At 39.1% G+C, this 144,179-nt stretch overlaps 1 protein-coding gene across 1 annotated transcript; it reads left to right on the top strand.

Moving 5' to 3' along the window:
- The first annotated feature begins 35,395 nt into the window (after positions 1 to 35,395).
- Positions 35,396 to 135,825, top strand: LOC124798669. Its single transcript, XM_047262169.1, has 5 exons — positions 35,396 to 35,538; positions 56,508 to 56,586; positions 101,088 to 101,203; positions 101,276 to 101,473; positions 135,727 to 135,825. The coding sequence occupies exons 1-5, from the start codon at positions 35,478 to 35,480 to the stop codon at positions 135,795 to 135,797; spliced, it is 525 nt and encodes a 174-aa protein (XP_047118125.1). The 5' UTR covers positions 35,396 to 35,477; the 3' UTR covers positions 135,798 to 135,825.
- Positions 135,826 to 144,179: the final 8,354 nt, after the last annotated feature.

Raw genomic sequence — 144,179 nt, 5'->3', positions numbered from 1 at the left:
ATCTCTTGGTCTCCCTCTACGATTTTTACCCTCCACCCTGCCCTACAGTGCTAAATTTGTAATCCCTTGATGCCTCAGAACATGTCCTACCAACCGGTCCCTTCTTCTTGTCAAGCTGCGCCACAAACTCCTCTTCTCCCCAATTCTATTCAATACCTCCTCATTAGTTATGTGATCTACCCATCTAATCTTCAGCACTCTTCTGTAGCACCACATTTCTAAAGCTTCTATTCTCTTCTTGTCCAAACTATTTATCGTTCATGTTTCACTTCCATACATGGCTACACTCCATACAAATACTTTCAGAAACGACTTACTGACACTTAAATCTATACTCGATGTTAACAAATTTTTCTTCTTCAGAAACGCTTTCGTTGCCATTGCCAGTCTACATTTTATTCCTCTCTACTTCGACCATCATCAGTTATTTTGCTCCCCAAATAGCAAAACTCATTAACTACTTTAAGTATCTCATTTCCTAATCTCATCCTCTCAGCATCACCCGATTTAATTCGACTACAGTCCATTAACCTCGTTTTGCTTTTGTTGATGTTCATCTTGTATCCTCCTTTCAAGACGCTGTCCATTCCGTTCAACTGCTCTTCCAAGTCCTTTGCTGTCTCTGACAGAATTCCAATGTCATCGGCGAACCTCAAAGTTTTTATTTCTTCTCCACGGATTTTAATTTCTATTCCGAACTTTTCTTTTGTTTCCTTTACTGCTTGCTCAATATACAGATTGAATAGCATCGGGGAGAGGCTACAACCCTGTCTCACTCCCTTCCCAACCACTGCTTCCCTTTCATGTCCCTCGACTCTTGTAACAGCCATCTTTTTTCTGTACAAATTGTAAATAGCCTTTCGCTCCCTGTATTTTACCCCTGCCACCTTCAGAATTTGAAAGAGAGTATTCCAGTCAACATTGTCAACAGCTTTCTCACTTTACTATAATAATGAAAATCATTTTTTCTGTCGTTGTACTTGATTTATGCACTGTGAGTTATAAGTTCGCTTACATAGATGTTGGAGCATATGGAAAATACAGTGTCTCATCTATTTTTATACAATCAGTTTTGCATGAAAACCCCGTTAGTAAAAATGTACAAATATCGGAAAAAATTTCTGTATCAAACAAAGGAGTACCGATGCCGTGCGTCGTTGTCCGAGATGAGGAATTTGCTATATCTGAAAATTTAATATGTCCTTGTGGAGGAACGACTTTTACAAAAGGTTTTTAAAGGTTCTTTTACCTTTAAAAACCTACTGTTTCGGACTAGGAGGTATATAGAATACATTCTTCAAAATAAGTGGAGAACAGAGAATTTTTCATCGTTCAATGGATGTTCGGGATGAATTCGCAATTGCCGTAACAAATGCATGCTGTAATTTACAAAACGATCATCAGTTATTTTGCTCCCCAAATAGCAAAACTCCTTTACTAGTTTAAGTATCTCATTTCCTAATCTCATTCCCTCAGCATCACCCGATTTAATTCAACTACATTCCATTATCCTCGTTTTGCTTTTGTTGATGTTCATCTTATATCCTTCTTTCAAGACACTGTCCATTCCATTCAACTGCCCTTCCGAGTCCTTTGCTGTCTCTGACAGAATTCCAATGTCATCGGCGAACCTCAAAGTTTTTATTTCTTCTCCAAGGATTTTAATACCTAATCCGAATTTTTCTTTTGTTTCCTTTACTGCTTGCTCAATATACAAATTGAATAACATCGGGGACAGGCTACAACCCTGTCTCACTCCCTTCCCAACCACTGCATCCCTTTCATGCCCCTCGACTCTTATAACTGCCATCTGGTTTCTGTACAAATTGTAAATAGCCTTTCGCTCCCAGTATTTTACCCCTGCCACCTTTAGAATTGTCAAGAGAGTATTCCAGTCAACATTGTCAAAAGCTTTCTCTAAGTCTACAAATGCTAGAAACGTAGGTTTGCTATTTCTTAATCTTTCTTCTAAGACAAGTCGTAAGGTCAGTATTGCCTCACGTGTTCCAATATTTCTAAGGAATCCAAACTGATCTTTCCCGATGTCTGCTTCTACCAGTAGATGGTGACAGCCTCGACGTGGCCTACCCCCCCAGTATCGTGCCGCACAACGATCGCATTGCGAGAAGAAAATCGAAATGCTCAGAACGAGCTGCGACACGAGAAGCAAATGTCACCACCAAACGGCGGCCGGACGTAGTAATACCTCCCGGCCCTCACAGGCGAAGTTACGCAAGAGAGCGAGACAAATGCCTCAGTTTCCCCCCCGGAGCCAAGTGCGTGGACGAATACGTATATGCCAAGTTAACATAGAAGGATACACGAGGACAAAAGGAGACATCCTCACAAAGCTACTAATAGAATAAAAAATTGATGTGCTGACCTTGCAGGAAACACATCTATCAGAAGAAAATATCTCGAGACTTCTAATACCAGGCTATGAAATTGTGGGCTATAAAGCCCATAATAAACACGGTATTGCAACACTGATCAAGAAAGAACTGGTTGATAATATTGAGGAAACTATGCACCACGAATTTGCCGTGGGAATCAAACTAAACGATATGACTGTGTATAACGTGTACAAGCCACCTTCAGAAAAATGGGAACAACCTGTTTTACCTAACCCACAACACCCTGCAGTCATAATTGGCGATTTTAACTCCCACCACCCCAGATGGGGCTATCAGTCTTGCGACAAAGAAGGACTCATGCTGGCAGACTGGGCAGATATAAATAATTATACATTAATATACGATGCAAAAGATACCCCCACCTTCTGTTCAGGAGCGTGGGGCACAACATCAACGCCCGATCTTTGTTTTGTCTCATCTGGAGAATCTGGAATAGCACTTCCGTCCAAGAGAACTGTACTGAGCCGTATTCCTCGGAGCCAACACAGACCAGTTATTATAGACCTTGGGATCCAAATACCAGTAATAAAGAGCCCCCCTATAGCCCGCTGGAACCTCAGAAAGGCTAACTGGGTTAAGTTTAAAGATACCATTGAAAATAATGTAAACAGAATTCCCCCAATTCCAGAAAATTACGACAGATTTACGAAGTTAATTATCAAAGCGGCACATAACTCAATACCAAGAGGAGCGCGGAAAGAATACATCCCATGCTGGACAAAGGAGTGCGAACAACTACTCGATGAATATAACAAAACAGAGAATCCAGAACTAGGAGAACAGCTCATAAGAGCTATGGACGAGGAACGCAAACAGAGATGGCAAAAGCGGATGGAACAAATGGACTTTACGCACTCCTCACAGAAGAGCTGGAGTCTACTGAGGAAACTTGGCGGAGCACAATTCAAGGGACGGAACATCAATAATAAAATGACCCCTAACAAGATATGCTCTTCTATACTACAAACATCCAGAATCCATGCCTCCGCCTCGAAGAAAAAAGAACTGCACCAACTGATGAACGAAGAGCTAGATGCAAGCGAGGAGGAAGCAGGTTTAGCGAACTGGGTAACACAAGAAGAGATAAATATAGCACTAAAGAAAATGGCCGGCCGAAGTGGCCGTGCGGTTAAAGGCGCTGCAGTCTGGAACCGCAAGACCGCTACGGTCGCAGGTTCGAATCCTGCCTCGGGCATGGATGTTTGTGATGTCCTTAGGTTAGTTAGGTTTAACTAGTTCTAAGTTCTAGGGGACTAATGACCTCAGCAGTTGAGTCCCATAGTGCTCAGAGCCATTTGAACCATATGAACTAAAGAAAATGTCACCTGGTAAAGCAGCTGGCTGTGACGGCCTTCTTCCAGAATTCTTGAAGAACCTCGGGCCAAAGGGAAGAGTATGGCTGTCTTCTCTTTTCTCTAATATCATAGATACCAGCCGGTTACCAAAGCAATGGAAAAACGCACAAGTCATAGCCATCCAGAAACCAGGGAAAACAGGAGAGAATGCTAAAGATTATAGACCGATATCTTTATTGTGCACCATTTACAAGCTGTTTGAACGAGTCATCCTAGGCAGAATAGAAAGTAAAATAGAAGCTGCTCTTCCCCCAGAGCAAGGCGGTTTTCGAAAAGGAAGAGACTGTTGCGACCAAGTTCTCGCCCTAACCACTTTCATTGAAAGAGGTTACCAAAACAAAAAGAAAACGGGCATGGTATTATTAGATCTCACCTCAGCATACGACACCGTATGGACAAAAGGGATACTGTATAAACTGTCAAAAGTCGTGAAATGCAAGAAGATCATAGATCTAGTCAGAAATATGTTGATAAACAGGAGATTCAAGGTATCTCTGAATGGGAAAACAAGCAGCTACAGGACACTACAAAATGGTCTCCCCCAAGGGTCTGTGCTGGCTCCATGCCTTTTCAATTTATACATAGCGGACATCCCAAACCTGGAATCTCGTTCTTTTATGTATGCAGATGACATCGCTATCGCGGCTCACGCCAACACTTTCGAAGAACTGGAAGAAATTTTAAACAGGGATCTGGAACGACTACAACAATATTATGACAACTGGCACCTCAAAGTAAATCCGACTAAATCCGTGGCATCAATAATGCACTTGTGTAACAAAGATGCAAATCGTGAGCTAAAAGTGCAAATAAAAGGTAAATTGTTGAAAAACGATAGAACGCCAAAATATCTGGGTGTTAAGCTAGATCGCACTCTCACATATAAGAGCCACCTGTACGAAGTCGCCCAAAAAATGAAAACAAGAAACAACATCATAATGAAACTGGCTGGAACAACCTGGGGATGTTCCACTGAAACTCTACGCACATCAGCACTGGCACTTCTGTATAGTGTAGCGGAATACTGCGCACCCGTCTGGGCCCGCAGTAGGCATGTCAGATATATTGATGTGCAACTTAACGAGACAATGAGGCTCATAACAGGAACAGTAAGACCCACCCCGAAACCTTGGCTGCCCGTCCTTGCCAATATCGAACCACCCTCGATTAGACGTGAAAGAGCAATCCAGAGGTACAAAGAAAAGTTCAGGGACCTACCTCCTCCCCCTGACAGATTGATGTCAAGAAATCCCTTCTGGAAAGAACTCAAACAACAGATTGATATCGATAACCTGTGGAAACAGCAATGGCAGGAAAGCAAAGTGAATAACAGTTTCCTTATTGAGGACCCATCTCAACGAGTTCCAGGCTTCCAACTCCAACGTAGAGTGTGGGTAACTCTAAATCGTCTGCGGACAGGTGTTGGTCGGTGCGGATATTTGTTGAAAAAGTGGGGTTTTTCCCAGGACCCCAATTGTGAGTGCGGAGAGAGTCAAACCATGCAGCATATAGTTGAGTGCGACGTACACGGACTTAAGGGAGGAAATCTGATGGACATACATGTGATAAGTGACCAAGCACTTTTGTGGCTGGAAACCCTGAAAATTTTATTGTAAATCATTGTTAATGTTAATTTAAATTTTTATGTTGATGTTTGTAAGTGTATCACGCTTTGCCTGTAGCTGAACGAGAAATAAAAAAATCCATTCGTCTGTAAAGAATTCGTGTTAGTATTTTGCAGCTGTGACTTATTAAACTGATAGTTCGGTAATTTTCACATCTGTCAACACCTGCTTTCTTTGGGATTGGAATTATTATATTCTTCTTGAAGTCTGAGGGTACTTCGCCTGTCTCATATACCTTCCTCACCAGATGTTAGAGTTTTGTCAGGACTGGCTCTCCCAAGGCCATCAGTAGTTCTAATGGAATGTTGTCTACTCCCGGGGCCTTGTTTCGGCTCAGGTCTTTCAGTGCTCTGTCAAACTCTTCACGCAGTATCGAATCTCCCATTTCATCTTCATCTACATTCTGTTCCATTTCTATAATATTGTCCTCAAGTACATCGCCCTTGTATAGACCCTCTATATACTCCTTCCACCTTTCTGCTTTCCCTTCTTTGGTTAGAACAGGGTTTCCATCTGAGCTCTTGATATTCATACAAGTGGTTCTCTTTTCTCCAAAGGTCTCTTTAATTTTCCTGTAGGCAGTATCTATCTTACCCCTAAGTGAGATAAGCCTCTACATCCTTACATTTGTCCTCTAGCAATCCCTGCTTAGCCATTTTGCACTTCCTGTCGATCTCACTTTTGAGACGTTTGTATTCCTTTTTGCCTGCTTCATTTACTGCATTTTTATATTTTCTCCTTTCATCAATTAAATTCAATATATCTTCTGTTACCCAAGGATTTCTACTAGCCGTCGTCTTTTTACCTACTTGATCTTCTGCTGCCTTCACTACTTCATCCCTCAGAGCTACCCATTCTTCTTCTACTGTATTTCTTTCCCCCATTTGTGACAATTGTTTCCTTATGCTCTCCCTGAAACTCTGTACAACCTCTGGTTTAGTCAGTTTATCCAGGTCCCATCTCCTTAAATTCCTACCTTTTTGCAGTTTCTTCAATTTCAATCTGCAGTTAATAACCAGTAGATTGTGGTCAGAGTCCACATCTGCCCCTGGAAATGTCTTACAATTTAAAACCTGGTTCCTAAATCTCTGTCTTACCATTATATAATCTATCTGATACCTTTTAGTATCTCCGGGATTCTTCCATGTATACAACCTTCTTTTATGATTCTTGAACCAAGTGTTAGCTATGATTAAGTTATGCTCTGTGCAAAATTCTACCAGACGGCTTCCTCTTTCATTTCTTCCCCCCAATCCATATTCACCTACTATGTTTCCTTCTCTCCCTTTTCCTACACTCGAATTCCAGTCACCCATGACTATTAAATTTTCGTCTCCCTTCACTATCTGAATAATTTCTTTTATCTCATCATACATTTCATCAATTTCATCGTTATCTGCAGAGCTAGTTGGCATATAAACTTGTACTACTGTAGTAGGCGTGGGCTTCGTGTCTATCTTGGCCACAATAATGCATTCACTATGCTGTTTGTAGTAGCTTACCCGCACGCCTATTTTTTTATTCATTATTAAACCTACTCCTGCATTATCTCTATTTGATTTTGTATTTATAACCCTGTATTCACCTGACCAAAAGTCTTGTTCCTCCTGCCACCGAACTTCACTAATTCCCACTATGTCTAACTTTAATCTATCCATTTCCCTTTTTAAATTTTCTAACCTACCTGCTCAATTAAGGGAGCTGACATTCCACGCTCCGATCCGTAGAACGGCAGTTTTATTTCTCCTGATAACAACGTCCTCTTGAGTAGTCCCCGCCCGGAGATCCGAATGGGGGACTATTTTACCTCCGGAATATTTTACCCAAGAGGACGCCATCCATTTAACCATACAGTAAAGCTGCATGCCCTCGGGAAAAATTACGGCTGTAGTTTCCCCTTGCTTTCAGCCGTTTAAGCGATCTAAAGCTGGTGAAAAAAATAACCATCTTGTTGGGACATGACGAAGAGGGTTTTTGTACTCGACACTTGTGAATACAAGATAGTCCTCTAGTCTCGGTATTTATAGATGATGTTTTTATAACGATGCTTGCTATATCTACTGATATTACGCAGTTGTTAGTTACATGGCAGTTACCGTTTGCTTTGGTAACTGTCTCTTGTAATTTTTTGAGTACTGAACTGTTTACACTATAATTCATGAAAGCGTTAACTGCGCTGTAAGCAGCTGAGTGAGTCAGATTTAAACCATTTTCTTTGGTCTCTGTCTTGATTTTTCCAAATATATCCTTGGACGATTGAAAACGATCATCACTAAAATCTACCATTTTAGATAAACCTGTCTATATTAGAATTCTGCACAGCGTACCAACAGGTTTCAATGTTTCCAATTTAGAAGTATCGCTTCCTACCAAAAAATACTCAGTGCCCATATTTTTTTCTTAGGTGGCTCAGGTCAATTCTCCTCTCTCTCTCCTAAAAGCCCATATTCCGACATTATCTAAAACAGAAACAACTTTATCGCCACCGGCACAACCACGAAAAATACGCACCATGCTGTAATGAACACAATATAAATCGTACAAAAAGAGGGAGTAGTTAATAAGTAGCAATATTTTAATGAAAAGAAAAAAATCCAAACTTTGATTCTCTGACCTGGTCGTAATAGTGTTTTAACATCATTACTAGAGACCAGACTATATGATTTTGCATATTAAGCCCGTTATCATCAATTATCGCATATTTTACCTAAAATTCATTGGTGATGTGTATTTTCGCTTCATTTATAACACTTTCCGTTAAGGTACATAGTTAATAAACGAAATCTTATGTTTTAGACGGTCCAACATATTACAGGGTTGTCACAAGTTTCCCAAAATGAAATTCCCTTAAAATTCTCTGATTTTCAGGCGCAGTTTTAGCATTTTGCCCTGACAGATTTTGAGATCTGTAGGGTAAGTAAAAAGATGAGCTGAGAAAAAAATGTGAAGACTTCCGTGTTCCTGAACATGCCATTAACTCTCATTTTGAATGAACAGCAAGTTATTCTCTCCTTTACAGGACTTATAATATTAAGGGTAAGTAATCAGGTAAAATGTCTAAATAAAGATCCATTTTTAGTTAAAGGATTTTTGTGTTTGTTAATTAGTTAACTCAAACTTTGAATTAACAGCAAGTTTTTGCTCCTGCTTCCATACAGGATTTATGAACTTTTCAGGCGAGATATTGCGTCAGATCGGACAAGAAAAATAAAAATAACATGTCGTTTAACATAACATCAAAGTTTAAAAAATAAGAACGACGGCACTGGGGTACGTGTAGTGACATTTTCTCCGCCAAAGAATACTAAGTGTTTTGTCAAACAGTGTCCAAAAGAATCATATAAATGATTCGCAATAAATCCACCACCTTCAGTACGGATGCAGTATTACGTTCGACCTCCCAGCGGGAATTTCAAAGTAGTGGGCATGGAGGACATGGACAGAGACTGCGAATAGGTGGCACGCGGTTGGATTGTGGGTCGGCCGGAAGCTATGCCGAGATAGTCCGTCCGCGTAATTGCGATGAACACTCTGTCCTGATGGCGCTGTGGTGAAACGTAACTGCCTAGTAAGCAGGCAGTCCTGGGTTCGAGTTTTAAACCTTGAAACACGTATGTAACGTAGCAGCGATGGCGAGGCATTGCAGCGTCTCTGACCAGAGAGTATGCGCTTGACCGCGCGAGTGTTGCGAGCAGTTCGCTAGTGGTAGTCGTGCAGTGCAGTACGCTAGTAGTCATCATGCAGAGCGGTCGGTCAGTAGTAGCAGCCCAGTGCGGTTGTGTGATGTAGGCGGTCGGCAACACTGGTCAAGATGCTGAATGAGGTATACTGTTAATTAATATAATCATTAGATAATGTAAAATTTATTTATTGTAATTAATCTCCAACAAGTCCCCCAATAATAATTTTGATTTCAAAAGCATTTTTTCAAAAATTTAATTTTTTATTGAACTAAAGATTTCGTTGCACTTCCCATTTCATTCCACTTCTTTTGAAGAAAAATTTCAGTAAAATCACAGAAAAAAGGAATATTATTATTTGCAATGCAGTTCCTCCAAGCCGTGCGCACGAATAAGAGCAGAAATTTGACATTCGCGAAGTGTAACCTCCCCACAAAAATTTAAAGGAAAGAAATAATAAATGAATAGGAGCCAAGAATAACCTCCCTGCAATGAAATGTACTGACAATGACAATTAAACAAAAATTAGCAATCTGACTCAAATATAAGTTCTTCACAAAAAAATTAAGGTCAATTCAGTGATAAGAAAATTCAATTAAACCGAAATATCGGTCTTTGGCCCTGTGTAAAACAATCAGAATTAAAGTCTTACCTCATTGTAACTGGTAGTTACGCAAATGCTGACAGGTGGTATTCCCATTCGATAAGTCTCTCAAAAAGTGATCGATTCTCATCTCACTCCTCCTGTAGCTTGCGCTGAGTTCCAAAAATTCTTGCTTACCAAGAACTTGCTCGAATTTTTTCGCGACTCTATGACAGTCTTTAGCATCCACCCAATTCTGCGAAAAGAACTTGTGTAAGGCACTTGAGATTCTACTCTTGCTAGTTCTTGGAATGCTATTAAACACAGCTGGATCACAAAAGCTTATGCATTTACAAATGCTATACTTCAGAGGTGACTTTAGGAGGAGGGATGAGCGCTTTTTGATCACAAAGGCCCTGCACTCAGTCCTGAAAATTAAAATATCTTTGCCAGGCACTTTTACCTTTCTCAGTTCAGATCGTACTGCATGACGTAAGCCTATTTCTTTGGCAGCAATAAGCTTCATCATGGGTTTCAAGTGACAGTAAGTTTTAGTTGCAACAAGTGTAATGAAGGGGCTGGACCAATGACCACACCCAAAAACTTATACAGTTGTGCTGGGAAATACCTTGCCTGGGAAAACTAAAACATGAACATAACACAAACAAGAGTATAAAATATTGGGCCTGCAAAGAAATGGTTGAAACATTCCTACGCGGTATTCCAGCTGTGGACCACAGTTTTGAAGCCAGTATTACACGACACATCTATCGCATAAAAGTCTGCTCCCCAAGCGTAGTAAAAGTCTGGAACTGCCAGATTTTTCGGTAGCCCTATTACACGATAAAAGTAAAGTGTAAGTCTGCACCAGCGTGCAGGTCGCTGTGGCCGAGCGGTTGTAGGCGCTTCAGTCCGGATCCGCGTTGCTGCTACGGTCGAATGTTCGAATCCTTCCTCGGGCATGGATGTGTGTGATGTCCTTAGGTTTAAGTAGTTCTAAGTCTAGGGGACTGATGACCTCAGATGTTAAGTCCCATAGTGCTCAGAGCCATTTGAACCATTTCTTCAACAGGGTCCCAGTAATACGTATTCGGAACCACAGGCTTGTTTACGTAACTGAGCGTGAAAGTTGATATTTTTGTAAAGCTGCTATTTATTCATACTGAAACTTCTGTGAGGTTTGGCTTCGTATTTATTAAGCAATTATTGTTATCTTGTACACCTATAACTGAATTACGTTATGATTATAGAGAATGTGTTCGTTTTATGTCATTCTGGCGCAATCAAATGATTATCTATGTCTAGCCGTTAGGAGTAGGTCAAAACAACGGCGATATGTCAGGAGTTGGAACTGGGTTCTATACTGGTTGTGAAGAGGTGAAGGCAGGAATTAATTGCCTGTTAATGAAGGAGTCGAGGAATTCAGGAAATTCGTCAGAATGGGTGTGCCTTGTCTATCGTACTTGCCGGTATTCGCGCAAATGACACTATTTCTCAATAGTGCGGCCGCAAAGAAGTGACAAGGCTTTTACAGTCTTCACTGGTAGCGACCGGTACAACTGCTCTGACTCTTGTGGTTATTCTCTCAACACTATCCTTCCTGGCATACTGAAATAATATAAAAGATGCAATCAAATACAAGCGAGACATTCACCAATTAAGGTGATACGTACACATATCGAAAGTAAAATTAATATGCATGTTTACATAAAACACATAAACTCAGAATGAAACATTTGTAGATGTAGAGTGTATATAGAGGATCATATACACACCTATAGTTGCTGTATGTCCCTGTAAGCACGCTTATACTTTCCTTGTTTCATATCGCTTCTACACTAAGGAGCTATATACAGCTGTTTTCAACCGCAGGACAAAAAAAGAGGATTTTTCTCTTCTTTTATTACTGGATTTACAAAAAATTACTCACCGAAACAGTCAAAAGAGATCTCAATAGCTCACTTATTTCTCGTCTGCTGACAACATGTGAAAATAACAAGCAGAAAGCCCACTCGAAATGCTGCGTCCCGCGCACACGCGCATACACCCCTTCTGCAGTGAATGCGCAGATCCACGACAGAACAGAACGGTTTCTATTTCTCCCTGGAGGATAAACCGTCCGCTGAAATCGCAGCTTCACCCGCAGTACAGCTAGGTGGCAGGCGTGTACACCTAACTTGATATGTTAGCTGTGTCGTGTAATACCGGCTTTATGAAAACGAAGTATAAAATTTGAAATGAAGTCCCAGAAAAAAAATTCTTTATTTATGTGACCGTATTGTCCGTAGCTGCTTTGTAATGACTGAAGTTATTTTAAGTACGTCTTTGCAGCTACAGTACAAGAAACGACAGAGGCAAACAAGGGAATAGCTAAAAAGCATGCAAGGAGATGGCGTATCCTGATGTGAGCGAAAATCAGACTTAACATATCGTAAGTAGCATCAACATATTTTAATGAATTGTTTTTATATGTAGAAGGCAAGCCATATCGTAAATATGTTTCATTAAAGACCACTGACGATAAAAATGAAATGAGCGTATGGCATCATTGGCGGGGAGGCCCCACCCAGTGAAGCTCGGCCAACCAGTGCAAGCTTTCTTTCAGTCGACTCCACATTGGGCGATTTGAGTACCGGTGATGAGGACAACACAACAGCCAGACCCCAATCGGAGAAAATCTCCAACCCGGCTGGGAACTGAACCCAGGCCCGTTTACATGGGAGGCTAGCACGCTATCACCCAGCTAAGCAGTGGTACACCAATGACGATATTTTATTTCAATAAAGCAAAACCCACTTAGTAACAAGACATGAATTTCTTGAAGCTGCAAAGACGGATTTAAAATACCTTTCTTAATTACAGAAACAAGCTCAGAAAGATGTAGGCCTCTTTAAAGTAGTGTAAAAGGGGGGAGGGATGAATTGTATTACCCAACACTGTAGCTACTGCCGATAAAATGTTGCTCCACTATGTTCACTAACGTAAGCACTGTGTTATATCCTTATCCTAGAGGTATTATGCGATTTTTCTTGCGAGAAATATATGAGTACATAGCGAACAAACCGCCGGCGGCTCACACAGTTTCCTTCCTAGTATCGTCGATAGTTTCTCTCAAATACACTAATGGCCATTAAAATTGCCACACCACGAAGATGACGTGCTACTGACGCGAAATTTAACCGACAGGAAGAAGATGCTGTGATATGCAAATGAGTAGCTTTTCAGGGCATTTACACAAGTTTGGCACCGCTGGCGACACCTACAACGTGCTGACATGAGGAAAGTTTCCAAACGATTTTTCATACACAAACAGCAGTTGACCGGCGTTGCCTGGTGAAACGTTGTTGTGATGCCTCGTGTCAGGAGGAGAAATGCGTACCATCACGTTTCCGACTTTGATAAAGGTCGGATAGCAGGCTATCGCGATTGCGGTTTATCGTATCGCGACATTGCTGCTCGCGTTGGTCGAGATCCAATGACTGTTAGCAGAATATGGAATCGGTGGGTTCAGGAGAGAAATACGGAACGCCTTGCTGGATCCCAACGGCCTCGTATCACTAGCAGTCGGGATGACAGGCATCTTATCCTCATGGCTGTAGCGCATCGTGCAGCCACGTCTCGATCTCTGAGTCAGCAGATGGGGACGTTTGCAAGACAACATCTGCACGAACAGTTCGACGACGTTTGCAGCACCACAGACTATCAGCTCGGAGCCCGTGGCTGCGGTTACCCTTGACGCTGCATCACAGACAGGAGCGCCTGCGATGGTGTACTCAACGACGAACCTGGGTGCACGAATGGCAAAACGTCATTTTTTCGGATGAATCCAAGTTCTGTTTACAGCATCGTGATGATCGCATCCGTGTTTGGCGACATCGCGTTGAACGCACTTTGGAAGCGTGTATTTGTCATCGCCATACTGGCGTATCACCCGGCGTGATGGTATGGGGTGCCATTGGTTACTCGTCTCGGTCACCTCTTGTTCACATTGACGGCACTTTGAACAGTGGACGTTACATTTCAGATGTGCTACGACCCGTGGCTGTACCCTTCATTCGATCCCTGCGAAACCCTAGATTTCAGTAGGACAATGCACGACGCATGTTGCAGGTCCTGTACGGGCCTTCCTGGATACAGAAAATGCTCGACTGCTGCCCTGGGCAGCACATTCTCCAGATCTCTCACCAACTGAACACGTCTGGTCAATGGTGGCCGAGCAACTGGCTCGACACAATACGCCAGTCACTACTCCTGATGAACTGTGGTATCGTGTTGAAGCTGCATGGGCAGGTGTACCTGTACACGCCATCCAAGCTCTGTTTGACTCAATGCCCAGGCGTATCATGGCCGTTATTACGGCCAGTGGTGGTTGTTCTGGGTACTGATTTCTCAGGATCTATGCACCAAAATTGCGTGAAAATGTAATCACATGTCAGTTCTAGTATAATATATGTGTCCAATGAATACCCGTTTATCATCTGCATTTCTTCTTGGTGTAGCAATTTTAAAGGTCAGTAGTGTATATAAACTAGTTTCAAAGTGCTAAATTATATTGCAATAAATATGCCTATAAAACGGCACACTGTATAACGTACTTGGCGGTGAGACGCGATGGTAAATCCTGAATTCCGACACCCGTGGCCTCTGGCCTGTCGAGCATGCACCACAGTTCTGAGTCCGTAAGTAAATCACAAAAATCAGCTGATTTACGTCACACACGAACGGACACGGCGTGCGGGCAGATCGGAGAGACCAGATCCGACGGGCGAGACCTGCACGTTAGTGGGAAACGACAGGCCTCAGGTCAGCAGGTCCAGTTCGTCAGAGATACCCACGGAAATGTCCCGTGGTTCTGGCCTGTCGCGGAAATCGCTCATGTCTGACCACCTAAAAATTCGCGTCCGTAGTCATGGGTCAGCGATAGTGAGTTGATGTAACGAGACCGCAGTGTTCAGTCCGTGCAGCAGTAACTTGTGCGAATACTCTGAGATCCAAACAAACCCCTCCTCATGCTTCCCTGACGCTCTCGGTGGCAGCTGCTCGGCGGGGGGGGGGGGCTTTGGCGCGCGGTGGCGGTACGGCCGGGGGGGGGGGGGGGGAGAGATAGGAAGGTTGCAACAGGGAGGGAGGGCACGACGCCCAGCAGCTAGTCGGCTGCGCATAACCAACGTCTACGTGTACAAACCATTTCATCTGCAGAGCCAACAGTGAGATTTTCCAGCCTTTTTGTTTAATTTCCCAGATTTCCCTGACACTTTTTAAATTCCCTGACCTCCAGAACTTGTGGTAACCCAATTTAGCCGCACTCTGTTTAAATGGTTCAAATGGCTCTGAGCACTATGGAACTTAACTGCTGAGGTCATCAGCCCTCTAGAACTTAGAACTACTTAAACCTAACTAACCTAAGGACATCACACACATCCACGCCCGAGGCAGGATTCGAACCTGCGACCGTAGCGATCGCGCGCTTCCAGACTGTAGTGCCTAGAACCGCTCGGCCACCCCGACCGGCCCGCACTCTGTAAGCACACTTTTCCGCCTCCGTAACTGACAAGAAAATATTCCCAAATGCGAGTAATCTACCTTGATGAGACTTGGCGGGAGTGTAGAGGTCGCAAAATACTGCAATACGATTTTTTTTGTTTCTGCCCAAAAAAATTGTTCAAATGGCTCTGAGCACTATGGGACTTAACTTCCGAGGTCATCAGTCCCCTAGAACTTAGAACTACTTAAACCTAACTAACCTAAGGACATCACATACATCTATTCCCGTGGCAGGATTCGAACCTGCGACCGTAGCGGTCGCGCGGTTCTAGACTGAAGCGCCTAGAACCGCTCGGTCACTTCTGCCGGGTTTCTGCCCAATTTCACTTTTTAGGGAGTAAAACACACCCCAAAAGGTAATTTGGTGTTTCATGTTTAGAGGGAATATCTTCGAAACGATGATACATAAAAATGTTTTTCTTATAAATGTTGATATGTAATTAATGTTCTTCAAAACTGTATAATCAATTTCTGTAGTAATCTGAAATCTTGAAAAATACCCAACCACTATTAATTAATTTTGAAAAATGGGAACTTTTTTTACAACATAAATTAAAGAAGCTTTCAAGCCACATACATCAGTGTGTAATAAAGCTGGTTTTTGGAAAATAAGCCGTACACAATGAGCTCAAAAATGGTTCAAATGGCTCTGAGCACTATGGGACTTAACTTCTAAGGTCATCAGTCCCCTAGAACTTAGAACTACTTAAACCTAACTAACCTAAGGACATCACACTCATCCATTCCCGAGGCAGGATTCGAACCTGCGACCGTAGCGGTCGCGCGGTTCCGGACTGTAGCGCCTAGAACCGCTCGACCACTCCGCCCAGCGCAGTTTGATGACTGTAGCGTTTCTCAAGTGCGGTTGACATAATCATTCAACAGAACTAGACCTTAGAATCTTCTCAGAAAGTACTTCCGACATCGAAAGCTGTATATATTCCATGGCTGTACATGTGCCTTCGAGCCCTTTGGGATCTACAAATGCTTCTTGTCTTCGAGTATGACGCTCAAAACGTTTCTTTTCCTTTTTTTTTTTTACTGACATCCACCTTTTCATAGTTTTAAAAGAAACAAATGTTGAGCTGGCACAGAGAATTCGAGAGGCTTTTTTTGAAGCCCCAAATTTCCTTGTGCCGGCATCGAAATCTGATAAAAATGACTGACCAGATCAAAAGCTATTTGAAAAATGTTTTCTTTCCCAGTGAAAGAGAAATATCTGTATTATTGTTAGAGCTTGGGTGGTCAGTGCAATAGAACCGTTTAGAGCATCGTGCCTGACGACAAGGAACGTGGTGATGGTAAATTCCTATGGGACCAAACTGCGAAGGTCATCGGTCCCTAGGCTTACGCACTACTTAATCTAACTTAAACTAACCTACACTAAGGACAACACACGCACCCATACCCCAGGGAGGACTCGAACCTCCGACGGGGGGAAACAAAGAAGGTGTTCATCTACAACGACATCTACATAGATACTCCGCAAGGCACCGCACGATGCTTGGCGGAGGGTAACCTGTAACAGTACTTGTCTTTCTCCCTCCTGTTCCACTCGCGAGTGAAGGGAAAACGATCGTCTGTACGCCTCCGTATGAGACCTAACTTCTCGTATCTATTATTAGAGGACCTTTCGCACAATGTCTGATGGCGACAATAGAATCGTTCGGCAGTCAGCTTCAAATGTCGATTCTCTAAATTTTCGCAATAGTGTTTCTCGAAAAGAACGTCGCGTCCCCTCCAGGGATTCCCATCTGAGTTCTCGAAGCATCTCCGTAACACGTGTTGTTCGAACATACCGGTTCAAAGCTAGAAGCCTGCCCCTGAATTGCTTCGAAGTCTTCCTTCAATCCGACCTGGTACGGATCCCAGACACCCGAGCAGTACTCAAGAACAGGTCCACAGAGTCCTATATGCGGTCACCTTTACAGGTGAACCATTCTTTCCTATAATCCTCCCAATAATCTGAAGCCGGTCACTTGCCTTCCCTACCACAGTTCTCACATGTTCGTTCCACCTCATATCGCTCTGCAACATTACACCCAGGTATTTAAACGATTTGACTGTGCCAAGCAGGGCACTACTAATACTGTATCCGAACATTACAGGTTTGATATTCCTACTCATCCGTATTAACTTACATTTTTTCCACATTTAAGACTAGCTGCCATTCATAACACCAACTGGAAATTTTGTCTAAGTCGTCTTGTATCTTCCTACAGACACTCAACTTCAGCACCTTACCGTACACCACGGCATCATCAGCAAACAATCGCAGATTGCTGCCCTCCCTGTCCGCGAATTAAATGTCGTGTACTAGGGCCTCCCGTCTGGTAGACCTTTCGCCGGTTGCAAGTCTTTCGATTTGACGCCACTTTGGCGACTTGCGCGTCGATGGGGATGAAATGATGATGATTAGGACAACGCAACACCGAGTCCCTGAGCGGTCAAAATCTCCGACCCAGCCGGGAATCGAACCCGGGCCTTTAGGATTGACATTCTGTCGCGCTGAGCACTTTTTTTCGGTATTATTCGTTGCGTTTGGTCTGGGCGGACGTCACAAGACATCCGTTCAAGTTGGTCGTTGATTCCTTTACTCAGTTTTTTGTTACAGAGGGCGAGCAACCCTCTGACCCAACACTCTGAGCTACCGTGCCGGCTGACCACTCAGCTACCGGGGGGTCCGCTAAGTCATTTCCAGCGGTCCTATCACACTTCCCTGGGGCACCCCTGACGATACCCTTGTCTCTGAAGGACACTCGCCATCGAGGACAACATACCGGGTTCTATTGTTTAAGAAGTCTTCGAGCCACTCACATATCTGTGAACTTATTGCATATGCTCGTACTTTTGTTAACAGCCTGCAGTGGGGCACGGTGTCAAATGCTTTCCGGAAATCTAGAAATATGGAAAAGCCCAAAGAGCTTGAAGGCGCAGGTACGACCATGGGACGTGTACAGCTTTCGCTGTTGGTGAGAAGACGAGTTCTGCTGAATGATCATGATGTCAGTCTCCACTTGAGAACCAAAACAATCAATCTGCAGTCCTTAATAAATGATCAATTCTCTTCGCTAAGGCTTATCAATGTACTGAATACACGTAGGGATATTTAGAGGATCACCAGCGACAATCTGAAATCCTGCTGAACTTTATTTTCATATAATCTTCTCGGTTGTGCATCTTACGTGAAGAAATTTCGTTTATCTTGTATGCATGGTGGAAAAAAAGTTATGTTTTAAGCATTTCCTTGCAGATTATCAGTATTGTAATTATTTTCTATCATAATAAAGAGTTACCTATAATTTTAAATAAACAAAATACGCGTATTTGAAAAGATAAACTAAAAAACGAAAATACATGCATGTGAAACATAATAATACAATTGATAACATAAAGCAAATACAAATATAATTAGTAATTATAGTAATGAATGTTCAAATACTTTAACTAGGTATACTGAAAATACTCCGACAGTACATTGTGTACACCTTGTTTTACGAAAATTGTATTTCTGAAACCAGCTTTTTACACAGGTATGTATGTGGCTTGAAAGATTCTTTAATTTATTTTGTAAACAAAAGTTATCATTTTTCAAAATTAATTAATGGTGGTGGGGTATTTTCTCAAATTTCAGGTTATTTCAAAAGTTGATTATATATTTTTCAAGAACATTAATTGCATCTCAACTTACTTTTTTATATATCATCGTTTCGAAGACATTCCCTCTAAACCCAAAATGTCAAATTACCTTTTGGGGTGTGTTTTACACCTTAAAAGTGAATGTGGTCGAAAACAAAAAAAAAAAAATGATTATTGCACTATTTTGCCTCCTCTACACACTCGCCGAGTGTAATCCAGATTGTTTACTGACACTTGGGAATGTTCCCTTGTGAGTGGTCGGTGCGGCTGACTTACGTGCGGTGGACCTGTGTTCGGTTCACGGTACTGCCAGCGATTTTTCCTTGCTGGGAGGATTGGAACCCGGGTGCATTCAGCCTCGTGATGGCAATTGAGGAGCTGCTTGCCCGAGCAGTAGCGGCTCCGGGTCATATTAGTAATTTTCTCTTATCCCTTGTTTTAATAAAACTATTTTATTTCAGAGAAAGTGTAACAGTCTGACTATGGATGTATTATTTGTGATGAAGAAAAAATATAAGTATGCAAGATATGCAAGCATAATGCGTAAAGTCTGGAGTAATCAGTTTAGAAAATGTTTTCGTTACAAAACAATACCCGCCCTTTGTCCCACATACTTCACTTCCCTCTTCACCTTTCCCCATTCTAACTGCAATATGCTAAGACGTATGCATCATAAGTGAGAATAATACTCATTTTTGCTTAAACTTCGTGCGATGTTATTTTATTATATACAGCCAGTATCCTTGGAATGATATTGACAGGTTTTACAATGGAAAAGCGGGTGAGTCTGATTCTCCGAAGGCGGGCGGTTTCCACGTCCCAATGCGATTGCTACGAATTGTAGTAATTATTTAGAACCTGCCTGCTTTTTAACTTACGAAAACCGATTTGATAGTGCAAAATACTGGCGCACTTGAGAGATTCGAAGCTGACACTCTCGTGAAAATAAGAAACCATATGCGCGATACACCTAATATTTCGTGCAAATTAAGATTTCTGTTCATTGTCGGTGTAACTCTCCAGTTAGAGTTAAGCTCTACAACCTTGTAATCATACAATAATGCGTCTTTCTGTTGTTTCATGTGCAATTCGTTACATTCATTTATGTTGAGGGCCGAAAATTAATCGCTGCACCATGCGTCGGTCCTCTGCAGATCTTCCTGCAATTCGCTCTGCAGTTTTCTAGTGTTACGACTAGTCTGTGTACAACAGCATCATCCCGAGAAGCCCCTTGGAAACTACCGACGTTATTCAAGAGGCTGCTCTTAGCGATGGATGTTGGAAACATAACGCTGCGCCATTCGACGAATCTGTGTAAGCACGGTATCTGAAGAAGTTGAAACACGAAAGAATCCACGATACATGTACAGTTTGAAACGTCCCCATAAAAAATTAATGAATTACTGTGCTGATAAACCTCTTACATTATTTTCAAACAGCTGAGCAAAACTGAACGTACTCAGGCATTACTCTCTTTACTTGTTCTGAACAACACTAAACTGACACACAATATTCTTTTTTTTTTAGCGCAACACAATCTGACTTTCAATAATCCCTACAAAAGAATGGCCCTGACTAACATTAACCTATACCCTTCATGAATCAATTACCTCACAAAAATCCTCGTTACTCGAACTACTGCAGTACAGCGAGCGCCAATAATGCCAGCTAAATAAAAGATTCTACCTACTGAAGGCACTAACTACTGATAGCCATAGTTAGCAAATGAAAGATTTTGATAGAGAAAAAACAATGTATTTGCCTTAATAGTGTTCAAAAGTCATAATATATATAGCAGTTCATGGCATCCAGTCTTACAAATTTACTCTCTCTGATGGACACACGTCCAGATCATCCGCTCTGAAAACTCCGCCATCTCACTCCCCACATCCACCACTGCTGGCGGCTCACCTCCAACTGCGCAACGCTGCGCGCTGTTAACAGCCAACTGCCCAACACTACAATAACGAATATTACAACAATGCCAACCAGCCACAGACTGCTCACAGCACAGCCAATGATTTTCATACAGAGTGCTACATGGCTTTACCAATATAAAACCTAAACAGCCTACTTACATAGCCCCCATGCTCCCCACAAAAAAATTTACAATTGTTTTGGGCCTTGGCCAATACAGATCTGAAAAAAAAAATTATAATTACAATAACAAAGATATCAAATGCACACACTTATTGATACGAAGTTGGTCAAAAGCTAAAATTTTCTCACAGTCCATAAAGACAGTCCTGATCATTCATCACAGTAAAATTTCAGTGTTTTTTTTATAGAGAACAAACAATGTATTTACCTTAATAGTGTTCAAAAGTCATAATATATATAGCAGTTCATGGCATCCAGTCTTACATATTTACTCTCTCTGATGGACACATGCCCAGATCATCTGCTCTCAAAACTCCGCCATCTCACTCCCCACATCCACCACTGCTGGCGGCTCACCTCCAACTGCGCAACGCTACGCGCTGTTAACAGCCAACTGCCCAACACTACAATAACGAATATTACAACAATGACAACCAGCCACAGACTGCTCACAGCACAGCCAGTGATTTTCATACAGAGCGCTACATGGCGTTACCAATATAAAACCTAAACAGCCTACTTACATAGCCCCCATGCTCCCCACAAAAATTTTTACAATTGTTTTGGGCCTTGGCCAATACAGATTTGAAAAAATAATTTATAATTACAATAACAAAGATATCAAATGCACACACTTATTGATACAAAGTTGGTCAAAAGCTAAAATTTTCTCACAGTCCATAAAGACAGTCCTGATCATTCATCACAGTAAAATTGCAGTGTTTCTTTTATATAGAGAACAAACAATGTATTTACCTTAATAGTGTTCAAAAGTCATAAAATATATAGCAGTTCATGGCATCCAGTCTTACATATTTACTCTCTGTGATGGACACACGTCCAGATCATCTGCTCTCAAAACTCCGCCATGTCACTCCCCACATCCACCACTGCTGGCGGCTCACCTCCAACTGCGCAACGCTACCCGCTGTTAACAGCCAACTGCCCAACACTACAATAGCCAACCAGCCACAGACTGCTCACAGCACAGCCAGTGATTTTCATACAGAGCGCTACATGGCGTTACCAATATAAAAACCTAAATAGCCTACTTACAAGATATACGTTGAAACATGGTGGACAAATATACAGTATCGCAAAATACCATTGAGTAAGCTAGATTAGAAGTAATTCTAATTTAAATGAGTAGACGCTCTCAGACTAAGGAATATCAGTAAACTCCCTATTTTTTAAGGAATCAAACTCTCATGAATAAAATGTCTTCAAACGCCTGATTATTTTTCGAATGAAGTAACGTGTTCATTGCTTGACGTTTAGCATGCAAGGGAGAGGAAGTTAAGAAAAGGTCTGGAATTACTTTAAAGTTTGTTGGAAATCGCCAAGTGCTGTCATTATCAAACACTGGAGAAGTATAATATAAGTAATCCGCCCTCCGTTTTAAGCAAAAGGCAGTTTTTCACGCGTTTCAATGTTTATGACGTCATATCTCTTGAAGTACAAATCGTGCAGCGATATAATTTTGCAGGTACATTCAGTGGTATGTGCGGATACCGTCCGCAAAATGTTTTGCGAACAGGTTTAGTAGTAAAGAAGTATAAATTAAAACCTCACGCTTGAGCGGCAATTTTTCTGCATAAACCGCGAAAATGTATTAAACGATAAACTTTTTTCCTGTGTGTGTGTGTGTATGTGTGTGTGTGTGTGTGTGTGTGTGTGTGTGAGGGGCGGGGGGGGGGGGGTGTCAACGAGAAGAAGTTTCGTAAAGGTTTGAAATTGTATGTAAAGTTTATTGCACGTCACCAAGTGCGCTCATTCTCAGATATTGGGTGAATATATTCTGGATATTTGTGCACTGTGTTAAAGCTGCCTAAAGACATATACACAATTCTAACTGTAATACTTGTTTTCCTGTGTTCAACCTTTATGTGAGAGTGTGCCTTCCATTAAGTACATTGTGACAGCATTTTAAATGTTTAATAATTATATCAAGTAATGAAAATCGAATTTTGTTACCCCCGTAAGCCATTAGATTGCCATCTTGCAACTGGTATTGTGAACCTTGAACCAGGTTAGCCATTTAGTGGGGTACAGAGCGTTCCAAAATTATCTTTAAAACTTTGATCACGCACTTTCAGAAATGGGGATGGTTTGCTTCATAATGTTCACACATACAAAAATGGTTCAAATGGCTCTGAGCGCTATGGGACTTAACATCTTAGGTCATCAGTCCCCTAGAACTTAGAACCAGTTAAACCTAACTAACCGAAGGACACCACACACATCCATGCCCGAGGCAGGATTCCAACCTGTGACCGTAGCGGTCGCGCGGTTCCAGACTGAAGCGCCTAGAACCGCGCGGCCGTCGGCTCACACATACACCTAAAGTTCTTTTTATGTGTTTCTCCGAGTTATTGATAAAAATGGACATCCTGTAGCAGATAGCAGTATATGGAATGGTTGACAGAGACCAAAACGGTCACCCAGGTCCAACGGAACTTCTGGACAAGTTACAGAAGCCCACCACTATCTCGCCCGATCATCAGAGAATGGTACACGACGTTCAAGGAATCCGTAATTGTCACGAACAGGACGAGTTCTAGGAATGAATGCAACAGGAATCGTGAAGGTTCTGTCTACCAGACCCACGTGCGGGACCTGCAGGAACCGGGAACTCACATTACAGCAACAATTATACACATTAATAAGGACATGGGAGGAAGTGGAATGTCGGTTAATCCTACATGCTACAGATGACGCGCTCTGTTTCTGAAAAATATGTGATCAAAGTTGTAAGGATCGTTTTGGAACACCCTGTACTAATGAACAAACGATAAAGTCAGCTTTGTCAACAATGTACAGCGAAGAAACTCTGTCGAGTGTGTTTGTGTCGCAAGTGCATGGAAAACTATAGAAGACTCAAATAAAACTCTTGTGCCAATGCGTAAAAGGAAAAAAGTGGTTTAATGGACTATAATTACGATTAACGTAATCTGCAACGGTCTGAAAATACACTCACCTTGATGTCCATGATCTACACTTTGTGTTATGGTGTGGTTGTGTTTTTCATGGAGGGAGCTTGCACCCCTTGTTGTTTTGTGTGGCACTATCACAGCACAGGTCTAAATTGATGTTTTAAGCACCTTCTTGCTTCCCACTGTCGAAGAGCAATTCGGGAATGGCGACTGCATCTTTCAACCCGATCGAGCACTTGTTCATAATGCACGGCTTGAGGCTATTTTACCCTCTTTAAAAATTGTCCTACCTTATAGGATCATAGTACTCCTAGTCATTAAAGGGACAAAAATAAAAATAGAATCAGAGTAACGTAACTTCTTTTAATTTAAGATGTAAAAAAGCAACAAACATGCACATATTTCAGTGTTGTTTTGTTATAAAAGAAAATGCGAATGTTTCATCACCACAAGAATATTTTGCACAGATTTACACCATCGACAACTCTGGCATTGAGAAAATGCCTCTTTCGCTTAACCGTTTTGAGAGATTTATACTTTCACTATATCATCCCACTTGTGATTAAGTACATCTTTATCTACACGTCATTTCCAGTTATTAGAGGATGATATTCCAGTGTCTGGTTTAGAAACATTTTGTTCCATTTCAAATTCAAATGGCTCTGAGCACTATGAGACTTAACATCTGAGGTCATCGGTCCCCTGGACTTAGAACTACTTAAACCTAACTAACCTAAGGACATCACACACATCCATGCCCGAGGCAGGATTCGAACCTCCGATCGTAGCAGCAGCGCGGTTCCAGACTGAAACGCCTAGAATCGCATGGCCACAGCGGCCGGTGTTCCATTTCAAGCAAGTGTTCCATTTTTTACAGCTTTCAGGCACTCTTTCACATTTTCAGAGCTGTAAACTGCACTTTGGCAAAGTCCTAGCTCCCTTTTACAATCGTATCTAGAGCTCTAAACCTCCCGTGCGCTACCATACACTATCATACACTATATGATCAAAAGTATCCGGACACCCCCCCAAACATATTTTTTCATATTAGGTACATTGTGCTGCCACCTACTGCCAGGTACACCATATCGGCGGCCTCAATAGTCATTACACCTCGAGAGACAGCAGAATCGGGCGCAACGCGGAATTCACGACTTCGAACGTGATCAGGTGATGGATGTCACTTGTGTCATACATCTGTACGCGAGATTTCCACACTGCTAAACATCCCTAGGTCCACTGTTTCCAATGTGATGGCGAAGTGGAAACGTGAAGGGACGTGTGCAGCACAAAACCGTACAGGCCCACCGCGTCTGTTGACTGACAGAGCATGACGACAGTTGAAGAGGGTCGTAATGTGTAATAGGCAGACCACCACACAAGAATTCCAAACTGCATTGGGATCCACTGCAAGTAATATGACAGTTAGGAATGAGGTGAGAAAACTTGAATTTCATGGTCGAGTGGCTGCTCATAAGCCACACATCATGCCGGTAAATGTCAAACGACACCTCGCTCGGTGTAAGGAGCGTAAACATCGGACGACTGAACGGTGGAAAAACGTTGTGTGGAGTGACGAATCACGGTGCACAATGTGGCGATCCGATGGCAGGGTGTGAGTATGGTGAAAGCCCGGTGAACGTCATCTGCCAGCGTTTGTAGTGCCAACAGTAAAATTCGGAGGCGGTGATGTTAAGATGTGGTTGTGTTTTTCAAGGAGGGGGCTTGCACCCCTTGTTGTTTTGCGTGGCAGTATCACAGCACAGGCCCAGGCCTCACCGACCAACATCGATACCTCTCCTCAGTGCAGCACTCCGTGAAGAATGGGCTGCCATTCCCCAAGAAACCTTCCAGCACCTGATTGAACGTATGCCTGCGAGAGTTGAAGCTGTCATCAAGGCTAAGGTTGGGCCAACACGATACTGAATTCCAGTATTGCTGACGGAGGGCGCCACGAACTTTTAACTCATTTTCAATCAGGTGTCCGGATACTTTTGACCACATAGTGTAAGTAAGTGTAGAAAACAGTAGTTTTCCCAGTAGGCTTGGTCAGTTAAGATCCCACATTACATGTACGTTAAGTGTGATGCAAACCTATCAGGTGTTATCTCATTTCCGTCCTTTTGTTTACGCATGCGAATAGTGCCTTACCGTACTAGAGTCCTCTCGAAACCAGAACAGTATAAGAAACTAAGTGAGAATACATCACTGGGCGCGTAACCTATGGAACATTAGTAATGCAACAACAAAGTGTATACTCTTGTCACACACTATCAATCGTGTGGCTATGGTACCTTCACAGAGATCAGGAAATTTTTAAAGACCACTTCTGAAACAACTAATGAAACTTCGATGTCAACTATGAGTATATTTGTGACTTCACCTGGTGAGTATTCTAGTCTCTCGAACGCCACATGATCAGCTTCATCGAACAGTCCTACAATTTCAGACAGACGTAGACGAAGCGTCGCTAGAACTCTTTATGCTTCAGGGACCTCTTTATCGGTATTGGACCCAATACTGAAGAAAAGCGATTCAGTTCATTCGTCCTGGTAACGAGCAATTTATCTACCACACAATGGGCATCACGTTGCACAACGTTGAATATCAACGTGTTCATGCTGTCACTGATGAGATTAAATGTTCAAATGCTCTCGCTGATGGATGGACAGATGTGTCCACACACGTAGTAATTAATTTCGTTGTCACAACATCAGAGTAAATTTTCTTCAAGACTTTCGTCCTAGCGAGTGCAGAGAAACAGTACAGTTAGGATATAAAATACACAATCGACTAACACTGAACGATATGCGGTTCTAATTATTTGCAAAACAAACGAACTGATGAAAAATATTATTTAAAGGCAAGAAAACATTTTATTAACTTTGTAATTACACCCTGGATACGAAAAAAAACACATTTACTGTAAGAAAATACACAGAAGTTACACACAAGCCAAGAATAAAGATATTGACAGCAGAGTCATGGAGCAGCACATAAATAGAGACGTCAAGGAATTTTTTCTTTTCTTTTAACACTTCCTCCAAAAGAAAAAATCATGAAATTATTGCTTTGTCTCTTGCATGCCAATTTCTGAACATAGAAAATTAAATCGAACTCGTTCAAGAGGTTTCGTCAAAATATCTGCCAACTGATTGTGTCCATCAATGTGTTCCAAGAAAATCTCACCGTTCAGATATCTTTCACGAACATAGAAATGTCGGACCTCTATATGTTTAGAACGTCGATGATATTCTGGATTTTTTGCCAACTTCAATGCACTAGCATTGTCAATGTAAAGAACTGGAGGCTGCCCCGACATTTCCACTAATTCTGATAGCAGACGACGTAACCAAACTAACTCTTTTGCTCCTTCACTAGCTGCAATTATTTCCGCCTCGGTTGTGGATGTGGCCACTACTTTCTGCAACTGACTTGTCCATGACACTGCACCACCTGAGTACTTTGCAAGAATTCCAGTTGTTGAGCGCCTTGTCCGGTTATCACCTGCGAAATCTGCATCAGCGTAAATCTTTAACTCTTCTTTTTTATTATATACAATTCCAAAATTTAAGGTCCCTTTCAAATACCGGAAAATGCGCTTTACTCTATTCCAGTCTTCAGTGGTTGGTTTCTCCATAGCTCGAGCAGCTTTATTGACTGCAAAAGTGATGTCTGGACGAGTTACTGTTGAAAGGTACATGAGACAACCAATTGCTTCACGGTAGGGTACAGATGACGAAACTTCTTCGTTTTGATTATTGCCCTCACGTCCAATAGGAGTTGAGATTGTATTGCATTCTGCCATTCGAAATCTTTGCAGAATTTCTTCTGTGTATTTCTCTTGACTTATCATTATTGCTCCATCTTCATATTGCTTTATTTTTATGCCAAGAAAATTGTCAAGACTGCCAGTTGTTATTTCTAATTCATGTTGTAAAACATGCCGACAATCAGGCCATCATCAACGTAGATTGCCACATAAAGGCTATTTCCATTTTGTCTACGATAAAATAGGCATGGGTCTGCATCACTGTTTGAAAAACCAGCTTTCTTCATGAACTCAACAAAACGTTTGTTCCAGCAACGTGGCGCTTGCTTCAACCCATAAAGACCTTTTTTTAAGAAACATACTCGGCCAGTACCATTTTCGAAACCTTCTGGTTGTTCCGTATATACTTCATCTTCAAGTATTCCATTCAAAAAAGCTGTCTTTACATCGAATTGTTCTAGCAGCATTTTCTTTGAAGCAGCTACAGCCAACAGAGTTCGTATGGTGTCATAACGTGCCACAGGGCTAAAGGCGTCGTCATAATCAATTCCTGCTTTCTGAATACAGCCTTTTGCAACCAATCTGGCTTTAAAGCGAGTACCTCCATTGACTGCGACCTTTCGCCGTAGAACCCAGCGGTTTTGCAATACTTTGGCATTCTTCGGACGGTCAACCAGCACCCAGGTATTGTTTTCCTTAAGTGATTGAAGTTCTTCACTAATAGCTTGCATCCATTCTTCCTTCTCGTTTGACTGCAATATTTCTGAAAAACAGTTTGGATCTTTGTATCCAAGTGCATCAACTTTTGTTGCCATACAAAATTCACCACTTTCCATCCAGGTTGGTTTTCTTCGTTGTCTTTTATTCTTCTGTTTCTCTTCATTAGAAGATTCAGCAGCTTCTGCTTTTAGAAATTCTGTTAATTCTTTATTTTCTTCAGATTCACTCTACTCTTGACTTTCTCTAGAATCGAGAGTGCCAATTTTTTCTTGAGTTTGGCTTCCTCCTGAAGTGTACAGCCTAGGAGATTTACATTGGTCATCTTTAGATTCTTCCCGAGGGACTTCAAATTCAACATGATCACTATGTAAATCACAAACAATTTCTGGCTTAAATTTTACATCGTGACTCAACACCACTTTTCTTTTAGATGGAATCCAAACTCTGAACCCATCTTTGTCATTAACATATCCAAAAAGTCGTCCAAAAACTGCCTTATCATCAAACTTGGAACGGAATTGTTTGTTAATGTGAACATAGCAGCCTGTACCAAAAATTCTGAGATGATCAAGTCGTCCTACTGGTCGATTAAACCATAGTTCATAAGGGGTTTTATATTCAACTGAAGATTTTCCAGTACGATTTATTAGGTAGACCGCTGTGTTACATGCCTCTGCCCACAACCCTTTAGGTAATTTACTCGGATTTAGCATTGACCGGGCAGCTTCAACAATGGTCCTATTTTCCCGTTCAGCCACACCATTTTGTTCAGGAGTGTAAGGAGGAGGAATCAGTAGCTCTATTCCCCTGTCTGCAAGCAGTTCACTGACATTCTTATTGTTAAATTCTTTGCCACCATCACATCTAAATTGTTTGACAACGTGTCCATTAGTTCGTGCTTCATTTAAAACCTGCTTAAGCACAGTACACACTTCACTTTTGTGTCTTACAAAGAAAATTCGACGAAATTTACTAAAATCGTCTTTGAAACATACATAATAATGCTTGCCTCCAAAAGATTTCGTGCTCATTGGTCCATTTACATCCGCGTGGATTAATTCACCAGTACTGGTAGCGCGTATTGTTCGTGTTTTGAATGGCAGCCGATGCATCTTTCCAACCGCACAGCCGTCACAAAATTCACTCTTGGCATCTTCCACATTAATGTTCATTCCTTTTAAAATATTCTTCACGTGTTGTTTATTCTGATGACCAAACCTTTCATGGTACACTTGCAATGTTTCGGATGAAGTCATCAAGCTCATACGATTCATTTTTGCATTTCTAACAACGCGCATGTTCAACACATAAAGTCCATTTTTCACATAACCTGTCATAACAATATTGCCACTGACTTGTTTTCGAACACAGACATTATTATAACTAAAATTAGTACTGTAGCCTCTGCAGGCAATGGCTCTCACAGAGAACAGATTAGCACTTGCATCAGGGACGTATAAAACATTGTCCATTCTAGCACTGTACCATTTATTGTTTCGTCGGATTTGGATGTAAACTGTTCCTTGACCGCACGCACACATTTTCACATCTTGTTTTCCCAATGAAATTACTTGAGGAACATCAAATTCACTATACGAAACAAAATACTGTTTGTTGGGAGTGATATGATTTGTAGCGCCACTGTCGCAATACCATTTATTTGGGTCAATGTGATCACTGGTACACACACCCATAGCGTATGAAGTAAATGCAGCGTGTTCACTGTCTCGCTTCTTCTCTTTTCTTTTATTGCTGTCACGAGTGTTCTGCCCAGTGACCTAATTGTTTGCATTTATTACACGGAAACTTCTGTTTTAATTGTGACTTCATCATCTTTACTTGCTGACTACTTGTTTGCCGTTTTCTTGTTTTAGAAACGACAAAAGCTGCACTTCCATTAACGTCTTGTTCACGCAGTTCAATAGTACAGAGTTTTTCAATCAATAAATTCAAGCTTTGCTTTTCTGTCGGTATCGTATCCCAGAGATCCTTAAAATTGTCGTAGTCTTTTCCCAGTGTAGACAAAATTCGGCCATTTAAGATTCTTTCAGATAGCGTATTTTCTTCATGTTTTGATAATTCATCGTTCAGGTCCACAAATAACTTTTGCAGTTTGGCCACATGTGCACTAATATCTTCCGATTCATCACGTTTAACACGGAAAAATGTTTCAATCAACATATTCAAACGCTGAGTACTGCTACGTTCAAATCGGGCGCGTAATTTTTCCCAGATTTCTTTAGCATTCTTGCACGTTAAGACGAGTTCTGTAACAGGTTTACTTAGCGCACTTGCTATAAGACTTGCTGCCTTTGCGTCGTCCTTGAGCCATTCCACATACGCTTCTTTTTGTTCACTTGTCGCATCTTGCGGCAACTCTACACGTTCACGTGTACCGTTAATAATATCTTCTAGTCCATATGCACGTAGCACCATAGAAATATGCCATTTCCATTTAGCCCAGTCGTCAGGTCCTTCAAGCTTATCAATGCTGACCTTATAATCGCTGCTAGCAGTCATGTTTCTTTACAGACATACGCTCATTTCAAATATTGTTTTAATTAAACTGTGTTGTTTGCCTTTACACGTGTACTGGGCCCATAACCTGATGAAAAATATTATTTAAAGGCAAGAAAACATTTTATTAACTTTGTAATTACACCCTGGATACGAAAAAAAAACACATTTACTGTAAGAAAATACACAGAAGTTACACACAAGCCAAGAATAAAGATATTGACAGCAGAGTCATGGAGCAGCACATAAATAGAGATGTCAAGGAATTTTTTCTTTTCTTTTAACACGAACAAAGAAAGAAACAAAGAAAAGTTATCGGCTCCCAGTCTCTCTCTTGCATATTCATATTTCTTTCCCTGCTAATGCTACCAAGACTTTACCGGTAATTCTGCCACTTACTACATCATTTATGTACAGAACCAAAACTAGCGAACTGTTGTTCTGGTGCAGCCCAACTCTACCCATACCATAGTCAGTGGCGTAGCGTGGTTGTAAAGGTTGGAGAGACTCTGCGGTTATTATAGGGAGACAAAATAGTACAATAAATAATAAACAAATGAAACAAAATGCATCAGATACAACAACTACTACTACTAGGCTACTACTACTACTACCACTACCACTACCACCGCCACCAATAATAATAATAATAATAATAATAACTAACTTGTTCAAGAGACGATGACAAATTTGTAGAACTCCAGCAGCAAGAGAAGAAGCACTTATATTTTTTTCCTGTACACAAGTGCAATGCGCCTGTCTTTTCTTCCCACGAATAAGTCTATAGCTCGGTCTACAAAGATCTGAACACTGGATAGCTCTCCAAGTAGTGTCTTTTCTATTGCTAACGTGCTCAAGCACGACAGCCGGATGTTGGACATTGAATTCCTTTAATTCTTCACTCGTTTTAAGAGTACTCGTGCTTCGTTCACAGCTTGCCGTAGTTGCGGGTGGGGTCAAAACCAAACGCGGGAACTTCGTTGTTTCTTCATAAACGAAGTCTAAATCGTTGTTGACAATGTACTTTAAGAGGATTCTTGGAGATAGGTGTTTTTTCTCATCAGCGTATATCTTACGCAGTTCATTTTCAAGTTGTTCTTGTTTGAAAAAAGGATACTGTTCTAATAATTGAAGCAGTTTCAACTTTGGGAATTCTTTTTGATAGTTCGGAAAACATTTTTCGTTCAAAAGTTCAACAAACTGAATTTGGGGAAAGTCTTGAAACCTTCTTTCCATCTGAACAATTTGCAAATCCAGTATCTCGTAAGTTAGTGCCCTGAGAGATGTCTTTTGACTGTCACAGAATGATAAGTTGCCATTCAAACACAAGCTACATTTAATGCATTCATCAACGAATGTTTCCGTTCTTAAGTTTCTCAAAACAGTTCTTATTTCGCTGTGGCAAGCAGTTATACTGACAGATTTTGACTGAAGAACATTAAAGAGATGATCAACATAAACAAAGCACTCTCGGTACAAGCAAAGCAAGCAGACAAACGTAGGATCATCCATCCGTCGTTTCATTTCCACAGCACAGCTCGAAGATTCTGGGTCCCACTGAGAGTCTGCATCATCAAATATATAATTAAAAACACTATATAGCCCTGAGAAATGACTAGATGTTGTTGAAACTGTCCTGGAACGAAAGTTCCAGCGAGTGTTGCTTGCATGTGGCAGTTTAAATCCTTTCTCAGTTAGCAATATAGTTCGTTTTGATGATTTGCTGAAAAACTAATGGAATACAGTAAGCTCACTTTAAAAACACGCGCACTTGTCGTATGATTTTGGAGGCATGTAACAGACCCAAATTCATTTGGTGTGCGTAACAATGAATAAACAGCGCATAGGGCCAGAATTGCTTCACCAATACTTGTAGCCCTCTTTCTCTGCCCGCCATTACTGAAGCGCCATCATATGTTTAACTAATCACTTTTCCTTCCACATTCCATTCTTTCAGTACTGTATGAATAATGTTTGACAAACCTTCAGCAGTTTTATTTCCAGTAACATCGTAAAATCCAACGAATCTTTCCTCAATTTTGTCTGCAATATAATACCTGAATATTACACTCATTTGACTCTCGCATGACACATCTAATGTTTCATCAGCCTGAATCGAAATGAATTTCAGATTTTATTTTCTCATTAACTGCTAGAGTTATCATTTTTATTACATCATTCTGTATATCTGGAGAAGTTCCTTTAAAGGTTGAAGATGATATCAGATGGTCGCGAAAGGCTAGTTCTTGTTTACAATGAAATACAATTGCCTGAATAAGACGGGGCAATACTCTCCTGCTGGATGCAGCTTGTTGCATTTTATTGTTCTCAGACGAGCTGCTTCAGAAAGGGCGTGCTCATTCTACTTTTGCCCAATAACTGAAATGATTCTTTGTTCCGCAGGTGACGTTTTGATATCTGATGCTTTTGTGCTTTCCTGTCAAAGTTCTTTATTGTACAAATGCCCTCATTGCATCATTCCTTTTCACCACCAAACAGAAGACATATATAACAATATAATCTGTTATTAACTGCATTAGAAGTCAGCCAAGCATACTTTTCGTACCAGGCTGTCTGAAAAGTGCGTTTTTGTTTGGCTTCACTTAAAACTACACTGAGTATAGGAGTAGGTCTTTTGTCCTTCAATTCGCACTTTTTTCGTACGTTAATGTATAAAAAAGCGTTTTTAATAAAAATTCTATAAGGTGTTCAGTTGCTGGCTCACTCATGTTGGCGACACAACGAAAATATGCACTAAAATCACACAAGAATGACTATGAACACGAACCGCGCGACTGTTCACTTCCGTGTTAAAAGCCAGCGTATAAGCGGCAGAGACTAGTCTCGATACCTGCTAGCAAGTGCAGCGCACCGGCCTTCGTGGAAGAGGGGAAGTTGTGGGGAGCCGAGAATGCCACCGCTCAGGCGCACAGTCAGGTAAGGGTAGGGAGGCAGAGACTGAGAGCAGAGTCTCAAGCAGGCAGATACACCAAAACTGACGGTGCGGCGGCGCGGGCAACAAAATTGATGTCTTCGCACATTTAGTGCTCTTAGTAGAAAGTTGTTTATATTTTTGTTATGAATTACTATTTCATCTTTTTTAAGCACGAATACAGGGGAGACTAAGTCTCAAAGTCTCCCCTCACGCTACGCCACTGACCATAGTACATCTCTTAATCGTATTAAATTTTCAGTGTAATATGATCCATACCAAGCTGAATCAGGTTGAAAACAAAGTAATGAAAATGCTGTCGAGCTAGTTTGATCCATTTTACTCAGTAACCAGCAAATAACCTTCAAGGCTACTTTCGGTCTTACAGTGGTAAATAACTTATTGCTTATAATTTTGTGGGTATAATTTAGACTACAAGTAATTTCTCCACTTGAAAGAATGCCGTTTGTCTTCTGTTTCAGTAGTTTTCAGGTCGCAAAATACCACATTTTCTTGATAAAAATTATCTCAAAAATACTACAGCATAGAAATGTTCAATGTAGCCAGTAGCACAATAAACATATGAGCTAATACAAACTGGCAGTGTAACTCGTTTCTAAATGGCGAGGCAGCGAGCTTGCGTAAATGCTCAGAAAACACTGTGGCTAATTTTTTCCATTATGAGCGTTTTCCGATTTGTCTTTTTATGCTTACTGGTATTTCATACTCGACGCTTGATATATTTAGAAATATTTGGTCCAAAATGGTTCAAATGGCTCTGAGCACTATGCAACTTAACTTCTGAGGTCATCAGTCGCCTAGAACTTAGAACTAGTTAAACCTAACTAACCTAAGGACATCACACACATCCATGCCCGAGGCAGGATTCGAACCTGCGACCGTAGCGGTCACTCGGTTCCAGACTGTAGCGCCTAGAACCGCACGACCACTCCGGCCGGCAGAAATATTTGGAAATTGAGCAATATCTTCTAGAATTGTAGAGCCTACGGTACGAGATAATACTCGCGCAGACAAAGTTGACACTCGGCGCGGTAGCTGATGCGTGTAAATACCTGGAACAATAATGACAACAATTACTAGTTACAGTAATATTAATACTTTAGATAATATTACTAAAAAAGCCGTTTACCACGAAGTACAAATAAACATTCAACGTATGTTATTTAATTTTGCAAAGCGTACCCGAAACGCGTTTCTGTTACTATGAATGCCTTTATCAGACTATGCGGAAGTGTGTTAATAAAGCACTACGTACTGAAAACAAACCATCGTGTGTGTGTGTCGCTTCGCGTACAGCAAACTAGAGAACACAATCGAACGCGCGAATAGAATGTAAACAGGAGCAAAACGTTTGACTCTACCACATACATGTGTTTGTGGATTCCACCACGAACGCAGAAAACTATGAGCTATTAGCGCACTGCTTTTCAATCAGATTTACTTCTTCAGAAATCATGGTGCACCGAAGGCAAGAGCACTTCGGAATTCTATTTCGTATGTTGGCTGCAATGACAACCGCGGGCTGCAATGCACACTTTTTTTTCGTATGATACGGGGAAGCTCAGCGCGCAGTTGAAATGTGTTGTGCAAACACGGAAAAGTTAGTTCCATCTGCAGCTTCGTGCAGTCATCTCGTGAAAAGATGACTTATCCGTGCATTGTGAATGTGTTGACGGTGTTTTTTATTTTAGCATCAGTCTACGGTAAGTAAGATGTTTCCTCACAAATTTTGATGATCACTGAACGGTTTGTTACATAAGACAATTTTCATTGGGGCACACAGTATATTACGTTCTTCCTATTACATTCTCGTATGGTGCATGTGAAGAACAATAGCTCAGGTGCTTCAGCGTGAACGACCCCGTTGATTAATCAGGATGCAAACTTTTTATGGATAAAAAAAATCCTCACAAATTGTAGTTAGAAGCATGCATTACTAAAGCGGAGCGCGCGCACACGCACACACACGCACTTAAACAAATAAAATTAAGCATCATATTGTACAAACTTAGCCTTATGTAAAGGTAGCAGATTTTGCTCTTCCTTTTAACAAGTATCTTGTATTATACGTGATCTAAAATTTTCGCTACCGGTACTGAATCGAAGCAGTGCCTAGTTAAAATGCCCTTGGGGTTTTATTAAACATGAAGAAATAGCATTTGCTTTACGTGGAAATTTATTGTAAAATTGTGCAGCACAACTTATACCCGTAGTGGAAATTTTAAAATCTACATCTATACTTTGCAAACCACCGTGAGGTGCATGGCAGAGTACGTGCCATTGTACCAGTAATTAGGGCTTCTTGCTATTCCATTCACGTTTGGAGCGCGGAAGAATGATTGTTTCAGTGTCCCTGTGCGTGCAGTAATTATTCTAATCTTATCTTCACGATCCGTAGGTGAGCGATACATAGTGGTTGTAGTATATCCCTGGAGTAATCATTTAAAGCCGGTTCTTCAAACTTTGTTAATAGACCTTCTTGTGATAGTATACGTCTATCAAGAGTCTTCCAATTCAATTCCTTCAGTATCTCTGTGACTCTCTCCCACGGATTAAACTAACCTGTGACCATTCGTGCTGCCCTTCTCTTTATGCGTTCAATATCCGCTGTTAAGCCTATCTGGTACAAGTTCCACACACTTAAGCAGTATTCTACCAATAAACCGAATTGTAAAACCTGCGTTACTGACGACTGAACCTATGTCTGGTGTCATTACTGAATGGACATGAAACTTTAAACTTTTTATTATTTTCAGTGACGTTCTCGTTTTCACTTCTGTCCTTTAAATTTTTTCTCTGGTATTTCCAATTTTCTAGTATATAGAGGTAAATACAGGGGAGTGAAGAAGAGGAGGAAGACTTTTGAAAGGCAGTTCTGCGAGGGTCTCTTTGTTGATCATGTTGCATCATTACGACAGCCATTTTCCGAGCCATGATGATGGGCCTAGGCAATTTATCATTGCCACCTAATATAATTTCGTGCTGTGTAAATGAGAAAAACAAACAATTCAAACAATTTGAGAACTTCTAGTAGGATATAATAATAATAGCAATAATAATAATAAATTCTGTATTGAGGACAATTAAAAATTGTCCTTGTAGTGTGAGAAAATAATAATAATAATAATAAATTCTTTGTTTATTTATATGTGTGTTTTATCAGAAATAATTTTGGAGCCAAATTATATTAAAAAATACTTCCATTGAGGGTGCAGTTCAGATATAATTTGCCACTCTGGTTTTGGATATGCCAACCCTTAAGTAAAACTTATGATTTTTTTGTGCGTGTTTTTTATTGTAAATTGATTCCTCTTAAACCAGATCTTTAGTTTCAGCCTTTTTGACATGTAGTTGGGTAGTAGTAAAAACTGATCACAATTATGAACCATTACACACCCAAATAGGTACTTCAGTATGTGAATAATCAAGGATGGAGCCTTCAGATTTTGTGCATTTGAAAACTATGTCCTGTTACTATAATTTAGCTGATGCTTTATTTGTGTTTCCAATTTGACAAATTAGTTCCTCTAATCCTATATATCTGAAGCTTCTGCAACAGGATTTGATGCTCTGAAATGTCCAATGATCTGCCTCTTTCTAAAAAGGGCTGTAAAGTGGAAGTAACTAATTACCATCCTATTTGCCTTCTTAAAAATTCAAGAAAAACTTCTTTATAGAAGGTTATTAACCACCTCCACAACAGCAACACACTAAACAAAAACTGTTTTTGCTTCCATCATGATATATCAAGTGAATTGGGCTTATACTCATTAACCAGCTAAAACTTAGAATTCATTAATGTAAGAATGTCTCCAACTGCAATCTTTTGTGATCTGTCTAAAGCCTTCAACCACGTCACCCACAAGATTCTTTTAAGGAAGCATATGGATAAGTAGGTCAAGTGGAATGTGGTGTAAATTGTATCTGAATGATAGGAAACAGTAGGTTCCACAGATCTCCGTGCCTGGTCCCCTTTTGTTTCTCATCTTTATTAATGACTTTCAGATGTGCACCACTGTCTGCTGATGAGACAACCATTATTATTAACAAGATGGGCAGCAGTGGTCATGAGGAAACTGCAAATACTGTATTTTGCAAAGTTCTATAGACTCTCTCACAACCCAGACAAAATGCAATTTATTCATCTCACTGTGAGCAAAAAATTGCAGGAACAGGCTAACATTATAAGTAACGATTAAGATGTAATGATTGTGAAATCATTTAAGTTTCTGGGTGTACATATTGGCAATAACCTTAAATGGAACGATAATATTCTTCACCTTTTCACCATAAAAAAAAACAATTAGTTTTGACTCTTGCACTGACTGTATTATTACTTCTATCTGTAATACTGGTGCTATCAAAACTGCATACTGTAGCTACTTCCACTAACTACTGCCTTATAGCATTACGTTGCGGGGGAAACAGTCTCAGGCAACAAATATTTTCACTACTCAACAGACAATAATTAGTCTGCTGCAGGGTTCACCCTACATGTGAATGTAGAAATCTGTAGAAAATTGGGACTTATGATGATAATATATCAATATATGTACTCATTGATGTATTTTATTAGTAAGGCTCAAGTCTCTTTATTACTCAACCATCACAGTCACAATAAAAGGAGATGTCTTGAGCTAGGTCTACATAGTGAATTAAGGAACCTTGGAATGGTGCAGAAAGGAGTGCATTAACTCCTCAAATTATATTTACTGTCTGTGACCTATCTAAATTTTGACATCCTCATAAGTAGTTCATAGTAGAAAAATCCATTTACACTTAGATGAATATCTAAACTAACAGTAATAATTTCTGTTATTGTTCATTTTGCAGCTCTGCACTAGGCTATCTACAGTAATATGATGCTCATGATTTGGGAGTATTGAATGTGAACAACTTTCTGCTAGCACACTTTTGACTGCAAACCCCCCACGCAATTATCCTGAGCAAATAGGGAAATAATGATGGATATAGGTTTTATTAACCACACAATCATTGTGGAGAGACTGAATATCTAACATCCAAATACAACAATAATATATGCAAAATATATCTGTTTGAAAGAGCAGATAACAAATTGCTTGAAACCTTCCTAAAAGAAAATCTCAATTCCTTCTGAATTAACTGTGTAAGCATAAACCAGATGTGGCTTTAATTCAGAGAAATAGCTAGTATCAACAGCAATTGAGATATTTATAGGAAATAAATTAATGAGAGACAGAACTGATCCCCTACGATTCAAAAACAGGTCAGGACACTGTTGCAAAAGCAACGGAAAAGTCATGCCAAATTTAAAAGTACACAAAATGGCCCCTACTGGTGAAGCTTTATGGAAGCTTAAAATTTAGCCCGGACTTCAGTGTGAGTTGCTTTTAATAGCTTCTACAATGAAACTCTGTTTCAAAATCTGGCAGAAAATCCAAATAGATTCTGGTCGCATGTAAAGTGCACCTCAGCAAAACACAGTCAATATTTTTGCTATGTAATAGCGATGGTAATGTTAGCAGTGACAGTGCCACTGAAGCTGTGTTACAAATTATGGTTTCACAAAATTCCTTCCCAAAAAAGAAGAAGAATCCTAGAATTTGAATCAATGACAGCTGCCAAAACGACTAACTTAGAAGTAGGTATCCTTGGTGTAGCAAAGCAACTCAGACCATTTAATAAAGACAAGTCTTCCATTCCAGATTGTACACCAATTAAACTCCTTTCAGAGCATTCTGATATAATAGCTCCATACTTAGCAATCATATACAATAGCTCACTAAACAAAAGATCCATACCTAACGACTGGAAAGTTGCATAGGTCTCACTACCACTCAAGAAAGGAAATTGGAGGACACCCTGAATTTCAGACCCATATCAGTGATTTCCATTTGCAGTAGGATTTTGGAACATATTTCGTGTTTGAACATTATGAATTAGGCCTACCCCAAACACAACAATGAGATCTATTGACACATAGTGTGGCTTCAGAAAGTATTGTGCAACACTACTTGCTCTTTACTCTCATGAAGTAATGAGGGCAATCAACAAGGGATCTCAAATTAATTCCATATTTCTAGATTTCCAGAAGACTTATGATACTGTTCTTTTTAATTGTCATGTAAACTGTTTGTTCCTAGTAATTACTGGAAAGTCATTGAGTAAAACTGAAGTGATATCTGGCCTTCCCCAAGGTAGTAGGTCCTGCTGTTCCTAATCTACATGAATATACTAGACAATGTGTTGCAGTCCTCTCAGATTGTTTGCAAATGACTGTCATTTACTGTCTAATAAGGTGATAAGAAGATCAAAACCCATTGTAAAATGACTTACACATGGTGTATGTATGGTACAAAAAGTGGCAGTTGTGACCATAAATTATGAAAAGTGTGAGGTCATTTACATGAGTACTAAAAGGAATCCATTACATTTTGGTTACATGATAAATTGCACAATTCTAAAATCAGTCAATACATCTTACTGTCTGGGGATTACAATTTCCAGTAACTTAAACTGGAGCCGTACATAGAAAATGCTGTGGGGAAGATGAACTAAAACTGTTTATTATTGGCAGAACACTTAAAAGATGCAACAGATATACTGTAGAGACTGTCTACACTAAGCTGGTCCATGCTGTGCTAGAGTAGTGCCGTGTGGTATGGCACCCTTACCGGATGGGATTGATGGAGGACACAAAAAATGGTCAGAGAAGAGCAGTTCATTTTACATTACCGCAAAATAGGGAAGAGTGTGTCACAGATATGATACACGAGCTGGAATAGCAGTCATTAAAACAAAGGTGTTATTTGTTGAGACTAGATCTTTTCACAAAATTTCAGTGACCAACTTTCTGCTCCTAATGCGAGAACACTTTGTTGGTACTGACCTTCGTGGGGAGAAATGGTCATTGTAATAAAATAAGAGCTCGAATGGAAAAATTTAAGTGTTTGTTTTGTCCTGCATGCTGTTAGAGAGTCAGTTGTTAGAAAAATATTGTGAAAGTAGTTCGTTCAATGCTCTGCAAGGGGTGTAAGTGTGAATTGGAGAGCAGTTGTGTAGCAGTAGATGTATATTATCTAATACAACAGAATCTAATGCTATTCATTCAAATCCATTAATTATCAGTTAAGTTATTATATGCACGAACAGATCTTAATTTTTACAAAGTCTCTATTTCTTTTAAATACCTGTTGATATGTTTCATTTGTTCATGTTACATTCAACATTTTAACAGTTTTTGTTATTTCATTCTGTACTGTTGTTAACTGAACAGATCTTTAATTTGTAAATGTTGTACTCCACGTACTTTGTAGTATTTTAAAAAATCTTTGTAAAATGTATTTTATGACTTGTCCTACATTAAAGCGAATTGCTCCTTATTGAATGTACAGGACTTGAAATACATAAATGTATAAAAATAAATAAATGAATAAAAAGATAACCAGCCACAACTGATGAGAAAGAGTAAAAATAGAAATACAAAAATAAATAATCTCTGGTAGAAGTACCTAATAAGTGTAACGGACAAAGCACTTACATCATCTTGAATGGGCTTTGTTCATAATTCTGATGACACCTGTTTGATTACCGTTAACTGCCCACATGTCTGTATGGACACAGTTGTTGAATCATTCTGTTCTCTCTTCATTGTCTGCTTAACAGTTATTTTGTGCATTGACAATAACGTATTCTTGAATTCCACAGTCAGTGCTTTAACAGTTCATTATTGCCATTCCCAGTGTGTTTGCTACAGCCTATATTGTAAGTAATGCTTGGACACCACAGTGGAGCATATCAGTGTGAAATAAGTATTGTTTTACAAAGAACTTCTTCATTTTTCCAAGCAAAACTGTTTACAGTAACTCTAAATACGTTTATTGAAAGTTTCGTTTTAGAGAAGTTGTTATCCATCGACTCACTTTTATGAAGTTGGTATTTCAGTTGTGTCCATATTGAGATGCTAGGGAGTTAAAGGATCAGAAATTATTTAATTTCTTTTACTCTTTTATTTCATAACAGAGTCCTCACAGAATCTTAGTTTATAACTAGGTTTGACTGTGCAGGATTTCTTAAGACATGCTGTTCGAGGAAGCAAATGCTTCTTAGGCTGACGGAATTTATATAGCACATGCTGATTCAGGTGATGCATACAGCAGGGGAATAAACAAATGTAATCAGCTTTTCGTTCCTCAGCAACATCTGCCTTATTATTAATCAGTGATAAAATGTTTTGGGAGACATTCTTGCTGACAATTTATCAGGGGGGAACCAATATGATTTGGATTTAAAGCATTCTGTTTATCCACCACTTCTGGAAATCTTGTAAATGTTTCCTTTCATCAAGGGAAATCACCAAATGCAGATACAGCGTATGAAGAACAATTTGGTGAGGCTACTGCCCCATTCATTCAGGTAATAGATGATTTAACACAGGAAGTAAAGCAATTACCATTCCATTTCTTCTTTGCCGACCTCTTTATAGGATATGCTGTTTTGCCTCCTAAGAGTAGAAGGTTATAGAGGAACAGGTGCTTTTAGAGAAAACAGGATTCCCAAACCTTGCCCCATTTTTTTCAAAGCAAGACCTAGTCAGAAATGAAAGAGGATTTTTGAATCTTCACTTCATGAGGGTAATTGTGTTATGTCATAAAATAGGTTGACAATTCAGTGGTTGCTGTAGCATTGATGTGTGCAGGAGTGAAACCTGTATCATTTGCAAAACAACACCCTGCAAAGGAGATGAAATAAGTTCAAGTACAACATCCTCAGATTATTGCACTTATAATGAAAAATATAGGGCAATGGATAGCATGAATGAAAACATTGTCATGTACAGAATAAATATGTGCACGTAACTCCTGGGAAACAAAGAAAGGAGCAGTTGCTAGGACTACTCTGCTTGAATTCAGGAGAGAAATTGTACAAGTATACCTACTCCGAAAAAGTATACCTAAACAGTAAAAGGAGCATGCAGACTTGCTATCAGTCCTATCTAAATCATGTGTTCCATGTTATACAAGATACGATGGAATGAAACACATCAAGAAAACTGAGAAAAAGGAAAGGTGTGTCACTTTTGTACAGCAAACAGAAGTCATCAGCAGTTCACGCAAAATGTGGGAAATGTGACTTAGAATTGTGTCTAGAGTGTTTTGAAGAATACCACAAATGTCAGTAAATCAAAGATGGTGAATTAATTTATATCTGTTATTATAAATTGGATTATGATAATTATTTCCTTCAAATTTGGCCTTATATGTCGTAAAATCCGATTTATAATAATATTAGTAGCTGAATTTCAGTGTCACAGAACAAATTTAAAATTTGCAACTAAGTGCCTAGTGTGTCTGTATGAACACAGAATTTTACAGATGCACTAAGGCACGTAAAGGTCAAACAATAGACTGTGCATTAGTTAGATGTTAAGAAGTCAATAAACTGAAAATATACAAAAATATTCAATTTTAAAAAAATGGGGTGGTTAATGGTTAAAGCACATTACTCCAGGAATCAATGTCGTGAATGATAATGTAACGAATATTACTGTAACAGAGTCTGTTGGTAATCAGAAGAGCAGTGGTTGTGGCAGGTGAAGTGGCCTTTCCTAGAATAATGCTACAACTGGCATACATAGTGATAAAGAATCATTTTTCTGTCCAACAATGTGGTGCAATGCAGGTTATGGTGATTTACAAAGACTGTGCTTATGTTCATTTCTATCTTTGGTTTCATGAGTTATTAATTTCTGTATTCTGTACAGTCTTAATGCATTTAGTCAAAAATAAACTCTCCGTGACCACATCTGTTCATTGTGTTGCTAGTGTTCTGAAAGGCATGCTGTAGAATTGTCAATATAGCCTTGTGAAACAGTCTATAGGTGCTCCTTGTGACTAACTCTGGTAGAGAGACTGTGGACTCACCTCCTCACCCTCCGCTTTGCAGACTGACTATACACTGCTTTGTTAGCTTCTTTTTCAAATTTTCACAAATGGATGTGATTACATGAGTATCAAATGTTGCAACGTTCAGGCTTCAACATAGTTCCATTATGTCAAATGCCTTAGAGAAATCACAAAAGATTTCCACTGGTGACGTCTTATAACTGATGAACTCTAAAACTTGATTTGTGAATGAGAACATGACCATTTATCTTGCAACGCCTATTTGGGATTTAAAACTAATTTTATTGGGGATCATTTGATTATTAAGATGTCCTATATCCATACTCAGCTTGAGCTTTTCAAGCACTGTAGCAGTGTTCATTAGCAGTGAAGCTGAATAGTAATTTGAGATCTCTTCTTTACCACCTTTTTTGAAAAATTGTTTAATGATTGATTATTTGGGCTTGTTGGGAATCATTCCTTGATCTAGTGACTGACTTAATATGTATGACACAGTTCTTGTCTTAGGGGGGAGGGGTAGTAGGAGGACAAAAATCTGGGAAGAAGAAAACCACAACACATTAACATGCCTAACACAGTGTAGGAAACCCGTTGGTGTTCACAACAGCTTCCATTTGTCTTGGAATGGATAAATACAGGTCCCTTATGGATTTCAAGGTAATTTTATTGCATTCTTTCTGCAAAATAGTGGCAATTTCTCATGACGAGGATCGAAATGGACAGCGATCATGCACTCCTCTCCAAAGTAGACCACAAAGGCTCAAGAATATTGAGATTTATTGTGGCCAGGAGAGACACAAAAATTTATTCTTGGGCTCACAAAACCAGTCCTGGGTGATGTGAGCTGTGTGAACAGGAGCCTTCTCATCTTGGAATGCAATGTCACCATTTGGGAGCAAACCTTGTAACATGGGCTGGACCTCATCTACCAAAATGCTGACATAATTCTCAGCAGTAACACGACCTTGCAGAGTAACCATGGATCCCATGGAATAACACAATATGGTTGCCCAAATCATCACTGAACCCTAATCATGTTTCACTCTTGGTGTGTAAACTCGGCCAGCAGTTGTAAACAGTAGGAAACAAGACTCATGCAACCAAATGACTTTCATCCATTTCTCCATAGTCTAGGTTTTATGGCTTTGGCACCATGTTCTTGTGTTATGAATATTTCTGTTACAGATGATGTTTTAGAATTCCAACTTTCCATGCAATTACATTCTTATGGAGCTGACAGGGGTCACAAGTGCAACATTCAGTTCTGCCGTGACTTTTGCAGCTGTCGTCCCTTTACTTTTCATCACAATCCTTATCAATGACCATCTGTCACAACCACTCAACACATACTTTTATTCATGTTGTGACTTAGCGGATGATGTTTTTCTGCTTTTCTGTCTGTGGTATAAATCTTAAATGTGGTGCATGCTGAAAATTCAAATCTTTTAGCTACCTTGATTATGGTACCACCCACCATATGAACATCAAAAATTCGCTCAAGTTTTAAATCACTTAGCTCCACTGTAATGCACTCACAACTGCACAGAACAGTGTTCTGACCATGACTGACACATGCAATATATTGAAGACATTACACTGGTGCCGTTTGTGGTCAAATATAACAACTTGTAGCTTTCGCTAGCAGCATGCATTTCTCGTGGTGTTTCTACATTTTCGTCCAACCCTCAGTACATTTACAGCAGTGTTTCAGAAAGCATACATTATGTGTTTCATGTCTCTGATTATTTTTTCTAGTTTTTTTGAAAGTGTACAAATCTAGTTGATGATATTGTTGTGTATTGTTGTTTGCAGAAGATTAATGGTATCACCAACAGATCCCTTACAACTAATCTGATCAGCTGCTGTAAAGAAGTTGTTATTGAAAATATTGCCAACAGTTGCCCTTCATTTATCATTCTGGAATTATAACACACTTGTTTCATCTTTCCCCCATTTTATTAGCTTCCAAACAGTGTTTATTTTATTCTTCGAGCTGCGAGAGAGCTATAGTTACCAAATATGTGAAGACGTCTTGCCAATTGTACCATACTTGTTATAACAATGCTTACACATAAAGTGAGGCATGATAATTGGGGGCATGATATACCAAAATAACATACAGAAGAAACATAATTCAACTGCAGAGGGCCCATAGTTTAAATTTCTTGAAAAACACTGTACTTCAATTTTGTTTCTTTGTTCAGTATAATAAATTAGTAGTAGAGTTCTTATACATGAAGGAGTAAATATTCAGTTTAAATATTTTGCATACTTAAACAGGACTTATGTTTAAAGAAAGGAGCATTCAGGTAAGTGCAAACAGGTGCTTTCATGAGAGAATTGATATGAAAGTGCAACATGTAAAACCAAAGATTTTTTATGGTGTAATTTTGCTGTGTAAATATTTTGGATGACAATGATGTTAGAAATCCAGAAAAAGAGATTAATTTCTTAAGAATAACAGTTTCATCCCTGATGTGTTTTTCATATTAGTGGCTAAAAATAAAAATCGGTATCAGACGATTCACACAACTACACTTAAAATATAAAAATATTTTCATTGTATACTTCTTGTCTAGGGAGTATGGTTCTGTTTTATAGTACAAAGAGGTACAGCCAACTGTCAGCAAAATGGTCAATAAACTGGGAAATGTAGAAATTCAAAATAAAGTTAGTAGTAATTGATCCCCTACTCAGTCTGGCAGTGCCCCACCCCCTTCTTCGTCTTGGTATTTCCTCACCCTTACAGCAGGTATATCCCTCTCATCTTAGGGTCTGAGTGACCTGCACTTGTTTTAACCACCCCCAATGTATCCCTCTCTCCTCCTCAAGGAAGCAACTATTAGTTCTGAAAGCTGGGATGGTGTATGTACTTCTAAACATGTCTGTTGGCAGTACTGAAATTTTGACTCCTGAAGGTAAGTAATGTCCAAGAGTTGTTTCATAATTTCGTAGTAAGTCTCAATAATCATTCCTACTGTCTATCATTCAGTTACCTGTATTAAGGTGTTGGCTCTTCCTTGTACATTTACCCTGTAACACTTGTCATTATTTCTGTGCTGATAATAGCAGAACAACAGGTACTTTATAAAATTGGTAAACTGGTAGTTTTATCAAAATACCAGGCTTGTGCTAATCATGTACACAATACATTTTCAGCATAAATAGAGTATAAAATGTGAGAAAAGACTGTTTTCAATGATACACTGTAAATGCACATTGTCAAAGGTAACATCAGGCATACAACTATCAAAGAAAAGACCATATATTGATGAATCAAAGAACACTTTCAGGTTATCTATAATTTTAAATTTACATTGTTAAAAAACACAATAAATATTAAAACTGAAGCTAATATGGACTACTAAATTTTACAAAAATGTATAAGTAAGTAATAAATTAACCTTAAAGAGTGAAAAAATATTATTTCTAGTTTTGCCTAACATCTTTTATATTTTTGGAAAGTTTGATGTCATTTGTTTAGTTAATTTCTTCACTGACAGCTTTGCTTGTAGTGGTTCCTCCTGCTTTTATTTATTTCTTCGTTTGTTGTCCTCGGTGTCGACGTACTGCGTTGCTACACTTGCTGAAAAATGGGTTGTGGATTCTGACACTGACTACTGTAAATAATGTAGCCAATGCGTGCACAGTTACATTTGACAGTACTTTAATTTCACTTTTCACAACCCTCTAATAATACAATGCATTATTGTTTAACCTTCGATAAGCCTCATTAATAGTGTGCATGCAAACCTCCACATATGCTACAATATTTTACTATTGAACATCTATGAGCAGTAAACACCTAACCACAAAGTTCACAGTTCTTGAAGAATAGAAAGGTTCGTATGGAGCAGACACTATCGTTATTTTTAGACACAGCCTACTTGTTTAACACTTATTCCACAGTTAAGTTGAAGCATTGTTATCATTCTAACCAACACAGGTTCCTTGTCTGAAACTCGGCCGTGGACTGACTGTCTCGTGACCAAAAACTGGGCCCTCGTATATCCTCACAATAATAAGTACTGAAATTACACATTGTTCGAAGTTAAATTTACAGAAATTACAATTAAATCTTAACTCATCAAATTATCGGAATATATCAAAAAATTGGTTCTTTTTAACAGTTTCTTCTACTACAGGGGTTAAGCCGAATCATTTGTTTGAATCATGAAATTAACAAATGTAATTTTGCAAACAATACTTTTGACAAAACTGTTAATTACTTTGGAATTAATTCAGGGCTGGTTTTGCTAACATGTTTTCGAATAGAGCCAAATAGATACTTTAAGATTACTAGTATTTTGTCTTCCAAATGTTTATAATTAGTGCAGAATTTATATTTGTTTATATGTCAACAATAGAATTTAAGTTACGAAACAATTACTGATTTTGCCCTATAATAAAAGATACTAACTAGACGTAGTCAAAATAAATTAGCAAATCAATTACATACATAAATCTAAGCACAAAATTAGATCTGGTGTTATAGTCTTTAAAACTGAGGGCCAACCTTTCTCTTTTGTGAAAATACAGATTTCTTAATTCAGAAATGAAAACCAATCTGTCTGTAATTAGACTAACAGTGTTACATAATAGTGTTACCTGTCTATTTTACACCATATTTTTACATAATTACATACTAACTTAATTTCATGCATTAATCTGTCTTACGAGGCCTCTGTCCTGCAATGGTTTGATGATAGCATACTAACTTGTGCTTCATTAAACCACAAATCGCGTGGTCTGCAGCACGCAAGGGTGCAATTAAGGGCAGCCATGAGGGCAGGCATTGTTGACAGTAGTGAATTTTTTGGAGTAAATCAATTAAGACTTAGACTCAGCGATTAGATATTGTTGTTTTGATATTTGCCTGCCATGAATAGGTAGCTTGCTCATACTAAAATTTCATACTTTATCATTTTTAGATGTATTCCATTTTTATTTGTTTACTTAGTAGTGTAGTGGTCCCCTGGAAGCGATAACACTTCTGTCAGAATATTACTGTGATTCTTCAGTTTCTACTGGCTTATTTGTTGACCCAAGAGACCACTGGTGTACTGCTGATTCATTGTGTCCAACGGGCACAATATTTCGGTGATCAGACATGTCGCCATCGTCAGGTGCGCTGATGAACTGAGCTCCTGAGGCTGGGCAGCCGCCTTATATCTCCTTCCCCACGGGCCATTCCCTCAGTGGTCCGCGCCCCTGTACTCACGTCAGCAGTTGTAGAGATGCAGGGGTCGGTATCTGTGGCAGCATCGGTGTAGCTGCTATGTCCTCCCAGCTTGCCAGATCGTTTTCGTTGCTGAGTGTCTCCTTAATTATACTCAGTGCTGATTCCCATGCCTTGCTATGATTATAACCACAGTCTCGGTTGATGAGTTTGTCCCTGGTGCGAATTTCGATGGCCTCTCTGACAATGCCGTCCCAGTATTTCGAAGTCTGGGCCAAGATCTTGGTACACTCATAATCCATCTCGTGCCTTTCGGAAAAACAGTGCTCTGCGAATGCCGACTTGTTATGATATTTCAGTCGTGTGTGCCTTTGATGTTCCCGGCAACGCTCTTCAATGGTGCACTCTGTCTGTCCAATATAAGTCTTACCACACTGACAGGGAATCTGGTATACGCCGGCCTTCCACATTTCCCAATAACACTCTTGTTTTACTGGGTGGGCAAAAGACAATTTTAACTCTGTGTTTCTTTAATATGCATCCAATTTTCCCTGACAGTGCACCAGTGTACGGAATAAATGCAGTGGCTACTTGCTCCTCTGTGACGTCTTCTGTCTGCAAAGGTTGTACTGCAGTGGTGGGGTGGAGAGTTTGTCTAATCTGCCATTCTGAGTACCTGTTCTTTTGGAATACAGTTCTGAGGTGTTCCAGCTCCTGGGGCAGACTCTCTCCGTCTGAGATGATGTGCACCCTGTGTACCAGTGTTTTTAGAACTCCATTTCTTGTATCAGCATTTTTAGAACCCCATTTCTCTGAGAAGGGTGGTGTCAGCTGTCTGTATGGAAATACAGATCAGTGTGCGTTTTCTTCCTGTAAACACAGTGACCCAACGAGTCATCAGCTCTTCTCTTGACCATGATGTCCAGGAAAGGTAATCTTCCTTCTGCTTTGGTCTCCATTATGAATTGGAAGTTGGGATGTATGGAGTTCAGTTGTGTAAGGACGTCCAGGAGCTTGTCTCTACCATGTCAGCTTCGGTTATTCTTCTGCCATTCAGGAAATCCTTGAGTGTACAGAATATATGCATTCAGTGCTGCAATATCTATCATTTCCATGAAGATTCTTAGTGGCCACCACCTCATTCCTCTAACACAACTGTATTCTCTTGTCATTTTGTCCCCATTATCTACAGCACCTTTGGTGTTGTTGTAGTGCAGTATGATTCGGGTTTGTGTTCACTTTCTTCACCACTCACTTGTCTCTCATTATGCTGAGTAGAGAGTAGTATTACTGCCTTTCCCTTCTTTGGAACATAGGAAACTAGGGTCAAGTCATTTGTGAAACCAAACATTGAAGAGTGAACTTCTCTCTTTCTGTTTGGCAGGAATTCCTTTGGAATCTCTTTCTTATTGGAACGCAAGGTACCAACCAATGTCATGTTTCGTTTTACTAGTTCAGTAGCCAGTGGAAAACTGGTGAAAAAATTATCTGTTGTTACACCATGACCGTTATTTAGAAATGGTTCCATCAGATCCAAAACAACTCTCTGTTCTTGATTCACTTCCCGAGTATTGCCCACCATTCCTGCACAAATTTGGATCTGTAATAAGTAAGATGTCTTCAAATCAGCACAAACTCGAATTTTAATGCCATACTTGCTAGGTTTGCTCTTCATATAAACCCTAAAAGGGCAGTTTCCTCAGTACATTGCTAATTGTTCATCAATAGTCACGTATTCATAAGTATAGAAGTTCTTGCAAAAGTTAGATGGAAATTTGTCCGACACTACCCTGATGGCTTGTAGCTTGTCCTTGGTTTCTTCAGTTCTCTGTGTTCTTGTGTCTCTGATGTCAAATCGCAAGAATTTCAGTATAGACAAAAATCAGTTTCTTGACATGGCAGCAGAAAAGAATGGTTGCCGAAAGGCAACATTATCTCCCCACAGATCGGAGGCACATGTGCGATGTCCATGAGTTTGCCCGGCTCCTATTAGAATTGCTAATACAGCGTACACTTCAGTTGCATATTTATCTCTCCATGTCATTTTGTTCCAAGAATGTGCTGCATTCCACAAAGAAACTACTCGTTTGGCTTCCCTGTTCGCTTCTTCTACAATGATGCTCACGCTTTCCGGTGAGATAAATAATAAAAATGGATCTGTTATTGTTTTGAGTGTTTTTCCATCATTCGCTGGGCCAGGGATTACATTCAAAATGTTGTGACGTGGACACCGCCCACCTTTTGGTGGTTTACTAGAAAAGTGTAGTCCACTTCTAGAAACAAACAAATCTCCAGTGTCTTCTTCTTCTTCTCCTTCTTCTTCATCCTCTTCTTCTTCTTCTTCTTCTTCTTGTTCACGTGAATGTGTAGTGTCTTCTGATATTTCATCATCAGCTTCATCTGATGCTATGATATGGTCTTTGTCAAGAGGTTCCATATATTCATTCAGTTCATGATCAATGTCCCATTCATTTTCATCATCACTGACATCAGAATTGTATAGAATATCCATGATCTCTTCGCTAGAACGTCCTTACATGCAGATGAAATACTGACTCGTGTAATGTTAGCTCAGCAGTGAATGTCAAATTCAACTCAACAATAGTAACCAGCAACAATAACAGACATTGGATCTATGGTAAAACTCAACAAAGAAGATGAATGACAGATATATTTCCCAAAATCTTCTCTTTCTACAAATAAGAAAATAAGACGTTTCATACCAAGCAGGGTAGTCTCACAATCCCACCAATAAATGACTTGAATAACAATGATAAAATCAAATAAATTAGACAGTCGTGAGTGTGAATTCAATGTCAATCATTTTAGTACAAAGTCATGAAACCACAGACATGTGGCCCTTCAGATAACATTATTATAGGGAAAAAATCGACCTGGGGTAATCAGAATACCCCGCTTGGTAATGCGAGAGTTAACAATATTCTGATTTTAATCAAACAAACGTCATTCATTACAGATGGACACATGCTGTACAGAACTTGAACAAAAACAGCACCTGAAATAAAATTGCTCAACTCATGGAAAAGTTAGTCTTTTTACACAAATTTCAAGAAATATGATCTTTTAAACAGTTAATTCCAAATAATTACCCACCTCCCCCAAGAATATCATATACCTTGTGCATGAGATTCTGCCAGAAACTGCATGTACCAGAGCAAGAGGATATGTTTAAAAGGAATTGACACCTGGCCAAATAGAGTTCTATATGGATATAACTGGGTACAAACCTTCCTACAAAGTGTTGTTATTTGTGTTGTCCTGGAAATGAAACAAAACTGCTGTGAATGATGTTTAATTTACAATGATTTTTGCTAATGAAGAAATGCAGTAAGTAAAAAATTGCAAAATGGTAAGAAACATGATGATAAGTTATTCTATTACAAATTACTTTAACTCAGTTGAATAGGAAATAACTACCTTCTATGAGACAACATTATTAAATTAGTTATGCAAAATATATCAAATGATTTGGACACAACAGAATCATGATACATACATAAGAGATGTGAAAGCAGTATAACATATAGCCTTTCTGTTTGTAAAGAAAATACATGGCCAAATTTCTATTTCTTATGAGGAATTATTTTCTCACAGAAAATACTAGGCTTTAATAAGAATGATTATTAATTCAGTTATGAAGACATATTTCATAAATTATTTTGTTTTCTAGGTGAACTGGCATTATCTGATATGATTATCAGTTCATTCAGGTTCATCTTGGTTGCCCATTTCTTTCTTTTGTGTCTCTGTTATCATTCACTCTGGTCCAGTCCCAGTTCTTGGCTTTGTCGTTCAGTTTCATGTTGAACCATAGTACTGGATGCAGTTCACAGTCGGTATTTTCTGTAAGAATAAATCTAATATAATCAGGGCAAAAATAATGTATATAGCAAGTCAAACAGCTGTATTTGAATATATTATTAATCATCATGTACAGGTATTGAAGCAGAAGCATATTGTTCATCTTAAATGTGTAATTACTCAAAAGATTTTTTTATAAGAACATGTAGTACTGTAGACGCATGGGTTCCAGATAAAAATACATGTGAACTAGAGTTAACTATAATGGCACACATCAACATTAAAATGAAAACATTCCTGTAAATTTTTTACATCACTACAGAATTCATGTGGATGTAAACTCCACAGACACACTCATGGAACTAGTAGAAATTCTTTGGTTACTACATAAACAAGATCGATTCTTAAAATTAAACAACTTAGTGGTACTATGTACAAACTGAGACAGGCGGACTTTTTAAATGGGCAGTGATAACAGTAATGCTTTCATTTTCTACCTTTTAAACAGTATTCCCCACAATTTTTACAGTAGTACCTTCAGACAACAGAAAATCCAGGTTGGAATATCAATGATTTTGAAAAGGATATGTTGCTACTCACTGTAACAATCACACGTTGATATGCAGACAGGAACAAAGCCAAAAGCGGCCGGAGATGGTGGTTTTGTGTGTGTGTGTGTGTGTGTGTGTGTGTGTGTGTGTGTGTGTGTGTGTGTTTTCTCCTCTCTTTTCTGAAGAAGGCTTTGGCCAAAAGCTTAGTGTGTAACAGTCTTTTTGTTATGCTTGTCTGCAACTCCACATATCATCATCTTAATGGTGAGTAATTGCCTTCAGTTTCTTTTTACAATCCTCCATGCAATTTCTCATTCACTTGTATTAATTATATCTGTAATAACATGTTCTCACATTGTCCAGTGGTTTCTTACTACAGATGTTGCTTATGTTGTCACGTCTTCATAAAGAGATCAGTTGACTTAGCAAAAAGTTGTTGCTATTATTCACTTGCCTTTCCTGGCAATCAAGTTCACTAAGTACCTCAAACACAACTAATTCTTCACCATGCAGAAATTTATTTTCTCAACATTTCTGTGTGATCTGATGAATATACTTTAAATTTAGTGATAGCAGAGCACTAATAATAACTTACTTATTCTGCTTATTCCAGTACATCATTATTCCTGGCAAATATTCCATCATCATCACTATGTGCTCTCATTTGCACAAAACTTAGCCTGCTTGATTTCTCATGTGCACTAATTAATTTAAAGTCAAAGTGAAATAGTAAGTACCAGGTATTTCCTGTATGTATGAAACTCATCATAGCTGATAACATTTCTGATATATCATATGAATAACAAAATCACTGATTTCACACTTAAATTCCTGACTATAGATAAATTTAAATCTGACCTCACAGTTTATCTTTACATTTTACATAACTGTTACGACTTTGTTAATTATGACAAAACAAATTCTTTGAGAATCACAGTATGAAAATGTATTTGTTGTAGTTATCACACATCAAACTTCTTCCAGTAGTTTGAAAATGTAATATAACATGGCTTTCGCTTGTTGGATCTCCTACAAGCAGTCTCCAAAATGATGAATTCAGTTTTCCTTTTCTTAAAAAAAATGATTTTAACCAAATGAACTTGGTTCATTATAGACTGGACACACTCTGTACAGAACAGAGATAAGATATCTGTGTGGTGTGAAAAGTGGCAATTGACCCTGAATAAAGAAAAGTGTGAAGTTATTCACATGAGTACTAAAAGAGATCTGCTAAATTTCGATTACGCTATAAGTCGCACAAATCTGAAGGCTCTAAATTCAACTAGATACTTAGAGATTACAATTACAAATAACCTAAATTGGAACGGTCACATAGAAAATGTTGCGGGTAGAGCAGACCAAAGACTGCGATTCATTGGCAGAACACTTACAAGGTGCAACATGTCTACTAAAAAGAGACTGCTTACACCACACTTGTCTGACCTATTCTGGAGTATTGCTTCGCAGTGTGGGATCCACATCAGTCGGGACTGACACATGACATTGAAAAAGTACAAAGAAGGGCAGCTCGTTCTGTATTATTGTGAAATAGGGGAAATAGTGCCACAGACGTGATATGTGAATTTGAGTGGCAATCATTAAAACAAAGGTGTTTTTCGTCATGACAGGATCTTCTCATGAAATTTCAATCACCAGTTTTCTCCTTCGATTGCATAAACATTCTGTTGGCACCCACCTACATAGGAAGAAATGATCATCATGATAAAATAAGAGAAATCAGGGCTCTCACAGAAAAATTTAAGTGCTCTTGTTTCTCCTGCACACTGTTAGAGAGTGGAACGTTATAGGGACAGCTTGAAGGTGGTTAATTGAACCCTCTGTCAATGACTTTATTGTGAATAACAGAGTAATCACATAGATGTATATGTAGATGTGAATGTAAACTTAAACAACAACTGAAATAAAGCTACTTAACTCAGCAATTAACACATGACAGGTAGTGCCACACATTGTTTTTGCATTTATACCAATGAATACCGTTTGGAACATTGTTTCAATTCATACTACATTAAACTCCACTTAAAAAGTGTTATGGTAGTAAACTTTGACACAACAATTTGTTTTATTAGATAATGAAAAATATTCTAATTTTCTATCTTAGGCAAATAAAAGTTTCAGTACAACATTCAAATTTACAGATAATTGTCTCCATTCTGACCATATCAGGTGTTTATGTAAAACATTATTACAATAATTTTGAAAAAATTAGTTGTTTTACACAAACTTTAACAAATATGGGCTACCAAACAATGAATTCCAAATAATGTTAAATTTTATACTAATTATGCAAGTACATCAAATGCCTTCCTGATCATAATTTGCCGAACAGGAGTTATACAAGTTAGTGTGGTTGGTTGCTTTTCTTGAAATATGAGTTAGCATAAAATAGAATCTACATTGTGTTTTTTTGAAATGTTAATTTTACATGACATTAGTTCTGATGATGAAACAAAACCAATAAACAATAAATGACAAAAAATATCAACTGTATTTGTAAAATAGTCACTCACATGATCTAGTAGCAAGTGCATCACTATCAAAGTGTATTGGGTAGTAAACTGGTACATTACATCTTCCACCAGATGGGGAACATTAATCTCAGCAGCCCCCTTGGTGGTATTATAGGAGATTAAGCTATGTGTTGGCACAAATTTCGCCCTCTTGCTTCTCCCATTTAATACAGTTACAAACTAATATTCTCTGTCTCACTTCAGTCGCCTAACACAACAGTTACAAGTAAGATATCGGACACAGAAGCTGCTAAAGTGGCCTGCAATTGGAAGGCATTCACAATTCCATGAGCCATATGAATATATAAATTACACTGTATTGCATTATTTTATGGTGTATAGGCCGCTAGTCATTTTTTCATTAAATACTGTGTCACTTACTTACGGCCAGTCATATAAATCTGAATAAAAAAGTTTCAGTGCAATGAGAAATGTTGTCAGTAATAGAAAAAATTTAGCTTAAAGAAGCATGAACAACAAAAAAGATGCCAAGTTTTCAGAGACAGCATAAGGGAATTACGAGTACTTTAAGAGCACACAATGAAAAATGTGAAAGTGGCTACATTATGTTTCAAATATGATATCAGCCCAGGTAAATTATATTTTGAGCAGAATGAAATTTTTATTCTTTGTTTCCTTGTTTAACATGTTCGTAACACATTCTCAGTTACACACCCCAGAAATATCTGTGTTGTTTTTCAGGTGATGACTGCTTTGATTGTGTCCAGAAAGGTGACTTCAAGCATGGGGTGCCATCAATGACAGATTCAAATGAACACCCGTAAGTAACATTCATTTACCTCTCACCTCTTCCCCATGATTTCTTCCCTTCTCTCTTCCACTTGAGCATTCCTTTTCAAACAGTTGTACATATGCACGTGTGTGCATCTGTGTATAATTGTGCACCTGCTTGCAAATCCGTGTTTGTCTTTGACTGGGTGCAGACTTAAATTTAGAGCCTATGAATTTAGGTAACTTATCATAATTTGAGTTCCCAAAGTCATCCTGCTTTATATATCCATAGTTTCTCCAAACCAATCTAAGCAACTGCAGTGGTACAACTTAAATCACAACTTATTTCTTTCTTAGTTCCCCCTTCGGCTCCACAAATGCTGTGTGAGTACTTGTGTGGCAAGCAAGGAACTGTGAGCCACTACTCCTTCCTTTCCTGTACTGAAATCCTGTTCTTTGGTTTGGTCTATAGGATAGCTTCATTGTTAGCAACCTAGCTTTTGTATAAGACATTGGTTATGGTTACTTATTTCCGTTTTCCAAACTTTCTTTTCCTTGGCCATTCGAGCTAAATCGTGCTTTGCCACTGCTTCCTCATTTGACCTCCATTCTTTGAAAATTGATCAACACCTTCTGTGCCCCCCCCTCCCCCTTCCTCCCTGAGGGCTCACAACTCTTTGTGAGTACATGCTTGGCTACAACAGGGTCCCAGCTTTTGCACCATTACATTCCTTTCTCTGCTACAAGCCTATACTTCCACCATCCCTTTCTCCGTCTGCCTTTCCATTGGATGGTTTTCTGGTGTAAACCCCACTTGGAGTTGGTAAGTGATTTAGGACCCTGGTTTTCTATTTCACTTTCGGCACTCTATACACCTTTTCATTAAAAAACACGTGGTCCCCCGTTGTGGGGTTTGACCTGTCACCATTTTTCCAAATTTTTCAGAAGTGTGATCGTGCATGGAAGGCTGCTGAATGTGGTGTCTGTTTCACCTTTGTGCCTTTCTACCTAAACGTCCTTCCTTTCCAGTAAGGTAATACGCCTACGCCTAAAACCCAGCACAGTAGCTCCCATTGTGGCAGCAGCGGGAGGGAGGGAGGGGATATTAAGCGCCTGCATGGTAGCAGCCCCCTGACCAAGCAGGGCTTGTGCACTGTTGGTGCCTCAGCTGGTACCTCCCCATGTATGCCAAAGAGTATGCACCCATCTCCAAAATGAAGATGGGTCAACTTTGAGTAGAACAATATCCCTTGCCCAGTCATGGGTGTTGCTTGCTTGTGGCAAGCTGGGTAACATTCTGGTGACTTATCGCTCCCTGTAATAGTCTAAACATGATACAAGGCATCACTTACCATCATGATCACCTCACGCAATCTTATGATGGGCTACATGCAAACTTGGAGCGACAGGGTGTACACTTTGTCCAATGTGCCCATAGGGGGCCAAAGGACAAAAGGTTGCTTCTAGGTCATATGCTACGCCTAAGGTTATGTCACTGTCTCTGCAAACAGTAGTCTTCTCCATTAAGCGTCCTACAGTGAGCCCTCAGGGCTTGACCATGCCTGCCCCCTGATGGTTGGGGGCTTTCCTCCTGCTGCTCCCTCTTCCACACACACACTTTGGGATCAATGGCTCTCCACCCAATGGGGATGCTGATTCCCATCCCCCACCCAAAGCCCCATCACCCTCGTCCAGTTACTCACGCGAGGAAGGGATCCCTCAGGACATTCCTGGGAGCCACAGGCTGCTTGTTGTTGGGCTTCATGATCTTCAGTCCCTGAAACTACTTCAGGGAAGCCCTCCCAGTCATCCAAACCCCTTAAAGAACAGAAAGACAAACAGAAGTCTTTCAAGAAGAATTAAATTCTCATGGCACCCCACGCCAACTGATCCCATATGTTCTGCTCCTGTGATCATGTCAGTGATCCCGGTGGCCTCTGAGACTCCAGGTTGCACCATACAATGTGTTTCAGAAACTATGTGTCTTGATATCATACCCTCTCAACCAGTGGCAGCAGGTAATCTTGGGACATAACCTGCCTCCTTGGTCCCGTCACGCTCTCCCAGTATACTGACAGCACAATTCTCCAGCGGAATTGCAGTGGATTTTTCCACTACCTGCCTGAACTACAACATATCTCAACCTTCTCCCCCTATTTTCTGCATTGCCTTTCAGGAAACTTGATTTCCATCAACTTGGGCCTCTGCTCTTCATGGATACTTGGGATATTTTAAGAGTCATGCTGATTGTGATAAGGTATCAGGTGGAGTTTGCCATTATATTCTGAACTATAGATGAGGTGGAATCCAAAATTTCTGGGACTGGTGCTGCCATCTGGAAAGTAGGAGTAGTAGATCTTGCGCCACTAGGTGGCAAGAGCTGCATATCTTATGAGTCAGTGTGCAGAGTGGCATTCAGCTGGGAGGACGTGTTGCGTGTCCACAGTGATTTTCATAATACTCTGGTGTGTGGCGATTTTACGATGGATCTGCAAACAGAACAGCGTGTGTGTGTCAGATTCTGTGCAAATCTTGGGAAAAGTGCTACGGAGGACCTTGCAATGATTCAACAAGTGTTTGGGGGGCAGAGCATGAGCCATACATGTGTGTTGAAGTGGCTCTCTGAGACCCAAAAAAGTGAGACAGGTGAAGAGTATGATGATCGTTTTCTTTGATATCAAGGGAATTGTGCACAAAGAATTCATCCCACCCAACCAGACAGTGAATTCTGTGTACTAATGTGACGTTTTGTGACGGCTCCGTAAAAACATGCGGCAACGTCGACCCGAATTTTGGCGTCAAGAGAACTGGCTGCTGCATCATGACAACGTGCCCTGTCACACGTCCTTGCTCACCAGGACATTTTTGGCAAAGAGCAACATGGTGGTTGTATCCCACCCACCGTACTCGTCAGATTTGGCACCTTGTGACTTCACGCTATTCCCAAAACTGAAATTCAAGTTAAAAGGCCGTCCATTCAACACTCTGGAGAGGATTCAAGAAGCATCATTGGCGGTGATAAACACAAAGAACAGGATTTCCCGAAAACATTTGACCAGTGGCAGAAGTGCGGGTCCAGTGTGTACATGCGGATGGGAACTACTTTGAGAGTGATGGTGACCGTTAGTCCAAAGGTAATGTTTTCAACAGATGGCAGCACCAGTCCCGTAAATTTTGGATAGCACTTTGTATATACAGAGAACTTATTCCTCTTGACACAAATTTGGAGGCTGACTGTTTGGGTAAGGGCGTTTCAGCATTTTACCATCTGTAATGTTTCTTCCTCCCAGTTGTGGAGTGCCTCGGAACGTATTTTCTGCATTGGGTTCTCATCTCCACCCACCTGTCCTAATCTTGGGTGACTTCAGTGTCCATAACCCTTTGTAGGATGGAACCATGATCGCTGGCTGCAGTAAAGTCATAGAAAACTTATTGGCAGATCTCAACCTCTGTCTCTTGAATACTGGTGCCTCTGCACACTTTAGTGTGGCACATCAAACTTATTTGGCTATTGATCTTTCTATTTGTAGCCCTGGTCTTCTCCCATCCATCCACTGGAGAGTCCACAGTGACCAGTGTGGTAGTGACCACTTCCCAATCTCTCTGTCCCTCCCTCAGCGTCACTCCCCAGCATGCCTACCTAGTTGGGCTCTTCACAAAGCTTTTACCTCCACTGTTGTTCTGTGCTCCTCACTAATTGGAGGCATTGATGAGGTTGTCCAGAATGTAACAGCAGCCATTCTATCAGCAGCTGACTTAGTGATTCTCTATTCGGGATCCCCCTGTCGAAAGGCAGTACCTTGGTGGACCCCGGAAATTGCCAAGGCCATTAGAGACCAGAGATCGGCTCTCCAATGCCATAAGTGCCATCCATCAATAGAGCATCTCATTGCCTTTAAGCAGCTTGATGCTGAGGTCTGTTAGTTGATAAAGTGATGGGAGGGAGAATGCAAGGAACAGTATATTTCAACCATTGGACCACGTACGCCTCCTTCGCAGATTTTGGAGAAGATTATATACCTCTATGGATACCAGTCCTCCACAGATGTACTTGGTATTTCTCAAACGGTACTGTTTTTACTGACCCACACACCGTAGCTGAACATTTTGCTCTGCTTTATGCTCGAGCCTCTGCCTCTCAAAACTATCAACCTGTCTTTCATGTCCTTAAACAGTAGGTTGAGCAATTGCACTTATAGTCTCGCCAATGTTCTCTGTAAGTTACTCAAATGCATGGTGAGCCAGTGACTGTGCTGGCCTCTTGAGTCTCAGGGCCTTCTGGTTCTATCTGAGACTTTTTGCCAATGCCATTCCACTGCTTATAATTTGGTTTGCCCGGAGTCTGCCATCTGGACAACTTTACACTGACATCATCACCTAATTGCTGTCTCCTTGACCACATTCTTGCTGCTTTACATGAGTGGAGACTCTGGCACCCACTTGTGATGTTTGTACAGAAATTCTTGTCGCACCGTACTTTCAACATTAGAGTTGGTGCTTTTCATAGCACCCCCCATACCCGTAAGGGGTCCCACAGGGCTCTGTGTTAAGTGTCCATGTCTTTTTAGTGTCCATCAAGGATCCAGCAGCAGCCATGGGATCTTCTGTATCACCCTCCTTGTGTGCCAATGATTTTTGCTATTGCTCCTCTAATTGGGTGTTGGTGAACTCTGACTCCAGGGCACCTTTCATAGGTGCAGTCGTTGGCACTCATCCACGGCTTTCAGTTTTCGATAGCCGTGACTCGGGTCTCGAACTTTTGTCACCATCATACTGTTCATCCACAACCAGAGCTTTACCTTACTGACCAATTACTCAGTGTGATGAAGACTTATCGCTTTTTGGGACTGGCCTTCAATGCCTGGCTGATGTGGCTTCTCCATATTCGCCAGCTTGAGCAAAGGTGCTGGCTACATCTTAATACATTTTGCTGCCTCAACAACACCAACTAAGGTGCAGACTGCATGACCATTCTGCAGCTTTACAAAGCCCTGATCCTATCCCATTTTGATGATGAGTTTTTGCCATATGGTTCAGTATCACCCTTAGCATTGTGGTCACTGGACCTGATACACCACTGGGGGTTCCAACTTGCAGCAGGAGGCTTTTGAGCTAGCCTTGTGAACAGCCTACTCATGACAGCTGGGACCCTCCACTACGGATCAGGAACCAACAGCAGGTACTCAGTTATGCTATACATGTTCACAGCTCTCCTAAGCACCCAAACTACTGTGTCCTTTTTCCTAGTAGGGAGGTCCACCTGCCATAACAGAGACCTAGAACTGGGATGACAATTGCCGTTCGACTACAATGTCTCTGCTGCTCTGAACTCCAACATCCCCACTGTTACCTCTTGCCAGGGACCGCATATGCTCCCATGATATGTACACAGACCTTGGATCTGTCTTGATTTATCCTTTGGACCAAAAGCTTCAGTTGACTCCATAGTCTTTTGCCACCTGTTCCTGGCTGCCTTTGATGAATTTCTGGGTTTGGAAGCGGTATACAGTGACATCTCAATCAGTGATGGATGAATCAGTTTTACATGCAGGGTACAGTGAACTACACTCCTTGCTGAGTTGGTGGGCACCAAATGAGCCCTTGGCCATGCTTGTTCTTGCACTGGCAAGATGGTTCTAACATGCAGTGACTCCCTGAGCAGCCTTCAGGCTATAGACCAGTGCTACCCTTGTCACCCATTAGTCACAAATATCCAGGATCTTCTTTCTTACCTCCATCAAGCTGGATGGCTAGTCAACTTTATTTGGACCCTTGTGTATGTTGGGATCTCAGGGAATGAACATGCTGACTACTTGCCAAAGTAGGCTACCAAGATGCCAATTGTGAAAATAGTGTTCTAGAACTGGTCCTTTGGACAACTCTGTGCCATAAATTGTCGAATGCCTGGACCTTGGAATCATTCATTCTTAACTCCCCAAACAAACTGAGGGCTATAAAGGAGACCATGACCACGTGACAGTCTTCCCTTTGCCCTTTTCACAGGGAATCTACTGTCCTTTGTCATCTATGCAATGGCCACACTTGGCTGACCCACAGCCACATTGTGTGACATTAGGACCCACTTAAACCCTGATGTCATCCCCATCCCACTAGATGCTCAAATTTGGCTTCTTTGTGGCGATATCTTAACTCCCTGACATGGTACCTCTGGTGGTAGTGGACGATGCCAAAACGGCTGACCTGGTTTTACGTTCCACCCATGAAAGTGGTTTCTACTCATCTCTGTGTGGTGGAGCACTTTGGCCTCTTGGACTATGTGAGGGGTTGGAGGGTACCCCTGACCTGCTCAGGGGCACAGGTCCCATGGCGGCTCTTGCTCGGCAGTCTGACTTGGCCCCTATCCTTCCCATATTTTTATTCTCCTTGATCTTTAATGTTTGCTGTTTCTAATGTTTTATATTTTCTAAACTTTTTATCATCTTATCTGTGTTGCTCATTTCCTTGGGGTAACAGACAGTGAGGTGCTGCTGGTGAGCTGCAGAGGGTGTGTCTCCCACAGCATACCATGCTCCCAGGACTTCCAACTGCATTCTGGGTAGAGTGGCTTGCCCACCTTACCCTATCCTACTCCCCTCCTACTTCTCTTTGATTTTATCTCTGTCTTATTGTATCTTGGTTACAATTGGGTTTCCCAGGATGTGCCTTTCCTATTATCCTTCTGGGGGTTATTCCTAGTTCGATACATGTAGGATGATGGGCTGAATACCTCACAGTTTGGTCCCTTTAACTCCAACAACCAACCAACCACCCAACACCTTCTGTACACGTTAATCATATGGACTTACAGATGCACCAGGAGCACAATGCCACTGCATGTCCATTGTGAAGGGATCATCATTTAGACTCCCAGTGTTGCCCCTAACAATGCAGAGGCCCTATTATGATGCTGAAGCTGCAAAATCCCCTTGAGAGCCATGGAGTTAGTGTTCATTTTTACTAGGACACTGGGATTGTGAGCATTTTCAGTTGGACAGGTGGTAAGCAATGTAATTTTCTCTGTTACAAAAATTAACAGAGTATATACTGGACCACAGATTATTATTTATTCGTCCAAATTTGTACAGTGGTTTTTGCGGTGTTGTATTATAGATAAAATCTGGTAATCCTGTGAAGTCTATGCATTTCCAACTTAAATTTTCTGCTTGAAATGAATAAAAAAAAAATTGGAGCTGATCCTATATGGGTCCGCCACTTTTACAGTTCTCCTCCTTCCACATATTAACATTAAAGTCCAGAACATTATACATCACCTCATTTGATGCACTGGCTTAGGCTTAACTCTCTTAAGAAACCTCACATAGACCCTTAATCAGACAAGACGAAGAGATGTTTCCACTCTTTGCAATTTTTATAATAACATCATTTAAATTTTGCGGCCAGCTCAATGCCCAGTGAGGGCGTTCCTGTCTGACACCAGCTGTGGCCCAGGTTCTGATTTCTGGATGGCTCTGCTGTCACCTCAGCTCCAGCTCTCCTAAGTTGTGTGCTGCACATGCGACATAACATTACAATCTCAACTAACACACACCTATCATTTTCACCCCCCACCCTTAAAAAGAAAGAGAGAGAAAGAGAGAAAACAGCGGCGTGACATTCTAATGGGTGAAAATGTGCAGAAAAATACCCACTGAGATTTGTATATCAATACAGCATCTCGCATTGCATCCCCCCGTTACCATCCTCACAATGTCAAGTAACACCGATACTGTAACAACAAAACAGTAATGATTATACAATGAATCCTGATATTCTCAGTAATAATGTTAATAACTAATTATGCAACTTCTTTACTTTTCTGTCTCTGTTCAACATATATATTTTCTCAAACTATCATTTACGTTTCCAGAAGTTTTCTCAGCTGAAGGATATGGGCAACAACTGTTATTGTGGAAGCGATTCTTCTTTATGCTTTCATAACTTTAACATCAAACACCTCCATTTTTTAATGTCTAGGAATATCAAGACCTTTCACCCTGAAACTTTCTACCAAACTCTTCAGTCACTTTCTCTGGCGCATTATATTTTACCAGTTCATCAAATCCATTTGAATTTTCACAAGACTGAGAGGTGCTTCATACTTCTATGACTTTGTTTGACAGTACATTCATTCGTCTTCTCATATGAATTGTCCTCTATATTAATGAGTCTACCAACACTGAGTACTTCAGTCATTAGGTGACAATCATTAAACTTCCTCTAATTTATGATAATGAGTTAGTTACTTTCATGTTCCACGGATCATTTTACACAATAAATCGTCATTCCTGCCCACCATCTTTTACGTATTACAAACATAGAATTTCTTCTACAGAATAGAAGCTGTCAAGGAGAAACAGATTGATATAGCTGTATGAATATTTAGGGTTACTTTAGCTTTTCTATGGGATGCTCCGTCAGCAAAATGCATCCCCAGTTACAATCAGTTCCTCCAAGTGTGACCTACACACTCCAGTTATATTGTCAGCTCCTCAGATCCAGGAACTCCACTTCGTATTACTTAGCAAAAATTCTTCCATCATGTATTACCAATATCCTGATTCAGAACAAAACCTCTTTCCTCCAAAGTATCCACCTTACTTTCAGATGATTCCTTGGACATCTACTGTGTCTCTTTATTCCTCCTTTAAAAAATGCGGTGCAGTGATCTTACCTTTCATTAATTTTTAATTGACAACCCTGCCTATTCATAAGCCATTCCATCATTTGTATAACTTTCCTATGCAATAAACAACTGTACTTAAAATCAACTGGTATTAATGTATCCCCCACTATCTCCACTCATTTGACTCATTTTTCAAGCACTATAGTTACCATAGACACCAGGATTACTTTTTATTGTCCCTTGGGATTAATATCAGTCATCCTCTTTATTATACTGCCTCCCCATCCAGATACTCCTTCTGAATTTATGTGGTCTACATATATAGCCTCTAACACAAACTTTTACCAGGTTCTAGCTAAAAATGTTGGAGTGACACACTCGTAGATTATGAGTCTGTGTTAACTTCAGTGAAATGCTTGGAGTGTGTACCTATCTTATTGGTTATGACGACTTTTCTCCACCAGTACAGTGTTAATTTGGGTGCATAATATTAATTGCTTCACTGTGGAAATCTCAAGAGTCAATGTGAGAAGCCGATGACATTAAATAATTTACACCAACACATAATTTGCATCTCGTGTTAATGTTTATATTGCTCCAGAACAACTACTCTACTGCCATTCTTAATCTCATTGCTTGTATAGTTTCTTAACAATACAGGTTCTTTCAAAGTAGTGCTCAACAAAGTCACATTAATTGTGTTACAATTAAAATCAGTTATTTCATAAGGAATTACAGTTACAGGCTTGAAGATAATAAATGACTGATTATAACAAACATGATTTCTAAAATTGCTTTTCAGCTTTAGTATCGAAAGTCTGCTTGACAAATTTGACTAACAATTCTTGTTACAAAATAATTAATATTTCATTAATTACAACAGGAATGTTGAGGCTAACATATTTTGGAGTTCTTTACATAATGCAAAAATAGATTTAGTGATCAGAACAATAGTTTGTTCATGACAAAAAGTTCTAGGACTCATAATTACAGAGTTACTTACAATGAATCTGATTTGAGTTTTTATAGAAACATAATCTCTTGAGAGTGAACATGATTGGCAGTGCATCAGTAAGCCAGAAATTCTAATGCTGTGTGGCAATAAGAAAGCGGTGTGACTTTGGATTGCAAGCAAAATCCACACATCTCTCACATCAGGTGACTTACTTGATATCCACAGCCGATCTTCTCTGGATAGTGTGCTACGTCGATCTCCAAAACCTCCTTCTCCGAAGAATAATGCTGGTTACGGGAATTTATCAGACTCTCTCTCTCTCTCTCTCTCTCTCTCTCTCTATCTCTCTCTCTCTCTCTCTCTCTCTCTCTCTCTCTAAAGAACAAATTTACCACTTCTCACATAAATATTCGAATGTTTGCAAGTCGACCGATTCGTCCAGCATTAGATTCGATTAAATATATTTTTTAGTGTAGTTTTTGCAACCACATAATCATGAACATGTCTTACTTCTAGCATGTCCAACACATGAAGTATAATCAGTTGTTCATTTTTCTTTAACAATAATCACAGACACTAAAACAGAAAAGAATACTACATGATTATTTCTTGTTCTTCCAAAACAACTTCTGTGGTGCAAGTGGCAAACACTTATCGATGACATTCGACCGTCGCCTCTACCTTGTGCTCGTGACTCCTTTCCAGCCTGCACACACAGACATGTGTCACGCAGTATGTACATTCTCTCACACTTATTTTTAAAATATCGTGTAATTGAGATGGTAGAAGGATGAATTGTTCTGGAATTTACGTGGAAATTCTCGAAGCACTACATATCCCTCCCCTCAGCTTGAACATGTGATATTTTATACATACTCATAATGTGCATTTTATTACAAAGAATAACAATTCATAATTCCACATTTTTTTATTAACTGTGCATAACCCATTTATTTACTATTTAGCTTTTCTTTTTTCATTTTACTTTGATTATAAAACGGGAATATTTCACTCAGTGTTGGAGTCAATTATTTTATATCTAGGAGTCGTGGGGCCTCGACCTTTGGGTTTCCAATCATAAGCTCCAGGTGCTCATGACACTTGAGTATTTTACTCTTTATTCTAATCCTTTGTACTGCTTCTTTAGTATGTAATAGCCTCATTAATTATGGACTGTTTGTGTTTTGGAGGAACTCTGGGCAAATGAAAGTGTTCTTCTCGGCACTTGCAAACGCACATAAAACATAATAATGCTGGTGGAATATAGAATTCAAACTTACCAGAATAATTCCTATTAAATGTGCGACTTCTGTCATGATACTGTCCTTTTCCCCTACGATCAGCATCTATACCTTACACCTGGGTTGACCCTATGAGTGCATTTCCTCCTTCCGTTTTGGTAGGTACAGGTCAATCCCCTTCTTTGTGCCCCTGTTCATACAGTATAGGTCAGCCGTTCTGAGGACTGCCTATCTGCCTTTTATATTCAATAAATGCTGGGTGTACCCTCCTTACCCTTCCTGAGTAGGCCTCACGGTTAATTGCCCTAGTATACATCTTTATGTGCCCTATAATTAAATATTTCCTGGAAAAAATAAAAATCTATTTCACACTTCACGCTCACTTCTTAATACTTCATTTAATACTCTAAGAGTCCTCCTCTACTTTTCAACTTCTGTAATCTTTAATAGATACTATGTCTACCCATATTACTCAACTCGTAGAGATACTATGTTACACCTAATGATCACATACCACTACTCTCTGACTCATCACTCAAAAATGTGTGAAATCTTATGGGACTTAACTGCTAAGGTCATCAGTCCCTAAGCTTACACACTACTTAACCGAAATTATCCTAAGGACAAACATACACAACCAGGCCCATGGGAGGACTCGAACCTTCGCCGGGACCAGCCGCACAGTTCAGGACTGCTGCACCTTAGACCGCTCAGCTAATCCCGCGCGGCTGACTCATCACTCCATCAGAGTATTTGCTACACTGACTTTACTTAATTAAGCATCATAATTAACTCCAATCTGGCTTGCATTCTTCTTCTTTACTCATGCCTCCTTCTTTTGTATACTCATTGTAAAATCATCATAGTTTTTCTATACTTATGTATATATGTGATATGTAATCATCATAGCCGGCCGGAGTGGCCGTGCGGTTCTAGGCGCTGTAGTCTGGAACCGGGCAGCCGCTACGGTCACAGGTTCGAATCCTGCCTCGGGCATGGATGTGTGTGATGTCCTTAGGTTAGTTAGGTTTAATTAGTTCTAAGTTCTAGGCGACTGATGACCTCAAAAGTTAAGTCGCATAGTGCTCAGAGCCATTTGAACCATTTTTTGAAATCATCATAGTTCTCATATGTATATATATATTTTCCTATATATGCGTGCGATGTAGGACCGTCACAATGAACAACAATGTATGCATATTTCCCAATGTACACATACCTTCCTCCTACAACACCTGACAGTTCATACCTCTCGACAGGTTTCTAGTTAGTGGTTTCCTTGTTTGCGTACTCGTGTATCTTTGTGTGTATGATGATGTGTGTTTGTGTAGCCTGATTCTTCGGCCTACTTATATAAAATAAGTTATAAGTTATTGGAAACCACGTAAAATGAGAAGGACTTCTGCAATTGAAGTAGATGAATATGGAAAGAGGGAAAAAATAGTCAGGTACTCAAAAGAGAAGTAAGAAAGGAAAAAATAGAAATGGTTGCTAAGATCAAAGAAGAGAAAGAAGATAGCCCCAAAGACAGGAAATCCTTCCCGTCCCCCTTCCCCAGGATCCCTACTTCACTGGTACTTGAGTGAGAAGCCGGAGGAGGTATGATGTTAAACGTCTCCTACAGAACAGACATTCTCACCATCACCTTTGAGGTCCCCAAAGAAAATCCTAGCAACCCCTTTGGAATGGCAAATGGTGAAGAATCAGTCACACTTGTCTGCGAGGGCTGTCTGGAAGGTGTGGTGTGTGTTCTGTGTTAGCCATGATTTATTAGTTAGTGTAGATCATGCTTTAATGTATAATACCCAGCCCTTCCAAAACCAATACAAACCCTTCCCTTTACATCACATCTCATAAAAGGTATAAAATGTTCTATAAAAATAGAAAATTATACACTACAATCAAATAGTTGTGTAGTTAATCACTTTACACTATATTTTATACACACATAAAATACTCTGTTCAGTTTATGTCTTCCAGACACCACTAGGTGTAAATAGTACCATCATTTTGTACCTTTCACTCAAATAATATTTTATCCATTTCATTTCATGTCTAGAGATCACTGTTCATCTGGGATTCTCTTAAATTGGTCCTAATCTTGTAGTCATATCCAGTTTCCTAATTACTAACATTATAGGATAGTTTAAGAATTCAAGAATAGATTACAGAATAGTTTAAGAATTGAAGGGAATTTGGTGCAGGAAAAATAGAACAGAAGAAACACCGAAAACAACTAGGGATCGAACGGTCATCACTTCGCCCATTAACAGAGAATGGTAACGTCCCTGGGAGACAAATGGGACTCCACCCAGATCCCATGGGTCTGACATTGACCTCACTCAATTACTTACGGTCCAATACTTCTCGTTAGATTTTGTGTGAAAGCCTCCCCACAACAAAACAATTACCACTTTACTAGGAAACACAACATTCAGTAAAGTTAGCCTATTTTCTACTTTGTCATGGACAAGTTTGAATTTTTCACACAAGTTGTCCATAACTTTGCTTGCATCATTAAGTACGGAAAAAGCAACAGTCACAACGTTTCCGGAGATTATACTTTCAGTAATATCTCGGTCTATAATTTGTGCATATGGTTCCTCCAAACTACATACATTTATAATATCAAAGTTAGATATATTCTGTTTGAAGTATTTATCGACATTATCCACTCAAGTACTTTCACCTGTAATTTGCGATTGAATAATTGGTATTAATTCTTTAGGCTGATCTACACCCCATTTCAAAATATTCATTCCCTGTCTTACATTATTGTATTCACTATTGTACACATCTTCCAAAGAGTCTAAGCTTTCAATAGGTTCTGATTCTACATTATTACATTTGGCATCAAATTCATTTTTTAAAGCACCTATGCCTTTGCATAGATTACTAGATTCTTGGCTTTGAGCATCTGCTTTGACATTTAACAAACCTATATTTGTTGTTTGAATATGTTTCATTTAGAGCCTTTAATTGAGAATTTATTAAATCTAGTCCTGTATTTAGAATCTCACCTCTAGCCTTTAATTTAGAATATAGAAATGAGCACTTAAAGCTTCACTCTGGACATTGAAGTGAGCGTCTAATTTTGCATTTAAAGTTTTGATCAGATTTACTAACTCAGACCAGTCGGGCCCTTCTTCAGTAATTCTCATAGTCATGGCTGGTTCTGACTTCCCTCCAACTTGTTGTATACTGTCCCTGCTTCTATTGGCTTTAGCTCTTGTGAGCATTTAATACTAATTAAATTATACCGATTACACAGTGAAAGTTCACCCCACAGTATTTTGTAACACTTCTTACTATAGTAATAAAGTTTTTATTTCACACTCACTCGGCATAGAATTCTAGCTGCATTGGTGAGTGGATGCGTAATCAGTGCCGGTGAACACTCTGGCGCTGATGGCATCGAATGTTGGTTTCGGCATCGCTGAGCATATGTGGAATCAGCATCAGTGATCAGCGACTGGTGCCAGCATCATCAGACTTAGGCTGGTTTCCACGTCTGTGTCCTCGCGATGTGGGTGAGAGCCACTTGCTCCCCACACCGGATCTTCTTCACTGAATTATTCCCATCGTATTTCTTCTTAGTTGGAATACACCGGAATCTTCTCTCTTTTCTTTTAGCATAATATCTTTCTTACGTCTTCTCTTTTATTGCATTTAATACTTTTAACCATTTGAACTTTTAGGCCAAATCCAATTCCATGAAACAGTTCTCTTGTCTTTTTATACTTGGTTGCTATGGTAACACATCATATCTTCTGCTTCGATTTCCTCTCAAAATTCAGGTTTTTTCGAGTCCTTTTTATTGGTCACCACGTTCTAATGCTTTTTTGGATGACAGAAAACAATATCTTCTTATTTCTGTAATCTATTGATCACATATAGGAACTTAAGTGTCAACATACTCATTGTTTAACGATGTACTAGAACTGCTACGCAGAACAAAAGTCTCTTCTTAGGCATATAAATATCTTTGTCGTCTCACTCGTATCTCGAGCTTTATAAATAATTAAGTACATTGAGACATAAGAGTTGGTTTAAAAACCATAAGAAAATATGAACATTCATCTTGACTTCTCCGAGTCCAAGACATGAATTAAGATAAAAGTCTCTAGTCTCAAGCGACTCTAATAAATGAAGTACAATTAAATGTCTATAAATCAATTGTTCTTTTTCCTTTAGCAATAATCACAGACACTAAAACAGCAAAGAATACTACAAGATTACTTCTTATTCTTCCAATACGACTTCCGTGGCACGAGCGGCAAACACTTGTCGATGCCGTTCGACTGTCGCTTCTACCTTATGCTTGTGACTCCTTTCCAGCCTGCACATACAAACTTGTGTTCTTTCACACTTATTTTTAAAATACCGTGTGTTTGAGAAGGTAGAAGGACAAGTGGTTCTGGAATTTATGCGGAAATTCTCGAAGCACTACAAAATCTACCCATGTTTTATGGAATAATCAAAGTTTGTCAGTTAATTTCTTATTTAATGACTGAACTGATTTTAACACTAATATTTGTGCATGATTATTGTCTGATAGTGACAACAAATGAAATAATTAGTTTTTCTGTAAATTTCAGAACATTAGTGATTACAATAGGTTAATTTCTTCTAATGAAAGATTCTTGTATTTAGGTGAGCTATAGTTGACTAAATGGGTGTGTTACATCTTATATATCTCATGTACAATGCTGCTTGATACAATACAGAGCACTAAAACTAGTATTTTAACATTTTCTAAGCTGTGAAATGTGTATCTCATAATACATAAAGACATGTTACCTAATAATCCATGTAGGGGCCCCCATAATATGCCCTATCACAAGCCTCACACTGTTAAAACAAAACAAAAATCTATGTTATGGATGTGTATATTAACAAGAACTTCCTTTTCTTCTACTCTCTTTCTCAAACACCATAATACAGGGTGGTCCCGAATTCATGGTACAAACTTTAATGGTAGGTGCAGGACATTGTAACAAGGATATATTGTATAGGAATGTATAGTCCCAGGTGACGCGGTGAGGCGTAAACAGGGGAAATAACGGCCGAAAGGAAAACGAAAGATTTTATTGAAATCGTTGTTGACAAGTGTCATGTTTACAGTAAGTGTTCAAAATTGCGTCCACCATGAGCGATACATGCTTGACAGCGTCAGTGCAGCGATTGGCGTACACGTTCAAAGATGCCTGGTATTTCACGCACACCTGCAGCAGCTACAGATATGCGAGCGACGAGATCCTCATCTGAGTCAACTGGAGTCTCATAAACAAGACTCTTAAGATGTCCCCATAAAAAGTAATCGAGGCAAGAGAAATCAGGAGATCGGGGTGGCCAAGGGACTGGTCCACCACGCCCAATCCATCTAGCACCAAACGTGGCATTCAGGTAATTCCGTACAGCAGTGCTGAAGTGTGCTGGCGCTCCATCGTGCTGAAACCACATGCGGTTACGAATGGCGAGCGGAACATCTTGCAGCAGTTCTGGTAACACTTCTTGCAGAAAAATAAGATAGCTTTCGCCACAGAGTCGCGTGGGTAGTAAGTATGGCCCAATCAAAAAGTCGTTCACAATACCAGCCCACACATTAATACCGAAACGTTGTTGATACGCATGTGGACGCGTTGCATGTGGATTATCTGTTGCCCACACATGGGAATTGTGCGCATTAAAGACACCCTCACGTGAAAATGTCGCTTCATCTGTAAATAGCACGTGACCTACGAAATCCGGCTGCAACGCACATTGCTGCAACAACCACTGGCAGAAGTTCACGCGAAGAGGATAATCTGCCGGATTCAATGCTTGTACTTTTTGAAAATGGAAGGGGTGTAAGCGATTTTCATTTAACACTCTGCATACAGTCTGATGACTCACATGTACGTCACGCGCAACAGTTCTTGTGCTTGACTCGGGTCTATCAGCCACTATGTTCAAGATGCGTTCTTCCAGTCTTGGAGTGCGTACAGCTCTTAATCGACCAGCGTCATGTCTGTTGACGTCGAACGTACCTGTTTCACAAAGTTGACGATGTAACCGTTGAAAAATTCTATGATCCGGCATTCGTCGATTAGGATACTCCGCGCGATACATTCGTAACGCAGCTCTGGCGTTACCATTTGCACGGCCGTACATGTAATGCATGTCTGCTTTTTCTGCATACGTAAAGTCACCCATCGTCTACGGCAGCACAATTGTGAATGGCGCTTGTCCCTACTGCGATACATCATGTTCATCTACTGCCCTCTACCGGCAGTGACACCAACCGATCACTCCATTTCTCTTTCCCCTGTTTACGCCTCACCGCGTCACCTGCGACTATACATTCCTATACAATAAATCCTTGTTACAATGTCCTGTACCTACCATTAAAGTTTGTACCATGAATTCGGGACCACCCTGTATAAATTTTATTGCCATAGACAAAATATTTATAATGAAAATTAAATTTTGAAAGTTGGCCTCTATAAATAGTTCATGTGGCCTGGTGGATACTACTGACTTTTTGATCAAGTCTTCTGTGTTATTCCCCCTTTTGTTTCATACTGTGTTTGTGCAACCTTGACTTCCTAACCTCAGTTGTATAGTCATGACCATTGCATCATAGTCCAGTATTTATCGTAAAATAGCTGTCATTGTTGTGAATCCAGTCACTTTCTTTTATTTTTTTGAGCAACTTTCCTTGACAGTACTGTCTTTCCCTTCATTATAGTCACTTCATCTCTCTTGCCCCATAATAGTGGGGGGCAGGCTGTCAGTGGTGCCTTCAACCAGCTCTTCAGCCACGGGACAAATAAAATGAAGATGACAAAACCACAAAATAAAGGTGAGACAATCACCAGTGAATTAAAAAAAATTTAAGGTGAAATTAATGGAAGGTTATATACGTAGGAAACTTGACTTTCTTTGTTTTTAATTTAAAACAAAATTTATTTTCCTGTCTGTCATTTTCTCCTGGAACAGAACTGATGATACACCATAATCTGAACAGTCAGATGCAATACAGAAAGTCAGTGACGTGTCAGCATAGTATTATACTTTACTGCTACTTAAGCTGTTCTTGATAGCTTCAAATTCCTTAACATTTAGCAAACCATCTCCAAGTAACAATCATTTTTAACGACCCACATAGATTTGGTGAATTCATATTGTAATCACTTATGAATTTTCTATGGAATGTACATAGCTCAATAACTGACTCCAGTTGATTCCTGTTTGTTGGTCTCTTGCACTAAGCAATAGCCTTTATCTTCTCCTTGTTATGTTGTATTCCATCATATGTTACCTGATAATCTAAGAAAGAGAATTCTGGCTGCACAATTTCTCGCTTATTCAGGTTAAAAGCCATCCCGCCTTTATACATGGCTTTGAACACATCCTTCATTATTAGATAATGCTCCTTTTGTAGTTTATTAACTAAACCCTTACTTGTGGTTTTTTTTTTTTAGTGGGTGCAATTAAACATTTTTGGAGAATACATTTGCAGCTAACACTATACATTGCAGTCCATCATGAGTTGCTGGCAGATGTCCAAAAAAATCAGTTGATCAATTGCTAGTAACTCACCTGCTCTGCTCGAGTAAATCACATTTGGAAGGTGGGTCCTGAGTGTTCGTAAATACGGAGGTCCTTATGGGCGTGATGGGAGGGGTTTTGAATGGGTTTGAGGATTGGTTTGAGTTTTTTTATGGGCAATGCTGGTAGTAGAGTCTAAGTTAGGGCACTTGTGGAGCCAGGGGTTTGGGGAATTGGAGATGGTGGAATATGTCATGGTGCAGGTCCTTCCTGGGATTGGCATGGTAATCTGGCAAGACATTAGCCTTGTTGGTGGTTGAGCGGAGGAAGTGGTCAGTATGGGATAGATTGGAGGTGGGGGGTTGCAAAGAAAATGGTAGAAGGTTGGAGAAGAAGTCATGGGAGGGTAGGGAACACAAAGGAAGTGGTTGCGATGGAGATGAGACTGAGAGACGGAGGGAGATCGTAGGATTGTGGATTAAGGAGGTGCTCCATATAGTGACAGTGGAAGCAGGGGTTGGGATGGTATAGATGAGAGAGGTAGTAATAGTGTCCATAGTGTGATAAGACAACAGGACACATTTAGCAGATGATAATTACCATTGATAAAGTGTTGCTGAGGTGATGGAGGATGACAGCAGTGACTTTTGGGGTGTTGTGTAGATGACGACAAACAACAGATGAAGGCGGTAGTGACAGTGATAATGGAGGCAGTGAGACAACTGTGGTGGAGGCAGCAAGGTGATTGCTGCAGATGTGGCGAAGCTGCAATGACGTTGACGACAGTCCATAAGGTGAGATGGGAACAATGATGAAGAGACACTCGCGTACTCAAAGGAGTATTGAAGATACAAATGAAGTAGAGACATGCAACAGGTATGATTTGCAAAATGTAGGAGAGTGCTTCTACCAGTCCACATAGGAAGGGAGGTAGGTGAATGGTGAACTATTGATCTAGCACAGGCAGTGCCCAGGCCAGTCTCATCAATAGCCACTAGGGCTGATGCTGATGGTATCCTCATAATTCAGTAAAAGTACTTCCCACATTTTATCACTAAACCTTTCATTAGGTGCTTTACCGTATTATCCATTCTTTTCGTAGTGACTAATTTCACGTTCTCAACCAGTACCTTGTCCCAGTTCGACACAAAATCTTGATGAATGACAGTGCCATCTGTTATTCATTCATGCATTACTACAATCTCCAAAGCACTCCCAATCTGTAGTGGTGGCAGGTTTATCTGGACCTTGATTTTGGTAGTATACATGTGAAGTCGAACTAAATGTTTCTTTTACTGGAAGTGGCATTATTTTGTCTATGCTGTCTTTGTGTTCTGGAGGTATGTTGGCTTATTTCTTCAAATTCTGTATGCTGTATGAGCCTTCTATTCTTCCTGAATTAAGACTGGCTAACATTAACACTTTGGGATGACGGATTTTTACTGTTACGTAAGACCTGTTAAGCAACTGGAAGAATTTCTTTCACTTCCACAATTACTTTCAGTCTGCCAGCTCATTTCTCCATTTTTGTCATCCCTACCTTTATCAGTTACTGCCTGTGGAAATTGTTTCAAACTAAGCCAGCCCTCTGATTTTTATTTTTTGCATTCTCTAATGTGACCCTTTTTAACTTTACCACTAGTACCCATATCCATTACTTTTCTGTTAAGGTTAAGTACTATTCCATTGGATATCAACCAATAAAGACATAGTAAAATTTTCAGATTAAAATCTGCGGACATGAACATGGATTGCTCAAAGTGCATTCCATCAGCGTCAAAGATAAGTAAACTTTCCTGGTCAGCCTTCTATCTGTGGCGACTATCGACGAGGTTGCATGTAACGTCTTTGTTTTGGCAAGCTCTTTGCGGCAGTCTGCGGCCGCTCATGAAAGAGTACACACGTGGATAGAGAATCGAGAATGTATATAACTGTATATGTGTGCTTCCGAGTAATAAAATAGTGCTTATTACATGTGGTATAGTGAGGTATAGAGTGCATCATTGGATTCAGCAATCCTACAACACTAAAACCCATACTGGTGACCCTGAATTTTGTTCGCGAGTGCTACAACGAACTCTCGTACCATCGAACAGTACACAATGGATCGCTTGCTAACCACTACACCGCACACATGCCAACTAAGTTTCCCATAGGATGCTTTGGCATCGTTTTCAAATTATCCACCTTGTGTTCACAATAGTTTGACACAGTTCCCGAACACACCTACGAACTGTACTCAACAGGACAGTGCTTCTGCATTCCCACAGCCAAGAGTGCTGGCATCAGGTACGAACAATAACTTTCCATTATCGTTCATGAGTCAGCAGTCGTGTGTCAGTGTTCCATACCAACAGAACATTTTTCGCGCACAAAACTTTGAATGCGAACATTTTACGTCGAATATGAACTTTCCATATTTCCGAGTACTCAACAATGGGTGACACAATGTGCTCAAACCCCAGTGACTATGTTTACGGGTTTCCCAAGTGCCAGTGTGAACTTTCTACCCGAATCAGAGGTGGTACAAATTGAGCCGGACGCTCAAGACGAGAAATTTTCTGTTTATCCCGGAACTCCCGATTTCGCACCAGTCCCCGTACACCCCCTCCCCCCACCCCCCCACCCCGCCACCCACACTACCAGCATCCGCTTTATGAGTCTTTCTGACTGCACACGCCATTCGCGCTGTGTCTACCGTGTGTGATCCACAAACATTAGGTGATTTTAACAATTTTAATGCACCTATTGGGGAGGGTCCCAGAAACTGTACTCTGCCATTCTCCGCACATCGATCGACTACGGTCATTTCTACCGCACTGGTCCATTCTACGCCTGTTGGCGTTACTCCATTGAACGCACGACTCATTGACTTCGCGACCTAGGTTGAGCCATCTGTGCCTACTGTGCCACTTGCCACTGACAGTGTCAGAAGCCGGTGCACTGCTACTGCACCCACACCAACTACACTACAGAACTATGGACAGGGAGTGACAGTTTCTGATAAACATTTATGTCAACACTTCCCCATCTGCTGGCTGAAGCTACCACCCCTTCGCAAGGACCACCCACATACGTGGTTTGCCTTGGTCGACCATGTCCTGCAACTACACGGCGTCGCCAATTACAATTCGAAGTTCCTTTGCTTACTATGTCACCTCCATGATGAACTGGATCTGATCTGCCATATTGTGGCTTTGCCCCCCACTAAGGACAAATATCCATTCACCTGACACACCATCCTTGAGTGACTATCCACATCGACAGAAGAAGCTATTCGCCCCATCAGTCACGAGTCGCTGGGTTCCAGATCCTCGTCACAGCTCTGGCGTCATCTCTGCGCCATGATAGACACACATCACATGCCAGACGTTACATTTTTATCCAACTGGTTGCTCAAACTTCTGGGGGAAGTTCAAATTCATCTTCTCCATGTGACTTGAGCCCCACTAGATGCCAAACTGAAGATCGCAGACCAGGTTTACAACATTCTGCCCACCATGCCTACTCCCCCAGGTGGCCCTCAGGCCCCATCGGTGTTTGCGATCGACAATGGTACTGTCCACAGAATCAATACCACAGAATGCCCACCGGTACATGCAAAGGCTAGGTGTTTAAATCTGGAAAAACTTAAACACACCAAAGCTATTATTCAGGAACTTTTAGGTGGTAAGACTATTCGCCCTTCTTCTAGTAGTTGGTCGTCACCCATTCATTTGGTGCCCAAGAAAGATGACACTTTCCACCTCTGCGGTGACTATCAGTTGCTTAACACTAGAACAATTCTGGATAATTATCCCATCCAAAATATTCAATACTTTGCTTCCTAACTGCATGGGGAACAAATTTTCAGTGTAATTGACTGTCACAAGGCATATCACCAACTGCCATTGGTACCCGAGGACGTTGAAAAAACCACTATCATCACAACATTCCGGTTGTTCGAGTATTTGTTTATGCTGTTCGGCCTTAAAAATGCTGCACAGGCGTGGCAACGGTTCATTGACTCGTTGGTTAGGAAACTGAACTTTGCATATGCCTACCTGGACGACTTGTTAATTTCTCCTTCCGCCCTTGAAGAACATGAACTCCATTTAAATACAGTGTTCCAACTATTAAAAGCAAACGGTGTCACAGTGAACACTGTTAAGTCACAACTCTGCTGCACTAGTGTCACTTTTCTGGGCCACGGGGTTTCTACTGACAGCATCTGCCCCCTACACGAATGGGTCGAGGCCATTAGTACAGTGCCTTTGCCCAAAGATTTTACAGGGCCTCCACCACTTCCTCAGGACGGTAAATGACTACCACAAACACATCCCCCACACCGCCAGCATACAAGCCCCACTGACAGATGCTCTCGCAGGAAGAAACACTTCAGGGTCTTGGGCCTTCATGTGGACTCTAGATATGCGTTGCGCATTCGATAACCTAAAGTCAGCCTTACAGATGGCCGTTACGCTCACTTGACCCATTCCTGATGCTCCATCTCACTTACTACATACACGAGTGGTACAGCAGTGGAGGCGGTACTTCAGCAATCCGTGGCTTCTGTTGTACAACCACTCAGATTTTTCTCCCACTAACTGTCTGCTTCTCAATGTTAATGGTCGACCTTCGACCAGGAACTGTTTGCTATTTACACCTCTATCAAATATTTCCAAGACAATATCGAAGGTCGCCATCTCGTGGTATTTACCAATCACGAGTCATTGGTATACGCTTTCCGTAACCCAGGCAAGGACTCATCCCCAAGACGTCTTCGGCATATGGACCTCATATGTCAGTTTATGAACGACACACATAGAGTTACGGACACTTCCTGGGTTTTCATCACCCATCTGGTGCATACGTCTGGTGATTCCTGCACCTCTCTGCCTGTACATTTTTAATAGTATCCACGACTTGGAACACCCTGGCCTTCGCACCACCACACGTCTGGTATCTGAGCATTTCGTTTGGCCTGGGGTGATAAAACAATGTCGCAGCTGGGCACGAGCGTGTGTGGCTTGTCAGCGCGCAAAAGCAGGACGTCATGCACAACCCTCCATGGGTACGTTTGATGTGGAAAAAGAAGATTCCAGCAAATACACATCGATATCGTTGGGCCCTTACTGCCCTCGGGCCCCTTCCATTACACACTGTCCACCATTGACTGGTTTACTGGGGTGAAACGATTTAGGACTACAGCATATCATCCCCAGAGCAGTGGGCTTGTCGAACACTGGCACTGAATGCTTAAAACTTCCCTGATGTGCCACGGGGTGAGTGGGTCGATGCCTTACCATGGGTGATGTTAGGCATTTGGGCCCCATACAAAGATGACCTTGGTGCATCCCTGGCAGAAGTAATGTACAGAGAACCCCTCACACCCCAACCGAGGTAGTCGAGCCCTCACTTCCTCCAGATCAAATCTGTGACTCGACATTCGTTGGGCATGTTGAGGAGCTAACTGCTAGCATTTGCATGCGTCCACCTTGACCGTACTCACTCCCTCCCATATTTCTGAGACTTGGGGTCATGCACTCACGCCGTGGTGCGTGATGACACTGCCCGATTGGCAGTCAGACCTCCTTACTCGGGCCTGCGCATAGTCATATCGTGGCGTACCAACACATTCGAAGTGCTCATGAACAGCACACGTCAGACGGTATCTGTCTGCCGTCTCCAACTGGCGTGGTCTCTGCGAGAACTGCCCGACACCCCACCCAGTCAGCCCCAACCCCATGCTACAACTGCCTCGCATGAGGCATCTACTGACTGTCTGCGGACAAGTGATGCCCATCCCCGCACTTGTGACGTAACCCACTCCCAGTCATGTGACAGTGCTACAGGTGCGTGCGACATTCCCATACAGAGTGATGCGTGTGATGACTCCCCCTCCTACAGGCAGCCTGCCACCTCTCCCCTGTTAGGATTCAGTGACGTATCAGGGGCCAGCCTCGGAATGTGTGATGGCACCGCCGCCGATTCGTGTGGAACTCTGTCAACCTGTGTACATAAGTGGTAGTGAATGTCAATACAAATTTTATTTGCAGCACTAAACTGTTTTTTATTATGCAGCCGGATAATGTGTGTATCTTCTATGAACGAGCCAGTTCCCCCAATGACAACTTAACCCACATTCATGTTCTCCAGTCAGTCGCCTTGCCTGTTGGTACTGACCCAATCAACAGTAAAAGTGCTATGTACCACATTAGGCATTCAGGTCCGCTACCCCACCTCCTCACAACCCACCATCCCCTCCCCGGATCCCTCGACAGCTGTACAAGAATACGAGGATTCACCCGGTCCGGCAGGACCATCTGCCCCCTTGCTTGCTTGAAGACTTCAGTTACTAACGTAATGTAATGTAAGGTATGGTTTCGGTTTAAACATCATCTCCCTCCCCCCCTGGGTGTTTCCTTTACATATATGCCCCAATATTTATGTTCTGTGCTCCACACTATTTGGGGGAGGGGCTAATGTGGCGACTATCGACCAAGTCGTGTGTAATATCTTTGTTTTAGCAAGCTCTTTGCCGCAGTCTGTGGCCGCGCACCAAAGAGTACACATGTGGACAGAGAATCAAGAATGTTTATAACTGTATATGTGTGTTTCCGAGTTATAAAATACTGCGTATTACATGTGGTATAGTGTGCATCATTGGATTTGGCAATCCTACAACACTAAAACCCATATATCTTTCACAACCTGTGACTCCTGCAAGGTAAACATTGATTACTGGGAATGGAAGACACTTGCATTTTTTCTGATTTTTGTTTTAAAATGCCTTTAATATATACTAGCTTCACTCCTGGTATCCACAACCGAATTTGTCTTTTTCCCAGTTACTGTTCCTCTCACACACAAATTATTTACTGTAGGGATTTCTTCTACACTGCTTTGATCAATTCCTCCATTAACAATGATTTTCTTGTAATCGTATTAGAGATTTTTTATATGACTCATTGACATTTAAAGGACTAGATTGGAGCACCTGATTTTGCAGTCTTTTTTCTTTTCTTATTTTCTGCTGCTTGTGGTGTCTTACCCTCCCTATTGTTTTGGTTGCTATAATTCTGCCTGTTCATATATTGATTGTTACTCTTTCTGTTACAATTATTTCAATACCCCTGTCTTCGGTTGTGGTTATAGTTTCCATCTCTTCAGAAATTGTGGGGCAGCAGGTAAATAAAATGGTTGTTACTTCATTATGTTGTTATGAAAAGACACTTAAGTTGTGCATGTGTGCTTTACACCTACCGTTGCTGTTTACAAGAACCTGAAAATTACATTTGTGGTTAGCCAGAAAGAGATCGAGAACATACTGGCCATAATTTCCAGTCTGCAAGTCCACATTACTCTTTGTGCTCATTGGAAGAAAATGTCCCTACTTGCTATTTACTCAGTGGGATCAGAAAATTTGACTGTAAATGAAAATTTTGAGTTTGACTGTTTGATATAGTCCATAAAAGTTCACATGCACAAAATATGATAACATCCCTAATAATAATAATAATAATAATAATGCAGTCCATCCTTGAGGGATGATGGTGTAACAGGCTTGGTTCAGAGTCTGCAGCGTCTGCTGTGGCTAAAAAGTCCCACTCGAGAGTGGCAGTTCCTATTGCAGTTTGGTCATGTGAAATTTGAGGGACTTCGAACAGCAGCTGCTCTGTCTCTTCGCTTTGTCCTCTTCCTGATGTGTTCCTGCATGCGTTCGTCCTCTGAGAGCTTGACGCCGTTGCGCACAGTCACTCGCCACTTGACACGGCCATCTGCAATGCTTTCCCAGCGACTTGGATTGATTCTGGTCTTGGTCAGGTCTCTCTTGCAGACATCCTTGAAACGAAGATGCAGTCGTCCCACTGGCTTCACACCCTCCTGAAGTTCTCCGTACAGCAGTTGTTTCGGTATCCATTCAGGATCCATGCGCCTGACATGTCACAACCATCTTAGATGTCAATGATTCAGGAGTGCAAAGATGCTGGTTGTGCTTGCACGATGAAAGACTTCGGTGTTGGGTACTCTATCTCTCCAAGAGATCTGAAGAATCTTCCGGAGACAGTGGAGATGGAAGCCGTTGAGTAGAGATTCATGCCTAGAAAGAGTTGTCCATGTCTCACAGCTATAGAGAAGGGTGCTTATAACACAAGCGTTGTAGACTTTTCATTTAGTTTTTGTGGTAAGCAGTCCGTTGTTCCATAGTCTGTTTTTCAATCTAGCCTTGACAGATGATGCCTTTGCGATTCTGTTAGTAATTTCAGTGTCCATGGACAAGTTGCTACGTATTGTGGATCCCAAGTAGGTAAAGTCATCAACTACCTGGAGAGGATTGCCATCAATGCTGATGGATGGAAGGTTGGTAGTGCTTTGCGCCATGATCTTAGGCTTTTGAAGGCTGATGAGTAGACCAAATTTTTTACAGGCATTTGATAATTTGTTGATTATACTGCAGCTCATCTTCTGTGTTCGCTACTAGAGCTGCATCGTCCACATATAACAACTCATGGATAACAACTGTATTTACTTTTGTCTTGGCCTTGAGGCGAGCAATGTTGAAAAGATTTCCATCAGACCTCGTATGTAGATACACTCCCTCTTCACAGTCTTCAAAGGCAAATCTGAGCAGAAGCGAAAAGAAAATCACAAATAATGTAGACGCTAACACATACCCCTGTTTCACACTGCTATTAACAGGGAATGCTTCTGATGTTTTACCGTTGAAGCAGATTGTTGCTTGTGTTTTCTCATGGAAAGAGACAATTATCTGTAGTAGTTTAGGTGGGCTTCCAATCTTCTGCAACAGTTTGAAAAGCCCATTTCTGCTCACTAAATCAAACGCTTTAACAAGGTCAATGAAAGCCATATAAAGTGGCCTCTGCTGCTCACGACATTTCTCTTGTAGCTGTCTTAAGGAGAAGATCATATCTACGGTTGATCGGCCGGGCCTGAAGCCACACTGAGATTCTGGGTAGATTCTGGAAGCTAAGATTTGTAATCGCATTAGGATGACTCTTGCATAAGCTTTCCTGGCTACACTTAGTAGTGAAATGCCTCGGTAATTGTCACAGTCACTTCTGTTCCCCGTCTGTTTATATAGAGTAACTATCCTCGAATTCCGCATACTCATCGGGACATAACCTTCTTCCCAGCTGGTTGTGATAAGTGAATATAAATGTTTGAGAAGAACAGACTTGTTATACTTAATAACCTCTGCAGGGATCCCATCTTCATCTGGGGCCTTTCCGTTAGCTAGAGAATCTATTTCTCTACTGAGTTCTTCCGTAGTAGACATTGCATCTAGTTCTTCCATAAGTGGCATTTATTTGATGGCGTCACATGCATCCTTGCTAACTTCATTCTCGGCTGCATACAACTCGAGGTAGTGCTCAACCCAGCGTTCCATTTGTTTGCCTTCATCAGTAATAACTTCACCCGTCTTGGACTTCAGAGGAGCTGTTTTTCTGGCAGTTGGTCCAGTTGCTTTCTTAATACCATCGTACATTGCCTTAGCATCCCCAGAATCGGCCACTTTCTGTGTACCTGCACATAAATTCAACCAGTAGTTATTTGTGCATCTCCTGGATGTATGCTGTGCCCTATTCTTTGCTTTTCGTAGGTCATCTCGAGTTCTTTCATTTGGGTTTCTTTTGTAAGCAAGCCGGGCTTTCTGTTTAGCCTCAGCGACTGGTTCCTTTTCTTTCAAATTTTGCTTGTACCAGTCCTTATTTCTTTTTCCTTTTATTCCATAGGCCAATACTGCTGAGTTGTAGATTGCACCCGAGAGTTTTGCCCATTTCTTATCAACATTCCTTTCTGCTTGCACATTTCCTGGGAAAGCACTTTTAAAATTACTGGCAAAATCCTGCTTTCTTTGTGTGTCATGAACATGATCTGTGTTGATAAGGGGGTGACCTCTCGGTTTAGCGTGGTGACATTTCTTAGGAAGGAGCCTCGATGTGCATGCCACCAGGGCGTGGTCAGTGTTGCAATCAGCACTATGATAACTTCGTGTCAGTAGCACATTTTTGAGACCAGTACGCCGAGCTATGACTAAGTCAAGTTGATGCCAGTGATGAGAGCGCGGGTGTCTCCAAGACACCTTGTGCTGATCCTTAAGCTGGAAATATGTGTTTGTAATACAGAGTCCATAAAAGCAGCAAACTTCAAGCAGTCTCTGGCCATTTTCATTCATTTTTCCCACCCCATGATGTCCCAGGCAATTCGGCCATAAGTTATTATCTGATCCAACTCTAGCATTAAAGTCCCCTAGAATATACAGTGTCTCGGTGCTAGGTACCTTGGCTATTCTGTCACTGAGTAAATCATAAAACAGATCCTTCTCTTCCATGCTGGATGATAAGATGGGAGCGAACACATTTCAAAGCAATAATTCACTCTGTTCCACCAGATGGTGGCATAGTACAGTCCAGGAGGGTGTTTTTAATAATAATAATAATAATAATAATAATAGTAATAATATCCCTACCGGAAACAGCACTATTAACAGCTCAGAGGCGACTTCTATGGCATGTTGCAAGTAAAATGTTCTGTCACCCTGACTTCTAATCACCAAAAGCTAACTGATTGCCTTAAAAGTGAAAAATAATCTTACCACTTGCCACACAGTTTTGTCAACATTACGGGTAGCACACAGACAGTTACTTGTGTGAAATGTAACTGATCCAGGATGGTGTTCAGTCCTTGCTAGTTCCCTTCCTACTTTTACTGAAATTACTTTTGATAGCTGTCTGGCCTGATGTCCTCTGAGGCACAGCACATGTAAGCGTTTGACTGATGCAGACAGATTGATATCTCGGTACAAAGTGTCTCTTAACTACCTCCCTGGCCATATTTCTATATGGATACAGCAGACCACCAAATGGAACATCTGCTGTCAACTGCCCTGGGAACAGATAGCAGTATCTAAATGGCCCCTTTCGTGGACATGAATTAATTAATGTCTTTATCATTTAACAATTTACAATCTTCTTAATTTTTGTATACATACAATTAAGTTTGCTTTAGTTACTGAAAAAGTTTAAGCTCAACTGCATTTAAACCTTGCCGGCTAAAATTTTCAGAACAAAACTGACAGTAGGACATGACCTCTGAACTGCTTCTCTAAGATTCCTTGTATTCATAGTTATTTACAATACATTTTTGAAACTTGGTACAGCTGTATTATTGCATTATTGTAATCTAGTGCTGTAATTAGAACTTTCTATTAGGAATACAAATCATACTTAAATCTATCATGTATAAGGATATTTTTTGTTCCAAATTTGGTTTTTTAGTGAATAACATGAAAACTAATAGCGGTAACTGATTGGTGTCACATAGTTAATGTTTTAATATCAAACTGAGGCTGCATACAAATTTTCATCTTTCTGAGTCTAATATTTAGCAACTTCAATTTTTTGTAAAAGCACTGATTTTGGTCAAAATATTTTTCTGATGAAGTTGACACTTCTAAGTTTCATTGTGACATACATTTCCATATTCTGACCCATTTTTAGCTTTGTAGTCTTATTACGAGGGCAGTTCAATAAGTAATGCAACACTTTTTTTCCTCGGCCAATTTTGGTTGAAAAAACCGGAAATTTCTTGTGGAATATTTTCAAACATTCCCGCTTCGTCTCGTATAGTTTCATTGACTTCCGACAGGTGGCAGCGCTGTACGGAGCTGTTAAAATGGCGTCTGTAACGGATGTGCGTTGCAAACAATGGGCAGTGATCGAGTTTCTTTTGGCGGTAAACCAGGGCATCTCAGATATTCATAGGCGCTTGCAGAATGTCTACGGTGATCTGGCAGTGGACAAAAGCACGGTGAGTCGTTGGGAAAAGCGTGTGTCATCATCGCCGCAAGGTCAAGCAAGACTGTCTGATCTCCCGCGTGCGGGCCGGCCGTGCACAGCTGTGACTCCTGCAATGGCGGAGCGTGCGAACACACTCGTTCGAGATGATCGACGGATCACCATCAAACAACTCAGTGCTCAACTTGACATCTCTGTTGGTAGTGCTGTCACAATTGTTCACCAGTTGGGATATTCAAAGGTTTGTTCCCGCTGGGTCCCTCGTTGTCTAACCGAACACCATAAAGAGCAAAGGAGAACCATCTGTGCGGAATTGCTTGCTCGTCATGTGGCTGAGGGTGACAATTTCTTGTCAAAGATTGTTACAGGCGATGAAACATGGGTTCATCACTTCGAACCTGAAACAAAACGACGATCAATGGAGTGGCGCCACACCCACTCCCCTACCAAGAAAAAGTTTAAAGCCATACTCTCAGCCGGTAAAGTCATGGTTACAGTCTTCTGGGACGCTGAAGGGGTTATTCTGTTCGATGTCCTTTCCCATGGTCAAACGATCAACTCTGAAGTGTATTGTGCTACTCTTCAGAAATTGAAGAAACGACTTCAGCGTGTTCGTAGGCACAAAAATTTGAATGAACTTCTCCTTCTTCATGACAACGCAAGACCTCACACAAGTCTTCGCACCCGACAGGAGCTCACAAAACTTCAGTGGACTGTTCTTCCTCATGCACCCTACAACCCCAATCTCGCACCGTCAGATTTCCATATGTTTGGCCCAATGAAGGACGCAATCCGTGGGAGGCACTACGCGGATGATGAAGAAGTTATTGATGCAGTACGACATTGGCTCCGACATCGACCAGTGGAATGGTACCGTGCAGGCATACAGGCCCTCATTTCAAGGTGGCGTAAGGCCGTAGCATTGAATGGAGATTAGATTGAAAAATTGTGTTGTGTAGCTAAAAGATTGGGGAATAACCTGGTGTATTTCAATGCTGAATAAAACAACACCTGTTTCAGAAAAAAAATGTGTTGCATTACTTATTGAACTGGCCTCGTATTTAGTGCCACTTATCATTTTCTTAAGGTAACATGTTTTGCCTAATATATTCGTTTGATCATTCTGAGACTTTACTATGTTAATATTAATATACTGAAGCATACACTTCTGACATGTGGAAAAGATATTTTAATTTTTAATTTCACTCTTAGATTATGGTGCAATCCTTTGTATGTTAAGCACAGGTGTGTTCTGACGAAGTGGCACTGGTAGTAGTGAACGGGGTAAGCCCCAGTACTCTCACTCACCTCTGTACCTCTTACAATGAGACAGCGCTTGTTTCACCTCAGCATGTACAAAAATTTGTCTTTTAGGTTTTAATTTTCTCCAGAATTGGATAAATTATGTGTCATTTAGAAACTGCAGTAACTAGTGAGTACTGTAGAACTCTTTCCTGGCCAGTCTCTCCCTCACTCTAGTGACTGGTGAGTACTTTTATCAAATCAAATTCATTAAACAGTTCAACTAAATACTTAGTTTAGAGATATTTCAGTTGAGGTAAAGACCTCTAAATTCATCATACCCCATTGGGCACGACCTTCCACTAGGTGACTCACCATAGGTCGAACACTTTTCTGACTATCCTAAGACTTTAGTGCTGTATTTTGAAAAGACCTTAAGAATACAATGGGTTGAACTTCATCATTTGGTGTGAACATGGGACAATGATATAAAACCCCTGTTTTTATTTCACACTTAATTTCACACAAAATACCTGTTTTGTTAGCACTAGCTTAATTTCCTGCTAAACTGTGTTCACTACTGGAAAATTAACATGGGACTGGTTCTCCCAGCTTCCTGCCTTGAGCCTTCTCTCTCTCCCACCTGACAGAGAAGCTTCCAACCTATGGCACCAGCAGAGACCTCCACACTGATGCAGCCAGAGAAACCGAGACTTTCTCAGGTGGTACCAAAGGTGGGGGACACTAACCAAGGTTCTACTAGTACTCAGTTAGAGAGCTGCCATTAGCCAGTGTTTGAAAGAGCGACAAGCATCAGGTTGCGGAGCAGTGTGATCATCATCATTTCCAGAAACTAAAACTGAAAAATTCCAACAACAGCCTAAACCTACAGAGACAAAAAGAAAAATAATAAACCTAAACCAATATATGATCCAGCTGTTATAACCACTCTGGGCCCCCATCACCTTCGTAACATCAAAAGTTACCACCCCATTTGTGAAAACCAAGTAGTTATCAAGAGGGCATCTGGTTATGTCTTCGTACTGAAAGACACCTTCAGCATATTAATGCCACTAAAGACCATGCTGGAAGAAGTAGTCATCTGAGCCCAATTGTCTGCCATGGTACCAGTATGTAATATTTACCCCCTACCCCCAAATCTTCTCCAAGAGATAACAAGCCTTATGGAACAATTATCTCCATCCACCCCAACCCCCACCCCCAGTTCATATTATTGGGGATTTTAATGCTCTTAACCCATTTTAGGGTAAAACCACTAAGAACAGTAGAGGACAACTATGATACCAGGGCAATGAAACGTGTCACTTCAAGGTCACTCCACAAATGCCTTAAAATTGGCAGTACGTCTGACAAGCTAATGAGGAACACAATGCACTGTGTCTTCTGAACCAAATACAGCATAGCAACAGTAACTTGTTCCGAATTGGACATTAACATGTTACGGGCTTCTATGTAAACATTGTGTGCTATAGTGAGGTGCACATAAGAAGACAACAGTGAGATGCATTCTGCACAGAGAGACAGAGAATATATTGTGCCAGTGCCATTGTACTCTTTCTGTCAGTCCCGTGCTTCACACTCCACCTGTCTCCTATCCTGGTAACTGGCAACACAGTGGTGACTGCTACACTTGGCCATTGTTTCTGCTTCTGACTCTGCCTAGCAGAATTTATATGCTCGGAAATCAATCACTGTTGCTTCTTCACGTAATACTTGTCATGTTTGTTTTATGTCACCCCTAATGAAACCAAATTTTTTACATGCACACCACTTAAGTGTGTGACCACCTACTTCTATATAATTGTGTTGCTATCTCACTTTGACTACAATTTTTGTTTATTAAAAAAAATGTCACCAAAGAGACATCATTCACCATGTGACAATCTGTTGGGATTTGGAATCCCGTTAAATAGTCAGACTTTAGAATTTCTGCAAAGGATATGTGAGTTTTATGAGCAAGGAAAAGAATTTTTCTGTTCGGGGGGTATCCATAAGTTCCTGCTGATACAGCTCTAGAGTGTACCTCAAAAACTTTTGTACTCAGTTAAAGAACTGTAATAAGGAAAGGCATGCTTCTTCAAGACTTGCAAGATACTGAAGTAAACCGTGTGGATCAAAGTTGCTAAGGAGGAAACTGTTAGTTTTAGGTATCCCTGGAAATAAAATAACCAGTCTCACCCTGTTACAGATCTAAATTCATTCCGAGCTGATCCAGTTAGTCTGCACATTTATGGATATTATAATAGGAAAGAATACTGCACAATAGCAAAGTTGCTAATTTCTTTAAAGGAATGTGAACTTTCCTCAGGGGGAAAAAAACATCACTTTTTTGATGACGTTAAAAAGTATGGGCTTCCACTTTAAAAACTTAGGTGGGTAAAAGGTGTTGCTCAAAAAAGCTCATGTTGTTGTGGCTTTTAGTATCTTCTTAAACAAAATTATAGGAAAGGATATCCAATTAAGTGTATGGTTAGATGAAACATGGATCAACAATGGAGAAGTAGTTGATAAATGCTGGATAGATTCTACTCCACCTGGCAGCAGTCATCAGGCAATGGGAAGAGGAGCCAAATTAATTGTGGCCCATGCCGGATCTTCAAATGGTTTTGTGCATGAAGGATGTTAAGCTTTATGATCGAGAAAAACCTGTGACTTCTATGAGGATATCGACCAACCACTATTTCTGCAGTGACCTAAAAATATGTTGCTTCAGTTTAGTGTTCTGACAGTTTTTGTAATAGCTAATACACCTTACCATTCAGTAATATTAGCAAGACTGCAGCAACTAGTGACCGCTAAGAAAGTGTGGTGCAGTGGGTACTGGTTAGAGATATTGCTGAAGTCATGAGTTTGACAAAGCTGCTTGCTATATTCACTTGTTAAGCAAAATAAGCCTTTGATGCCAACATATGTTGTAGATTAAGGGTACAGGATCATATAGTAATTAGTCTACCATCTTATCCCTGTCATTTCAACTCAACTGAATTGGTTTAGACTGATGTTAAGACTTGCATAGGTCTTGTCACTGTAGATGCCAGCTCATCAAGGAATAAAGTAAAACACGTTGGTAAGGTTATTAGAGAAGCACAGACTATAAGATAAAGTTATGAATGAAAATGAATAGTTAATGATTGCTTCTTCTTCTTCTGATGATGATGATGATCATGATCATGATCATTATGATAGTTTTGACACTGATTTGAATGATAATAATTATGGAGAACTGTATGTAATTGTGCTATTGACATTGTAGCTTGGTGTGCATAAATGTATCCAGAATTAATTTTTTGACTCTGCATGAGAGTATGCAACTGTTTCTTTATTTTGTTCTAGACGTGTCAATAGCATGCTCTTTGCTATGCTGAGGTTTACATTATACAATAATGTTTTACATGCAGCTGTTACAGTAATAGTTCAGAATGACTTCTCGTATACAATGTCATTAAGTATGATTGTTCTTTATTTATTTTACAGTTTTATATGCCATCAAGTGTTTTTTTCTGTAGTTGTTTTCTCCGGTATGAGAAACATGTTCTTTGTTATACTTTTGTATATTTTGTTATGCTATGCCTTATATACAAGGTGACTGAAATCCAGATTTTCAAAAAATACTTCAGATTATCAGCCGTGAGCATATGCAGTGGCAGCTATTGTGATCTCACAATTGCAGTATAACCAACTGTGTGCAAGCTGTCAAAAGACATGTTTCATTGGCCCGAGCATAGAAAAAACTGAATTTGTAATGCTCTAAAGACAGAAGTTGAAATGTATTTCAGTACTGGCCCATGGAACCTTCTCAGTAGTATATTTCACAGCATGGAGCCCTAGCTTTGTCCCTAGGATGCAGTGGAATGTTTGTGGAGACCTCTGTATAACAACCATTTACCAATTGTCATATTCCTACCATACTGAATACATAATGAATGTGTTCCATTTTGGTCACTTATATAAGCCAATTCGTAAGTGCAAGCTTCTGAAGCACCACTCAACATGAACCAGGACAAAGCAATCAGTCGTATGATTCAAGATACAACTGCTATTATCATACATGCTACAGATGCAACAATTTCCTTCCCTTTAGGTTCTCAGCACTGGAAGGCTGTGCCACAGAGGTCTGAAGAAACAGCAGAGACCATTAGAGATGGTAGAAAAGTGCTCCAATGTCATAAACACTATCGTCAATGACCAACTTAATTTTATTTCAGGTTACTTCAGGCGAATGCATAATTTTCATTAAAAAATGAAAAAAAGGAATGTTGGGAGCAATATGTCACTTGTACAAGGCTACACTCCATCCATTGAAGTATGGACTAAGCTCCACCACATTAGTGGATGTCTTCAGCTTACGAGAATCTCTGGCATCTCTGCTAAAAGAGGCTTAACACTGACCCCCAGAATATTACAGAACTTCTAGCAGCACACAGTGCAGAGTACTCTGCTTTCGAAAACTACCATCTTACCTATGTAAATCACTGACATCTGGCAGAATGCAGCAAATTCTCCTTCCACTCCCAGCACCTATAAACTCATTAATTTTTCTTTAACAAGTGGGAACTTGACAGAGCCTTACCTTTATTTCAGGATCTTTTTTCAGGAAGTGCAAAATACATAATCAGATGCTCCAACACCTCAGTGTTAACAGTAGAAAAGATTTCCTTGAGATTTTTAATCAAATGTGGCAAGAAGCATAGTGGGGAAGCACTCAAACAAGGAAAAGAGCACAAAACACATGTAATTAAAGTTCAGTATGTCCTATAGCCAGCTTAAGTAAAATGTTGGAAATAATGGTTAATAAGCCACTTTTGGTGCTTGTAATCAGCTAAACTTCTTTCTTAATTCCATTGTGTTTTCCGAGAAGGCTTGTCCAGTAGTGATCATCATCTGCACCTAGAAACTGCAAAAGATATACAGTACCTTACAGTACAACATAGCATTATCACATTTTATCCCCATTACATAAATGAGGCTTTTGGGTCAGGCTGCCCAACTGTATAGAAAACTTTTTCTCACTTTAACTGTTTCAGGTCCAAGTGGACATATTTCTTAGCAGCCTCATCTATCCTTCAGTTACTAGACTCCATACTCCAACATGAAGTAAGACAAGCACTGGAGTTCTTTGTGAAAGTCCAGTCAGTTGTCTCCTTGAAGAATTTCCCATCCTGCCTCAACATCAGCAATGTGTGGGCAGCTATGCAATCTGATGAACCAAGAGTGTGAACTCCCTTTGTTACCCAACTCTGTTCCAAAACTAAAGGATCTGACTGCTCATGAATTGGCCCTGACACAGTAAACTGGCCAAGATGCAACTTGTATATTTAAGCAGTGAACTTCCAATTTCTCCCATTTGCCTGTATACACAAAATCACATTTCAAGCTCCTGCATAGTATGTACCCTGACTGGACATAACTCATGGTCCCAAGGGTAATGCTGATCCTACCACTTACTCAACCATATTTTACTAAGCCCAACATGATTATCTGTTTTGGAATTGGGTCCACAAATGGCTCCAAGGTCAGTGGTGATGTTATCTACCCCAGTGTATCTGTGGGTAGTCCTGAGCAGTCCTCTCTACCAAATGCATGCAGCACATTAACCAGAGCTGACAGCCAGAGTCAGAACTCTTCCAACCCAGAACTTCCTCATGCACAGTGATTTCTTGAGTAGACTGTTAGCAATAGAGCAATGCTATTCATGAAACACAGTAGTTATCAATATCTATGGTCTACTATATAAGCTCCATAGACATGTAACTTTATGTTACTTTTCTTCGGATACTGAGCCACATAGTACACCAAGTAGTGAACTCACTAACAGACTGTCTAAGGAGGGAATCAAAATGGCTTCATTAGGTCTGAGAACCCCAGACACTGACCTAGGGAGCTATGTGCAACATTGTATTATGAAAGAATGAGAAAATGAGTGGAAAAGTACCACATGCCCCACCAAACTGTGGGAAATTCAAGAGATTATTAAAGGATGGCAAACTTCACTCCCAGTCTCTTATAAAGAAGCAAACATCTTGTGTTGCATTTGCATCAGCCACACCAAATTCTCAAATGAATTTGTCTGACAACAACCCTCCCCAGTGTAGCTGTAGAGTACTCCTGGTGGAGTCTCATACCATAATATAGTAGGTTTCTGTAGCTGGCCTGCCATATGGGCTGACGCTGGATATGTTGTTATCTGAGATATTAGCCAACAATTCAATAGCTGTTGACCACAATTTTGTATAAGAAAATGGGCATTACAATAAAATTTAATGATGCCTTGTAACAAGGGAAGGTGGGATTATCATACCTTTTATCTTACAACTCCTGACAGCTATATTTTTTTTTCCTTTTCTAATCTCATTTCATCAGTAGTCCATGTAAGATAGAATGTTCCACTTTTAAGATGTAATTATTTTCAAAATCCATTGTTACAGTGTAGTAGCCTCATTTTTTCTGCTTCTGAAATGTATGCATTTGTTAAAGAAACATGTTAGTTTATAATAATTCTGATCAGAAAATTTTACTTTCTAGAAGATTCTTGGCTAAATTTAAGACTCCCCCACACATTAAAACTTCCCTCTCATAAAGTAGTACCTATTTTTTGTCACTTTCAAGTTCTGCAGCTTTAGGTTGAACAAATTTACTTCCCTGCCTATTGTACCTTGATATTTTTCATTTTTTCTATCTTTTTTGTTAATATCTAAAATGTTATAATCTAGTTCATCATTTCCCACTCTGTGATTAGTGAAACCCCAGGGAGTTTGCAAACTGTTTCAGGAGTTCACCAGAACTCTTTTCAATAATGGTGGGTTTTGAGGTAAGGCGTATTACTCTTTCCTAGGTTTGTAAGGATGATAATACTACTACTACTACTAATAATAATAATAATAATAATAATAACTATTATCATCATCATTATTATTAATATTATTGGTTTAGAATTAAATTAATCCTATAATGCCCCTTCTTACATACACCTGGCTGCAAATGACTTACAAGCTCATTGCAACCTCCATTGAAAATGCTGGAATTCAATATGGTGTTGACCCACCCTTAGCCTTGATGACAGCTTCAGCTCTCAGGTGCTGGAAGATTTCTTGGGGAATGGCAGCCCATTCTTCATAGAGTGCTGCACTGAGGAGAGGCATCAATGTTGGTCGGTGAGGCCTGGCACGAAGTTAGCGTTCCAAAACATCCCAAAGGTGCTCTATAGGATTCAGGTCAGGACTCTGTGCAGGCCAGTCCATTACAGGGATGTTATTGTTGTGTAACCACCCCACCACAGGCTGTGCATTATGAACAGGTGCTCGATCATGTTGAAAGATGCAGTTGCCTTCCCTGAATTGTTTTTCAACAGTTGGAAGGAAGAAGGTGCTTAAAACTTCAGTGTAAGCCTGTGCTATGATAGTGCCAAGCAAAACAACAAGGGGTGCAAGCACCCTCCATGAAAAACACAACCACACCATAACACCACTGCCTCCAAATTTTACTGATGGCACTACACACACTGGCAGATGACGTTCACTGGGTATTCACCATACCCATACCATCATTTGTCAGTCCACACAACATTTTTCCACTGTTCAGTCTTCCGATGTTTATGCTCCTTACAACAAGCTAGGCGTCGTTTGACATTTACTGGCATGATGTGTGGCTTATGAGCAGCCACTCGACCATGAAATCCAAGTTTTCTCACCTCCCGACTAGCTGTCATATAGTACTTGCAGTGGATTGTGATGCAGTTTGTAATTCCTGTGTGATGGTCTGGATAGATGTCTGCCTAATGCACATTATGACCCTCTTCAACTGTCAGGGGTCTCTGTCAGTCAGTAGACAAGGTCTGCCTGTATGATATTGTGTGGCATGAGTCCCTTCATGTTTCCATTTAACTATATCAGAAACCGTGGACCTGGGGATGTTTAGGAGTGTGGAAATCTCACATACAGACGTATGACGCTAGTGACACCCAATCACCTGGCCATGTTTGAAGTCCGTGAGTTCCATGGAGCACCTCATTCTGTTCTCTCATGATGTCTAATGACTACTGAGGTTGCTGATATGGAGTACCTGGCAGTAGGTGGCAGCACAATGCCTTAATATGAAAAACCTATGTTTTTGGGGGTGTCCGGATACATTTGATCACATAGTGTATGTGTAACTTCCAGAAATTATCACATTATTTACATAATAAATTAATATTTACCTTGACTGCCTGATTTACAGTTATGTAACCACATTGGGAATGCATTTGATTTCATTACAATGAAAATTTAGTCTGCCATCTTCTTTGTGTTCTAACAATACTAACAACAGTACTGCAACCCACTGAGGAATGTCTACATGGCAGTCAGGCCTTTGTTTTACAACAATAGCCTACTTATTCTCTCCTTGTGGCAAATGCAGTAAGTTGTCAGTGTATCGGAATCACTTCTGTTCACATTAAATTAGATAAATGGTTGAAAAGAGAACTGTTTGAAAAGCGGAAGTTTGAAAGGGAGACAGGTGATAATTACATTAGGTAAGTGTCAAGAAGTGTCCATGAAAACAGTGTGTTATTAGTGGAGACATTCTTGCTAACAGTATTCAGAAACCTTCTATACCAAAACGCCATTTAAAAACTAAACACCCCACCCATGTAAACAACTCTGCTGAATTTTTTTCACATGGAAAACTAACACATGGAAAAATGATTAAACTACTTTTGTATCCTCTGCAAACAGTGACAATAAGAATGCTCTTGAAGTGCCTATCATGTTAGTTACAGAATTGCCAAAACTGTCAAGCCTCATGTGGTAGCTGAAGATTTAGTGTAGCCATGTATATTGGTGTAGTACAGTGCATTCTTGGAGAATCTTTGACAAAAAAAGTCAATATGGTACCATTGTCTGACAATATGATCGACTGATAGATTAAAAATATGTCAAATTCTGTCAAAAATGAAAGTTTGGAAAGAGTTCCTGCGTGTTCTTCTTTTGCGATTCATCTTGATGAATCGACTGATGTCATCAATTTACTTTTTGTCCATTATATTAATGAGCACTCTGTAAAAGAGGAGCTACTGTTCTGCAGACCCTTAAAAGAGATGACTACAGGAGGATATTAAGTTAACTGAAGAATACAGCAGTGCACTGATGTGACGAACATGAGTTCTGACAATTCACAAGTTTGCTAACACGGTCTCTCTCCCACCCCACCATTACAAAGCCAGAACACTGTCTAGCCTGTGATGATATATCATTGCAGTCTATGGTGCCAGTATACTTGAACTGAAAGTGATTTGTGTTATCAGTAACACTACAATATCTTTGTTAGTAGTTAGTTTCATAATAGAAAAAAATAAAAGATATTCATATGATGTGAACTCTAAATTGAAACTAACAGCATACGCAAGACAATGTGGAAACAGAACAGCTGAGCAGCATTTCAGTCCTCCACCAATAGAAAGAACCATTTGCAGTTGGTGAGCTGATAGTCAGGAAGACTAAATGTGCAAAAAGAGGAGCAAATGCAAAAAGGCCAAAACCAGAACATGAGATACTGAAATGGATTCAAGGACACCATCAAAATGACATTGTAATTAATAAAAAAATGATTCAAACATATGCTTGTAACCTAGCACTATTGTGGAACTTGACAAGGGTAGAGCTGTTGCTACAGATACATGAAGCATCAGAGACTTAGCATGTGAACCAAAACGAAAATATCTCAGAAAATGCCACAAGAGTATGAAGAGAAAATATTATCTTTCCATCACTTGATTAGTCAGCATCGAAAGAAAACCAGTGTAGAACTAACCCAAATAGCAGATATGGGTGAAACCCCTCTGACATTTGATGTGGCAACTAACAGATGTGTTGCCATGAAAGATGCTAGAACTGTAACTACGAAAACAAGTGGACATGAAAAAATGCACTACACCGCTGTCCTTTCATGTAGTGCTTACAGTACCAAACTTAATCCAGTGACCACTTTCAAGTGCAAAACAATGCCAAAACCTTCTGAAATACTGCCAGGTGTTGTTCACATACATGGCAAGAGTTGGAGGGACATGGCTGGTATGAAATTATAGATTGACAAAATGTGGAAGAGAAGGAAAGGTGCTTTATTGAAGAACAGTTCTCTTCTTGTGCTAGAGCAGTTTAGTAGCCATTTGAAAATTTCTGCGAAAGAGGAATTGAGACAGGGAAAAACAGAGCTTGCCATTCTGGGAGGACACTTCACAATTCCATCCTCTTGATTTCTTGATAAGCTGTTTAAATTGTATATGAGAAGGAATGGAACAAATGGGTGATGGATCAAACTCAACATTAATTCCTGCTGGAGGGAACTTTAAAATGATCTACAATCAGACAAATGTGTCAGTGGTGGTCAGTCGTGGTGTAGATTGAGAGTAGACATTATTGTTAAATCTTCCAAGAAGTGTGACATATGTAATGCTCTCGATGGCAGTGAAGACCATCTCATATATGAAGAAGACAACGATGGTAATGAAGAGGAAGGAGAAGAAGAAGAGGAAGGAGGAGAAGAAGAAGAAGTAGAAGAAGATAGTTTTTTGGGGATTTTAAAGGTCAGATAGGTTTTATGAACCAAGATATTCTTTCTTTAATCTGGCTTTGCAATCTAATAATAAAATGGTAAAAATGTTATTTAAAAATGCTTGAAAATTAATATGTGTTTTATAGTCCATGGCATATTATAGTCCTTAAAATAAGGTAATACCTGTGCTTTGTGATGGACTTAAATGTTACTATATGAACACAGTATCTGAGCACTGGTATCTTACTATTCATGGGACTGTTTATTTGTGTATTGGACTGCAAGCTTCAAAACTAATTACATGTGATTCTTACTGTTATTTTTTGACTTTTTCTGTATCCTAGCAGTATGCTCACATCAAGGCATCTTGGAACTTGTAATAAAGAAGATAAAATAAAAGTGTGTGCCCCTCATAATCTAAATCCACTCCTACCAGTCTCTTTTGATTTCAGTCTCCACATAGGCTGTCCTGCTCACTGCAAGATTAGCTAGCCTAAGGTAGAGGAATTTACACAGTAATCAAATTTTTCACAGCATCAACACGCTAATGAACATATCTACACATAAAACCTACCTCAATATGTGTAGTGGAAGGAACAATCAAGGTGCTAATGAATGTATCTACATCTACACTTTGCAAACCACTGTGAATTGCATGGTAGAGGCTGCATCCCATTGTACCAGATATTAGGGTTTCTTCTTGTCCGGTTTACATATGGAGTACAGAAAAAATGATTGTTCAGATGCCTCTGTGCTTGCAATAATTATTCTGATGTTATCTTCACGACACCTATGTGAATGATACATGGCCAGTTGCAGTATATTCCAATAGTCACCATTTAAAGCTGGTTCTTTAAACTTTGTTAATACATTTTCTTGAGATAGCTTACGTCTATCTTCAAGAATCTTACAGTTCAGTTCCTTCAGTATATCTGTGACACTCCCCCATGGATCAAAAAAAATCTGTGATCATTTGATGCCCTTCTTTGTATATGTTCAGCGTCCCCTGTTAATCTTACTTGGTATTGGTCCCACACACTTGAGCTGTATTCCAGAACTGGTTGCATGAGTGATTTGTAAGCAATCTCCTTTGTAGACTGATTGCACTTTCCCAGTGCAATTCTGCCAATAAACCGGAGTCTGTCACCTGCTTTATCCATGACTGTGCCTCTGTGATCATTCCATTCCATATCCCAAGAAAGTGTGGCATCCTGGTATTTGTATGAGTTGGCCAATTCCAACAGTGATTCACTGATATTACAGTCATAGGGTACTATATTTTTTTCATTTTGTGATGAAGTACACAATTGTACATTTCTGATAATTTAAAGCAAGTCAATAATATCTGCACTACTTTGAAATTATATTGAGATCTGACAGAACGTTAATGTAGCTTCTTTGACACAGTACTACAATATAGATAACTATATCATCTGCAAAAAGCCTGAGGCTACTGTTAATATTATCTACAACCTCATTAATATACAACATTAACAGCAAGGGTCCTCCACCTTAAGTTACTTCCACATCTGATGATGACCCTCCACCCACGATAACACACTGCGTCATCCCTACCAAAAAGACCTCAATCCAGTAACAAATTTCATTTGATATCCCATATGATGGCACTTTTAACTATAAGTGTATATGTGGTACTGAGTCAAATACTTTTCAAAAATCAAGAAATACTTCATCTATGTGACTACCTTGATCCAAAGCTGTCAGTAAGTCATGAGAGAAAAGTGAGAGTTGGGTTTCTCATGATTGATGTTTTCAGAATCCATGCTGGTTGGCATTGAGGAAATCATTCAGTTCAAGATATCTTATTATTTGTGGGCTCAGATTATGTTATATGATTCTCCAACAAATCTATGTCAAGGACATTAGATAGCAGTTTTATGGGTCACTTATTCTGGGTTTTCCTTCATAAAGGAACCTTTTGAAAACAGAGTTAAGCATTTCAGCTTTTGCTTTGCTAACCTCAGTTTCAGTTCTGGTCTCATTCACTAGGGATTTGACACTTACTTCGGTGCCTACACTTAAATCTACTTAACAGCGTGTAGTGGAAGGAACACCGTGTACCTGTTTAACCCATCCCCATCCCCCAAATCCCTCTAATTTTACTCCCAGTGCAATTATGTAATATTTTGTGGGTGGATTTATTGTTTTTCTTCGTTTGCCTTGTAATATCTGTTCTTAAAATTATAATAGCAATACTTTCCATGATGCACAATATCTATTGGTGTTTATAATCAGAGTTTGTTGGGAATTTCCGTGAAACACTTGTGATGGCTTAACAAGTCGGTAATGAACCTCAAATCTCTCTTCTGAATACCTTGTCTCCTAGTGACACTACTTGTATAAAGTCAGCTGGGTTGTTCCTTGATGGCTCAACTAGAAGAATACTTTCCCGAAGGCATGGATCCAAGTTAGAGTCCAGGTCCTGTATACAGTTATAACCCATAATGGTTATACAGTGCAGTGAATACCTCGCTAGAAGCAAAAACTCTCATTCTAACATCCCCTCTTTAAAACATTATTGTAATTTGTATAAAACACACTGCTATTATTAGTCCATGCTGATTTCAATACATTATTTTGTTTCAGAGTATATAGGAAGCGGCATTATTTTATTATAATACCAATTGGCCTTCTTGTGGTACTTTGTAAATGGTGTCTGTACTGTTGCTGCAAGCGCCGAAGAGGAGCAATACCGTATGGGAGTAAGTGATGTGATATTCTTAGTGCTTCCTTTATGCAGTTGTCATTTTTGACTAATTTGTGTCATTTGACAGATATGGAGGAAGTAACAGTCACTGTCACACCAGAAACAAGACAGCCATCAACAAGTGGAAGCTTGACTCATCCTCAGAACTTCCAGCAGCAACAGCAGGAGCAGCCACAGCCATTGCCAAGGTCCCTCTATAATCCATTTCAGCCTATACCACTACCACCTCCACCACAAAAAAATGTTTCATCAACTCAACCTGCAGGTGAGCCAGTTGTAAAGTACTTGTCTCTTTGTATGATGTTCACACTTTGTAGGACATTTATGACAAACGACACAAATATAGCTGTTAATGACATGATTTATTTGGTTTGGTATCAGCTGTTGGACTATTGCAAAAACTTGAACAGTTACCAGCAACTGGGGACATTGCAGACTATAAACCCCTTCTCTCTCTCTCTCTCTCTTTTTTTTTTTTTTTTTAACTGTGAAACATATTTGTATGTGAGAAAAATGCACCTTCATTCAGATTCCATGTTTAATTCTTTCAGTTCCCTTATACAGGACAGAGAGAAGCTAGGACAAATTACCTGCAGTGGTACATGCCTAAGAAAGTGTTTTGATGTTCAGACTACCCTTATTGCTTAGAATAGTGTTGGAGTTTATTTTACAATACCCAAATACAATAAGTATCCCGTACATTCACAGATGAAATGAAAACATTTGTAATATGTAACAGTAAATTAATAACTACTTTGAAACTGTGTTTGATGAGACTAGATACATAACAAAATACAAACATGCAATGTTGCTTAACGTTGGAAGAACACTATACCACTGCTGCTTCAGCTGTAACACCAAGTGGTTAATACAATGAAATTACGTTTGAGGGGAGGCAGGTTCCATTCTCCAATTGGCCATTTTGACGTAGATTTTCCATGTTTTCTTTTAATCCTCACGCAAGCCTAAAGCCTGATTTTCATGTTTTCTTTTAGTCCTCAGACAAGCATAAAGCCAGTTTCCTTTGCCTTTCTTGTCCAGAGTAAGCTTGTGCTCCACACCTAGTGACATCAAGGCTGACACAGAGTTTAACTCTGGTCTTCCATTTAGATTTTATTGTTTGTGTGTGCAGCAAAACAGCTTCTACACTGTGACTGGATAGATAAAAAGTCTGCTCACTTGGTGGTGGCGGGAGAACACACATACAAATTTAAATTTGTGAGCTGGATATTGGCTCCAAGAGCTTGCAAATTTACGAACCTTTATATGTGTGTCCTCCTGCTGCTAATTGGCGAGTAGACTTTATATCTATTCAATTACATTATATTTGCAAAAACTGATTATTTTAATTGCTGCAAGCAATTTCTGTGTAAGAAATGAAGATATGCTGAAGTCTTGGAGCATTCCAGAATATTTCTTCTGAGAATATTCTTTGACTAGGAGTTCCACAGTCTGTTCATGAAGTCTACAGTTGCAGGTAAGAGTGTTGCAGTGTCTCCCTTAGTACACTGTATTTGAAATGAGCTATCTTAGTGAAATCTAATCCACACATCTCTCTTAAATTTGAACACCTTCATTGCCGTTACAGAGTATGTGATACTTTGAGAATTAGTTGTGGCTTAGTTACGTATCTTCTGTATTGTGTCTTCTGTTGTGTCCATCTTCTCATCCATACATTACAATGCCAGAGTCCCATATTTAAGCTAGTTTGCCAGAAGGTCTTCTAAGTCTCCAGGGATTGAGAGGCCTCATACATGGTTGGGACGATGTCATTTTCTCAGTGCTCGAATTGTGACTTCCTGTCACCTGAGTTGTGTAGATGTGATAATATTGTTTACGATGTGCAGCCACTGTATAGTAGGCTTCAGTGTTCTTGCAATAATTCTTATATGTTCATAAGTTGGACATAAGTCTTTTTAGTTATATCATGATGGCGGCGCGTGTAGACGTACTAATAAACCGATCCGCGGAAAATTATGAGTTTTTAAATCCTGTGTGTGTAAAATGCAGTAAGAAGGTGAAATATGGCGTTAAATTATGTTCGTGGTCACAGAAATGGATCCATCGTCAATGTTTAAATGTCTTAGAGGAAAAAAACATGACCTGTGACTGTGGAAATGTGCACTGTAACTATCGTCATATCGTGTGTTTACAAACGGAATGTGAAGAAGAATGCATGACTTCTTCATTAAAATATGATCTTATGTTAGCTAAACTATATGTAGAGAAGCTTGAATCAGTGATAGATAGTGTACAGAAGCTGGAAGAAGTGATAGACCATTCAAAGGGTGATAGACCATTCAAAACGGTAACTTTATTAGGCCTAAAAAGTTTTGTCGTGTTAATCATAATGAAAACAACTTTCGTCTCCCACAAGCAAATAAGTTTGAATTTTTAACGTGTGATGAATATGAAATATGTGAAAAGAGCCAAAGAAAGGAAGTACTTTCATCAAATGCAGCGACCACAAATCATTTCAGTAGGCCTACAAAGTCCTGTAATAACAAGAAAGGAATTACCAGAAAATACATGGAACATACTTATCGTGCAAGCAAAATATCTACCAATACAGGTAAGAAGAAAAAAGAAGATATTTTCATACTTTCAGACAGTCATGGAAAGGGCTTAGCCGACATTTTGTGTAACATGCAAACTATATTCAAGGTTAGTGGAATAACGAAACCAGGTGCCCCTTTGTGCGAAGTTCTAAAAGACTGTAAACATTCTTTGAAGCTGGGAAGCAACTGTCTAATAATAGGAGGTGCTAATGATGTTTATAGGAACGAGGGCAAACTCGCCACAAGAGCTCTAAGAAGTACATTACAGAAAATTACAGATGTTAACTTCTTCATTGCTAGTATCCCACAAAGACATGATCTTATAGAAGAATCCTGTGTCAACAAAGAAATCACAGTTACTAATAGGAAATTTGAGAAAATCTGCCGAAGCCTCCCAAATGCCACATATGTGGACGTACCATCCGCAGAGAGAAGTCATTTTACAAGGCATGGGCTTCACAGAAATAAACTCGGAAAATCATTCATTAGTCGAGAAATCCTTAATGCAGTGAAGGCAGTTAAGGACAAGAATAGCACGACCATACCACTTCCACCACCAAACACAGCAACTGAAAATTTCCAACAAGAAAATGAAACTGAATCACTGACAACAGGTCCAGCACTAGAATCTCCACTTTCTTCAAAAACAGCTGAGATAAATGATTCAACTAGGACAGAAGTTTCCAAAGCAGCTTCAGCAGAAGCAGCTACATACTACGCAACTGCATCATTAACAAGAAAAAAAACGCCTGATGTGCCAACAGCCAACGACCTTTCATCAGTATTGGCCGCTCCTCAGTCTTCAACAGTAAAACACTTTTCACCAGCTTCACCATCATCAGCAGTAACAGAAGCAAACAGAAGAAGCACAAGAACCAGGAAACTTTCAACTCTGCAGGATTTTTGGTACCCGGCCTCAGTTACAAGACTAACATAAGGCAGATACCTTCAGATACACCAACTTCCAAGTCAAACCGGCAACAGACTCACCTCCACTGTCATCAACAGAAGAATAACCATGCCACCAGCTCATCTAAAGGATTTTTTAGCATCAGGTCTAAAGGGAAAGGCGCCACCAAGATAAGTGAAAACAAATGCCTAACAGTGTTTCACCAAAACATTCAAGCCATAAAGAACAAAGCACAACAGCTAGAAGTAGAATTGGAAAAATTTGATAGTCAAATTTTGTGTATCACTGAACACTGGTGCAAAGGGAAGCAAATTGAACACATTGCATTAGCCTCATTTGACCTTGCTTGTTACTATAGCAGAATCTCAATGAATGGTGGAGGTTCATGTATCTATGTAAAAAAAAGGTATGTCATTTAAAGTAAGATATGATCTTTTAGATCTAGGTGAGGACAAACATTTCGAACTTTCCGCTGTTGAAATAATAGGACCTGGCATAGCAAAAAAATTAGTCATATTTTGTGTGTACCGCTCTCCCAGTGGAGACATTGATATATTCTTCTCAAAAGTGAATCAAAGCTTAGACAAGGTTTCTGGACCAAAAGCAAATGTAATTATCTGTGGTGACTTAAACATTAATATGATGAAGCCTGATAAGGCTAGCAACATATATGTGAATATTCTAAGCTGTTATGGAATATCCTCCCTTGTTAATTGTCCAGCTAGAATAACGAAAGAATCCTCCTCATCTATAGATCATGTAGCTACAGATTTTGATAGTAAAAAATGTCATATTGTTGTCCAAAACCTGGGCCTAGCAGACCACCTCTGCCAGATCTTAAAAACTAACATTCATGTAGAAACTCCTCCTAAACTTTGTACATACAAAAGAATGTTTTCCAAATCAGCCCTGCATCAGTTTAAATCCCAGCTAGAATATGAAGATTGGAGGGAAGTCTATGCAGAAACCAACGCAAATCAGAAATTTATCAAGTTCATGTCAATTTTTAAACTCAGATTTGAAGAGATGTTTCCCAAAACTCTTTATCAAATTAAAACTACAGAGAGAAATCAGTGGGTGACTACAGGTATCAAAAAATCCTCAGAAACTCTTAGATATCTCAACTCCATAAAAAATAATCAATCTAACCCAGAAGTTCTGCAATCCTACAAAAAGTACAGGAAAATTTACAGAAAGGTGTTGCTAGCCGCAAAAAAACTTTCAAACAACAAAATATTACTTGAAGCTGAAAACAAGAGCAAAGCAGCCTGGAACATCGTCAAACAGGAAACATCTAACTCTGCTAAAAAGGACCTCAATTCACATATTAAAAACAAAGATATACCAATAGGTAACCCTAAAAAATTAGCTGATTTTGTAAACTCATATTTCAGTAGTATTGGAAAAACATTACAGCAGAAATTTCCAGATACTTATGATTTACCTACTCAGAACCAGCCAACAAACTCAATGGTGCTCTTGCCAACTACAGAAAGGGAAGTGGCACTAGTAGTACACCAACTAAAAAATAAAACTTCAGTAGGACTTGATGAAATCCCAGTCTGCGTAATTAATGATTGTATAGACTCCATAAAGGGCCCATTAACAGACATAATTAATGAATCTTTCGAATCTGGATACTTTCCGGAGTACCTAAAACAAGCAAAAGTTATACCTATCCTTAAAAACGGAGATATGGAAAATGTAGAGAACTACAGGCCGATCTCTAACTATCATTTCTAAAATAATAGAAATACTAGTCAAAAAGAGTCTGCTAAATTACCTGAATAAATATAATCTTCTTTCCAATGACCAATTTGGTTTTAGGCCCGGAAAAGGCACACAATATGCTATAGCACAGTTCACTAAAGTAGAAGCACTGGACAAAGGTGAAAATGTAAGTGGTATCTTTTTAGACTTGTCCAAGGCCTTTGATACAGTTGACCACAAAATCTTACTTCAGAAATTAGGGCAAATAGGAATAAGAGGTGTGACAAAGAAGTGGTTCAAATCATACTTGGAAAACAGAGTTCAACGAGTTGAGATATCACAAGTTTCAAACAATTCCCTTATAAAACACCTGTCTGACCCAGAAAATGTGAATATAGGCGTCCCACAGGGAAGTGTATTAGGCCCAATATTGTTTCTTATATACATTAACGACTTCCCACAAAGTATCATACATGGCGAAAAAATACTTTTTGCTGATGACAGCAACATAGTAATAACAGGTGAAAATCCAACACAAGTGTCAGAAAGAGCAAACGAGGCTCTCAATGATGTCCACAACTGGTCATTAAAAAATAAAGTAACCCTAAATGTAAAGAAAACTAACTATACTAACTTCCAATTGAACAAAAAACACAATGCTACTAGAATAAAAGTTAGTAATAATGAATTAGAATGTGTAACAAGTACCAAGTTCTTAGGGATGAATGTAGACAGCCAACTGAAATGCACAAACCATGTCAACATTTTGGCAAAGAAATTATCCACAGCATGCTATGCTCTTAGAATCCTTGCACCAGTATGCAATAATACCTGGCTTAAAATAACATATTACGGATATCTACACTCAGTCCTCTCCTATGGGATCATGTTTTGGGGAACAAGTGCCAGTTACATACAAACTGTGTTCAAAGTACAAAAAAGAGCCATAAGGATAATAACAAATAGCAACAACAGGGCCCACTGTCTAGAATTATTTAGAAAGCTAGGAATTCTAACTGTTTCTTGTGAGTATATCTTTCAGAACATAATGTTCATTAAGAAAAATCTCAACATGTACTACACAAACAGCCTAATACATGACCATGAAACAAGAGCTTGTCACCACCTCCATGTAGATAGAAAGAACAAGGCAAAGACGTAAAAAAGTATATTTTACAATGGGATAAAACTGTACAACAAATTACCACAAGAAATTAAAGAAATAAATGAGCCCCTCACTTTCAGACAAAAGCTTAAAACCTTTTTAGTAAGTAAAAGTTGTTATACTGTAAAAGAATATTTAACATAAATGTAGATTATTAGCAACATATGACATTATCACCAAAATATTATGTAATTATAAATATGTGTATGACTAGTATAAAAACTACACAAAATATGTGAAACCTGTTTAATTGTAAATGTAAATGTGTGCTCATGTGTTGTAATCTGACGACATCCATACAATATTTATTGTTCCACGGATGAATAAATAAATAGTACTGGAGCTGTGTTGGCAATTTGAGGCACGATATTTAATATATGTTTGCTCTGCACTAAGGCGATTAGAAGTGGTTCAGAGGGCAGATACATTAACTGCTGGTCAGATACTACATAATATCTTGAAGATGTTGTGTGTGTAGATTTTATTTTATTTACATATCAAGTTCCGTAGAACCAAATTGAGGAGCAAATCTCCAAAGTCATGGAACACGTCAGTACATGAAATTACAACATAAAAGTAATAACAGGTAAAAATAAAATGTTTATGAAGCCGAAAAAAGTCAATCCATAAGTTTAAGTAAACACAGTCAACAATACAAGAAGAATCAGCTTACCTTTTCAAGGAACTCCTCGGCAGAATAGGAGTGACCCATGAGGAATCTCTTCAGTTTCAATTTGAAAGCACATGGATTACTGCTAAGATTTTTGATTTTGAATGGTAGCTTATTGGGGATACAGCAGTATACTGCACACCTTTCTGCACAAGATATAAGGAAGTCTGATCCAAATGCAGGTTTGATTACTGCCAGGTATTAACTGACTGAAAGCTGCTTATTCTTGGGAATAAGCTAATATTTTTAACAAGAAATGACAGTAAGGAATGTTTATATTGAGAGGCCAATGTCAAAATACCCAGACCCATGAACAGGAGTTGACAAGAGGTTCTTGAACTTCACCACTTATTGCCCGAACTGGCTGTTTCTGAGCCAAAAATATCCTTTTAGAAGGGGAAGAGTTACCTCAAAATATAATACCATAAGACATAAGCGAATGAAAATAAGCAAAGTAGACTAATTTTCGTGTCGAAAGGTCACTCACTTCAGATACCGTTCTAATAGTAACCTTGAACAAGACCCTGAACATGGTTTTTACATGACAGTTCACTATTAGGAATTCAGTTTCACTAATCATATGCCCATTCTGTGAAATTAAACATCAGATTTTGTTGAATTGTGTGTTAGAAACTGTAAAAACTGAGTCTTGCCATAACTTAGCGTTGGTTTATTTTCTACAAGCCACGAACTTGGAGTGCGGGTAAGCTACTACAAACAGCATAGTGTTGCATTATTGTGGCCAAGATAGACACGAAGCCCACGCCTACTACAGTAATACAAGTTTATGTGCCAACTAGCTCTGCAGATAATGAAGAAATTGATGAAATGTATGATGAGATAAAAGAAATTATTCAGGTAGTGCAGGGAGATGAAAATTTCATAGTCATGGGTGACTGGAATTCAACAGTAGGAAAAGGAAGAGAAGGAAACGTAATAGGTGAATATGGATTGGGGCTAAGAAATGAAAGGGGAAGCTGCTTGGTAGAATTTTGCACAGGGCATAACTTAATCATAGCTAACACTTGGTTCAAGAATCATGAAAGAAGGTTGTGTACATGGAAGAAGCCTGGAGATACTGGGAAGTTTCAGATAGATTATATAATGGTAAGAGAGAAATTTAGGAACCAGGTTTTAAATTGTAAGACATTTCCAGGGGCAGATGTGGGCTCTGACCACAATCTATTGGTTATGAACTGTAGATTAAAACTGAAGAAACTGCAAAAAGGTGGGAATTTAAGTAGATGGGACCTAGATAAACTGAAAGAACCAGAGGTTGTACAGAGTTTCAGGGAGAGAATAAGGGAACAATTGACAAGAATGGGGGAAAGAAATACAGTAGAAGAAGAATGGGTAGCTTTGAGGGATGAAGTAGTGAAGGCAGCAGAGGATCAAGTAGGTAAAAAGACGAGGGCTAGTAGAAATCCTTGGGTAACAGAAGAGATACTGAATTTAATTGATGAAAGGAGAAAATACAAAAATGCAGTAAGTGATGCAGGCAAAAAGGAATACAAATGTCTCAAAAATGAGATCGACAGGAAGTGCAAAATGGCTAAGCAGGGATGGCTAGAGGACAAATGTAAGGATGTAGAGGCTTATCTCACGAGGGGTAAGATAGATACTGCCTACAGGAAAATTAAAGAGAACTTTGGACAAAAGAGAACCACTTGCATGAATATCAAGAGCTCAGATGGAAACCCAGTTCTAAGCAAAGAAGGGAAAGCAGAAAGGTGGAAGGAGTATATAGGGGGTCTATACAAGGGCGATGTTCTTGAGGACAATATTATGGAAATGGAAGAGGATGTAGATGAAGATGAAATGGGAGATTTGATACTGCGTGAAGAGTTTGACAGAGCACTGAGAGACCTAAGCTGAAACAAGGCCCCGGGAGTAGAAAACATTCCATTAGAACTAGTGACAGCCTTGGGAGAGCCAGTCCTGACAAAACTCTACCATCTGGTGAGCAAGATGTATGAGACAGGCGAAATTCCCTCAGACTTCAAGAAGAATATAATAATTCCAATCCCAAAGAAAGCAGGCGTTGACAGATGTGAAAATTACCAAACTATCAGCTGCAAAATACTAATGCGAATTCTTTACAGACGAATGGGAAAACTGGTAGAAGCCAACCTCAGGGAAGATCAGTTTGGATTCTGTAGAAATGTTGGAACACGTGAGGCAATACTGACCCTACAACTTATCATAGAAGAAAGATAAAGGAAAGGCAAACCTACGTTTCTAGCATTTGTAGACTTAGAGAAAGCTTTTGACAATGTTGACTGGAATACTCTCTTTCAAATTCTGAAGGTGGCAGGGGTAAAATACAGGGAGCGAAAAGCTATTTACAATTTGTACAGAAACCAGATGGCAGCTATAAAGAGTCGAGGGACATGAAAGGGAAACATTTGTTGGGAAGAGAGTGAGACAGGTTTGTAGCCTCTCCCCGATGCTATTCGATCTGTATATTGAGCAAGGAGTAGAGGAAACAAAATAAAAGTTCAGAGTAGGTATTAAAATCCATGGAGAAGAAATAATAACTTTGAGGTTCGCCGATGACATTGTAATTCTGTCAGAGACAGCAAAGGACTTGCAAGAGCTGTTGAACGGAATGGACAGTGTCTTGAAAGAAGGGTATAAGATGAACGTCAACAAAAGCAAAATGAGGGTAATGCAATGTAGTCGAATTAAGTCAGGTGATGCTGAGGGAATTAGATTAGGAAATGAGACACTTAAAGTAGTAAAGGAGTTTTGCTATTTCGGGAGCAAAATAACTGATGATGGTCGAAGTAGAGGGGATATAAAATGTAGACTGGCAATGGCAAGGAAAGCATTTCTGAAGAAGAGAAATTTGTTAACATCAAGTATTGATTTAAGTGTCAGGAAGTCATTTCTGAAAGTATTTGTATGGAGTGTAGCCATGTATGGAAGTGAAACATGACGATAAATAGTTTGGACAAGAAGAGAATAGAAGCTTTCGAAATGTAGTGCTACAGAAGAATGCTGAAGATTAGATGGGTAGATCACATAACTAATGAGGACGTACTGAATAGAATTAGGGGGAAGAGGAGTTTGTGGCACAACTTGACAAGTAGAAGGGATCGGTTGGTAGGACATGTTCAGAGGCATCAAGGGATCACCAATTTAGTACTGGAGGGCAGTGTGGAGGGTAAAAATCGTAGAGGGAGACCAAGAGATGAATACACGAAGCAGATTCAGAAGGATGAAGGTTGCAGTAGGTACTGGGAGATGAAGAATCTTGCATAGGATAGAGTAGCATGGAGAGCTGCAACAAACCAGTCTCGGGACTGAAGACAACAACAACAACAACAACAACAACATAAACTTTAGGTCATGAACTGCACTATTTGAAACCAGGCCAATATTGCACACAACATCCTTTCTACCAAGCTAGTGTCATCAGCAAACAGAAATATTTTAGAATTACCCATAATACTAGAGGGCATATCATTTATATAAATAGGGAACAGAAGTGGCCCCAACACTGATCCCTGGGACAAACTTGTGAACGTTAACTGAAATTTTACAAGAGATTAAATTTGTATTTTTTTGGAGTTTGATCAGAATAAGCCAATGAATTCATAACCTTGGAGTTTGAGTTGATTATTGCCTGGGTCTGAAAATTTGGAAATAAACTGAGACACGTATTTGATTCCTATTTAATTTATTAATTGCATTAGCACCACACTGTAACAACTTTCACATTGCAATAAACTTTTCATAACTTCACAAAATTAAATTTATACATTGTGTGCTGATGTCTACAAAACATAGGATTTCATACAATTCACTCCTGATTTGTCACTTCTTCACAACCCAGCCACAACTACTGCCTGACACTACCACTTGGGTGGTGTAAAATAATGTACACAATAACAGTAAGACACAATATTGTTTAGAAGAGTGCATAATTGGAATTACAGTAAACAATTGTAAATTTTTGACAGATGGATACATGGTTTGTAAACGTAAAATACACGTAATTACAAATTTCATGTAAGAAGAATCTAGTTAAAATACATATTTTAAATCAAAAATTAATGAAATGCATTTTGTAAATACCTAATACAAAAAAGTTAATGTACATTTTTTTCATTTTGTAAATACTTAATACAAAAAGGTTAATGTACATTTTCATCACATAGTTCTTTCTGCTGCTAACATTCTTCCTGAGTCTTTAATGTAAGACTGACAAATTTGTTCAGCCAAATGTTTGGTAGAAATTTTTTAAACATTTTAAAGTTAATTTTGAGTTACCCAATATTTTCCAGAATATACCAAATCAGTTTTAGGTAGCAGAATAATAATTTTGACATCTGATGGAATAGTATTTGTTAGAATTAGATTTTCAGACTAATAATAAATTGAAATTGGAAGATGACCACAGTTTTCATTAAGTACAAAAGTTTACATAATTCCAGTCTTTGTGTTGGGTCATTAATTAAACTTCAGAGATCAGGTTCAACGCTACTCTGTACCATTACAAGTGTTCCATAAGCCTGGTTAGTTTGGCTGTGGCCAGACTTCTTACTATGCACTATGTATACTCAGTACCCCAGTTACACAGTTACATCAGTACATCACATCAGAGATTGTGTACTTGATGTCTCATCATGATCAGAACCCAAGGTCTCACTTATGTAGTGTCTTAGCTGTGCTCATATGTAAAACAAAAACATTTGCAAACTCCTCCTCTGTTGCTGCCAGATGCCTCTGGAATGAGCTACCCTGCACTCTATGCCTTGTTGCTTATAAGAAGATGCTACAGCATTTCCTTCCTGTCACACACATAATATGTCCTAAAAGTTAACATTCATGGCCAGTTTCCCCCTGTCAAACACTAAAGCAAATACTTTCGTCTTGTACCAGTTCCTCTTTCCACTCCTCAGCTATGTCCTTTTCTTTTCCCCCTATCTTCATTAATTTTTTTATCACATTCCTTTTTCACTCCCTCTTCCAACGCTTTCTCTCGTGTCCATTCTTGCTAGCACACATAATTTACATTTGCCTTCCTTTAATTTGTCTTCATTGTTGTACTTCAAATGAATTAAACTGTGTTTTTTCTTTGACACTGTAGTAATTTCTAAAAGTTTTATTCTATGTTAGATGTAACTTATGACATGCTTACATTATGAATGTCATGTAGAATAACTGGTTGGATGTAAGACAGGGCAAGATGGTCTAATCTTGCTATATTAAACAAATAAATAAACACAATAAGTCATGTGGGTACATATGTTTGTAAACTGTGGTATATAGCATTTACATTTTGTGCTGTTTCTGAGATAGTGTGATGTACTTGATCATTCCTGAAGAATAAGACTGAGGCATCCATGGAAAGCTTGAGAATTTGCCTAAACTGATGCACCAAGAAACCCAAGACTTGCTTTCCAAATAAAGTGACTGAGTCCTTTATAACTGATCATGGTCAAGGTATCATCATGTGTGTTGATGATGGATGTTTTGTATCATAGAATCTAGAATCTTAGTCTAATCTTCCAAATAGTGAGGACAGAGCAGGCTTCTATTAATAAACTAAATCTTGAGTTCTGCTCTATGCCAGTGGGTGGTTAGATATTCAGGCCAAGCAGTTGGTGGTCACCTACACAGATATTCCATAGATCAATTTTTGCATGGTAACACGTGGACATGGAACGAGTCAAAACATTTAATTCTTTATTACATTTGTATAATTAAGAATCACAAAGATTGGGAATACAAATTAGAAAATAATAATGAAAAACACAATGGTAAGTTCTAATTATACTCACAAGTAGAGGTTAAATTACAGTTTTGGAAATGTTATCCAAACAGTAATTTATATAGTAAAAAAATGTTCATCTTGATTTACGGAACACAAATTATTTACTTTACTTTTAAATAGTACATTATTAACTCCTAGACACTTATTATAACTTGGAAGTGCATTGAAAGTTTTTGTGCTTGTGTATTTTACATCTTTGCACTAGTTACAAGTTTTTCCGGTCACAGTGTAGGTCACATTTCCTTCCTTTGTTATGATGATGGTATGATTAATTCATTTCACACTGAGAAGGATAGTCAGTCATGATTCTTGTGATTGAAAAGAGATATTGTGAGAGTGGGTGCCTTTTTGCTTAAAATGATACAGCATGAGGATCTTGGAGACACTACACAAAATTTGGACAACCTTTTTCTGACTTGCAAACACTATTTTTGACAGTGGCAAATCACCCCAGCAGCATATTCTGTAACACACAAGTGAATGGAAGTAGGCATAGTTTTGAGACACAAATGCCTCTGATTATGGAGATTATCCAGGTGCCAAATGTTGCAGAGCTAAGCCTTTTCAGGGTTTTGTGGATATGGTGTTCAGTTTAATCATGCTAACTATAAGGATGTGTAAGAATTTTGAACACTGTACCTTCTGGCTCTCATGCACAATCTTTATCACCTTGGTCTTTTGTTATAAGAATGGAAATGAATGTAAATGGTTTTGCAGAGATTCACTGATAGAAAATTTACTGTGAACCTGTTCAGAACATCCGCAAGTAATTTGTTGGCGTATCTGAATCTTCCAGCATAGGCGAGACCCACATTTATTTGATTCAGGACACATGAACAAGGTGCAATGAAAAATCCTTATCATTTTCATGAGAAAACACACGATCTGTTAGGCCGCAAACAACTGCTACAAAAGGAGAAAAAGTGCTTATTTTAAGTAACAGTTATGGGAGAAATTATGGGAGTATACTACAAGGCAAATTAGGTAAAAAATTCAGTGTACGAAGTATTATATAATCTGATGTGCCAATTAAGGAAGTTGTGAAACACATGGACAAATTGACTGATAACTTCTGCTTTAATGATACATTAATTATTATTGGTGACACAAATGACACTGAAAAACCTCTGGAAGAATTTCAGAACAACATGATAGATTCTTTCGAATATATACTTCAACTCACGTGCAAAACGAATGTAATAATTCATCCAATACCACTTAGACATGACACCCAAGGTCTAAATGAAAAACTCAGATCTGTTAATCTCATTATGTTAGAAAAAATCAACACTGCCACAGGCATATGTAAAAAGAAATGAATATACAACTCATAGTTTACATCTGAACAAACAAGGAAAGATTCACATCTGTAATAGGCTTGCTTCTTTCATACACATGGCGAAAACTGAAAAACCAAGTACCAGTACAGGGAAAAAGCATATGCAAATGGACAAACAGATAAAAAGTGCCAGTCTCAAAGTAAAGTGCCACCAATGAAAAAACATAGGTATGGACCAATAAATAACAAAAAATAAGTTCAAAGGAAGTCGCAACAACACACTTATTACGTTAAATTGCAAGTCATCAAATGCAGCAACAAGGCAGTCGTTAATGAACAGACCTAGTAAATTCATCTTTTGAGAGTGGTGCGCTTCAAAATAATGTGAAAACTGCTTTGCATAAGAAGGGTGCAAAAAGCGATAAAGCTAATTATAGGCCAGCTTCAGTATTGTCAGGCTTCAGCAAAATAATGGAAAAAATGTTCTTTAGAAGATTAATGGTTTTCTTAAATAAAGAGGGGCCGATAAGTGACTCCCAACATGGAAAGTCAACCGAGACAACAAATTTTGCCTTTGTAAATGAAGTATTAAAAGTAGTGGTTGATAAGCAACCTGTATCTGGGATATTTCTACACATAAGTAAAGCCTTCGATGTCATTGATCATGGCATTCTCTTGCATAAATTAAGTAATTATGGAATTAGAGGCCAGTCATACATCAGTAATCATCAGCAGATTACAGAAATAAAACACAAAGATAGTGAAACACAAAAAATTTCTAGTTTTTACAGTGACGAAGAGAAAAATCAAGTATGGAGTCCCACAAGGGTCAGTTCTGGGACCTGTCCTATTCCTGCTGTATATAAATGACTTGGCTAGTAAAATATACATGATGGAACCACTGTATTCTTTGCAGATGATACTAATATTCTAATTAATTCATAGAATAAGGAATGTCTGCAGGAGGCTGCAATATCAGTTATGCATACCTTAATGCACTGGCTCAGGACCAATAAGCTCATCATAAATTCTGAAAAAACTGTGGCAGTTAACTTCATCCTGCAAACCCTGTTTTCGCTCTCAAAGGAAAAAATGTGTGAGGTCCGTTATACAGAATTTCTAGGCATTCATGTACAGGCAGATCTGAAGTGGGAGGTGCATCTAAACAATTTAAATAACAGACTGAATTCACTAGCATATGCTGTTGGGATCCCCACTCAGAATAGAAGCTGCTCGTCAGTGCTGACAATGTACCATTGTAGTATACAGTCACTACTTATGTATGGAATAATTTTTTGGGGGAATTCTACAAATTCTACAAAAACAATTAAATTGCAGAAAAAGATTATCAGGGTGATAAAAAAAGCTAAAGTCAAACATTCCTGTAGACCTCTTTTTAAAACTGCCTTGCTTGTATGTATATAAAATACAAATTTTCACAAAAGGGAGCATCTTAAAAAAGGAATATCTCTTTGGGCACAACTATGGTATACACACACATATGAAACTAGGCAATACCTTCTTACTTAAAATGCATACCAACATTAAATGCACTTAAAGTTAAAACTGTTCTTGCTTGACCACTGCTTCTGTTCTTTGTCTGAATTTATGGAACATTGTATTAAGTAGAACTCATTTACCTAATTTTACTAATTGTCAATTCATAATATAGTTTACATTGTGCTTATAATGTTATCTCACTTAATAACTGCTATTATCACATGTAGAAGCAATGTAGTACACCAACCTACATTATTATGCATTTTGATTATGTCAGCAATGTAGTCAAGATGACTATTGTATTGTAAATTATCTGTCCTATATCACATGTACAAACAACATACTAAAATGATTCTTGGACAAATAAACATATTTTAGTTTCTGATGTCTTATGCTAGAGAGTTACAAACTCCACTAAAAGGATGACCTAAAGTGCTAAAGAAGTGTCTTGTTTTGTTAACCAAAGCATTCTCAACCCATATCTCCTTTGCTCATTACCACATTACGTGCAGTCACTTTGTCAATGAAAGTGGATCATAGCTTAACTGTATGCTCCCAATACTTATTCCCAGATGAAGATTTAGACTGAGGCTCTCACTGAGTTTGTCACACTGCTCCTCTAACCATTCCTAACCATGCTATGGGAAATACCAACCACCATGTATCTTTTACTGTCCAGTTGGTGATTACTCTTTACCAAACTTTAAATAACTTTACACATCATTGAAGTATATTTTCAGGGTTAAGCATTTTTACTATCACTATCCAAGTTGATAATAAACATGATAATAAACTTCGTACACATAACAACTCGTACCAGTAAACTATAAAGACTTTGAGGAATGTAACACAAGTTTACAGTGGCTGCTCTTAATTATGCAGGTCATCAACTTTATGATGATTGAGATAATGCTTAGCCTAAAAGGCACATTCAGAATTATAAAAGGCTGCTTGAAGTCAACTCCAGTCAAAAGGCTCTACCACCTTTCAGGAATAGCACCACCTCCTGTTTGAAGAGAAATAATAACAAACTGGGAAAGAATGAAACTGGAACAGGAAAAAACACATCACATGCATGGGCATCAACCCTGAGCCTGTTATGAAACTCCAGTTACAGAATTATTTTGAAGTAAATAAGCTCTTTCAGGACACACAGCATGGTTTTCGCAAGGGAAAGTCAACGTTTACGGCAGCACTGGACTTAACCAGAAAAATAAGGCAAGGATTCGAAGACAGAGAAAGTGTGGCACTGACACTCTGTGATCTTAGCAAGGCATTTGACTGCATTTCCCACAAGATACTGCACAATAAATTGAAGTGTTACGGTGTCGAAGGTGTTGTTCTGGCAACTTTTCAGTCTTATCTGGAAAACCGAAGACAAGTGGTGTCAATTCATGGAGCAACATCACAAGAACAAAAGCTGGAACATGGAGTACCCCGAGGGTCCCTCATAGGGCCTCTCCTGTTCCTTAATTATGTCAGTGATATGGGTTATAACAACAATATGTTACAGTTTGCTGATGACACCACCCTTTTTGCCCAAGGAAGAACTGCTGCAGAATCATTCAAAGAAACAGTTCTACTCTTCCAAAACATTAAAGAATGGTTCATCAAAAATAAAATGAAAATGAATGAAGAAAAAACACAACATCTGATGTGCATCCTTAACAACATTGGATGCCATGATAATATGGAGACTGTCAAACTGTTGGGCTTCATGATAGACAGGAAACTAACAATGAATGAACACACAGTGTACGTGTTCTCCAAGCTCTCCCATGTAATATACCTTCTGAGGAGGTTAAAAGGTATATTGAGTGACCAATGTCTCATAACAGTATATTCTGCAGGTTGTAAGGATGTGCTAATTCTACAGAAAAAAGCTCTCAGAATAATCACATCAAGCAAAAGATAGGAGCACTGCAGGCCTATATTCAAGCAATTAGGAATTATGACAGGCTTCAGCCAATATGTGTTTTTAAGTCTCATCAGTGTAAAAGAAAACCAAGGAGTCTTCAGCATGACGCAAGATATACACAATCACAATAGCCGTAACAAGAGGAGCATCGAAATACCCAGGTGTCTACTGACGGGAACGCAAGACAGCTTTCCAGTGGTTGCCCTAAAGATGTTCAACTCACTGCCTCAAGAAGTTCAATCCCTGCCGCTAGGAACATTCAGAAGGAGAGTAGCACAGGACCTGAAAGAATGCCCATTGTACTTCATTGGTAAATTCTTTAATAGTGACCAAAGTGAATGGACAAACAAATATTGTTTCTATTAAGTATAAATGTCTTAATTTTGTGAATATTTTTTAAAATGTATATATGTAATTAACCTTGACGCAGTCTGTCCAGTCATGGCTGGTAAAAGACACAGATCTAGTAATAAAGTATAGTAATAAAGTAATACCCACAATGACTAAGGCCAAGGAAAAGTTTCCTCACAACATCAGAGAAACTCACAACCACTGATAAAAAAGCCAGGCTGCAACTATGGAGTGCTGAGGCATCCTGCTGTCCTGGTTGGAAAAGATTTGCAAAATCATTCCCCTCTGGTCATGATGAGAGTCCTTGAATATGCTTAGGTCAGAAGTGGGCAGGTCATGAGTTAACCTGGCAAAATAGGGATACATGGAAGAAAACGAAACTCAATGTGACTGTGGAGAAGAACAGACTGTTCAACAAGTGCTTCAGTGTCGACTGTGTCCAGCCACCCGCACAGAAAATGACCTTCACCATGCAATGGAAAATGCACTGGAAGTGGCCAAATTTTGGTGAAAGATTACATGAACTGTGCTGATCTGTGAACTGTTGTATAAACAGTGTTTTATGTATGTTTATGATGCGAGAATAATAATAATAATAATAATCAACTTTATGTAACTTTACTGAACCCATGTACATTTTACTGTACTCTTTGAAAGCTGAACACCTAATGAATTCATATAATCTTACATCAGTAGTTGACTTTCCAACCAAAGTCACATCTGAGAGAGTTTGATAAAAAATATATTTATGGATATAAGTAAGTGCCACTGCTTCTCTGTCACCCCTGCTGTGAATGGCTTACCTGACCATGATGGACAGTTCCTCACGTGGCATGACAGAACAACTGTCACGAAAGCAACCCTCACCTGGAAAACTAGAAGGTTAATGACCAGAGACTTATTGAAAATCTTTACTGTATTTACTCGAATCTAAGCCGCACCTGAAAAATGAGACTAGAAATCAAGGGAAAAAAAAAATTCCCGAATCTAAGCCACACCTGAAATCTGAGACTCAAAATTCAAGGGGAGAGGAAAGTTTTAGACGGCAGATCCAAATTGAAGCAAAGTTGGTCCATTGTAACATGAGACACAATTTAGGTCGAATGGATGAAGATACAGCTACAGTAGTTTGTTTGAGTCGTAAGCTTAGCAGTTAAGCTTTACCAGGTAGCCATTGCTATGCGTCGGGCCCTTCATCTGTATTTATAAGGGTACACTTCCCTTTTCACGTGCTTCGTCTGGTTTGAACCAATTGCTTATTTTGCTTTGATCTAATAAGTGCCGTTCTCATTGTTATAGGTGTTTACATCACTCTAGGCTGAAAACTCATTATTGTACTGTGTCATGCATTGTTTGTCGCATTCTGATAATGAGTGTTTATGACTCGTCGCCGCTGGTGGCATGGCTTGCTTTTGTGCGCGCTACTGCCGCTTAAAATAAAAAAAAGAGAGGAATTGTCTCATTAGCGAAACAATGGCAAGAGACTGCTATTTGTGGTTACCTACACTACTGCTTTCTTTGATAATGATCAACAAGAACCAAATAATAGAGTGCGTATGATAGAAGATTTTCTGAACAGGAGTTTAGTGAAAATTTTTCTCTGTTTGAAAATCTTTGCAGACGCCTCTTTAGTACATTACATTCTGCACAGAAATTAGTCATCGTAGATTTAGAAATCTAGTCAGTTGCCATGCTTCATTTCTGATGGTATCACTATTCAGCATAAGAATAATACGAATATAAACATGACATGATATGTATATTCTCCGCATTTGCTGTTATCTCACTCTAATTTCATAGTTTATTAGGCAGACAGGATTTAAATGCGATAGTAGCAAATATGAAAGAATACATGGTATAAGGTTTACATTCGTATTATTCTTATGGTGCACAGAATACAGAATGTGATTCACGATTCATAAAAGTTTCTATTAGCAACAGGTAAAATTCAGAATGTACAGTTGGTCATATTGACATACATCCCACACAGTCTTGCAGTAGGATTTTCGTAGTAGGTTTTTAATGATGAGTTCAAATGCAGAGTGTGTTGTTGCCTTCAGTCTGTAGACTGGTTTGATGCAGCTCTCCACGTGTTTCTATCCTGTGCAACACTTATAAAATAAGAATGAAAATAACTTAGAAATGAAACGCTGAAATTTAAAACAAAATTTTAGTAGGTTTGGAATGCATCTTATACGAAATGTTTAAAATATCAGTCATGATTGTGAATCAGTATCACTCGATTCTTTGTTGCTCATTTCTTCATACAGAGCATCGTCCCCCGTACTATCTAGTGCATTGGATATCGAACATTTTTTAAATGCTTGTTGCACAGTCTGATTTGGAACACACTTCCATGGATCATAAATCCATTGACACACTTGCGACAAATTTGCACGTTTTACACGTCCTGCTTGTGTCAGTTGTCTGTTGCTTTTCGAAAGCTGGTTTGTGTACATGCATTTTAGCTGGCCCTTAAATTATTCAATTATTCAAACAGTCGTCAAGTGATTGCAGAATTGAAGTCATCCCGCCTGGAATTGCTGCCAAGTCCGTTTTGCTTTCCTCTAATTTTTGTTTTACTGCAGGTGTTGTATGGCCTGCACACGCATCTAATACCAACAGACAGCGTAAACCAAGCATTGCGCCAGGACGACGATTCCACACACGCCCAATCCATTTCAGCACCATGTCCTCCGAAAACCAACCAGTTTCGTTTGCTCGTACAATTACAGTTTTTAGAAACACGTCCGATTTCGGTAAAGTCATTCACTTGAAAACTATGAATGGTGGTAAATTATGTCCATGTGCAGTGCAAGCAAGCATGACGGACATCTGCTGTTTTTCACCCCCTGAAGTAAGAACACCTACGTCTTTCTTTCCTTTGTCGTCAACCGTATGATTTGATGGCATGTCAAAATATAAAGGAGTTTGGTCAGCATTTCCTATCTGACCAAGAAGGTATTGCTGTTCTGTGCACCACATAATTATGGAACTCCCTAAAATTCCACAAGTTTTTCTTCATAATTTTTCGGCAGCTTCTGTGCAACTGAAGTTCGCCTCCGAAGTGAAAAACCCCAGCGCTTCTTAAACAGATCAATCTAGCTGCGTCTAGCCTTAAAATTTTAGATTTTTTGCTCTCTAGCAATTTCATGTGCCTTAATTTTTAAAATTTCGGCGTTCACAGGCAGGAATTTCTCACGCTGTTCCTTGACAAATTCATTTAACATCACATCTAGTGCATAATATCAGCCACACTTTGGCCCACTAAATGCTTTCCTGCTACTTGAACATTCAAATAATTTGTCTCCCTGCAGTCAACATCGCCTGACGTTGCTCTCATCAATCCTGTATCACAAACCTGCAGCACGATTAGAACTTTGTTTCGCAAAAGAAATAACTCCCCTCCTAAATTTAGCACTATAATGGAAGTTCTTCACAAAATTCCGTGAAGCAATAGGTGCCGCTAAGTGAAATCTTAATGAGCCCCAGCGTATCAACTCGTGCAACAAACCTAAGCGTTGTGCTTTGTTGGTATTTTTGTGTAAATAAATTTTTGTTGCTACGAATATTTGAAAGGCTGCTACACTCGAAGATGTAGAATACGGAATTTCTATTTACTTCGTTAGATACTGTATGGAAATGCAGTATTCGAAACTCAGGGTGGAGAAAAAAGCTCGTCTTATAGCTTTTGTTTTTACTGACGCAGAGGTTTTGGCGTCAGTATTTATCTTTGTGCCTGCAAAGCATGCCTGTGTCACATATGTTCGACGGCAGAAGTTAGTTGTGGCGGCACTTACCAACATTTTTTAGAACATCTGCTTACTTTGCACTCTATTCTAAGCTGCAGGCGGTTTTTTGGATAACAAAAATCGGAAAGAAAGTGCGGCTTAGTTTCGAGTAAAAACGGTAAATATAAAGTGGAGCATGGAATACAGGATGGATGAGGTTAAAGCTAAATTTAATATATTTATAAATGCATTTTCATCCCTCAAGGGATTATTCCAAAAAGTTTGTTATAAACGATACTTCTGCATCCCTGAATGAACCCTGGATCACAAAGAGAATTACACATTCATGCAAAAAAGAGCAAAATTTGTTGGGGTTAGACTGTCTAAGGGCACAACAAAAATTTGTCATTATAAAATGCACTGTAAGACCTTGAATAGTTGATAAAAATCAAAACCATTATAGTATGAACAATAAATTGATAACTCTAATAATAAGATGAAGACTTGATTAGATGGTCGCTGGGGAAGAACAAAACAACTTTATAAGTATTCAATATCAAACATGAAGGAAATCTTGTATGCAATCCTGGAAACATGGCCAATATTTTCAACAAACACTTCTTGTCAGTGCCAGACCAAATAGGCTGCAAGGGTTCAGTTAATCAAGTCTTAACTCTTATGCAAATTACTATTTCCAGAAATATCAGTAAAATTTATGTTAGCCTTGTCACAGTATCTGAAATCGAAACAACAATCACCACTCTGAAAAATAAAGATTACACTGGAGTAGATAATATTTCTAACAATTTGTTGAAACAGTGCTGTGCTTCTATAAGTGATGACCTTAACCACATTCAATGCATCCTTAACCAAGAAACTGTGCCTGCCAGGTTCTACAATCTATAAATAACAAAATGGCAACAAGAGGATTATTATGTGATTTATCAAAAACGTTTGACACTTCAAACCATTAAGTATTATTACGGAAAAGTAATCTTTTAGAATAAGTGGTGTATCAAATAGGCAGCTACAGTCATACCCAAAAGAGTGGAAGCGGAAAGTAATATTAAACTTTATAGATGGTTTTTTATTGATGGTCTAGCTACATCAGAGTGAAAGGGCATCAAATGGACTGCTACAGCAATCCATTCTTGGTCTTTTACTGTTCCATATTTGTGAATGTCTCACCATAGTATACTAGATTACAGAGCAATTTTACCATTTTTGCAGAAGACACCAATGTTATGATTAATGGTCATAAATGTGAAAATCTTCAAGTAACTATTGAGTTGGTGTATATGTTTGTGGCAATTTTACATACATTTAATAAACACAGCATACCACTTAACAGAGACTAGTCATTAATAATGTATTTCCCTTTGATATTTACAACAATGGGTAACTTTCTGATTCTGTGACTGTAAAAATCCCATGGTTTTGAGGCAAAGAACTCGTTGAGCCACATTCGGAGTGCATTTTCATCCTGAAAGAAAGTTCCTTAAAGACTGTTTGATTGAGTGGAAAAGGTGAAAATCTTAGGGCACAAAACCAAGTGAATAAGGTGGATGTGGAATGACTTCCCAAACCACTTCCTGTATAGTATTTTTCGTCAGTCTACCACAATGTGGATTGGCAGTATTGTGGAGCAGCATCATTTCACACAGTCTACCTGGTCATTGTTCTTGGATTGTGTCTGCAAGATGTCTCAGTTGTTGACAATAAATGTCAGCAGTGATCGTTACACCTCAGGGAAGCAATTCGTAGCACACACCACCATTGGTGCCCCATCAGATCCTTAACATTATCTTTTGTGGATGCGAGCAGGTCTCTGTACAGGGAGTTGCTGCTTTGTTTGGACTCAACCATTCTGTTCTTTTCTTTAGGTAAGCATAATGACACAATTTCTTGTCATCAGTAACAATACAGGGTAGGTATGGTTGATACTGATCATGAACCAGTTGATGACGAGCAAGCAGAGATTCACCTTGCAGACAGTCGATGAACAATGACCACCTGCTGGTTTTCTTGATTTTGACTTACTGGATGCAGAACCTATACACCAAGTATTTGAAACTTTCCCATTGCATTCATCACACTTGCCAGTTCTTGAATACACAGATGTGAATCATTGTTAATGCGTATAAACAGTCTTCTTCAAACCTCGACGGTCTTCCTGAATGTGGAGAGTCAACAATGTCAAAACAATTCTTCTTAAAATAAGAAAACAATTTGTGTGCTGTGTTCTATCCAATGGCATTATCCCCATACACAGTGCAAATACTTCTGGCTGCCTCCACTGCTGTCATCCCTCTATTGAACTCAAACAGAAGAACGTTGGAAATGTTCTGACTTCTCCACGTGGCTCCATTTTCTAGCACCCACAGCTCCATTCAGTATCTCAAAATGACAAAATGTAAATTCAAATTGCAGCATTGAACTACAAATAAAAAATAACGATCGGTAAATAAATCCTTAACAACTGAAATACCAACATACAAAACAAAACCCCTACGAACTTATATGCCAATCTAATATTAACAATATTTTCATCAATTTAGTAAAATGGTTTAGTGTCATGGACTCTTGTTAAAGCAGAAACTGAGGAAGAGAGAACTGTTAAGTGTGCCACACAGACAATAGAGTTGAAACACCGAAGTTCCTGGGTGTTATGATTCATTCCAGAGTAAACTGGTCTCATCGTTTAATAAGCTTCACCAGAGATTCAGCTTATCGATTTTTGCCATACATATTATCTCTCAGATTCGGAATTTGAACACTATTACGTGGTGCACTATGCATACTTCCATGCTCTAATAACATGTCGACTTATATTTGGGGAAACTAGTCATTAGTAAATAAAATATTCTTGGCCCAAAAATGTGTTGTAAGCATAATGAGTGATGTAGACAGTAGATGTACTTGTCCAAATCATTATCAGAAATTAAACATTCTAATTCCTGCTTCTCAATTTGTATTTTATCTTATGTGTTTCATCAATAAAAATTCTGAGTTATGTAAAAGTAACAGTGAATATCATGAATACAGTAGTAGGAGGAAATGATTGCAAAAATCTTATGATTTTGCAGAATGGAGTATAGTACTATGGCACAAAAGTTTATAATGCTCGTCCTTCAGGTATTAAATGTAAGTTTTATAACAAGTCCATTTTTAGGGATCCTCTGAGGCAGTTTCTTCTGGAAAGGTCATTTAAAGACAAGGTGTTCATAAAGTTTGGGAACACTTTCAATTACTTATTGCACAAGAACCGAACATTGTACAGATATCATATATATGTCATTTTGAACAGAAACCCTGAAAGTTTTTTCATGTGTACTGCCACAGCCTAGTTTGGTAATTTGGCGATAGTCAAGCCTAGTCCAAACATGGCGAGTTCAGGTGCAGAGCAAGCTTTCTATGTGTTGGAGTTTGACAAAAACAAGTGTGCTAAAGCTGTTCAATGGATGTTTAGAACCAAGTACAGCAAGAAGCCACCAACAAGGAAGGCCATCTACCATTGGCCCAACAAATTCATTACGACGGGTTGCTTGTGCCCAGCAAAGAGAAGCGGACGTCCCAGTGTGAGCGAAGTGAATGTGGAGTGCGTACGAGAGACATTCATACTGTATGGAGTCCAAAGAAACAGGTGTGTCATGCATCCCATGAACTCAAAATGGCTCCAATGACAGTGGAAAGTCCTGCGACAGAAGCTGTCTGTGAAACCATTCAAATTGGAGCTAGTGCAGAAGTTCAATGATGACAACAAAGACAAGCGTTTTGAGTTTTGTTCGCAGCTGCAACAATTGAATGAGGATGGGGAGGGCATTGTTTATCGCTTAACTTTTAGTGACGAAGACTCTTTTCACACTAATGGGAAAGTGAACAGGCATAATTGTCAAATCTGGGGTACAAAGCATCCACACGAATGCATTGAATGTGAGTGTGATTCCCCAAAGATAAATGTTTTTTGTGCCTTGTCACGTGGGAAACTGCACGGGCCATTCTTCTTCGCATCAGTAGTCGCTGGATATTCCTACTTGGACATGTTGCAGCAATGGCTGATGCTTCAAATGGAATCCGACTCTCCATTCATCTTTCAGCAGGATGGGGCTCCACCCCATTTTCATTGTGAAGTTCGTGAGTAACTGAACACGGAGCTGCTGCATCAATGGATCGGCCGTGCTGCAGAAGGGGGACAGCTGTTTCATGAAATGGCCTCCCCGATCTCATTCAGTGTGACTTTTCTGTGGGGACACATTAAAGATCTGGTGTATGTACCACCTCTACCATTTGATGTAGCAGAGCTCCAGGAGAGAATACGGGAAGTGACTGCCACAGTCAATGATGCCATACTAGGATGGGTATGGCAAGAATTTAATTACCTTATTGACATCTGCTGGGTCACTAATGGTTCGCGTATCAAATGTTTGTATAAAAAAAAAAAATTTGGAGTTTCTCTTCAAAATGCAATATGTATGACATCTGTGCAATGTTTAGTTCTTGTGCAATAAATAGTTGAAAGTGTTCCAAGACTTTATGTACACCCTGTGTATGTGTGATGTTATGTAATGCAAGATTGAATGATAATCTACTTACTTTTTTATTATTTTTAACTTGCAGGTCTAACTTTGTAAACATGATCTTTTATTACTTTTGTATTTTTAGGATTCCGTACCTCAGTCGGTAAAAATAGGGGCCCTATAGGATTGCTATGTTGCCATTTTTCTCAGGAATGGGAAGACATATCAAATGGAAATTTATAGCACATACTAGGGTCTACTGTCCCTTGGCAGTGTAAAAACTTTTGTCAAAAGATATGGTCATTTATGTCATTTGATTCTTGCAAACTCACTCATCAGTACATATTGGTTACTTCTGTCTGACTGAGAATCATGAAATTTGGCAAGCAGGAAGGTTTCAGAGTAAAAATAAAGAGAAAAATCTGAAAACTTAATTTGTTCATACATTGCATGAAAAAAAAAATTATATTTGTTACCCACCTTTCCATCTGTTAAAACCCCATTTTCTCAAGAACTACAATAGCAAATACGAAATTACACAAAAATTTAAATCTAAAATTAAAACATTCTCAAATGTCTTGGAATTCCCAATACCAATATCTTGCCAGTATCAATACTGATAACAGGCAGAAACCATCAAGATTCTCAATTCCTTGGATGGATGAACTATCTATATACATAATTAAGTTCATACGGAATCGTCTGAGTGTCAGACCTACTTGCACTTGACGTACTTTTTCCAACATTACTATCTATGTATTGCTTTGTTTAGAGAAATCACATAAATTGTAATATAAATGTAAAAAACAATAAAAAAATTGACACCCTCTATATCCTTGTGAGTTTATCACAAATGGAGCAACAGACAGAGAAACAAATAAATGGATAAAATGAGTGCTTATCAATGCAGACTGATGTTGGACATGCAAGTGACTGTGCTCGAGCACTAGGTGGAGTGGCAAGTACCAGTCCACAATCAGTGACAACTGGCTGCCCGATGTAGGTTCAGGACCAATCTAGTTAAACAAAACCTTACAGCCTATTCATTGGCCAGGATAAATGTCATTGTATTGTTAAGAAGGAAAAAAGATCACAGCAATAGTTTCTAAATACTGCAATCTATTCCACTGGGAGTACAGTTGCATGGGACCCACCCAGAGAGTTTTTGGCAGCTAGGAAGAGCCCAGTTGCTACTGTATTATGTAATGGGAGCTCCATTTCAGCACAGACATGGCTTTAAAAATTTGTTGTGTTCACTTTGGTTGACTTTACTGTTTTCTGGAGATTAAGTGACCATATACACAGTAAAGTCACTGCTACGCACTGCAGGAAATTGCAACATATGATTATTCTCTTCAGAAATAATTTATACTTCCATTTGTACTTGTTTTTTGCTTCTTTTCTTTGCTTGATAGCGAAGAAAGATACGCCTTGGAATGAATAGACTTCTTTCATTTGGAAAAAAATTTAACATTTGGTATTAATTTAAACAGTTTCCGCTCCTTACTATGATAAATTAGCATTTCACCTTCTCTTTACACATCATTTCAGTTATCACTGGACCAGTATCAATACAAAATCTGCACTCTGTCTTTTGACAGGCAAACGAGTGTGAAGATTTTCTTCATATTGCTTTAAAAAAGTTGTTTACAAAGAATAATGATTTCATTCATTTCACATAAGATCATAGAATGTCTTTACAAAGTGGGTACCATCTGCTCCCACTTATCCACAGTCGGCTAAAAGGCTGTGTTGTCTAGTACTCCCAAGGTTCTCCACAAATGTAAAAGATGTGATTTGTGACAACACAGTATCATCAAAAGAAAAAAAAAACATTTGCATAAATGTTTGAATTGTAAATATCATAAATGCATTAAAATGAAGATTTCCTTGGCTTTGGTTAGGTGGAAAAGATGGCAGCATCATCAGAACTAATTTTTGATACTAAACATGGTGCAACCAGTGCCAACTGGGCTGCAGTTTTTTGGAGACCACAGAGTAGTCACTGAAAGTGGATGTAGAAATTTTTGTTCTACAAATAATAAATTCTAACTCCAAGTGTAAGTTGGATTTTATCCCTGTTGCATCCATGATAGCAAGTTGAGATACCTCACATGGAGAAATAAAGAAACCATCGTAACCATTTTCACTTTTGGGTGGCAGTGTAATTGCCTCGCATTTAGAAGGAAGACATTTTAATCTCTTTTGTGAAACATTAGGAGGACCATGCTTGTCCAAGTAACTGCCATAGTACTGGTCTCACCAGCAGATGACTAACTGATAGCATGTCTCACTAATAGTGAATAGTGTTTTATTCATCTCATAACATACAATTTCTAATCATATGATTAGAGTACAGGAGACACGCCAAAAAATGGATAACACAACTTCGGCCTAATTGGTACAAAGAATTTTAACATTAATACATACTTTTATTTTTCTTTCCTCCCTTTTGTGAAGAGCAGCTACATTTACACACAAAACTATATGTAAATTTATCTTGCTCGTCGCCGGCCGGAGTGACCGAGCAGTTCTAGGCGCTACAGTCTGGAACCGCGCGACCACTACGGTCGCAGGTTTGAATCCTGCCCCGGGCATGGATGTGTGTAATGTCCTTAGGTTAGTTAGGTTTAAGTAGTTCTAAATTCTAGGGGACTGATGGCCTCAGAAGTTAAGTCCCATAGTGCTCAGAGCCATTTTGTTCATTCATCCTTCATGAACTCCTCAACAGTGTAGTAGCAGCATTTGACGAGTATATCATATAGCTTTGTTTTCAGCGTCTCTAGGTTCATAATCAGAACATTCTTTCCTTTTAGCTTGTTATGAATTTTCATTCCCATATACTGAGGAGACTGTGCATATAGGTTTAAGTGATGAGTGGGAAGCATAAAATTGTTTTTGTTTCTTGTGTTATACGTGTGTTTGTAACAGTTTTTCTCGAATAACTCTAAATTGCTCTGTAGAAAGATGATATTATCATAGATGTATGAGGAGGGAACTGTTTATAACTATTGTTTTTCAAATAGTGGTATTGCTTGAATTTCCCCAAAAATAACACCATACCTTACAACTGACTGAAAGTAGCTGTGGTATGCAATTTTCCTTGTATTCATGTTTGTTGCACCAGCTGATATTTGCATAGCAAATGCAAAGCCACATAATTTGTTTAACAGGTAGTCAACATGTTTATTCCAATTTAAATTTTTATCTAGATTTAACCCTAAAAACTTCACAGAATCCACTTCTTCTGTATCCTGATTTTTAGAGTTATTTTAATTTCTTGGGGCTTTGACTGTTTTGTTCTGAATTGGACCATGTGGGTTTTAGGGATGTTCAATCTTAATCCATTCAGTTGGAGCCATGTTTCTAGTTTGTTCATTGTGTTTATTATGTAGAGAGGGATGTTTTCTGGCTCCTGGTTTTCAATTAATACAGATGTGTCATCTGCAAATAAAATCGATGGAGCACTTATATTTTTCGGTAAATCGTTAACATAGAACAAAAACAAAATAGGTCCTAGAATCGAGCCTTGAGGGACACCTTGGGCTACTGTTTTCCATTTTGAATAGTAATTTGCTGCATTTGATGAGACAATCAGTCTTTGTTTCCTATTTGATAAGTATGAAGTAAGCCAATTTAGAACATTACCCTTGATCCCATACTTGTCAAGCTTATAGATGAGCAGTGCATGATTTACAGAGTCAAAGGCTTTTGTGAGATCACAAAAGATTCCTGCAACTTTATTATGATGTCTAATGATGTGCTGATCTTGTCGATAAACTTGTTAATTGCATCAATAGTACTTTTGCCATGCTGGAAACCAAATTGGTTTTCCATAATAATATCATATTTCTCCATAAAATTTTGATTCTGCATAGCAGCAGCATTTTCAAAGATTTTTGATAGGACTGGAAGGAGGGAGATGGGACGATAATTCCCCATATCCTCTCTTGACCCTTTTTTTAGCAGCGGTTTTACTTCTGCATACTTCAGCACCTCTGGGAAGCTTCCTTGTTCAAAGGATTGGTTTATTATTTTAGATAGTGGGTATCCTATTATTTGACACATAAATTTAAGGACTTTTGCTGGTATTCCATCCCAACCTGCAGAGTTTTTGTTTTTTAGTTTTAATATAATTATTCTACATCTATTGTTGAAACTGTTTAGAATTTTGTGAGGCATTCAGAATTATTATTTTGTCCAAAGGGACATACATTGTTCTCATAATCTGCAACATTAACCTCTGGTTTCACTACATTAATGAAGAACTCATTGAAGCATTCTGAAATTTGAGCCGGATTTACAATGATCTCATCTTCAAGCTTAATTGTACTAATTCCATGTCTAGAGGCTTTGATACCTAATACGTGTTTTACAACTGACCACACTGCCTTTGATTTATTCTCATGTTTTAAGATTAATTTATTATTTGACATTTGCTTTGCTGCCTTGACAACTTTCTTAAATGTACTTTTGTATCATTTAACATATTCAATAAATTCAGTTTTTTAATTCTGTCATAGTTCCTTTCTTAGACTGGAGACTTTTATACCTTTTAGTGATCCATTTTTTGTCATTTTAATAAAATAAGTTTTTTTTTCACTGAAAACACTTAGAAAATCCCTTAGAAATGCTTCAAAATTTGCTGTGCATGAAACATTTTTATCAAAGTGCCATTCTGTCTCCTTCAGCTTATCGTGGAATAGAGTCAAAGTTTCTTGGTTGAAGATCCTTTTTACATAAACTTTTTTACATAGGACTTCTCTACCTGCTCTGGGTAGCTCAATGAACAATTTCGAATGATCAGAAATTCCTAGATCTAGACAAAATATACATCCATCTTCAAATACATAATTCGTTAAAATATTGTCAATGCATGTAGCTGACTGAGCATTTTCTCTTGTAGATTCAGAAAAATTTAATTCGAAGCCATATTTTTTTATTAAGTCTGTAAATTTTGATACCTCACATGTTTCATTCAACACATTGATGTTGAAATCAGCAGCAACTACAATTTTTTTCCTCTTTTCTTACTGAGATATTCTAACAAACTCTGAAATTTACGTAGGAAATGCTCAGTTGTCACCTTCCCTGGGATTCTATAAATTGATATTATAACAACATTTAAGTCCTTTAACTCTAACATAGCAACCCTCAAAAATACACTCTTCATTAAAACAATTGAAGTCACATCTTACATGGTAATCTAAATCAGAATGAATGAGTATGCATGAACCTCCTCGTGACGTATTTATCGTACAAAAGCTGGTAGCTACCTTAAAATTTTCAATTTTATTTAAGATTTTTATGGTATCACTACTAAGCCAGTGTTCATTTAAACAAATTACTTTAACATTTAGAAATTCAGATAAAAAAAACTTGTAGCTCATCTAACTTAGAGCTTTTGTCACATGAGTATTCAGCACTTAAACCATTTATATTACAATGCCTTATATAGTTACTACTAGGATTATCAATTTTATTTTTTAAAGACCTAATATTTAATAATGAGCCATCCTCACAAAAGGGTAGGAGCTTAAAGACTGGCTTTCTTTATTTTGACAATATATGAAAAGGATAGATTGCTGCTCACAGTACAGATGACATATTGAGTCACAGACACAACAAAGAGATGCTATACATTTAAGCTTTTGGCCAAAAGGCCTTCTTCTAAAGTACAAAACACAGACATTGAGGCAAGCACTACTCACATTACACATGACCACTGTCTGGTCACTGAGGTGGGATCAACAGAGGTGAGTAGAAATCTACCATTGTCTAATATTTTCATTATTCTATGCTGGATTTCCTCTGTAAAATTCCCATACTTGCAGGATTTGAAGGTCAGTGCCCAGACATATGGTGCATTTCTCTAAAACACTCAAGTAAATCGACATTGAAAATGTGAGTGCTGTTGACTCTTGATCATTTTAAGCATCATTAAAATAGTGCCACTCATATGTGTGTGCTAAGCATTCCACTTGTAATTTGTAAGGTTATTAGTTCGATTCTTGATAGACACAACTTTCTAAATTCTATATTTATTAGAAAACCTAAATGATTAACAAATATTGTATGACAATTTTTAATGAAAAAAGTTGCATCTATTGAAAACAAAACCAGAAACTTCATGTTTGAAGGCCAAGAACTACACAGCTGCATGCTCATTAAAATAGTTTATAACTTGACACTCCTGTCAGTAGCTATACAACTGGCTGTCTTATAAAGTATCACAGTAAGAACCCACGTGATACTATTTGAGGCCATATTATCTCAGACATTTCCATGGATGAAGCTTCTGAGGAAGTCTTTACAACTTTATACAGTCCCCTCCACATATTATTTAAAATATTGTCTCTGTGACATTGTCTGACCACTTTTAACAAGAGATCCTTCATGGCTTTTTTTGATTTTTTTTGCTATCACCATAAATCATATAACATCTACAATAAGAAGCCTCTTTGGTTATTTGCAGACAATGTCTTTGTCTTCTTTTCTTCTACCAGCATAACAATAGTAATCTGTCAGTTGCAACTGACAGCTAAGAAGCTTGAAGAAAGGATGGAAAAGAAAGCTTTCAAGTACTGAAACAAAAAATATGTTTGTGTTCTATTGTTCACATTTTCAAACTGAGGATGAAGTTCAGTGTTCTAACTTAAAGAAAAAAAAATATTGAAGTTTGTGTGTCTCGCATTTGATTTTAATTAAGCTTATGTGATGTCCACGTTTAACAACCAGAAATTACAGTCTCTGTGAGCTTCAAATATTAAGTGTGTTTGTCCAAGCCTGTCTGCTCTAGTTTTACATAACATTTGTGCAGTCTTGTTTCTGCGTGCGTGGTTAATTGGTATACCACACTATCTTATTTAAAAGTATTAGGAGTTTGGTGCTGTTTGACGGAATTAGTCTGGCCGCCTCTACTTTTGGAACCAGTCTTACTCGCAGCCTGTTTCTGATGCAGGAAAACCACCACATTGTTTGAGGTGGTGATGCCTCATAATACAGCATGGCTATAAAATACTGTCCATGCTAAAGATACTGTCATACTACATCATTGCAATTCCACCAATAGAATAACTCTGCAATTGCCGGTGAACAATGATGACTTTCAGTATTCATATGAGAGATAGCCTCATAATAGATGCGGAATTATTTTAGACTTATTAAATAAAGAAAATCTGTACTTTAAATTATTTTTTTAAGTCTATTTCACAGTGTTTTAGACTTCTTGAAGTGTACAGAAAAAAATCTTTTCTGCTTTAATTCCATTAGTGCCCAACAGACAAAATGACCCACAAGATGCAGGACACATTCCACTTGCTTCTGCAGCAAGGGAAACATCTCTGATTCTACTGGGTAGCAAGAGCTTGTGAGAATTTGAGGAAAGGAGTGGCAAGTAGACAGAAACTAATGAGGCCTGCATTAATCACCATGCGACTTTCTGCTACAGGTTATCTTTCTGTTGAGTCAGAGAATTATGCAACTGTGGGAGAAGGAATGGTTGGCACTGGAGTACTACAACCTATGCTCATTGAAGCCAACTTGTTGGCTGCTGTGTACCTCAAACTGTTCTAGTTGTGGCAGCCAAACTTCTACTACTACTTCTTCTTCTTCTTTTTTATCTTTATTTATTTATGCATTTTTCTGGTAATATTTTCTTAGATTATTGAGTTGTATATAAAGTATCAGAAACACCTCACATGTTGAAATCAGACTGAGATTCTCTGGACTCAGGATCATTGCTCCCTGAGGTTTGAATAATTCTCTCATTTTGTTGAAAAGTTAATAATGTAATTATCAAAGCTTAGTCTTTAATGGTATCTAGATGGAGACCATTCTAAGCTATTCACAATAATAGGAAGGTTTATAAAATGTGTTATGTCAACAAATAAATTCGAATTGACTGTGCAAATTTAGACTGATGTGCCACTGAACAGGTTGCTCTCCATTTTAGACATGGCGTCTTACACCATTTTGAGTGGCCTCCCACCCCCTCCCAAAACTGTGGTGCTTGTGACATAATTTATACAATAGCTATCTTTTTTTTTCATTTTGTTGTCTTACTGTGTAGAAATGAAATATTAGTGGTCTAAAGTTAAATTAGATATCATACTGCCCTAAACAACCATTGTCTGCATAATTACTGCCTAGATACTTTTGAATTATTGCGTCAGCAGTAAATTATAGTTGCCAATCTTTTGTACTATTCTTTGTCTACGTCATGATCAGTATGAATAAATATTGTAAACAATAGTGTATGTAGAATGTACTCCAGAAAAATTACTACTGTTTGGTTTTTCAGTTTTCAGACGACATTAGTCTGCATATACACTCATTTTATCATTCATGCTATACTGATTATTCAGCAGCATTGTGTCATTATTAATTACTGTACACTTACAATAATTTCTTTTTCATTCCTTGCAGGTGAAGATCAACCGCCATCATATAGTGAAGCATGTGGCATGCAACTTCCAAACAAACCGTTTTATAAATAATAAATTATTGACTTGCAAGTTTAATTTACATAGGTATTGTTGGTATGTTGTTTGAAGAGAGAACATTTTCATATGTTCTGCCATTCATTGAAGTGACCAGTATTTTGTCATCAAGCTATTAAGTTCTTATTTGTGTATCACATAATTAAAAAGGTACCTATGCAGCGTAACCACAGTATTCCAATTAAGAAAAATTCTGTGTTTTACCTGGTTCACATTGCATCGCTGTTCTAAGTTAGTAATGTAACTGCTGTAGGAAAAACATTATGCACAACCTGAAATATTCCACATCTGCAAATAATGTTACATAGACAAATATTTTGACATGGAATTAGCCTACCCAAAATACTACACTTACCACCAAAAATAGTATTTGATAGTTCAGTCAACGTGCACAATATTCTAGGCCATGCCTATGCCAGCCCTGCTTCCATTCCTGTACTACCTGAGTCATTTTCCTGTGATTGACTTACATGAGAGACTTCTTTCATACATACATCCGATGCCTCATAGTGTAGTCCAGTTACAGGTATTTCCTACCTTATGAAGAGTATTTACAAGTAACCAGGTCATTTATGAGATCAATATTTTTAAACTTATTCCAGCATTACATGTAAGGCTGACAACCAGCTGCCTGCCTCCATAACTGGCCACCACCAAACTGTGGCTAATTGTAAACCCAGCCACCCACTTGATGAATCTACTGCCCACCATGACATCAATTACTGCATTACCACACCTTTGGACCCACTACATACATTACCAGCTCCTCTGAAGGTAACAGTTGAGAACAATCTCTCCAGCATATCCTCTGTTATCTCAATCCCATGGATCTAAACGTCTGCTAGTGCCCTTCCCATATCTATGACCTTACTGAATTTTTCCTCTTTTCTTTCCGTACACTGCTCTCCTGCTCCTCTAAATTTTATACTTAAATTTCTCTACTCACTCCCCCTTCCCCCCTCCCTGTTAATGTTCAGTGAATGTCCCTTTCTCAGTCCACACTTTAGTATAGTAGCTCCTTGCTAATCTGTCCTCCACGCATCCGGGAGCATGGTCAGAATGGAAAAAAAGAAGGTTGGATCTGACCCATTACATCACAGTACTGCACGATTTTAATTTTCGACTGGAAATACTGTCTGAAATATTGTTCTGTGTTGAAATAGTAACAAAACTAAAGGAAAATGTTGACACACTAAAAAATCTTGCATGAAAGTATAATGTATATTATTGCCAGTACTGTAAAATATGCCTGTATCGTACAGTAAGATATTGATACTGTGAGCAAAAGTGTGACTTCTGTAGATACTTTATTACCATACTACATTGAGACAACTGATTTAAACTGAACTGTATACAATATGAAACATCACACAGTAAAACGTGTTCTATTCTTAAGCAGGATGAAAAAAAAAAAGTCTAAAATGTTCTTTTGCTTAGCAGATGACAACCTTGATAGTGTTGCAGTTCTCAGACATCCCCAAAATGTCTACTGGAATAGATGAGCTTTGCTCGATGAATTGAAAGACTATATCAAATGCGTTTTTAATACCTGTATGTGATACTCAAGCTGTAGGTTCATTATCATTGTCATCTTTCTCATTCTCATTGGTTGTTTAGTTACAGCATCAATGATTTCTTCTTCTTCTTCTTCTTCTTCTTCTTCTTCTTCTTCTTCTTCTTCTTCTTCCTCTTCCATTGACATTGCATCCCAGGATGGGACTTGACAGCAACCAACACTGTCAGTGTCTTCTCCAGCCCCATCACTCCATCCCAACCTCTGTTGTGCTCTAGCTCTTCTTCCTCCAGGTGCACTGCAGCAGGCTTTACTTGTGGGATCCATCTTATTGAGTCTTATTACATCTCCAGCCCATCTCAATCTACACAACTTTAGTGTGTGTAGTCTGGATTCAGCTGCGAGAGACTGTGGTCATAAGTGTGTGAGTTGTGTTTGCGGATGCTCTCATTCCTTCATCTTCTTCAGCTCCCATTTTCATACACAGGGCCAGAGATTCTCCTCAGTATATTTCTTTCATTTGATCTCAGTCTATTTTCACCCTGCTTTGTAATCGTCCACATTTCTGAACCATACACAAGTACTGGGCGTATCAGAATTTTATAGAGTCGGAACTGAGTCTCTCATGATGGAAGCTTGGATTTAATATGTCACAGCATTCTAAAATAAAATCAATTAGAAGGACTTTGCAGTCCATAATTTCAGTTGATGTACTGCCATTTGCTTCTATCTTTGCGGCCAGATTTGTGAAACATTCCACTTGCTCTTAAGTTATTCCATCAAGGGTTAGTGTGGGCTGTGAGAGTTTATTTGTACCATTGTACATATACTTGGTCTTTCCTTCATTAATTTTGAGGCCCATCTTCTCTGCCCTCAGTTTTAGAGCTGAGAAGGCACCTTGTAGATCTCTAAATGTTCTATTCGTTAGGTTCAAATCATCTGCATACTCAACAGTAGTACGGAGTTATAGTAGATAGTACCTCTTGTCTAGACACCCAATTCATGCACCACTTTCTCGAATGCCAAGTTTAAGAGTAGACAGGAAAGCCCATCCCCTTTTCTTAGCCCAGTTTGTATGGGAAACTGGGGTGATAGCCTAGACTGCACTCGCACAGTACACAGGGGATGACTTAGGGTGGCCTCTCAAATGCATCAACTTCTCAGGCGCCCAAAATTCCTGTATTGCCTCATAAAGTTTAGCCTGGTTTATTGTGCCATATGCAGATTTGAAATCAATAAAAAGATGGTGCACACCAACATTACATTCGTTGGTCTTTTCTACTATTTGCAGGAGAGTAAATATCTGGTTCACAGTTAACTTTCCTGCTCTGAATCAACGCTAATAATGTCCAATAATGTTTTTTGCTGTGAGAGAAAGTCTACTAAACAAGATTTTGACAGTACTTTATTTGCAATATGTTATGCCTCTGTAGATGTCACATTTGAACATATCTCCTTTCTTGTGTTTCAAACACACTGTCCCTAATAAAATTTTCTCCGGCTTCCAGTCACGTCCAGTGGTTTAAAATCCACAAGCTTTTGGCCGAGTTCTCCTCGGCCATTGTCAAGTGGTAACATGGCCGAGGAGAACTGGGCTTAAAGCTAATGTATTTTAAACTACTGGACATGACTTGAAGCCCGAGAAAATTTTATCAGTATATGTCACTGTGAAGCTATGCATTTGTATACACTGTCCATAAATTCCATATTTCTGGCAACTCTTCCCCCCCCCCCCCCAGCTAAGGCACAAAATCTTGTATATCCTGCAATTAAACTCAGCTCCTCTGGCTTTCAATAGTTCTGATGTTATATTAGCAGTCCCTGGTGCTTTATTGTTCTTCAATGAGGCAATTGCTTTGTGTACTGCTCCTTGTGAGAGGGGAGGTGGCCTCATCCTCTTTTTCTGGGTGCATTATTACCTCTTCGACAGGGGGCTCTGGAGCATCCGATAGTTCACTAAAATATTCTACTCAATGTTCCAATATCTCTTGGTCATCAGCTAGTAATTCCTCATTTTTACTTTTACATATATTAATACATGGCTTAAAAGTTCTTCTTTCACTGTTAATTATCTGATAGAATTTTCTGACATTATTTGTTTTTCCAAATGTCTCCAGTCCTTCAATCTGCTTTCTTTCCCATTCCCTTTGCTTTTTATGATGCAGTTATGCAGCTTCTTCTCTTCTTTCCTTTTATCTTGATAATTTCTTACTCCTAACGTATATATGATTTCTAAAGCATTTTCCTATACGCCAGGTTTTTCTTATGACTTATCCTCTTGCGATTTTCATCAAACCAGGAATTCATTGGTTGTTTTTCTTCTTTCCCTAGCACTTTTTGTGCTGCCTTAATGTCTGTGTCCCTGCAAGCACTCCATTCCTGATCCAGAGTATCACTTACAATAGGAGTGTATAGTGCAAGATTCTGAGTAATCTTCTCAGAGTATGTTTTAGCAATGTCTTCATTTTTCAGTTTTGAGACCATGTACTTTCTTTAAGATGTTCCTTTCACTTTCCTTGCATTAGATATCTGAGCTCTTAGTTTTGCAGTTACAAGGTGTTGGTCTGAATCCATGTTAACTCCTCTGTAGGTATGTACATCTAGTAAGTTCGAGAAATGCCTATTGTCGGTAATTACATGATCATTTTGGTTGAAGGTATGTTGATGAAGGCTACACCATATTGCTTTATGGATCTTTTGTGTGGGAATGTAGTGCAACCTACAGCCATGTTATGTGATAGTGCAAACTGAATGACTCGGTGTCCATTATCATTTGCATACTCATGAAGGCTATGCTTTCCCATCGCGAAATGCTAATGATCTTTTCCAGTTTGTGCATTGAGGTCTCCCATAATTATTTTAACATCATGCTCAGAGCATCTGTCATAGGCTCCCTCAAGGTTCTCATAGAAGGGATCTTTATCCTGATCATCTGCTGCTTCTGTAGCTGCATGTACGCTGATCAACGAACAGTTTGCAAATCGGGTCTTCAGTCTCTTGTGAGATTCTAGATGTTATTCTAATAAATCCACCCACTATATGTTTAAATTTTTGTCTTACTGTGAACCCTGTGCCAGATTTGTGGTTGCTCTTTGGACAATGGTAGAAAATTATCCAGCTTTCCATATCAAGCACTCTGTGTGCATCCTGCCCAACACTGAAGGTGCCTCTGACAGGTGCCCTGGGAGGGACATCAATGATCTGGTCAGCAGTTAATTCTACTTCTATTGTACAGTCAACATCTGCTGTAGTGATCCACTCAAGTCATTTGCCTGCATGTCTGGTTGTAAAGACAGCATCACGTCTTTACATTTAGTTGGTGTCATTAGTTTTATGTGCTTTAATATGTAAGAACAACACTGTCAGTAATTTATAAAATAAGTGCTCGTGCAATAACACTTATTGATCAAGTCAGAAACAAGTTATTTCATGTTAAAACTGCTTGAACTATCACACCTAGCAGCGACCAGCTGACTACTGATACATATCGCAAACGATGAGTCACTGACAAGTCCTGTAGCAACGGCCCGTGTACATTAAGCTCCAGATACTGGTTGGTTGAACTAAGTGGAGAGTCAAACCATCCAAGGTCAAATTAGTGAGGTTCTGCTGCACTGTCACTAAGAGCCATATTTGCCCCTTCTATTATGCTTGCTATCACCACTTCACGCAATACATTTTACTCACTCAGGTGCAACATGCTTTTCCTCTTTGCCCACTGTCATCAGCTTGAGCAACCGCTCGTAAAACGCTTTTTGTGTGTGTGTGTGTGTGTGTGTGTGTGTGTTTAAAAAAAAAAAAAAAAAAAAGCAGCAGTAGCCTTAAAGCTAAAGGTAGTAAAATGGTTGGTAGCAATTTCTTATGTTCTTTATTTTACAGTATATTAAAAATTTTCTTTTCATATTATGTTACTGCTACCCTTCTTGTAGTTACCACAAAGTAAAGCTCCTATACTGAGTACTCAGTTGTTCAAAGTGATTACCAGTGCATGGCACACACAATTTTACCGTGCACTCTCAAATATCCCTGTTATCCATTATACATTGAGACAGTTTATACTGTAGTTTCATACACTAACGACTTCATGTAACCTCATTATTGAAACCGAGTCATTTTATTGAGTACTGCAATGTTTTAAACCCTGCGTGGAAACTACAGTACTTACTTAGGTCTTGTATTGGAAAATATAACACTGTTTGCCGTATACTGGGTACTACAATAGAAGTTTACATTACTAAATATTGGCAAACAACACTTGTAAATTGAGAAATACGCTTCAGAATAACATGGATATTTATACTTATACAGTGTGTCCCTGGAATAATAGCCAATATTCAAGGATATGACAGAGATGATCATTCAGAGCAAAACAGTGCCATAAACACGGGCTCTAAATTGCATACCTTACGAGCTCTGAGCACTTGTTAAGTTGGTAGAGCACATACTCATGAGGGGTAAAGATCCCAGGTTTGAGTCCTGGTCAGGCACACAGCTTTAATCTGCCAGGAAGTTTCACAGTACCTCTTTGAATCATATCAAATCTGTTGAGTTGAGATAAAAACCAAGTATTAAAAATGTAAATTGCACTTCAGATCAAAATTCTAAAACACACGCAGTTCTCACGACTACCAATAATAACATCATATGTAGATTTTTGTGACACTGAAACAATATTAAAAAACTGGAAAAGTTGTGTTCAAGGGAAAAGATGACATTGAAGTGTAATTTCAGATTCTGGAGTATCACAGCAATCACCAAGCTCAAATTCCTCAAACAGTTAAAAACGGAAATACTAAATTATATTTATACAGAATATGATAATGTAGAAGAAATGGAGACATTGTATGAAAGTTAACATCATCTGTTTAATATTTAACAAACAAATTGAGAGATTATTAGTGGTCTGCCTTAAGAAGCTAAAATGTGAAAATTGTTTTTGGACCAAGTGCAACATGTTTCTCACAGAAAGGAGGAGGACAGAGTCGCTGATGAGATGTGTTAGGGTACAGGCATATTATGTAAATTCTTCTCAAGTTATAGTGTTTCACAATTTTAGTTCTTGTATTTCGGCTGAAATACTTCTAAGGTATAAGCTGAGCAAGAAACCTAAATAAATCATGAAGAGTATTGAAACAGAGTCGCTGATGAGATGTGTTAGGATACAGGCATATTATGTAAATTCTTCTCAAGTTATAGTGTTTCACAATTTTAGTTCTTGTATTTCGGCTGAAATACTTCTAAGGTATAAGCTGAGCAAGAAACCTAAATAAATCATGAAGAGTATTGAATCTTAACAGCTGGGGTTTTCTTTATGCTAATTAAATCCATTATGAGTTCTTCCAAAGATGTGAGTGTGAGCTTAGAGATACTAACTATGCAGTTTCAACTTGTATGGGATCATTGAGAACAAAGCTAAGTATCCTGTAAATATTTGTTTTTTTGAACAGAAACAGAACTTGTAATGCTGAGCTTAATGTCAGATGTGGTGGAACATGCTAATTCCAGTGGAGATATCGAGCAGTGATTACATTACAAGAGGTAAAACTCTAACAGTATGGCACCAAATCTTGAATGAACACCAGGTAATGTGCAGTGTTCGGATGAGATAATAATTAAAGTTGACCTTCTACAGTTCCAGTCCACAAGTTGATGGAAGATTGTTGCTGGTGGTTTGAAACAAGTGTAGCATATCAATTTTCATCACCCATGACATGGCTGTTGTAGCAGCTGATAACTTCATCTCAGTTGAGCACACAATTCAAACTACAGGAAGTTCCGCACTGCTGTAGTGGTCTGAATAATCCACTGACAGAACTGAACTCTGGCTTCAAAATCAGTAGGCCTCATTGTCTGCGTAATTGTTTATGATATGATTGTAATTGTAATGGCTGCTTCACTAGTATTCCCCACACTGTTTTCTTTGAAGTGCACTTGTTGACTTTGAGTTACTGATAAATCTTCTCCCACCTTTTCCAAAACCATCCCAGATACTGTGCAATCAGTTCTTTGTCAAGAACCTTGGCCAGCTCACTGAGGGTTTAACAAGGTTGTTCCTATCCGCAGTAATAAATTTCTCCCAATTAGGATGACACTTATAGTGAATTTTTTTGCTGAACATGTATTCTGCTTTCCTGACACTCGATCTTGCTGCACCATACATTAAAGCATGTATGCAATTTACTGTAATGAGCGATGGTCTGCAATTGATAATCAGTCAGAACTGCAAACAGTAAAATCTTCCCCTTGGACACATCAAAAATGCCTATGAATTGTTTTTTAAGGTTTTGCAGCATCACTAACACCAGTGGAGGACTTAGTTATTTTACAATTAATTTGTGACATCAATATCAGCATTCTCTCTTGTTAAAAGTTAGATAAGTTGACAAGAGCTCCACCATTTGTTCTGTTTTTGTGACTGGATTATCATTGATGTTACTGTAGTTTAAAAAATCAGTGAAGAGTCATGAAGCCTTTGTTACGTTAAATAAAAGCTTAGTTTCTCTGCTTTAATGGTGTATGAAGTTTCCATTTCAATAATGTGTGCAATATGATTGTAAATTTTACTCCAACAATGGTTCTGGCCCAAGGAGTATAAATGTATATAAGCACTGCATTAGTGCCAATTAGATGATCTAAAACTCGTGTGTGACGAATATGAAATATTTGCCATTACCAGCCGAGTATCTTTATGCAACACATTTAGAAAGCATTAATTGACACTGAGCTGCATTCATGAATTTCACAGGAAAGAAAACATGTTCTTTTAACAACAGGGATGATGGAGAATAGACAAAGCATTGAGAAATGGAATATACTGAATTATGCTTCCTGGTCGTACCAAATGAAAATGATTTCAACGGATTCTG

The sequence above is a fragment of the Schistocerca piceifrons genome, chromosome 5, assembly GCF_021461385.2.
Source record: "Schistocerca piceifrons isolate TAMUIC-IGC-003096 chromosome 5, iqSchPice1.1, whole genome shotgun sequence".
Taxonomy (NCBI): domain Eukaryota; kingdom Metazoa; phylum Arthropoda; class Insecta; order Orthoptera; family Acrididae; genus Schistocerca; species Schistocerca piceifrons.
Note: the sequence above shows the minus strand (reverse complement) of the source record. Positions and strands in the feature narration are given on the sequence as shown.

Bases quoted from the DNA above. Each gene is read 5' to 3' on its own strand.
- LOC124798669 (XM_047262169.1), top strand. From the start codon at position 35,478: ATGACTTATCCGTGCATTGTGAATGTGTTGACGGTGTTTTTTATTTTA. The intron at 56,587-101,087 runs GTAAGTAACATT...ATTTTGTTTCAG, and splicing joins ACAGATTCAAATGAACACCC to AGTATATAGGAAGCGGCATT. The intron at 101,204-101,275 runs GTAAGTGATGTG...GTCATTTGACAG, and splicing joins AGGAGCAATACCGTATGGGA to ATATGGAGGAAGTAACAGTC.